This window comes from Paramormyrops kingsleyae, chromosome 4 (genome assembly GCF_048594095.1).
Source record: "Paramormyrops kingsleyae isolate MSU_618 chromosome 4, PKINGS_0.4, whole genome shotgun sequence".
Classification (NCBI taxonomy): Eukaryota; Metazoa; Chordata; class Actinopteri; order Osteoglossiformes; family Mormyridae; genus Paramormyrops; species Paramormyrops kingsleyae.
In genome coordinates this window covers 47,418,203-47,561,312 of record NC_132800.1, presented here as the reverse complement: position 1 = coordinate 47,561,312, position 143,110 = coordinate 47,418,203, and the positions used below count along the sequence as shown (strand labels likewise).

Genomic DNA, 143,110 nt, shown 5'->3' with positions numbered 1-143,110 from the left:
ACTAGTTTGGTGAAATATCACGGTTAAGTATGCTCTGCTCTACTTCATTTTAGACAAAATTAAGTTAAAAGAAGACCTAAGTTCTACTAAGTTCATTCAAATCTGACAGTTCTCAGATCTGATGTTACAGTTTTGACAACTAGTGTGTTTTGCATACATGCGCGCTTGTGTGTGTTTGTGTGTGTGCGAGAGAGATGTCTTTCGTGCAATTTTCCGCAAACCTTCAATAAATAACGACGTAAAAATCGATCTTTCGGTTTCTTTGTTGTTGCTTGGTACACAGTTAATCTTGCATAAAATTGTGTCATCATCTTCAATCAGGGTACCCGCGGTCATGGAAAACCTGGATAAGTTTTGGAATTCTTGGATAGAGAGGAAAAGTTATGGAAAAGTTTTGGAAACTATAGCCTTGTTCATTTTTGTTTCCCGCTTCATTCCGCAACGCGCTAACAGAAATGTACGAGTGGAAGTCAATACTTAACTACCTTGGTGAACATCCGTTTCCGCGCAGATTTCGCGTATTTGAGATCGCTGCTTTTTTGCTCGCTATTCCAGTTTTTATGGTTTTATTTATTTTTTTGCACGTATTTGAATTTTATTGATCACATTTTCCCGTTTTTGACTCCGTTTGCCTCTACCAATCATAAGGTATACGTATAACTTTAATATCGGGATTAATTTTCTTAATAATTGTACGCTATTTGCACATTGGGGAATCATCTGTGTTTATTAGGTAAGCAGATTGGCTATTATCGTACCGAAAATTGTAGTAGGCCTATTACTGTTGTGCCGTAAGCGGGACGCGGAGACAAAGGAGCGGCTGTCAGGATATCGGCGAACACAGGTTTTTTTAATAATAGTAATAATAAAAAAAGGGGGGGGGGGGCAGGCAAGAAAACACGCAGTGATATTACAATGACCGGACTGGGGAAACAAACTGAAACGCGGACAGAGAACTAATAACAACGACCAGAAAAAGCTCATCACACGGGGATTCCACACTAGGTTAACGAGGGGGCGTGGCACACGGAAGGAGCGGACGATAGGGGCAGGACAATTACTATCTGAAACTTCATGATCATCAAATCGAAGCAAACTTGTGGGTTTTTGAAAATTTTTTTGTGGTACTGGAAAAGTTTTGGAAAGGTCATGGAAATTTATTCTGCCAGAACTGGGGGAACCCATGCGAATCTAGCACAAATCTATGTCATCTATGGGTTACAGTGTCACAAATGACACTTCATTGGTAGGTTCCATAGCAATACAGGCTCAATGGTGTTTTTTTTTCCTCGGGTCGGGTCGGGTTTTGGGTCATTATCCACGCGTATTTTTGCGGGTTGGGTGGGGCGGTTTGGATTTCCTGACGGGTCGGTTTGGGGCGGGTGTTAAAAAAAGCCGACCCGAGCAACACTAATTCCTACATTATTAAGTCGTTCTAAATTTCTTACTGCTGTACTTCATTAAGTAATTTAATGTTGCTATACTTTAACGTGAGTTAAATATGAAGGTACTTTTGCACCCTTATAACTATCCTAGTGGTTTTATTGGCCCATTTTCTCACCTTCTTTTGGGTTCCTCAACAGCAATTGGACCATTTATTTTCCATAGGCAATCATATCAAGGCATGCCAAAAATCTGTAGCTGTGTAACTAAAAAGTTTACAGCCACTTAGAAGAGAATTAGAAGCTTTTTATTGTTATTATACCCGGTATAATGAAATTGCAGAGCAGCTGCCCCTTCAGATACAACAAAAGATCATTTTTGTTTCTTTCTACAAGCATGCATGTTATACACCCAGCAAAGGTCTGTCTGTGATGTTGTTTAACAATATCATTTTTAATTATCAGCACTTAACTAGATAATATTATTTTACTTTCAGTCGATTTTTGTTGCTTACAGAAGCCCAGATTGGACATGAAATATCAACTCAGTTTTCATACTACTGGCTTAGCTAGCTAAGGATTGGCAAAATTACCTGTTTTTGGGACACAGTTTGTTTGATTCAGATCAAATGTAGCTAAAAATCGAATTAAGATGTAGCTAATGAGTCCAAATGCACATGCACCATGGGTAGAATCATTTTAAATAGGGAAAATGTTGCATCTCTAAAATCAAATTTAAAAAATTGTTGCAGCTTACGGGTAGTCACTGGCCATGTAGGCTATATACTGCAGCAGTAGATGGTGAATTTCAGTCATGACCAAAGTATGGCTCTCTTATTCAGGCATGACCAAGAGGTAGCCTATCTGAGTCTCTCCTTCACCCATCCACTCACTCAATCATCAAGAGAGGGACTCACTCATTCACAGTTCTCATTCGTTCTTTGCGGGGTACATGTTCAGTCACAGGTGGGGTTTCTGGCCAGTCATACAGTATACTCGCTTAGAGCACGTCCTTATATGCCTCACTGGCCATAACTAAGGAGGGAAGCAGCTTTCAAGTCTCATTTCTGAAGACAAGGAGAATAGCGAAAAGAATGAACCTATGCAGGGAAGTGAGCGTGAGTTTAGATTTCCTGTAAGGGATTCGTTCCCTATGAACAAATCAGTTGCAACCGTCACACCATTACAACTATCTAGCCAGGTAATTTATTGCAGGCTGTCACTGCTATTACAAGGCTGCTGTAACAGTGCTGTTGTGTGAGTGAAATGCTGACAATGTTAACTTGCGGTCTAACGTTACTTTCAGTGTGATTTAATAAAATATTATCTTCACCTCAGTGGGTTTTAAATCATTGTGTACAAATAAGCACAGTGTTGGTTCGAACACAGCCCCACCTTCCTATGCTGCACATGAATGTCTTCTCAGTTACTCTGAGTGACAGATAACACCTCACTGAGTCTTACTCCATTGTACAGCTTTATAGAATTAGATCATTCTGACACTACCCAGCAAATAAAACATCAAGATGTAGGCTCATTGTTGCTAACCCATGCAGAAAACCTACATTAATGTAAATTTAAGAACCTGCTAGATTATTTTTGCACCTGAAGGTTAAATATATTTTCAGTTGATTTTTATGCTAATCCACATATTTTTAAAAATTTTGTATTTGTGCTATTGATAAGGCCACATGCACCTTTGGCTCAAGCTGTTAAGTTGGTGCAGTATTTTAATGCTTGATGTTTTTTTTTATTCTTTGAAGAATCCATATACTTGTTAAGCTAGATGAAAACACATTTTGAATAAGGTTATAATATGTTTAGTACTTGTTTGGGTTTGCAGTAAAATAGAAAATTCATAAAAAACAAAAATACAAAATGGGTATTAGGTAGTGAAGATTAAAATCTAAACAGCACATAAAAATGTAAGCTGAATGAATGAAGTTGCTGAAAGCCTATATTAATGTAAATGTGAGAAGATGCAGCATTCTGCACCTGAGGGTAAACCTCATTTTCAGTTCATTTACATGTTGGTGCACATTCTTTGTGGGACAGATGGCGTGTGTCTTTCCGTGTTAAGCCTCTGTGCTGGTAATCAGAAGGTTGTTTGTTCTAACCCCATGGCTGGTAGGGTGTTCTTACCGTTGGACCCCCAAAGCCCTTAACCTGTAACAAAATGGACCAATTAATTCCTCCAGTGTCTGTGTTTTTGGACAAATGCATCTGCTGAATAAATGCTAAAAAATGTAAGTAAGGGGATAAAAATACTAAGTACTCTGAATACTTTTTAAACAAGCTATTCTTCTATTTCAGTCATATGGAATAGAGGTACTAATCCTCAGAACTAATTTATTTTGGAAGTAACAATACTTTTACTTGAGCAGGATTTTTCAGTACTCCTTCCACCAATGGCTAAAATGCAATTTCCTGTCAGGGCCCTTTGTTTCGTCCACGTACCCCTGGCTGATCCCATAAAGAGAAACCAGAGAAACACAAGCAGCTCTGGACGGGATGCAAGAAACCTGCAGCCACTAGAAGCCTTTCCGAGCTCTGGCACAGACTTGCTTCCCATATCGATCGCCCGCTGGCTGCTTAATGGCCATTTGAGTGGGGGGTGTGTTTAAATGATTGAGCCCCAGTAAAAACCAGAAGCAAGGACCATAGCATCAAAGCAACCTAATTAATGTCTGTCCATTAGCAGGAAGCTAAAGCGCTACCAAAAAGCAGGTGATGCCAGGGGCCATTGGGATCGCCGGGCTGCCTTTGCAGATCGCCCGATGAAACTCAGCTTCAGCGTGGATTTTTAAAAATAGCTTTACAAACAGCTTTGAGCCATACGTGGAATCGCATTCCCCAGCATCTACTTGGGCTTGTTTTGTTCCTGCGGCGACCAGGAACGTACAGGAGTGCTCGAACCATAATCCGGTTTTTTTTTCAAAAACCTTACATTTCAAGTTTTCTTTTCTTTTTTTTGTACGGAATTTTAGAAAAATGCCAGTGTCACTGAATAGACCTAAGAAGTTTGGACTTTAAATCCCAGGAGGGTAAACATTTTCATACCCTTAGTCCTGAACTGAAAATGTGTTTTGTGTGAGTAAAAAAAAAATGTAAGTCTATAGTAAGAGGCAGATCCAGAGAGAGGAAATGATGTGTTGTGTCCTAAATAATGATGGATTTCAGGGCTGCAACTTCAACAATCCCCAGCTCACGGGTGATGTAGGCATCCTTGTGTGCTCCGGGAAAGACTCAAGTTTTAAAATCTGCTTCACATCCCCAACACACACACACACACACACGGATACTTTTACCTATTTTCAGAACATTTAAACATAAAGAGTAAAAGGCTATCAGTAGGTAGAAACCCCATTTACCTTCCTGAAGAATTCCACCACCCCCCATTAACAATGGGCTCCTGTAGTTCAACAAGTACATTATTGCGCTAACATGAAGGTTGCGGGTTCAAATCTCTGGGAGCATATGGAAATTGTAAAATGCAAACAAATAAAATCAGCTTAAAAGCATGATGTTTTTGTCAAACTTTCAAAGCTCTGCCAGGAAGCATGAGGGATGGGGGGGTGGGGGCAATATTCCATTTGATTTCATTCATCCCCCCCAAATAAGCAGACCTATGCATTTTAATCATGTTCCCCAAAATTAAACTCTCCCCTACACCATTGAGCTGTGCTATGAAAAATAATTCAGTTGGATTAAAATCGAAGTGTTCAATAGAAACAACGTTCTGCGTATTAAATCCGATGGAGTGTGCCCCCCCCACTCATGGCATGCTCAACATCTGTAAATGTTTGTGAAGGGGATGCCCACTGGGAGAGGACATTTGCAGAGATGACATGCTGCTATTAACAGTGACACTGAACATCCAGTGGGGCCTCGTCGTCCTTTAGCACTGTATCTGATCCACACACTGTCACCTCATGGGGATTCGAAAGCTCACACAGGACTCCCCATCCCACGAGGGCAAGGGAAAGTTCATCCCGGGACATGACTCAGTACCCATTATCAATAGAGTTCATCATGTGGAACCTCACGCTCTGCAGAGTGCCCCCTGGAGTTCACACTGCTGTATTTCACCAAACCATGGGTACCGAACACAGTGGTAACTCATGGTTTCCTAGAAGACATCTAACAATCTCCAAGCTGCATGGCCACCTTCTCTAGCCGAGACCAGCCCTCTAGACTTCAGCTTGGTGGGGGTGATGCCTTAAATCTACATGGAGAACTTTGTTACGGCAAGTGCTACTGACAAAGCAGTGGTGATTCCAGCCTGTGTTGTCCAGCTTCTGTCCTCCACCAAGCTGCCAACTGTTACAGCGGGTCATGGCACGGGCAGAAAAAGAGCGACGATCCAAGGAGCAGCTCACATAAAAAGTGGTTTATTAAACAAAACTGAACAGAAAGGACAAACTAGAAAGAGTCCACGACGGGTCAAAACTAAACAGATAAAACAGAAATGACAGCAGGGAGCAACTCTGGAAACTGCAGTACAGAAGGCAAGAGGAACACAGAAAAACTACAATGACTGACATGAAAAAACTACCATGACTAAAGCTAACAACAACAATGACAGAACATAATGAGTTCAGGCACTTATAACTACACAGATAACAAGGGCTAGCAAGGGGCAGGTGTGGAATCTGACCAAAAACAACCATCAGCAATGGCATGGGACAACAAGCAACAGGTAGAGTAAATTACAAATAACAAGCACAGAAACTAAGAAACCTTGAACACTGAGGGCTAACACTAGGAAAGACTAGGAACATAAATACAAGAACAGAATTTAACCAGGGAGTAAACACAAGAAAGTGTAACTGGAATATATACACTTAATAAACCAGGAGAATATAAAATAACATGTTATAAAACAACTAGTTGAGACTAGCCAGACCCACAACAAAAAAGGGGAGTTGAGAACAGTAGCCGACCGCTTAGCCCGTTAAGCCACACGCAGCCCATGGAGCCGGCAAACACACTAGGGACTAAGGGCTACAAGTCTGGGGAGGGAACAGGATGGCCAGCGACACCTGCTGGACAAACAGGGACAAGACATATGGGACAGGACCAGATGGGCACTGATCCTGATATCCTAGCAGCCTCCTGTGTCATCCTCATGGTGATGTTATGGACTTGTGCTTCTAAGGACCCAGCAAGCATATTTATGTGGGATCGCAGACATCTTGATGGCAGGTTTTATATAGATTACGTAGCACAAGGCCGCAATCGCTGGGCAGATATTCAGTTAGTAGTTTGCAGCAGATCCCTGCTGCTTTTGGATGAGCACCAGGTCACAGAGGGGTGTGTAGAGACACACAGGTCCAGCCGTGGAGTTAACAAGAAGAGTACTAGATGGACAAAGCCCGAGTCAAGGGGCCTGAGGTGGAAAAAGTCTAGAAACACTCACCAGAACCAAACACGCAACAAATGTACTAGGAATGAGTATGGCTGCATACCTACCAAAATAACCTGTAAGCGGCATGCAAAGAGCAGGCACTGTGGCCAGGACACTTATACAGGCTGCTCATCTCAGTAACTCTCCTTAAATTGGATCCATGTGTCCACTACAACAAACACACAACCCCTACTCCCCATGCACACACAGAGGAGACATAAGTCAAGTAAACCATGGTCTTTGGGTGGCTCGTTGGCAAGCACCCCTGTCTCCCCACGTCCCTGGTTCTGGGTTGAAATCCTATCTCTGCTCTGTGTGGAGTCTGCATGTTCTCCATGTGCTGTGTGGGTTTCCTCCTACAATCCAAAGACATGCAGTCAGGCTAACTAGTGTCTCTAAATTGTGAGATGGACTGGAGTCACTGTAGGAAGCCTTTTTGATGTGGATCAAACCACCCCCCCCCCCCCCCCCCCAATGTCCTGGAGACATAAAGCTAAAGCATTACAGCAAACATTCCTGTATGTTACAGTACCACGTGTGGAGGGGAAACCCACTCAGTGTAATGCACTCAGCCTGAAGATACTGCAGAACCAGCTTCCGTTCCCTTCAGTACAAGGCTGACAGGATTATTAGGGTGCCATCTATAGCTTCTGGGGGAGGCTTCCTGAAAGCCTGGGTGTATCCTCACAGGAGGAAGCATGTCTTACCACAATCGCGCTGCTGAACGTGTAAAACACAACTGGGAGACTTGCTCCAGGGTTCACAGCCCCGCCAGGAGACCTGGGGAAGCGTGCAGTGGGATAGTCTTTTTAATTCATTTTGTATGCGTGTTTTCACAACATTACATTGTCTCAAAGCTCTTTACATAATCCCTTCCCAAAGCCCCCAGTGAGCAAGCCAGAGGCAACAGTGGCAAGGAAAAACCCCCTAGAAGAAAGAAACCTTGGAAGGAACCAGACTCAGAGGGGGAGCCCAGGCAGAGGAAGTTCAGCATATGAGATATGACCCGCATTTTCATACCAGGGGGTATTCCACAAAACAGAATTTCCCAGTTAGCTGAATAACTTAAGCCAAACGTGAAAACCATCCAATAGGAGGAGAGGTGACATTCCTATTGGACAATCCTTACATTTGGCTTAAGTTAAAAAATTCCTGCTTTGTGAAATACCCCCGCAATAATGTATTGCCACAGGTTACAGATAAGACACTAATTGCTAAAGAGGCTTCCTGCATCTGAATTAGGCAGATAGCAATGGTTACTGAGACAGATCAAATAGCGCTACGTTTGTTTAGCACAATTTTTATCCAAAGTGACATACAATTGAGGGAAGAGGATCAGATGGTCCCTGGAGCAATTGGGGGTTAAGGGCCTTGCTCAGGGCCCCAATGGTGACATCACTCTGCTGACCCTGGGATCTGAACCAGAAACATTCCAAAAACAGGCAGAGCATCCTATCCCACTGAGCCACACACTGCATTAAGCAGCAGCCAAACTGGAGGAAAGCACACGTTTGTGTACGGTGCTTGTGATCAGCTTTCTGTTCCCCACACACCCTGCTCTTATACCTGGGAACTAATTTCACACTTTGCGTCGAGCCGGTTAGCAAAGGGGGCTGAGAGATTAATCAGGCAGATTACATCTGCGGCCGCTCAGTAGGATGGATCCTGCCTTTAAGGTGTGTGTGGTTCTCTTCAGATGGGGGGTCGAGGCCTGGCTCTTTTATTTACAGAAATCTGCCTTGACCTGTTAAACTCAGATGGCCAGTCAGGCTGAGCCGCTCCTCATTAACACAGGGCGTGGGGCGCAGACTGTCAAGATAGTTTTAGCATGAGGAATTTTAACCCCCCCATTCAAGGAGGTAAGTGGTGACATCTTACATTGCGAATTGTGTGCACACAACACAGCACCAGGTAGGCAGGCTTACGTGGCTGACAGGGTGGGGGCCCCTCATGTTGTGGGGGGGGTGGATCAAAATCGGGGGCGGGGCATATGGGGTGGGGGGGGACACAGCACGTCAGGAGACAAGCCTGATATGCTTTCTGCCTGCGGCCGCAACACCGCCAGCCAGGGCAATTAGCTCTACCCCTGCTGGTGTCCCCGCACAATGCCCCAGCATCCACCTTTGCCTTCCACCCTCTGTGCTTCTCTGAATACACAGTTACTGTTGAGGCAGAAGAACTGGATTCTGGGAAAACGTGAGATACATGATCAGACGATCACATTTCTAAGCCAAGCACTGACCATAGGCACATTTAGAACATCACCCTGCTATTTTCAACGTTTTATATATCTCATCCTTTTTTTTTCATGAGGCACCAAAAGCAGTGTTCACCGCACAAGCGTGACCCCATCTATCGCTGGTGGGAATCTATAAAATATGCAGCAGACATCAGCAGCCTGCAACTTCATTCAACAGGAACGTGCCAGAAGCGCCAAGTGGCAGGACCCTTTAGACTTCTTGAATGAATGGAGACCTTAACCTTGAGTGTGGATTAGTATAGCTAGCTTTAACATCTTTCTATACCTAAGCACCACATGGTTGCTCAAACCCCCCCGCTCCTCCTGGATCCAGGTTCAGATGTATCTTAAAGAAACAGAACCCAGACCATTTGGGTAACATTTAGAAACCTCCTAGCGCTTCATGTTAACATACAGGCCAATGTCGTGCGAAGTATGTGACATCATCAGAGAGGTGCAGCATCTCACAGAAGGGCCAGGGCTGACTATAAACCAAGCCTTCCAAGTGGAGCCCGTTGGTGACCTCACCGGATCTGAACGTCTCCGGATTCAGGTCTCGGCAGGGCCCCGATAAAATCCAGCCCTGACTCATCACAGCAGGAGTGGCCAACCCGCGGCTCCCGAGCCGCATGCGGCTCTGTGTCTGGTTTCATGCGGCTCTTACGTTCATATCGAAGTTTGTGTTTTTTTTTAATGTGCGTGTTCGCTTCGCTTGAGTTCAATACGGTATTTTCGTCAAATGCGCATGTACGTGAGATGAAAATACCACAAAGTTTCCCAGTAGGGGCAAGATCATTTAAGTAAACAAGTTTGCTCTCAAAATGGCAGGGAAAAAATTAACAGCAAAATGAAAATATGAAGATCAACACAGGACATTTTTAACAGAGTGGGAGAGTTTATATTTTTTTGTTGAACGTAATGGCAAGCCATTCTGCCTTATATGTCAGGCGTCATTAGCGTATTTCAAAGCTTCAAATCTTCAGTGCCACTTCAGCTCACTCCATGCTAACATCAACCAGGAATTTCCAAAAGGGACTGAACTTCGCAAGCACGAGTAGGTCACTTTGAAAAGTTAGGCAGAAAAGCAGATCAGAGACCGTAACGCTCGCATCGTATCAACTGGCCTGGAACATTGCACGGGCTAAAAAGCCATACAATGAATTGGAGTTCGTTAAAAAATGCCTCAGTGACGTTGTTGAAATCTTGTCTCCTGAAAACGACAAACTAAAGCACATGGTATCAGACGTCCAACTGTCCCACCACACTGTTGAACACAGAATATCGGACATTAACACGCCTATTGAATCACAGTTGCACTCTGACCATCAATCATGAGTATTTTAGTGTCGCATTGGATGAGAGTTGTGACATACAAGACAAGCCTCAGTTGGTAATATTTGCACGGTCTGTGTCAAACGATTGTGTGATCAAAGAAGAACTCCTTGATATTGTGCCATTAAAAGACAGTACCCATGGCATAGATGTGAAAGAAACAATGATGGCTGCATTTGTGAAAGCAAATCTGCCCATACCGAAACTAACTGCAATAGCCACAGATGGAGCGCCAGCCACGATCGGATCTGTGAACGGGCTTGTGGGGCTGTGCAAAGCTGACCAAACATTTCCCGAGTTTTGGAATTTCCACTGCATCATCCACAGGAAGCAACTCGTGTCTAAATCATTGAATTTAGACAACGTCATGAAACCTGTGATGGAAATCATCAACTACATCCGCACACGTGCGCTTAACCACAGGCAATTCAAGAATCTCATCACTGAGCTGGACCAAGGGCTTCCAGGTGACCTGCCACTGCACTGTGAGGTGGCTGTCAAAAGGTCAGGTTCTTTGAGCTTTTGGATGCCGTGAAACTGTTAATGGAAGAGAAGGACAAGGACTATCCCGATCTCTCGGACCTCAAGTGGATTATGGATCTGGCCTTTTTGGTCGACGTGCTATGTCACTTGGACAGACTGAACCTGACCCTGCAGGGTAAGATAAAAATGCTGCCTGACCTGGGGAGTATTCCAGAAAGCTTGGTTAACTTACCATTTGGTAAATCTTAACCTCTGGGTTGATATACCCCAAACCCGCATACCATGAGTATGTCGGTTCCAAAACACCTGAGAAGAGTAAGTTCAATCAACCTCCTATTGGTTACCCAGAGTTAATGCGCGTGCACCGTGCATACATAAAGACGTTTTCAATTGATCGCCGATTTCACGAGTCAGAATGGAAAATCAAAGTGAAAAAAAGAGAGCGGCATACTTCACAGAGGCGGAGTTGGAAGTTTTAATGCACGCATATGAGGAATTCAAGCCAATAATAATGAAAAAAAGCAATACGGCTGCATCGGCTAAAGAAAGAGTTGGCTTGGCAAAAAATAACGGACAGAGTAAATGCGTGTGTATTAAATTGCAAATTTGACATCGCCTCCCCTTTTATTATAATGCAAAATAATTAAACACATAACCCTTCCGCATCCTTTTGACTGTTAAATCACTATGAAAGCATTTACTTTTCCTGCCATTCATTTCTTTAGGTTAAAATAAAAATGTGTATCGACTAGGAATATACATGTATGGTTTCTTATTTAATAAGGTGTAATCCTTCTGGAGCCAGAAGAACTTTGAGCCAAGTCAAAATGAAACACAAAAACATTCTGCAAAAAGGTAATTGATTACACGATCACTTAACTATTTATTAAACACGATTTAGTATATTCTTTCTGTCATGTAGCTAATAGAAAAAAGGCTGAAGCCCGTCTAACTGGCGGGGGCCCACCACCATCTCCCCTCACCCCATCTGAGGGCAACCAGTGGTAACCAGCATTGTACTGTCCTGTAATGATTACCTATAGTTAGTGGAAAAAAGTAATGAGTTTGATGATTTTAACAAGGCAAAAAATTAAGGATACAAAATCAAGTTACCTGCACATTGATACTATGAATAGATTTCCTACGCTATCTCGCTGTACTTGTATAGTGACAATAAAGACATCTATCTATCTATCTATCTATCTATCTATCTATCTATCTATCTATCTATTAACATAGTCTCCCTCATTTATTGAAGGAGCTTTAATAGGAATGTAGGTGCCATCAATGCACCCAATTATGAATGAATGAATGAATGCCTTTTATTGTCACTATACATGTATTACATGTATTCCAAATTACATTTTGAAACCCTGAAATAGAAAGTCATATGTGGAAGTATCAAGTGTGTGTGTGTGCAGGATGAATACATGTAGGCTATAGATATAAATAGTATGACTACATATTAAATATGCATCATAGATTTTACTACAAAGGACAAACCTACCACTCTGTGGAATTCCTCTTTAATAACACGCAGAGCTTTATGGACAGGGAACTGTACAAACGTGTGTAAGAAGCGTTAAGTACCAGACATACTGTGCGAACGGCTCTACACACAGTTGCCTTTCCTACATGTTCTGTGTTGCCCATATTGTTAAATAATGCCCTGACGCAAAAAACCGAAGTGCTATGCACAGAATCGCAACCGAAGTGCTAAGCGCAGACCCGCGGTTTGGGTTTGTGACATTTGCAATATGCGGTTTCAAGAGATGTTAAGTAAATGAACGATTCTTTTGAAAACCGATACCGCTTTTTCAAATAATCATTAGGAAATGAAAAGACATCAATACGCTGTCTTATAACTCTCTCCCGGCGAAAAAAACCTTGTATAATTTGTGCCTCCACGTCCACAGGATCGTCATCAAAAGGGCACGCCATGCTCAGTAACCTTCTGCAACAAACTGACCCTGGAACATAACCTTCTCAGTAGCAGGTTATCTTCAGAGAGTAAGCTGCTATGGTTACGTACATACCCAGAAAGTTAACCTCCGTTTTTGGAACCGAAAGTTGAGGTTATCCACTAACTTACCCTTAAACTTACCCGGGTATGTCACATAACCTGCTTTCTGGAATACCCCCCTGGTGCAAAGTGTGTTTGCGTTTGTCAACAAACTGAAGCTGTTCAAGGCGCATATTCAAAAGGGAGATTTAACGCATTTTCCCACTCTGCTAAAAGCCAGCGGGCAAGTCACCAGCGCTGCCCTGAATAAGCAAAGAGCCAGATATGCAACACTGGTTGAAAACCTGCATGAAAGCTTTGTGACCTGGTTCCGTGATCTACAACTGAAAAGGCCACAGATTAAGTTCCTCGTCATTTAATGCGGAGACGGACTGTTTGAAAGCCGCACTAGTCACAGATGAGGCTGCGGCTGAGTTGGACATGATCAATCTTTGTGAGGAGGACCAACTGAAACCTGCTTTAAGGGAAGGGAACATTGAGTTCTGGAAAAGTGTGCCAATGGAAAAATACCTCAATGTCAAACGGGCTGCGCTTAAGATACTGTCAATGTTTGGGTCAACGTACGTCTGCGAGTCTGTGTTTTCTACCCTGAAACACGTGAAATCAAAACATCAATCTGTTCTGACTGACACCCATGTGAAAGAATTGCTTTGAGTGGCAACAACAGAATACAAGCCAAATTTGAAGAGGATTGTTCAAGGCAAGGAATGCCAGAAGTCCCACTAAGCAACATGCATAGTAAAAGAAAAACGCTATTGTAAATTATTATATTTTTGTTTGTGGACATGGATGAACTGAGAGTTTGTCTGTGAGACAGTGCACACAATGTTCATTGTTGAAAATTACTGGCCTGTGGTGTTAGTACTGTAGGAGTCAATTTCTGTCATTATCATGTTGGTGTGTGACATTTACAATAAATCTGGCTGAGCAGAGGTGTGTGTGTGTGTGAGAGAGGAAGGGATGGGTGATGTTCATGTGTGCCCAGGTGTATGATGTGGCTCTTTGCGGTAACACAGTAAAAAATGTGGCTCTTGGTCTCTGATTGGTTAGCCACCCCTGCATCACAGGGATCTGGTAGGTCAGCCAGGTCCTGGGGGATTCCCTGTTGGTGATGGCTGGGGTCCGAGGAGGGTGATGCTTTCACAGCCTGTCACGGCTGGTTATCAGCAAGAGGCTCCAGCGCCACTCCCCCCCCCCCCTCAAATCCTACAGGGTTCTTGGTGGTTTGAGCACTGCCTTGCAGTGTGCTGTTCCCCTAGGGGCTGCATGCAGACAGAGGACAGACAGCCGACTTGGGTGGCCCCTGGCCCTTAAGCATCCTGGCCTCACACTTCCTGTGGGAAGGGATGGGCATCTTCCCTAAAAATATGAAAATGGACGCTGGGATAATGGTCCTGCTTGGGTTGACATGGTAAAAAAACCTTGTGAGGATGCTTGGAGACCCTCCAGAAGGAGTGATAACGAACATCATAACTGACAACGGTCAGAGAGTACGGTGTGAGTGAGAGGGGCGTAGCTGTGGAGACACAACGGCACACGCCCACCTGTCCCATCCACAGGACCTTGCTGAGTAATCAAAGTTCCGTTTATTACCTGCTGATGTCAGTTCCCCTGGCCACTTGCAATACAGAATTGTGTCAGAGAGAATGATGATTGGGTGCGGGGGTTGGAGCCTGCTCCCTGAGCCAATACGGGGGCCGGATCCAGCAAACACCTCGAAGAGCTTCAGACTCATCTCCACATGCCCCTGCTGTCTGGATGAGACAGCAACATTTGTTCATTTTACATTTACCTGGCACTTTTAACCAAACTGACTTAGAACAGAGGGAAGGGTTACAATTTATGTTGCTGCCTGGGATTCAAAACCACAACCACTGTGATTTTAACACAGTGGTTGTGCTTTATCTGTTGAGCTATGGGGGGTACAATATACAATGGTGACCAAAAGTTTTGAGAATGAAACAAGAATTGATTTCCACAAAGTCTGCTGCTTCAGTGTTTGTAGATCTTTTTGTCAGATGTTTCTATAATTACAAGCATTTCATAAATGTCAAAGACTTTTATTGACAATAACATAAAGTTTATGCAAAGAGTAAATATTTGCAGTGTTGGCCCTTCTTTTTCAAGACCTCTGCAATTTACCATGGCATGCTATCAACTTCTGGGCTAAATCCTGACTGACGGCAGCCCATTATTGCATAATCAATGCTTGGAGTTCGTCAGAATTTGTGGGTTTTTTGTTTGTCTACCCACCTCTTGAGCATTGACCACAAGTTCTCAATGAGATTTACGGTCTGGGGAGTTTCCAGGCCATGGACCCAAAAAGTTGATGTTCAGTTCCCTGAGCCATTTAGTTATCACTGTTGCCTTATGGCATGGTGCTCCATCATGCTGGAAAAGGCATTGTTCATCACCAAACTGAACTTGGATGGTCGGGAGAAGTTGCTCTCAGAGGATGTTTTGGTACCATTCCTTGTTCATGCCTGTGTTCTTAGGGAAAAATGTGAGTGAGCCCACTCCCTTGGCTGAGAAGCAACCCCACACATGAATGGTCTCAGGATGCTTTACTGTTGGCATAACACAGGACTGATAGTAGCACTCACCTTTTCTTCTCCAGATAATCTTTTTTCCGGATGCTCCAAACAATCGGAAAAGTCCTCAGCAGTCCAATCCCTGTAGCTTTTGCAGAATATCAGTCTGTCCCTGATGTTTTTCTTGGAGTAAAGTGGCTTCTTTGCTGCTCTTCTTGAAACAAGACCATCCTCCAAAAGTTTTCGCCTCACTGTGCATGCAGATGCACTCACTGCTGCCTGCTGTCATTCCTGAGCGAGCTCTGCACTGGTGGTGCCCCGATCCCGCGTCCGGCTCAACTTTAGGAGACAATCCTGGCACTTGTTGGACTTTCTTGGGTGCCCTGATGCCTTCTTCACAACAATTGCACCTTGAAGTTCTTGATGATCTGATAAATGGTTGATTTAGCTGCAATCTTAGTAGTAGCAATATCCTTGACTGTGAAGCCCTTTTTATGCAAAGCAATGATGACTGCACGTGTTTCATTGCAGGTAACCATGGGTCACAGAGGAAGAACAATGATTTCAAGCACCACCCTCCTTTTAAAGCATCCAGTCTGCTATTCTAACTCAGTCAGCATGACAGAGTGATCTCCAGCCTTGTCCTCGTCAACATTCTCACCTGTGGTAACAAGATTATCACTGAAATGATGTCAGCAGGTCCTTTTGTGGCAGGGCTGAAATGCAGTGGAAATGGGTTTTTGGGATTAAGTTCTTTTTCATGGCAAAGAGGGAGTTTGCAATTTATTGCAGTTCATCTGATCACTCTGCATAACATTCTGGAGTATATGCAAATTGCCATCATAAAAACCAAGGCAGCAGACTTTGTGAAAATTAATATTTGTGTCATTCTCAAAACTTTTGGCCACGGCTGTAGAAAAGGGGGCTGAAGCAGGGGATGGGGAAGTGTGTAATATTGGAGGAGGAAATATAATTCTGAAGCAGGATGGATCCTTGATTAAGGTCTTCCCATTCTGCACCACTGTCCATCCTGCAGCAGCGGAGACTACACAGGAATCTGCAGGTGATGGGGGTCTGGGGTCCGGCCATGTCACAACTTGGTTCACATGGATTTGCTCCCTGAATTCACCCCTTTGGACGTCTTATTTTGTCACTACCCATTTGAACATTGATTATTGTCCAGAGTGACAGCTATGGTGACCCCTCAGTGACTGCAGTCTCCAAGGGATGTCCCGTCGATCCTCGGGACCGAATATGAGGCCGACTCTACAGGGAAGGGAGGTCGCGTGTCCATTTTTCCCCATGAGCTGACCAAGGCTATCAGTAGTGAGGTAAGACCACCCCCAATCAACCATGACTGCAGAATTATGGGAAATCAATTAGGATGTAAGCTGAAGGATTGGTGGGAACAGGATGGAGAATTGGTGGGGAGGGGAAGAGAGAGATAGAGAGAAAAGCTCAGTAACGTCGGGAAAGTCTTTTAGATCTGGGCACTATCCCCATCTCCGTGCCCCTGCAGGAGGATGTGTAGATCAGCGTCACGATGGAGCCTTTGTTCTGCCTGCTTCAGGCGGCTTCCTTTGAAGCACAATGAGGAATCTGTCCAGGCTCTAAACGCCTCATTCGCAGTGCACAGGGGGCCGGCGTAGCTGCTGCTAGACTGTCTTTGGTCAGACACAGTTCAGTTGCTAAAAGCACAACTGTGTGTGAACAGTTAGCTAAATGGGGGAAAAGGAGGATCAACAGTGACCCCTACAGGTGATGGATAGAACTGCAAGAGCACAGTTTTTTCTCTATTATAATACAGAGATAATGAGTATGGGGGTGTAATTATATTGTTTCTTTGTAATGTCTTATTTAAACCCCCCATACCCCAGCACCCCACTGGGGCTGAGGATCTCAATACAAAGTGTGTGCCACAGAGACAAATTACATTCATAATTCACTGTGAGGCCGCCGGTCGTGTTCACTAGTGTCGCCCCGGAAGCACTTTGATGAAAAGGTTACGCCAAAACGGGTGACACGGTTGCTGATGGTTACCAGCAGCTCATCCTCCCGCCGGCATCTCCTCTCCTGGCTGGGAATTTCCGAGGACCAATTCGGTGGGTGGCATTTTACACCACTGGGAACCGGTGACTCCATTCAGGCAGATGAGTTTCCAGATGTAATTAAGGCATGGAAATGTCCTGCTAATCACCTTCCTTTTAATTCACACGAGTGATTGAACATGACAGTCTTGGCCTATGCCTGATCACATGGTCACTGCTGGTGCTGACCATGGTAACAGGGAGGGAACCAGACCACCCCAATGGAGATGTGAATATGGGTTGGAACAGTGCTGTCTGCAGTAGAGAGATAGTACAGCAATATTACTGCTGTCTGCAGTCCCTCAGAGAAAGAGCTTCAGTGAGGGGGCTTACATTTACTCTGTCTCTGTCTGACATTTCATCCCCCTTCAGACACGCACTGCCACCCTGAACTCTTTCCTACTACTTTACCTCCCTAGATCCCTCGTACAAAGCCCAGATAATATCTAATTGACCCCCAAGTGTAAAGAGAGCAGGGAGAATTCACCACAAGCGAGTGGGCGTGTTGATGATGTTTTTATCATGCAAGTGGAGCGAAAACAGAAGAATGCAAACATCCAAGGGTAAAGAAGATGGTCATTTACACGAAGGAGACCCCAATAAAGGTGGCTAACTGGGGAGATGACAAGATTCGAGAACTTCCGTCAGTAGTACTGTAAACAAAACGCTGAGATTTCTGCAGCGTACTTTTTGCATCTTGCCCTGCCTCCTGCTCCACCCAAGTGCCACCCCTCATCAAAACCAATTGGAGTATTTCTAGTAGGTGTGAACTTGCTGACACAGTCAATCTCCAGCTGTGAGTAAACTGAGAGAGGGTAACTCTGCACCAGATCCTCCAGACGATGTCTGGAGTTTATGTGTGAAAATGGCCTTAGAATGATGCTTAATGTCCACACCAAGAAAAAAGCAATGAAAAATTTTTTTCTTTGCATTTTTTATTCATTTGGGGCAATAATAACAATAATGTTCAACTTTTTATTCAAACAACCCCATAGTTTTTAAACCACAGGCCTCTACCAAAAGGTTGAGATTTCCCTTAATGGTAAAACTCTGAATATATATAAAAATCAAATAAAATTCTTGGACTCTCTTAAAACTTCTCAGCAAAAGCCATAAAACTTCCTCAAATCTGTCTTACAGAACAGTAAGCAACGGAACCACCTGCAACAGCAGGTTTTTCGGAATTAGAGCTCCCTTATTTCTGGTGGTATGCCACAAAGCACTTGCGTGTGTGTGCAGTTTGCACGTCCTCCCTGGGTTTACTCCCATATGCCTGCATTGTGTGTGTGCAGTTTGCACGTCCTCCCTGGGAGTCCTCCCATATGCCTGCATTGCGTGTGTGTGCAGTTTGCACATCCTCCCTGGGATTCCTCCCATATGCCTGCATTGCGTGTGTGAGCAGTTTGCACATCCTCCCTGGGTTTACTCCCATATGCCTGCATTGCGTGTGTGTGCAGTTTGCACATCCTCCCTGGGATTCCTCCCATATGCCTGCATTGCGTGTGTGAGCAGTTTGCACATCCTCCCTGGGATTCCTCCCATATGCCTGCATTGCGTGTGTGAGCAGTTTGCACATCCTCCCTGGGATTCCTCCCATATGCCTGCATTGCGTGTGTGAGCAGTTTGCACATCCTCCCTGGGATTCCTCCCATATGCCTGCATTGCGTGTGTGAGCAGTTTGCACATCCTCCCTGGGAGTCCTCTCATATGCCTGCCTTGCGTGTGTGCAGTTTGCACATCCTCCCTGGGAGTCCTCTCATATGCCTGAATTGCGTGTGTGTGCAGTTTGCACATCCTCCCTGGGATTCCTCTCATATGCCTGTATTGCATGTGTGAGCAGTTTGCACATCCTCCCTGGGTTTCCTCCCATATGCCGCATTGCGTGTGTGTGCAGTTTGCACATCCTCCCTGAGAGTCCTCTCATATGTCTACATTGTGTGTACAGAACTCAGCAGAAATGAGCACAGCAGCCCCATGGAAATTAGAACTTTTACCATTTCTCAGTGATTATGAGGACAATTAGCTGTATTTTTACAAACCAGTTTCATTAAACATTTACTTCTTTGTGATATGAAAAATAATACATTTTATTCAAATAAGGTGATACAAAAATGATTACTCCTTGATTTAGAAGAACAGCAGCGACTCTTCTAGACACTGAATGAACTAGTTTATGACATACAGCCAGGTCTATATGTCCACATTCCTGAAGGATGAGCTCTTTCAGATCCTGTGTGCTGCATGAAGAATGATACGCAACTTCTCTTTGCAGAACTGAAATGAATCAGTGGCCTTAGATGTATATTTAGATGTAAATTTTAACGATAATATCGTTATATATATAATTACGATATATATTATGATATAAATTTTACCAAAAATAATACTTGTAATCATACTAATGAAGTTGTTTTAGCATTAATACCATGAAATATGCATAATATAAACAACAGTGAATAATATTTCTTGGTAAATAGTCATTTTCAATTACATTAGCTTGATGTTAGCTAAGACTTACTAACTTTACCATAAAGTGACAAATGAACCGTTTGGTAAAGTACGTTTTCAGAAAATTATTTGACCCTTATTAGACTTTATTTTTATTGATCTAATTACTTAATTCTGTTCAATAAAGCCTCTGACAGTATACAATGTAGAAAAAACACGCCTACCTTTAAAATTCTCTCCAAACAGAGTCCACATTTATAGTGTTCCTTTGTCATTCCTAACTTCCTGTGAGGAAGCCGACTGAAAAACTATACTATTAAAAAAAACAGCGACATCTAGTGGATTTTCTGAGCAAAACAGACCTAAACCAAGTGGTAGAGATGGCTCAATCAGTTAAGTTAAGTTCAGTGCATGCTTCAGTAAGATATAGGGACTCAATATGTGCTCTGCTAAATTGTTGACCAGAACGTTAAAGGGTAGTGTGTACTGTATGACTCTGTGAGTGTCTCTCAGTGTGTGTGAGACTGTGACTCTGAGTGTGTATGACTCTAAGCAACTCTGAGTGTGTGTGAGACTGTGAGTGACTCTGAGTGATACACAGCGTGCCCAGGTGCGACATGTCAGGGTCGTTCCCAGCTCGCTGTCTCCCCCTTAGTCTAGCATTGTGTCAATACAGAGGAGCAGGACAGAAACATAAGGAAGGCTCCAAAGAATTTGGGGGTTTGTCCAGAACAGGTTTGCACGTGACCTTCAACAGCACACCTGACTGGCGCTGAACTTATCAGGTCATCATGGGGCCAACTGTTATCATGCCTGGTCCTGGGAAGGTCACATGACCAGTACACTCCAGGGTGGGTCAGGTGAGGCCTATGACAACCAATCACAGCCAGTGTTGTAAGGCAGTCCAGTAACAGGCTAGATTTAGTACTGTCTGGTACACATGGGAATGAAACATGGTTTAAGAAATAAGGAGAAATGAGTATATGTAAAAGAATCCCTGCGACATACAGCACATGGGCTGTGAGTCACAGTGTTCCCTGTGCTATGTCCCCTCTACTGTGTTCCCTCGGCTGTGCTCCCTGTGCTTTGTTCTTTGTGCTATGATCCCCATACAATGTTCCCTGTGATGTGTTCTTTGCACTGTTTAACCCATACTGTGTTCCCTGTGCTGTGTTCCCCATGCTGTGTTCCCCATGCTGTGTTCCCCATGCTGTGTTCCCTGTGCTGTGTTTCTCATGCTGTGTTCCCTGTGCTGTGTTTTCCATGTTGGTTTGGGCATCTCTGTTTTTAAAAGGTGGCCATCAGCAGAGCATAAGCTGTCAATTAGGGCATGGTAGGAGAGATTTACAGAGAATGACAGGAAAAGGAGGTTGGGGCACATGTGATGAGGTGTATTTATAGAGTCACACAGTAGGAGGTCTCTGCTGTTCTGAGCCTGAGATCAGTCTCGTTTGTCACATGATTCATCGCCGGGTCGAAAAAGATGCGAAAGCAGCAGGGGGCGCTGTGTCATTCCCCACACACTCACTAAGGCAGGCAAAGGGTCAGGTAGACAAATACATGCCACCAGAAATATATAAAAACACGCAAACAAACACACACACACATACCTAGATATGCATGCAAATCCCACGCACACGTGCTATCACATGAATGTCATCTCTCACTGGGAAATCACTGCTCCAAATACAGCTCCATTCAAATGCATGCTTTTCACAAGCAAACACACACACAGACAGCCTCAATCACAGCCTCAGTCAGACACAGTCAGCATCCCACAGACATACACACACCAGTTTGTAATTATATATTTGTGGGGATTCTCCATTCATTTCTATGGAAACATAAGTAACCAAAGTAAATACAAGACTTTTGGCATTTTTACTTTTATGATTGCATTCACAGATCTTTGTGGGGTCCTGAAAAATGGTTGCCACAACATCAGAATAACAAGCTTTTATTACATTTAATATAACCCTAATCCACACACAGGCACACTCATACACACACACACAGTGCAGCCTTAATTAGAGAATGAGAGCCACCATCCGTCATTACCCATTTTAATGCCACTCTCTGTCTAGGTTTGATCTCTTCATCTGCATCGCAGACTGAAACACTCAAGTTATTCACCAAAGCCCCGTACACCCCCCTCCCCAGCCCCCACATGAGTAAATCTGGTCCACATCATTTCGCTTCACTCCCTCTCTCTCTCACTCCCTCTCTCTCTTCATTTCGAAAAACAGCAGTACTGCAGTGGGGTTTACATCCCACACATTTGATTGGGCTGTGGATTTCCCATTTGGGAAACACAGACATATGTGATGGGGGTGGGGCTGGAATAGAGGGGGCAGGGTTATGGTCGGTATGGGCGGGGCCAGTGTGGAATGGGTAGGATTGTCATTAATGTGTGATGTGGAGCTTGTGTATAAGAGGGTATAAGAAGGTGGAATGAAGCTTAATGTGGAATAAGGTGGAGCTTGCGGAAAGGGGGTGGGGTCATGTTTAACACAAAGTGGGGGTGGAGCCTGAGTAGACAGGGGTGGGGATATTATAGGTTAGCTGTGTGGGGCTGCAGCCTGGCCTACAGTCTGGCAGGTCACTCCAACCTGGAGGAAAGCAGCTGGTTAAAAGTAGGGTGATCCTGCTCCTTATGTTAGAAGGGTCTGAGATTAAACTTTAATGTCTCTGTCAAAGGGGCCGTAATGGATGTGGCAGTAACCCGGTGGAGGGCAGATGCCACCAGCATGCTCAATAATGCATCCAGGCCAGACCTGGGAAGTGGAAAAACCCCAATGAAACATTTATCAGGAACGTATTTAGGGTATCGATTAGCATTGGGTTCCACTGCATGAAGGGGGTTCTTGTCACTTGTGCCGAATCTCCTGCATGGTTCTTTAAAAATGGGGCAGGCTCACGTACGAGTGCAAGAGCATGGTACTCACAAGGTACTCACTCTAGAGGCGTGCGTGTGTTGCGTAAATATGGCTCATTAAAACACGCATGGTGACTGCTTATTATTAAAGGTGCAAGGCATTGACCCTCAGACCACAGAGCATAGCATGTCTAAAAAGGCAGGAACATACCACAGGAGCACGGAATGCATCGTAACTCAAGGGAACAGGTCCCAAAGTTATGATATTCATCTCGTTGTTAAGCTAAGTTCCATCGCCTCTTTTTAGCCTTGACATTCTGTAAACAGATGGCATACAAACATTTGCCGGTGACGTCATGGACCTTGCAGTTTGATTTACTCAGTGCACCTAAAACAGGCAAAAACATATTCAAAATATCTGAAAGACATCTGGGAAAAGTAAGTACAGACACACAGATATGTGTGTTTGAGCAGCTGCACTGACTGCCTGTCTGTCGGCGATGACTCAGGCAGTATGGCGGCTAACGACCTCGTTAGTCTTGGATGTTTGTTTGGTCACAAAGGTGGCCCATAAATAGAAAATATGGGACACTAAAGTTTTTCTTGAATTCCACTGAAATGTTACAATCAGTGCCTCTCGGTCACTAGCAGAAAATGGTCTTAAAAGTAAAAACTGGTGCTATGCAAAGTAAAAGACATGTAGCCCTTATTCGAATATCACCGGGAGTCTGCTCTGAACGGGAGGAAGTGCCGTATTGACCCTCAGAAATAAAATATGGGAGCAGATGTACAGTAGATCCCTGTGACAAACACTTGCAGACAGCCCAGAGCCCCCCCCCCCCACCCCCAGAGAAAATCTGCGTGAGGGGGCACAAAGTTGGAACACGCATGAAATATAAAATTTACTGTCCTTTCAGGAGCTCAGATAAAACAGAGTGAAGGTCGCAGTGGCTGAGGATGAAATGAGTTTTCCTGTACAGGCATAATTCTCCTGGAGGTTCCCGGTGACAGAGTATTAAATCAAACTGGAGCTGCCCAACCCCCCGTCCCACTCATTCTCCTGTTATTATGTTATTAACCTCCTGGTTTTGACATCACAAGCTGGCCATATGCCCCTTTCTCCCCACTGGCACCCAGAAGCGCAGGATCATGGTTTCATAACGCCGCAGCGAGGTCAGTGTGGATGGAAGCATCCAGATCTTTATGAAAGGTATTTACAGCTCGCCGCTGGCAGATTAGAACAACCCCCAGTACTCTCTACTTATTTAGCATTTTTAATTCATTCAGAGCACTCTGTACTCATTCAGCATTACATATTCATTCAGAGTACTCTCTACTCATTCGGCATTGCTTCTTTGTTCAGAGTATTCTGTACTTGTTAAAGAGCTTCAAGAGCTCAATAATTGTATTTTCCAAAGGCTTGGTGAATTTGACCAAGTCAATTGATGAAATTGAGCCTCTTATTTAAGGTGCAAATAAAACAATAAATACAACACAACTAAATTCATTTATAAGGAATTATATAGCAAGAGCAGCAGTCTTTAAGCCATATCTCTGCAATCCATCCTTGCCCTCATGCCCACACACTCATACACACACTATTCTTGACTGTGACACAGGAACTATGAACCTTTCAGCACCATGGACAGTGTGTGGCCAACAATGGAACCATGGAGAGCTCATGGTCCACTCTGACACCACAGACAGTGCACAGAGAGCAGGCTGGTACTGGTCAGGCGCAAACTCTGCTGTTTAAAAGCCCTTCCGCCATGTGACCTACTGTGGAACAGCTGATTGGACACTGGCTGATATATGACGCCACCCCTAATCATACATTCATCACCATATGCAACTTATGCTCATGGAACACATCCAGTTCTCAGGTTGTAATTGTTCGTACTACTATAGCAGTAGAGTGCAGAAGATATGAGCTGGAGGACAGTGTTACCATAGTATGTGGCGCCCCCTGTTGTCAGCTTAGCCTATTACCATTCTGCCATGGCAGACACAACAAATGCAAGCTTGTCCCAGAAGCAACTGCGGCTGTTTGTGAAATGTTATTCCCGGACAGAGGGATCGCGTGGGGGCAAGACTTTTCCGAACCAACTGAGCAGCTCAGCCCAGCAAGCTTGCTGCTTCATGGGCTGGATTAAAGTGAAGCTGGTCCTGCTTTAAATCCAGCACACAGCTCACAAAACTGCTCTTCTCATTGGGAATGACACGCAAACTGTGCATTTCTGCATCTCAAAGCAACACATTGATGCTCTCCAGAGTTACATTACATTTTATTTATTTGACAAGCATCTTTATCTGAAGCAATCAACAATTAAGAGAGCACGGTCCGCCAGTCCCTGGGGCAACTGGAGATTAAGGGCTTTGCTCTGGGGCCCAATGGTGAAATCATTCTTCTAACCCTGGGATTTGAACCAACAACCTTCATAACACAAGCACAAGGTCCTAATCCAATGAGCCACACACCAAGCAGAGGGATGATTTTCTAACACAGCAACGCTGTGAGAAGACCCCAAGAAGTCTTAGTTACTGCAGTGAGGAATTTGATTCTTCTTCAAGCCTAGTTTTCCTCCTCCAGAGCACGGTGACACCAAATCCCTTCATTTGATGAAGGCTGAACCCCCCCAGGCCAAACTACAGTGGCGCATTCCAAAGATCAGTGCAAGGATGGCAGAGCCAAACTGAGACTCCAGCGGGGAGGAAGGATCCTCCTCCTATGCAGAAGGACTCCACAGCATCACAGAGCAGCAACGAGAAAGCCCTTCCATTCCACTGACGGGGGGACACCATGTCACTAATCGAAAAATCGTCCCTTTGACCTTCAGCAGTGCTGTCTGTCCCGCGAGAGTGACATCGATTGTTGTCACCATATTGGGCAGTCATTACGTAATTAAAAATCACTTCAGTTCTGGCGGTAAAAGAGTCACACGCCCTTCGTCTCCCCACAGATCTCTTCCTGAGCGCTGCGGTCTATCACGAGGGCTGGAAACAGCCAGAGCGCGATAGCAAGGTGACCTAAAAGGGGCATGATTAAAAGACGGAGCGGGGAGCCATCAAACGGAATAAAGGCTGAGCGATGCGGAGCGGCCATGACGCCATTTCTGTGATTTATAATTGCAGCTCCTCGCGATGACTTTGCTGCAACCCCAAGTCCCTGGGAGACGAGCCGCAGACAGTGGAGGTGCTGCTGGGGCTGGGGGCCTCCTTCCAGCATGATGATGCTCCCGGGGACCGCACGTTGCAGCTTTGGGGATCCCCTGCATGTCTGAAGCACGCGACGTGAGCGATAAGGTGCTGTTTGCTGTGCAACGTTTTGGTTGGCCAACCTCAGCAAGCTCACCGGACAAACCCCCTGGTGGCCAAGATGACCAAAAAGTTCATGGCACCTCTTGCCAAAGATTTGGGTGCATCTGAAATCGCATTCAGGTACTTAATGTTGTTAAAAGCCTACAATTCAATCCTTAATGCAGTACGTACTGTATTACTGTATGCATGAGCACAATATGCATGCACCATCTTCCATAATTTCTGTCCCGGATGTTTAATGTAATGATGTGACTTGACCCCTGCAAAAATTAATGATTGTTAAAAAATTATCGATGAAAAAAATACATATTCGCAACAACTTCTGTAACAAGGCATTTTTTTTCTCTGCTTAAATTTTTACAGAGATGGCACTTCCTCCGCCATCTTGACACAAATTCCTGAGTGAGTGGTGTTCTTCGTCTCTTTTTGCAGGTCCGGTGGCCTTGTGTGATAGCATAGCATCCATTGGTTGCACTGTTCGGAATTTTGCAGAATGTAGTATGTTATCCAGGTATAGTTTTGCATACTGTGCCATTCATACTGAGGATTCGGACACACTGCTCACTTCGCATACTGTCCCATTCATACTGAGGATTCGGACACACTGCTCACTTCGCATACTGTCCCGTTCATACTGAGGATTCGGACACACTGCTCACTTCGCATACTGTCCCGTTCATACTGAGGATTCAGACACACTGCTCACTTCGCATACTGTCCCGTTCATACTGAGGATTCGGACACACTGCTCACTTCGCATACTGTCCCGTTCATACTGAGGATTCGGACACACTGCTCACTTCGCATACTGTCCCGTTCATACTGAGGATTCGGACACACTGCTCACTTCGCATACTGTCCCGTTCATACTGAGGATTCGGACACACTGCTCACTTCGCATACTGTCCCGTTCATACTGAGGATTCGGACACACTGCTCACTTCGCATACTGTCCCGTTCATACTGAGGATTCGGACACACTGCTCACTTCGCATACTGTCCCGTTCATACTGAGGATTCGGACACACTGCTCACTTCGCATACTGTCCCGTTCATACTGAGGATTCGGACACACTGCTCACTTCGCATACTGTCCCGTTCATACTGAGGATTCGGACACACTGCTCACTTCGCATACTGTCCCGTTCATACTGAGGATTCGGACACACTGCTCACTTCGCATACTGTCCCGTTCATACTGAGGATTCGGACACACTGCTCACTTCGCATACTGTCCCGTTCATACTGAGGATTCGGACACACTGCTCACTTCGCATACTGTCCCGTTCCTACTGAGGATTCGGACACACTGCTCACTTCGCATACTGTCCCGTTCAAACTGAGGACTCGGACACACTGCTCACTTTGCATACTGTCCCGTTCGTACTGAGGACTCGGACACACTGCTCACTTCGCATACTGTCCCGTTCGTACTGAGGACTCGGACACACTGCTCACTTCGCATACTGTCCCGTTCGTACTGAGGACTCGGACACACTGCTCACTTCGCATACTGTCCCGTTCCTACTGAGGACTCGGACACACTACTTTACATACGGCTACATTTCACCTACTACATAGCCAACAAGTATGTGATTTCAGACGTAACCTTTGACTTTCCATTCTGTGCAGCAGACAACATAAACTTGAAAATGAAACCACTGAATATTGAATATTATTGAACCTTTTCCAGATTAAATTAAGTCCAATTCATGCACTTAAATGATAATTTAATAAAACATGCACTAAGTTCTAAGATGTATATAATAAATCAAACATTTTGTAGGTATAGATTATATCCATAAATACAGAATATATGTATTTAGGTAGGCCACAGTAATGCAAAAGTTTAAGTGTTTAGGGCCTGACTTCTAACAAGTCAACTACAGCTCGATTTCATTAGATATGCAATAGTTGCAAAGTACTATCATTAAACATTCAGAAAAGTTTTCCTTTCAGCGAGACACAGTCCAAACACACAGTACACGGTCACAGGAAGGTCTGTTTCATCCCAGGTAGCTAATTAGATTCTGGTTGCGTTTCGCGCTGTTTTTAAGAAATGCCATAAAAAAGATTACCCTTATTGATCCACCCATCGCTAGGGATGCTATTCCGAATGCCACGTCCCGGATTCTGAGGTTTTATATTCCCTCAAGGGGAACTTGACTAATGTCTAACAAGCTATGCTCCGGACCGAGGTAATGTCATCTGACATCTGTAAAGTGAATGATATCTGAACTCTGGGAAAGGCGAACTCTGCTCGGTTCCACATATTAGAAAGACACCAGCTTACTGTAAGCTTGGAATAGGCGGCGAGGTGATGGTCAGAGAGCGCTACATGTACACAGTAGGTGGAGCAGCTCTATGCTGGCAGCACAGTGCTGCCTCCCCTGGTGGAGCTTGGAATAGGCGGCGAAGTGATGGTCAGAGAGCACTACATGTACACAGTATGTGGAGCAGCTCTATGCTGGCAGCACAGTGCTGCCACCCCTGGTGGAGTTTGGAATAGGCGGCGAGGTGATGGTCAGAGAGCGCTACATGTACACAGTATGTGGAGCAGCTCTATGCTGGCAGCACAGTGCTGCCACCCCTGGTGGAGCTTGGAATAGGCGGCGAGGTGATGGTCAGAGAGCGCTACATGTACACAGTATGTGGAGCAGCTCTATGCTGGCAGCACAGTGCTGCCACCCCTGGTGGAGCTTGGAATAGGCGGCGAAGTGATGGTCAGAGAGCGCTACATGTACACAGTAGGTGGAGCAGCTTTATGCTGGCAGCACAGTGCTGCCACTCCTGGTGGAGCTTGGAATAGGCGGGGAGGTGATGGTCAGAGAGCGTGACATGTACACAGTAGGTGGAGCAGCTCTATGCTGGCAGCACAGTGCTGCCACCCCTGGTGGAGCTTGGAATAGGCGGCGAAGTGATGGTCAGAGAGCGCTACATGTACACAGTAGGTGGAGCAGCTCTATGCTGGCAGCACAGTGCTGCCACCCCTGGTGGAGCTTGGAATAGGCGGCGAGGTGATGGTCAGAGAGCGCTACATGTACACAGTAGGTGGAGCAGCTCTACGTGCTGAAGCTGGTTCCATCCAGTGGTCTGAGCTGCTCTCTCCACTATGGTGACATACAGAGTATAGCTGGCACTAAGTGGCACTTAAAAAAACAGTATCCGGTTTATCCTCTTCAGGCATGTCAACGGCCAACTAACAAGCTCTGACAGGACCCTGGCTGCTATAGTCGTACCACTGCAAATTAAAACAGCACTTTTCCCCCCACAGAGTTATTGAAGAATAAGAAAAAAACTTTAACTCCTGGCAATGAATCAGACAGGCTTAGGAATTGATTTCACATTAGTATAAAAGATACGTATTCCTTCACTGGCTCCACATAAACTGCTATCATTTACTGAGAACACAGCCGTGCGTGTCCTATTGCTTCGACACGTTAATTCCTGTCTAAATAAATATTCACTTGTCGCCTTGCCATGAGACACCTGCTGGAGCCTGCCTTGGCCCAGAGGTTGTTTTCCGGCTGCATATCACATGATGGGAGATTGAAATGGTGTGATTATAACTAGCAACAGGCAGCACTGCCTTGGAATATTACCCTGGAGTGGGGTAGTTCATCAGTAGGACCGGTGGACACACAAAGAACCTCTGCTCTACCCTGACTGGAAAACAGGGGGATTTACCCCTGGGGTAATACCTGGAACTGGCTACCTACAGTTCATCTGCAATAGCGCCGCCCTACTGGTGGAAGTGTGCAAAGTTTGTTTTTCAGATAGGCGTTTTATGTCGTCCAGTGTCACAATCCTCTCCCAGCTGTCATCCTGCGGAGGAAATGAGAAAACAGACTGTGAGGAAAGGAAGACAAAATATCATGGAGATGTTTAGTTTGTACACTAATGACGCGTGACATGCTCAAATGAGTATCGATCAGACACACAAAAGGGAGGAAAGAAATGGCCAATCTGTTGGCTGAGGGTTAAGGGTTGGGACGCCCCATTAGTATAGAGACGGTCTGATCCATGCTCTGAGAACTTGATCTTCATCGGAGATGAAGACTAGGGATGATCGGGGAAGGTGCTCACGCCTGTCACCTGACAGTCTCCCTGAAGCTGAAACTCTGTGAGAACAAAGACGTGATCTGCGGTTTGGAGCAGGATGAGCATCAGCGTCAGTGACAGAGAACTGCCCTCGTTTTCTGTGTCTGACTTCACTGAACTTTCAAGGGCCAAATGAAGACATTTCAGGGCTGTGGTCCCTGTGCGGCTGGTGAACCGGTAGATGCGGCAAGTTAAATTACAGCTAGCAAATAGCTTAGCGGTACCAGCACCTGGCGAAAGTGTCAGAGGAGAGCTGCCTTCTCATGGCACACGTCAGGCTTCTGATGAAAATCCCAGATGACTCTGTATCATTCTGAAAAGGACTGGCACCGGATGTGGCGAGCGGAACCGGGAAGGCGACCCATTGTGCTTTTTAATTTTGTTTTTCAGAGGATCCAGCGATGCTGGCACGCGGCAAACGGCCCGAATCCCGAGTTAAAGTAGTTTCCGTTATTTGGACGCCACACGGATGAAAAGCGTCGCTGATGGACCTCGGCGTGGCAAAGACGAGGCAGACTCAGTGGGAAGCCGCATGCGTTTGTAAGAACGCGCTTCAGCCTGGCATGAACGATAAACTGAGTGTGTTGCTGCTTGCCGTGTGTCTGACTCTCCCAAATATGCACGTTTCACATTTGCATTTTCTTGGGGAAATACATTTTTACAAAAAGGCTCAATTTGCTTTCTTTAATCATAGCTTATCCTGCTACTAAACTAGATTTGATTTTTCATTATCTTATTGTTGCAAAATGAGATATATAATATTTCATATGTCACAGCAATGACTGAAGGTATGTGGGTGAAACTCACTTTTGACGGCTCATAATATTGTCCTTTTTCTCGCAATGAGGACTTTCGACCAGAGACCCAGAGATAACTCACCCTTGTTTGTCTTTTTTGTGAATAACTGGCATTTTTTTTTGGGGGGGGGGGGGGTGTTAAATCAAAAATCATCCATCCTATACCCATTTCCCAGGGAAGAGGCATCTTTCACAGCCATGCAAGGAAATAGTAGGATTTTTATCTTAAAACTTAAACTTAACATTCAGTGAGGATGATGTTCAATGAATGTTCTTTTTCTGGTCCTTGAATAGTCTTATTAGGTTCCAATCCACAGCACCCGACCCTCAAATGTTAAGATTGTGACAATCTGGGACTCTCCCTGCCAGCCCCAGGAGGATGGGCTCCCCCTTTGAGTCTGGTTCCTCCCAAGCTTTCTTCCTTCTAGGGAGTTTTTCCTTGCCACTGGCTTGCTCACTGGGGGATTTGGGTGGGGATTCTGTAAAGCATTTTGAGACAATGTAATGTTGCAAAAATGTGCTATACAAATAAAATTGAATTGAATGAGAGCCAATCCACATCCACCTAACCCTTTATGAGAGCCAATCTGCACCACCTAACCCTTTATGAGAGCCAATCCGCATCTACCTAACCCTTTATGAGAGCCAATCCGCACCCACCCAACTCTTTATGACAGTCAATCCACACCACCCAGCTGTAAAAATATGCACTAATCAACCATTCTAACTAAACCAGACCAGCAAACCGTCAACTTTAGCCTGCTTAGTATCCCTATCTTAAAGAGCTCACATTTTCTTATTTGATGTACATTTCAAAAAGGAAAGACACTGGTGAAACACGCATACTGTGTGTGCCTGCGTGTTCACTCGAAGGCGTAGGGCAACTCACAACCACCGGGTAATTACTTTGAAATTATATTCATTATTTTTTATGATAAATTACTGCCATTTTTGGTTTGTTTCGTTCTATACATGCTATGTACAGCACAGTATACACATTTTCAGGAGTCAAATATGCACCTTCATTTAAATAAAACCGCAGTGTTATCCTACCTGATTCAATGGCTGTGAATATCCTGCCAGCCTGGGATTGAATTTGCAGAGGGTGAATAAGAGGCAGATGAGATATGATACATAGATTTCTGTTCTTAGTGACCCATTCACTCTGCTAACACATCGACAATATGTCCTAAGTTAAGTCTTAATTCTTTTAGGCAGTTTTACAGAATTGAATTTACTCAAAATGAGGTAACAATCTGCACTCACTTTTTTGGGTAAATTTAAACTGATGGTTTTTTTCTTTTAACTGAAGTCTATGGGCCCTTGAGCAAAGCCATTAACTACCAACTGGGCAGGAAACTGCATTGGGCTCAGGCTGACAAAGACACTTGAATCATGCCTGGTACCACTTTGCACCAGGTGCTGAACAAGGGCCTTTATCTTAATTGCCATTGGGCATGTTATTTGCTAAACTTGGGTTTGCTTTACTCATAAAAAGTGAGTGCAAATATATTGCCTTAATTAATTTGAGTATATCCTATAGGGTGGTACTGAAATTAGGTAGACTTTAGCTTAATTTATTTTTAATATAATAGTGCAAATTGAGTAAATTCTATAGATAATTTTTATTAAGCCGTCTTCAGCTTTTAGTGGCAAAAAACGTCCGTCATTTGATATGCTTTCCAATAAATCAATAACAGAGTATACACTTGAAAGTGCATTTTTCCTTCATTATTTAAGTCTATTTATCTCAAAAGATGCAGCTGAATTTAAGTTGAGAGCGCCGGCTACAATTACACCTTAGTCTACTCCTTGATGGCAAGTGTTATTTACCTCACGTGTAAGTCACTATGGACAAATGCAACTGTTAAATGTGTTAGGAAAATATTGGGACCAAACCACAGGCACCTCGGGGCTTGATGGCTGTTTTGGAAGCTTGTAGTCTTTCAGAGGAGTGACATAGCCTGACCACCGCAGTCTGCACGAGCTCTTGCCAGTCATCATTCGCATCCCCGCTTTTAGCGGCATGAAGGGGGTTATAACTATATCCCCAGGCTGTGCAGTATAACGACATCGACGTAATGGACTGACTGACCTACTTTTGGCATCAAACTACGTCTCAGTGGATCAGAACGTCAACTCGCTGCGCTGTCATCCATCCTCCAAGAAGCCGAGCAATCATGGGCTCAAAATCACCACGGAAATGGTCAGAAAGTGAATAAGCCTTTCTACTGAAATCACATTTGCAGATAATTCATAACATACGATCCTCTTTTCTTGGGAAAGAAAAGTTGAAGTATTTGATATGTCATTGTATCATCACAGAAATAATGTTTGTAATATCACTTTCCATCAGTGTAGTAGTTCAGCTACTGTATAACCTAAGGTTTGGTCCCTATATATATATATATTGTGAGTACAGGGTGATACGTGTGCTTAATACTTAAAATCAAGATTCCCGTTGCTTCGGAAAATGCGATATCAGATTTGTATCTCATAATTGATGATAATTAGCCATTTGCCCAAGTCTGCCCCTTTCGGCGAATAAGCCTATGGCCTAAATTACCGCCCTCCGGTGGTGCGAGACGGGACTAGTACTGAGCGGAATCGCACACATGCTGATAAGGAAAATGTCATATAACCCATTGGTATAATAAAAGCCGCCATCATCTACCGTGTCGCAACCATACGATTTCACCGGGAGACTTTCGCTTACGCGGCAGCGGCCTTTTAATGTTCATTTGATGTAGTTAATTAGTAATGTACGCGTAAATTATTCAGTTTTATTGAAAATATATTACAGCGAAACCTCGGGGTTGTGTGATTATAATGCATTATTAATTCCGCACAGGAGCTGCGTTAAAATACGCTAAGCGTGTGCATTATTGATGATTAATCCCCGCAGCATACATAGCAATAAAATTACACTCCTGAGTGACCTTTGCAGCAATCCCCATAACTGGGACGCAGGGAAAATGAAGACATTGCTCTGGAAGGCTGCCCTTTATCGCCGGCGACGTAATTGCACAAAGCGGATAAAACCGGCACAGATGAAGAAAAACACAATAAAGGACGCATATAAGCTCTTGGTAAATCCTTATTACTGAGCAACCGGTCTGCGGCACTTCAGAAGGGATTGCACGCAAATTATGCGCCATTAAATTCAAAAAGCGGTAAATAGCACCACCTGGTGCCTATAGGGAATAACAGCGTCGCTCGGTCTCCAGCTGTTTATCTCTAACAGCATGGGCAAAATGTGCCGGAAATTGAGCAAATGTCCACCGCGACGGACGACTCGATTAAAGGGGGTGGAAATGTGAAGGCACTGGGAGAAATAAGCGACAGGAGGCACGGAGGGGCCGGAAGCTGCTGGAGCCAAAGCCATTTGCAGCGGCTGGGGAATCAAACCCCTGAGGAAATTACCCTGCTGGATAAAATTACCGGCGTGACATGTACTCGCATTAGACACTGGAGCCCATCTCTACACTTATTAAATCGATTCAATAACCTATCTATGGTGAATAAAGTCTGTATCCTCTGCTCTCAGAGCTGTTATGCCCGTTTATTATTACTAAGTGCCGGTAAACATTATAGTGAGCGTATTCCAGAACATTCTGACTGAAGTCAGAGTCATCAGCCTTCCGATAGGAGGTTCATTGTACTGTTGATTGACTCTGAGCAGGGGCGGATCGGGGGGGGATCTGGAAGTTGCCATGGCCTCCCTATTGCCACCACAGATAAAGATAAAAATGAAATATGGATTATTTTCTAAGAGAACCATAGAAGTGATGTGTCAGACACCCCCAAAAATAACTGCATCCTGATCACCATCCCAATCTAAATTTTCTGCAGCCACCACCGTGGCATTGTTCCTGACCCCGTACTCATTGTATGGCTATAATATGCAGTGAATGATCTTTAACATTATTACAGGTGTCTGACATATGGGACAAGTTGCACCCACTGTCAACTCTCCTTACCTTAGCAATAGAAACCAACCATTGAGTGGTTTTACCAGTCTGCTTAGGAACATAGACTTCTCAGTTGATTACAGCGTCGGCTATATTAGTCATTGTTTACACAACCCATCAGCAGAAAGGAAAACAGACAAGTAGGACATTATTTTCAAATTAATTTAATGTTAAAGTACAATATTAATCACCTTTAATAATTTTTCCCTAAGGCATTAGACTGTCAAATTAATTCCTACTGCACTGAACGGTAGAGCAAAGCATGGCAATCTTCACTTGAAATGCCGGATCAAGAATACATTTAAAAAAATAAATAAATAAAAAATAAAACTGGACGTTTCTGGTCATTGAGGGGTTCTGAGTATGGCCTGGGGGTGGGCAGGCTAATGCCCCTTTTTCAAGGGATATTATTTGGAGTGTTATTGGAGTGCAATGGTAGTCATAGTCACTAGTTGGTTTCCTGTGAACGGTCATTAAATCAAACTGGGCCTTTTAAGAGCAGTCCTGAGGGGCTTCTAGGTGATTTTGGTTATCGAGACGACAGCTAAAACATTCAAGGTGTGTTTTCATAGGCTAAATGGGCACAGCACCACTTGCACGGCTGTCTTTGGAAATCCTAGAGGCAAGGAGGTTTGTCTTTAGGGAGGCCTTTTCCAAACCGAGCTGGGCATGCGGCAGTTTCAGTTAGCGCCAGAAGCGCGTTAAAAATGAACCGGGGGGAGGGGGGGGGGGCGTTGTGAGCCTGAGGCAGTGAACATGTGACTCCTGCCATGAACACACAACCTTTCCTCCATACCACGGAAACCGGGCAACAGAACTCTGCACCTTGGGGACTGAGTCTGCACACAAACAAATAACAAGTTCCCTTCACTGAAAAACAGGACCAAAAACCTGAAAAACAGGCAAATAAGTTACAAAAGTAAATTCAGACTACATTCAACAAACAGAACATACAGGCTTATCATAATGCAGAATATAAGAATTCAGACCCAGAAAAGTAGCCAGATGTCATATTAGTGTGTCCTCTATAGACAAATCACACATACAACAGGTATTCCTTTAGAATAAAAAATAAACGCATAGACATTAGCATTTTTGCTCCTCTGACCTGCCCTGAATGTAACACCCTTTAATTAAAAGTGAACAAAAGGAGCACGTATGTCGCCACTCAAAAGAAGTTGGGAGTGAACGCGATGCCGATCATCAGGAGGGCAAACAAACAAGGTGCGAAATCCGAAAAGGCGTGAAACATGGTGCCTATCCCCCTAAAACGCACAAGATACTACGCTCGGCTGGTGGTTACTTACACTACTACACTGAATCCAGCAACAAGAGCGGAGACATGGAGTAAAGCGTCGCCTGGCCAGGGTCACCCGACCCAGGGGATGTCCGTTAATCTAGAAGACGGGACGGTCAGGCACGAGGCGCACGAGGACACGGGAGCAGCTCACGGACACATCACAGGCACGTCTTCGAGGGAATCGGCGCTACGGGACTGGCGGGCTGCGTCGTTACTGCATCACGCTGCAGCTACAGGACCATGAAATCAAAGGCAAGAGTTTGGGGACGGAGCCTTCTCAGGGGGCGTGGCAGTGGATGTGGTGTGTGTGTGTGGGGGGGGGGGGTTAACTCAGTAAGCCTAGAACACAAACAGTGAGCCCAGTGCCATGCCAGTGGCAGCACCAGCGAGAATGCCCAGTGCCATGTCCCCCGCACTGTCCCGACGCTCCTCCTGAACAATGATGTGGCGTTGAGGGTAGGCCCCTGAACGACAAGAAATGAACAATCGTTGTTAATGTGGGCTCCTTATCGTACTTATTTATCGTACTTCACAGGCAGTGTTTCACGGCTAAAAATGCACGGGTGCGTTTCATGGCTACAGAAGGTTTCACAGGAAGTGTCTGGGGCTTCGACTGGCAAGCACACTGTCCAATGGCAAAGGAGAACTCGCTGTCTCGTCCGTTACCTTGGTACTGATAGGGGTACGCCAATCCATAAGGCTGCCCGTCAGCAGTGTATAGCACCTGTGCTCCAGGAGGTGGAGGGGCAGGGCCATAGGCTTGGTACACCTGTGGGGAGTTCATAATTAGCAGTACGCTAGCCTGCGTTGCGCCAAACAAGGTCAGTCTGGTGTATTAAAATGTGATGGACTCACTAATGCAGAGATCTGAAATTATCACAGCCACTACCTGAGGGGGCGGGGCATACTCCGAGTATGGGGGAGGTGCAGAGGCCATGACCTCCTCAGCAAAGCCAGCCTGAGGAGAGGGGATCACCTGTAATGGACACGGAGAAAGACGTGAGACTAAGTAACAGCAGGGCCATAAGCCAAGCCAGTTGCACACTTGGTGCTGCCCACATCCGGCACCCTTCTTATAATGGCCACCAGGGGGCGACCCAGATCAGGAAGTGAACACAGAGGTTATGGGCTCAACAGGGCAGATGGGCATTCACTCACCACGTTCACCCTGGCATCTTGGAGGGCCATTAACCACGCCCTGAAAAACAGAAGGCCTATGCCACCATGAACCCGCCAACATTTCATATTTCATACTTTATAATAGACCCATTTTAGACTCTCAAATGAATTATTAGTATAACTGTGGTAGCACGTCAAGAGCAGCACAATTTTAGTAAGCAATTAACTCACAGGGCATCGTCTGCACTATCTGCGCAGATGCTGATGGTCCTGCCGTCTCTGCACACAATCTGCAGTAGGGAGTCCTGGCCCTTTCCCTCAGGGGGACTGAGGTCTGTAGATGAACACAGAAGGCCATGAACCCAGGTGCGAGAATGACATCATGCACACGTTTCAGAAAGTCCTCCTCCATCATTTGAGGTCATGCCCACGTGCGTGAAATGCAGGTGACAGGTTACAGGCTTACGGACCCCGACACATAGCGCCGGAGCGGATGTTGATGCAGTCCACCCTCATGTGGACCTCATCCTCCATGTCCCGTCGGTGCTGGTCGTTGTAAAAAACCAGACGGCCATCGGACCACAGATCAAACCAGTTCCGTTTCCAGCGGCGCAGGATGGTACCTAAAACAGAAGAATCCCAAAGCAAAGATAATATTTAAGGAAACAATAGGCCAATTTCTCTCTCCCTCTATACACACAGACTGTGCGTGTGTGCGTGTGTGTGTTAAAAGCGCCCTTCACCCGATTGGCAGTCGCCAGTTTTAGCAATCGATTTTCCATCTTACGGGATGCTATTAATCACAGCATGGACACACACTGCATCACTCGTGCCCCACCGTTAGCACTCACTCTGTCTTTGAAGCCATCCACTTTTTACATAAGCCATCGTCGGAAAAAAATAAGGAAGTTCCCTGCAAAGGCAGAAAATAAACAAACAAACAATTAAATAAATCGGATGTCAGCACTCCAGACAACAGGGAACGTAAGAGAGCAAGTTAGTAACCCACTTGAGACAACCACAAACCTAAAAAAAAGCATATCCGAAGCAAAACGTAGTAACTAAACATATATAGTATCCACCAATAAAGTTAGACTGCTAAGTAAATTAAGGTACAAACACGATTTCTTAAATTAAGGGGAAAAAACCCATTTACGCACTGCTGTACAAAAGAGCCGGTCAGGTTCACATTACAGCTATTGATAATGGTTAATCGATTAATGAAGAGTGCCGCCAGCTTATTTGGGGAAAGGCTGTAAATTTATACGGCAGGCTCGGTGCGCCCTATGTCCGCGCCGCTCCCATGACGGTACAGCGACCACGGCCTCGGCTGCAGCGCCACCAACTAACAAAATATGCGACATAGTCTACAGATACTATGGAAGCGAAAAACGGCGACTTTACATTAACTGGGGAGCAGAGACGCCAGTACCTGTGGATAAGCGACGGCTCCGCTTCAGCTTTTTTGCTAGGGGCAGACGGGACTCGTTGAAAATGACATCAACATCAGCTGGCTTTGCCTCCCACTGCATGATGGGAATCGTAGTTTTGTAGCATGAACTAATCCGGTTAAATTCTCCGAGACTTCGCGACGAATCGTTTGCTGTCGCAGTGGCTGAAGTTATGCCCCGATGCGGATACTTAATCAGCTAATGTTCTGTTTTTTTTTTTTTGTTGCATAAAGTGGTTACGTCAAGCAGGCGAAGAACGCTTGGAGGCATCGCATATCCCATAATTCATTATTAAACACGAGTCCGGGTTAGTGATCGTGGGTGATCAAATATTTCTGCTGGTAGCTGAGGGTTAACAGCTTTGCAAATTCGTTTTATTTTGATTATTCGGGCGGAAGTAACTTAAAACTACATGAAGGGCCGTATTTCATAGAAAATTGCTTGCTCGTGGGACCAAAAATACAAAACAAACAACAGTACGACATCAACTTTACCATAAACCTTCATCAGGTTTCCCAAATATTTACACTGCATTTCCGTATACGCCCTGAAAGATTTCAACAGAAAGGCTGTCTAGAAATTTCCACACTGCCCTCATTTTCCTACTAACCACGGGTTTGGGTTACCTAAATAAAACATCACTTTATTAAAGATTAAATTTATTTGTTCACACCAAACACTGCTCGGTAGTTGTTTTAATTCCTTTCTGTTGATACGGTGTTTGCAAGGAGCTAGTTGTTTAAGGTTTACTATGATGGCTACACTGCTACCGCTTTGCACGTAAACAACCTCCTGGCCTCGGTGCAAGCTAACGATTTCTAACTTAGCACCTTTCTAACTTCATTCCAGAGCTATATAGTGCCTTACCTTCGTTTCCCCTCCTTCCCAGTTCTAGCACAATCCTCGTCAATTCCGTCTATACTTCTGTATGGGGTTGGTCGCGGATGATATCCCTCAGCTTTAATCCCGAGTATTCGGGCGTGAACCGACTTACTTTCCCCGTATCAGACGTGCAATTACATAATTATATACAAGCACTGTTACTTAAAGCCAATCGTTGCCTTGTAAATGGGTATCAGGGTGGATGAGGTTTTTCAGTAGTAGTTCTAGTTGTTTTTATAGGCAATTAATACAGTACTCACAATTTATATGCAACAAAAAAATTGATCGACTGATTTTGTCAGTCAAACCGTCAATGCTCATCCATTAATGATCTGCTTCTTGAACCGTAGGTAAAGTCTTTGCCAGCGTTTTTGGAACAACGTTATTGATGTTCATTTCGATTTTTATAATAGTAGGACCCAAATGTATTAGAATGGGTGAAGAATTAACTGGCTCACTGCACCATTTTTTTTGTTCTCCATAAACCATCACCGTATGTACAGCAACATTCATACCATGCTGCTACTGGCTTTCATATGCATATTATACATACGTGGGTTTCTAGCTGTACCCCTACCACAGTATAGCGACAGTCGTATAGTAACAGCGAGGACCAAGCCCACTTTTCTGTCCAATCAGCGCCGCGGCTACTGTTTTCTGACATTTCCAGCCAATGGGAGCGAAGGAAGTTATGAATAATTAATTCAGACATAAGCCGCTGGAGGACTTGACGCGGGCTATATTGAAAAAAAAAAACACATGTTTATACTTCTGGAAAGTAAAGATGGCGACGGCAATATACTTGGAACATTACCTTGACAGTAAGTAACACGATCCGGACACATTTTCTAGGAAGCTGATGTTAAATTTAGCGTACCTGCCTAGGTGCCGTGGATAAGTTTTTACCTTTTTTTTTGCCTGACTTGCAAAGTAAGGAAACGGGAAACTGAGCACCTCGCTTAAGCTCCCAGCTTTGGGGAAACGCTGATCAGCTCCGTGCTTTTAACGTATGAACTCGTAACCTTTTAATTTGCGCAGACGGACAGGGGACAGTGCGCAAAGGCACCGGAGGCGCGCCTTGATCAGCTGCTGGGTGTATCGGATTTACCCGTATGAACAGGAAGCCCCGCAGTCCTCCGACTATATGGCGGACATGGAGTTTTCTACCCTCTAACATGAGACTAAAATGTAAATTGGGAAAGTGGCAGAGGGACATAGTGCACGATACATTAAATGCCCGGACATGTGTATAATAGCGGCTGGTAATAAGTCGGGAGGGTAAAAGAAGTTTATTGCCAGGCAGGCGCTTAGTAAGCGGGCGGGATGTTTGATTTTTAAGTGCGTCACACGCACACATGGCACCCCCGCTGCCTGTCACAACGGGGAAACGCAATGTCCGCAGTCCGCCTGCGCACTGGCCTTATTCATTTAGACCATTTACCGATATTATCACTCTCCCGATGACATATTTTAATTACGGTAGGCGGGCTGACCTGTTGCACATGAAAAGAAAAAAACTCTGTCCTCCGTTTGACAGAGGGCGCGTAAAATAGCTGTCACCGAAACGGGACGGTGCCCGGGGTTCAAACATCTTGCCATCTGGGGATTTCCATCCGAGCGGATCTGGTTGTGTTTCAGGTATCGAGAATCTTCCATGTGAGCTGCAGAGGAACTTCACCCTTATGCGGGAGCTGGACAGCAGAACTGAAGGTAAACAAGCTGTAGAAACGTCACCAAACATTAATGTCACCTTCTGAGCTGCAGTGATTCCCACGCAGGGGCCAATTAACGCACAGGCTATCCTAGGGTATAGCCTCGGGCCCCTGCAAACATCGGGGCCTCTCGCTTGGGGGAAAATGAAGCGATTGCTTCAATTGGCAGCACCTGAGTGTACATGCTGTGTTAGTCTAGGCCCCCAGATAAATTGTTTGCCGTGTGCCGCAGAGAAGAAGAATGAGATCGACAAGCTGGCTGCGGAGTATATCGCGAACGTGAGGAAGCTGGCCTCGGAGCAGCGCGTGGAGCACCTGCAGAAGATAGAGACAGCATACAGGAAGTGCAAAGAGTACAGCGATGATAAGGTGCAGCTGGCCATGCAGACCTACGAGATGGTAAGTGCTGTGTGTCTCAGAGAGGGGGGCGTGGGGGTGCTCTCTGCGCTGGTTAACCTTTAACCCCCCATAACCCATCCCCAGGTGGACAAGCACATCCGGAGGCTGGATGCTGACCTCGCCCGCTTTGAGAATGAGCTGAAGGAGAAGCTGGAAATCAGCAGCTATGACGGACTGGAGAGGAGGAGCCTGAAGAGCAGCAACAAGAGTAAGGGGGGAGGGACTGTGCGCTGTTGTGGGGGGAGCAGCCCCCCTCCCCTCCCCCTCTGACTAGGGGGAGCCTGCACTCTGAGTCACCCCTTAATAGCATTAGTGTGGGATGGGGGACCCGAACCACGGAGGGCTGGTTCAGGTGCGACTTTTTGGGATGACCTCTTAATCAGCCAATAATAAAGCAGTGATTCTCAACTCCAGTCCTGGGGACCCACTGTTATTGGCTGATTTGAGAGGTCATCCCAAAAACCCACACCCACACCGGCTGTCAGGCTGTTATCGAAATTGTTGACCAGTCAGTCGCTAATAGTAAGGCTAGCCGAAATACAGCCGGCAATATGACCCTGTGTGGCAGAAGCAGTCCCTCGTACACAGAAGTGATTAAGGTTAGCAGTCACCTTCGCGATCATTCACAATCATCCACTGGCAGCCACATGACAGTACCATACGCTAAAAATGAACGGCCGCTTTTTGCCGTACCACAGTCGAGGCAGCCTCACTCCAATAGGGGGACTCAACGTGTCCCCCTGTCCCTGTGACACACCTCACACACCTCATTTCTGTCCCCAGAAGGAAGCAGGAACCTCAAAGACAAGAAGGGCCCCAGGGGCCGCAGCAGGAAAGGCTCAGATGACGATTCGCCGAGGAAGAAGAAACTGAAGCAGAGGTAGGCGAGGCTAGAAGCCGCCTGGAACCTGGAGTCTGGCCAGTCTGCTCCTACTATCCATGGCCACATTCTGACACCGGTTCCAAAACTCCAGAGCGCTGTGCCTTGTATCCACATGGGTAGGGAGTGTTAACATTTGTGTGTATGTTCTGTGTCGTACCCCCCCCCCCCCAGCGCGGAGTTCAATGATTCGCTGCTGGCCGTGCACCCCTCTGATGTGCTGGACATGCCCGTGGACCCCAATGAGCCGACGTACTGCCTGTGTCACCAGGTGTCCTACGGCGAGATGATTGGCTGTGACAATCCTGACGTACGTGTTGTCCATCGGGGTCTTTGGCTGGCCCAGTGGGTGGCACTGTGGGCTCGATTCCTGTCCCCTGGCTCTGTGTGTGTGGGGTCCACATCAACATGCAGGGCTCGTTCATTATGAATGAATCGTTTAATTGCTCCCCTCTCTGTCTCTTTCCCTGAACAGTGTCCGATCGAATGGTTTCACTTTGCCTGTGTCGATCTTACTACTAAACCGAAAGGGAAATGGTAAGTATTTTTTAACTATGCTGGAACAGGATTATGAAGTGTTTTGAATGTCTGATAAGTGTTTCTGGTGTTTGGTGTCTGTTGCGCACATTTAAGAGGTTAATGGTTTGTGCTCCATTTCAGGTTTTGTCCCCGCTGTACCCAGGACAGGAAGAAAAATAAGATGTAAATTTGTTTCATTAAATATATATTTTGTGTATCGGTAACATAGTGTAATATATTCAGTCCCTTTTTAAATTGCCCATGATTTCCTACTTTTGGTCAAAGGCAAAAGCTTTTATTTTTAAATTTGCTGTTTTTGAAATACTTGAAATAAGTGGCAATCCTCGTATACCATTGTATACAGACAGATTTTGATGAACGTTGTGGCACCCCTGGGCACCAACGCTGTCATTCCTGCGGACTCGAGCCGGGAGCGTCCCCTCCAGTTTTAACGTTTATAGCTACCTCGTGGGCCAAGCTTGTGCACGGTTTCTGTGACTCTGAGCCCTGCCTGAGATCCCAGAATGCCATGCGTTGCATTCAGCATGAACCAAAAAAAAAAAAGCTGTCAATTTGGCTACTCCGTCCGAGGGGGGGGACACTACCTGCCCAAATGAGTCCTTTGGATTTGCGGGGGACAGTTGTTGCTGCGTCCATCTGGCTGCCTGTACCGTCCCTTCGTGGTATCTCCCAGCCATAGTCTTTCACTTTCACTTTGTCCTCGTGTTATTTTTAATCGTTTTTTTTAATACTCTGGCCTCCCCCAATGAAACATTAACCAAGCTGCCATGTGAAGATAATTTGCTACATGCTAATTGGCTAACAGCTAAGCTACGCCGGTAACCAAAAATCACTGCAAGGGGAAAAAGAGATGGATTAATAGTGTGAACTTTCAGAACACACTGTTTTTATTTTTTTATTTTTACCCAGCAATGTGTCAGCTATGTAGTCATCTGTCTCCTTTGTTTTATTGTTATTTCGTAATTGTTTGTGGAAAAAAATGCTATCACCCAGCTCATTGTACAGTATGTGACACACCGATCGGTCTGCAGGCCACAGCTTGGACACCTAACCGTCCGGCTTCAGTATGCAGTACCTGTCAGGTGTCAGAGGGGGCAACCTGTACTAATGTACTATGAAAAGATACTTCGTACTGGAGCCCCACAATGCACTGGGTGTCTCACCCACAAAATGTGTATGAGAGGTGCAATCACCTACAAACTGTTCTTTTGACAAATTCCTCTACAGTATTTATGTTCCCTCAGTTGGGTCGGTGTTAATGTGTACTGTGGGTCCCAAACAATACACCCACATAAACAGCACTGTGACTCAACCCGGTCAATAACCCAGTCAGTTTCAAATCCCAGTAACCACCCACGTTCTGCCCGTTTTGGAAGTTTGTTCAGGAAACTCCAAATGCATCTCCATTGTGATTGTAAGGTTATTTTTTATATAACTGTGAAAATAAAACAATCTAGATATTGTCTTGTAACTTTAAGGGAACCTGTTATATTCTGTGTTGGCCACTAAGTGTTCATACTTTGTAACTTGAATGTTTCATATCAGCAACCAAATAAACATTTACCAGTATTTACCGTACATTATCGTTAATTATCTCATGTTGTGAACATTCATGCTGGTGGGAGTCCTGGTCGGCGGCATTGGGACTTTAATGGGGTTTATTTTGTAATTACTGCCACCTGTCTAACATGCATGTACTAGAAAATTATTTTAAGTATTGTGATTTTAACGTATCCTTAAATTTGCACTGATTTAGTAGTCTGGAATGTTTAGAACAGTCCTTGGAAACCTTGTAATTGTAGAATTATCAAAAATGTTAAGTATATTGTAATGCTGTTCACAATATATAACTGATATGTGTAGAGTATGTTATGTTCAAAAACATGACTGTAAACAACTAGGATGATTAGAAATCAGCTATATTGTCTGTTTCCTTTGTAAAACAAAAATCTCAATTCTTTTCTATTTCAAAGGGTTTTATATATCTATATATTTTTTGACCATGAATGTTACCAATAAAAGTGCTGTCCTCTCTGTAGCCCCAGTTATTTTATCAAACAGCTTAGGTGTCACCCAACACAGGGTCTCTCTGTTCTCTCTGACCCTGTCAATCATTCACTTGGGGATCCCTCCATCGTTTACATATGTATTACTAGAATTGCAGCCAATAAGTTTTAAACATAAATTGACAATCCTAGAACTTTCCAGAACAAATTTGGGGTTTGCATATTGTGTGAATAACTCATTTATCTGATACACGTCACAAAATCAGTCCCATCAGCTAATCATCATAACAATCGTAACACAATATAGCACATGGTGTGTGGAACCCAAGTGCATTTATATCTGGACGCCTGTCATTTTCTGATAATTCTCAATACTGTCAGAAAAAAAAGCTTTATTTCATAAACAGCCATTTATCATAAGAGGGTCAGATCTGGACTTGAGATCACTCTTCTCAGAATAAATGTTCTGGTCAACGTGTGCAGTTCACTGAGTGTAGTGTCTGTAATACACAGTTCAATATCCGTAGCTTCACAACAGTATGGCCTGTGTGCATTCCTGCTTTTAGAGCACCACTGTTTTGGGTCCCTGGAGAATTATTATTAGCTGATGAAAAACAGGTGCCTATTGTTCATTTCAGTAGGGAGGAGTTTTTAAATGGTCCCTGGAGGTCTCGTGACATCAGGAGACTGAAAGAAGCAGAGTAGGCTGACGTCTATCATTTGTCTTCCTGTACCCAAATGCTCCCTCTTCCTGTCCTTGTAGCTCCATCCACTGTCCCAGTTGGAGTATCACAAGGAGGCATGTAGAACTACATGCTGGGTATTTGCACACATTTAACCAAAATAACTGAACAAATGCGTCTATACATGGGAGCATGTTCAATGTGTAGGAGAGTTTGATATTGAGGGTACATAACTAAAAATGGAAATAGAAAGGACTATTTATTGGGGGGATGAAAGAATCCAAATTTAATATTGTTGGGTACACGCCCCCCCCATTTCAAAGCCTCCGAGTGTTATTGTCGGGCGTGTAGTGGGGGGGGGGGGGGGGCTAGAAGGCGTCATCGGACTCATCCTCGTCCCAGCTGCAGGGCTCGCGGGCATCCGACTCGGGAAACTCCACTTCCAAGTCGTAGACAAAATCCGGGTCTTCCTCTCTCCTACGGTTCCGCTCGAAGAGCTCGTCCATCTGGGCCTTCCTGCAAGCCAGCTCCTCATCCTCCAGCTTGTTTAGGTCCTCGTCACCAGGGTCCGGCCGGGGTGTGAGCAGGGGGCGGCCCAGGAGGTGGTCCCGCAGCACGGTGTGGAGCCTCTCCAGCTGCTCCTGGGACACACCCTCCAGGTAGGGGCTGTGCCGCAAGCTGTTCTTCAGCCGTTCTGCTGCTCTGCTGCAGTCTGTTCAAGGGCAGGGAAGGAAGAGAGTTATTGGAGTGGTAGTGTGAAATAAAATAGGCTTGAAGCACCACAAGAGAATAAAGTGCGAGAGCTGACAAGTTAAAAACAGATTTAAAAACAGAATCCGGTTGGCACTCCATAGAATCAGGCGGTCAAATCCTCTCACGTTTCCTGACCTGAGAATTTCGAAAAATTCCTCACTGGCATGATCCTCTGACGCATTTTTCCGGTGTCAGCGTCTTCGTAGATTAGAACGATAGCCGGGGGGCTGAACTTCACTCCGCACCGTTTAGCTACGTATGACATCTTCGGACAGAATCCTCTACCGATCAAAGACCCGAGGGCTGATGTACGGACCGCTCATGTGGACACAGCCTTCAGTTTGATCAGCCCCACCCCGGGCAGCACATTTAAGTTTCACTTTGTTTTAGCATTTAAACGCCTCATTCCGGGTCAATAGCTCCCAGTGCATCCAGGAACGTATTTAGAAACTGAAGCTAGCTTACTGCTAAAGGTAACCACCTAGCACATAAACAGTCAACGCTGCACACACAGGCGTACGAAATTAATATCATACGCAATAAAAAAACGCAACAAGATGCTAATTAGATCTTACATCGTTCAATTTCTGTATTCAGTACAATATCCCACATTTTCCGATCTCGATGCACGGCGTCCGCCTGCCCGCGTTGCCATCACTACTATTAGGGCGACTACAACATGCCTGTTCAGTTCGCAAATTTACTAACACAACAATCACCGACTTTATATGTATGTAGACTGTTTTTTTCCAGATACATTTAATTATGCACAAAAGATAGTCTTTGCTTATTTTTTTCTATTAAATGTAGTAATGTAGTATTTCAAAAAAGCAATCTCATTAGCCACCTATGCACTGGTTCACTTGACAGCTTAGTTCAGCTTGTTTTTGGGCATTGTAAAAGTATTAGGAAGAGGAGGAAGTAAAATGAAGGTGGCTTTTTACTGCATTTTATACTTGACTTATGAGATTGTTGAAGCTAACATTTCGGGTAAATGAATGCGGGGATGCGGCGGGTTGGAAATGTCGTGTGTTAATTTTACTGGCGTACCGGTAGTGAATTACGTTACATTTGGTTTATCACTTGATAACCAACTGGTTATGTCCATTCCCGTTAATTATTTTATGCACGTAGGTGAAGATGACTGTGGTTTCTCTGAAGCATGGTTGGAGCAGCTGACTATATGGAGGGAAATACAGAAATCGGGATTTCACAGGTATACACAGACGCCCAACTAACTACTTCTTTCTTACCCAGTTTTACATAACTAGTTGTTATAATACAAAATGACACCACTGACAGTCACCGAAATACCACTTATTACTGTGGATTCTAGTATTTATTAGATTGAAGATGCATGAACATTTATCTGGCTATTTATACACCCCGGTTTTGTTTAGGGAGTTAGTAACCGAAGTGCTTTGTAGCACTGAGATACCCGGTGACCTCCGGGTTTTGCTGGTACAACGCCTCCCCAGTGGGGTCTACATAGACCGATACCAGTTAGCATCACATCGATCGGAGGCAGCGTTACAGGTATGGAAATCTTCAGAGAATGCAAATCTGTTTTATCGCTGTATGTGTCTGACATAAAGAGATATTTGCCTGTAGGTTCAGATCTCCTAAAGTCAAATAATCGCCTTGAGTTATAATGATCGGAAATTAGAGTTTATCATTTTTTGTATTTCCTTTGTGTGTTTGCTTTGATGATTGTTGCTGCCCCCCCCCCCCCCCCCCCCCCCCCCCCCCCCAGGTGCTGCTGGACACTGAGCTTGACCTGGAGGCCCCCACCTACTCATCCGCAGATTTCACCACCTTCCTCTTCCCCTCTTGGGACCTTGATGGAGGAGGGGTCCGTCGTCTCCTAGCAATGGTGCCGATCCACATGCGGTACCAGCGGCCGTCTCGCTCAGGGGAGCGGTGGGAGCGGGTCGACATTGAGGCTCCGCACCTGTTACTCCGTACTGATTCATGTGAGGATGTTTTCTTATACATCACCCAGACATCATACAAAATGCGTGATGTGGAACAGACACATCAGAGAAAGCAGGACTTGAAATTGCCAGAATTTAACTTACTATGACTTGCGGCAGGTTACAAAATTTAAAACGGTTTATAGAGAGATTGAATATGTGGACATACATAATATGTTGATGAAAGGGCCCTATTGTGCTTTTCTGATATTCCTCTTTCTTTTAATGTGCTATATGCTGTAGTTTTATGTGCATGTAGACAGTCTGCAGTGTGTTAAGGCCCAAAGTACATGCCAAAAGGAGTAACTGTCACCACAGAAACCACTCTTCTCTAATCTGCCTAAAACACCTCGTAGGAATTCCAGCCCTTACTTCCATGACATGATGAGGTCACCTCGTAACACAATCCTTATTGGCTGTCTACCTTCAAGGATCTGTCTGCAGGCTTTGAAATAGGGAACATGTTGGGCAAGCTGACCAATCATAGCACACTGGGCTTATTAGGGGTGGGCTTATTAAGTTCTAACAGAGTGTTTCAGATGGAGTTGTAGACGGAGTGAATAGAGATGTACAGTATGACAAGAATAATGTGCTTTTGGAATTTTGAAGCATGAAAATGTATTTTATTGACCCCTAAAAATTAAATTATGAACAGTAAAAATGTGCGCAAGCATGTTTGACCCCCAAAGTCTAGTTCATGTGACTAGTGTGTTCACTCTGTACCATACTTGGGCTCATGCATGAGCACAGAACACAGACATGACGTCACTGATGCGACTGGCACATGCATGCGCACATGTACACTACATGAACCAAACCCGGAAGGAATGCATCATTAGTGACAAACATCGCGGTAGAGTGATCACTTTGGTCTGTGGCAGAGGTGCAGTGCTTGCTGGAAATCTGAGTTGATGAGAGTATCTTGGAACAGCTGGATGCAATACGCAAAAACTCCAAGATGTCTGACAAAATATGGTACTTTACAATTAAGTGATCAGTGGTCATTGTCAACACACCACAGCAGACATTGCGCAACAACAAAATGTGTCCTCTGCATTTGACCCATATGTGACTTTCATGACATAGCAGGGGGCAGCTAATTCAGCGCCCGGGGAGCAGTGCTTGGGGACGGTACCTTGCTCAGGGTACCTCAGTGGTGACTTGCTGGTGGGGGATTCGAACCTGCAATCTTTCAATTACAAGTGCGCTACCCTAACCATCAAGCCACCACTGCCCACTATGTTTATACGTGCAGCATGACAGAATGAAAATTGTTTCATACTTGATAAATCAGAGGGGCGTTTCTTATTGTGCCAAAATGTCTCCAAATAAGGACATTAATGATGAACTCCGTTATTCTGTGAGATAGCACTTCCCTTTGTATGTTTTCTTCTATACAAAAAAGTCGCACGCTGGTGATGAAAGCATGCTGAGGTTTGGGACGTTAAGTGCAATGTGAGCGCAGACCAGTAGGGGAGTGGGGACGATCGTGTGTGTATGCCCTTATTTCCCCCCCCCCCCCCCCCACACACAAGAGCATGTTTGTCCCCCCTCCCCACTGGTCTGCACTCACATTGCACTTTTAAATTACTTCAGTCCTCTGGCTGACACAGAGAGCATTGCTGCCTGAGCCACTTGCTCAGGCCTTGAGCTGGCCTCATGCCCGCTACTCTGCCTGATGGGTCCTGTCTCTTGTCTCTGTAGGTAAGCAGCCACCCCTGCTTCCCCCATACCGGCTGGTGGAGTCCCCCTGCACAGCCCACAACCTCAGCACGTGCACTTGGCTGGAGGTGCCCCCCCGGCAGGTACGGCACCCGGCCACATGATGTCTGTGTGCTTCAGCAGATGACGCATTTGTGTACGTGGGCCTGCTGGCTCCAGTCCCATTACTGTAGCTTTTAGAGGAAGATATTCTAGATTGTCATTCTAGATTATTGGAGTTTTCTGAAACTCTATAGATATAAAATATCTGCGCTGTATGCGTTCATTACATAAGATGGTAATATTTTATATTCTTATTGTTCTTGGTCTATATAGACTTACTCTGAAGAAGAAAATGCAGTAATATCTGACTTAATCAATTCAATATGGTTTGAATAAAGCATAGTGGCACGGTGGTGCAGTGGTTTGCACTGCCGCCTCACACCTCTGGGTTCAAGTCTCTGCCGGAGTTCCGTGTGTGTGGAGTTTGCATGTTCTCCGCGTGTCATCATGGGGTTCCCTCCGGGTACTCCAGTTTCCCCCCCCAGTCTAAAGACATGCTGAGGCTGATTGGAGTTATCGTGTCTGCCATTGTATGTGGGTGAGTTAATGGTGTGTGAGTGTGCCCTGTGATGGGTTGGCGCTCCATCCTGGGTTGTTCCCTGCCTTGCACCCGTGGCCTCTGGCATAGGCGCCAGACCCCCGCAACCCTGAATAGGACAAGCTGTTTCAGAAAAAGGATGAAAGGATGGTTGTAATATGCGTGTGGTTGTGCTGGACCATGATATAGGCCTACTTTCTAAGCAGGCAGATTATGTCTATATAGAATACAGATTAAATCTATATTCAAAACACAGGGTTTCCGGTAATTACTGATTAACATCGCGGTGGCGTTTCTTTTTAAGCTTATATATTTTGCTGATGCAGGTTTCTGTAAAGGCTCTGTCTCTCTGCAGGTCCAGACGGCGCTGACTCTGCACGTCCCCGTGGGCGATCAGTCCCTGGTGGTGTCTGTGTGCGCGGGAACACTGCTGGCGACGCTGTTCTGCTTTGGCGCGGTGGCCAGTGCCGTGTGCAAACATGGCCTCAGACGCTAGTATATAATAAATACTCCAACACCATATTGCATCACCTCTGGGTGGGGGGGATGTCTCAGTGGAAATGTGAAAGGGGAGCGGCTGTGTGACTGTTAACTGACTGTGAATGTTTAAAGACTGCAAGCTGATTTACTGCACTGAAACATTTTGTATTTATATTATTTAGCTGCAATAAACCAAGCGTTTTATACAAACGCAGTGGCCCTTGTAGTGTAATGATGCAGACCGTTGTTGCTAAATCTACCGAATCCAATCTATGAATCCCCTAATAGTACAGAGTTATTAATTTTATTCTTGCACGTAATAAAACAAAACTGACTATCACAGCGATTAATTTAAAACGTAAATGGGAACTGGCAAAAAAACTTTCAGCAGCTCGCCTGATACATTGACAGATCAAGATGAGACGCGCTGTCATATTGTCATATTTTTTCCGGCATCCATGTCGGACAAAAGGACTACGATTCCCGGTTCGCAATCCCTTTTGTAAAGGCCCCTTTCCCATAATTTTCACTTATCCGGGAAAAACAGCACGGGGCCCATTGCCTGATGTTGGCTCGGAGGTTTAAAAAGTCTTTAAAAACTACATCTCCCATAATGCAACTCGAACAACCAAAGTGTTTCTAACCCTCTTTAATCCTAGTATTATCTTAATGCGGAGTTCCAGTGATTTATATACGTCGATGATAAACCGTAAAAGTGATCAGTGTAGAGATATTTGCCAGAAAAATGTTGAAATGCAGTCGGGGCGTTTTCGGTGTGCTCCGGGACTGGGCTGGGTCGGTAGTTCCGCTTCCCCTCCGCCATTGCGCTGCTTCCCAGGGCTGGAGTTTAAAGAATAAAAAAGAAACACGGGGAAAAGCGACCGCATGTTAAGTTTATGAGCGGATACTTTAGTTAATCTGCGCTTCTGGGGCTGCTGAGAGAGCCAGGTAGGCTGCAGTTTTGCTGGCGAGTTTGCGACGGACTTTGCTGGTGAGTTTTCAGCGCACATCCAGTCCGTTATTTAATCCTTCATTGTTACTGAAAATGAATTAATGTGCGTCCACGGCCGGAAACCCTTTAAATTGTGCTGTGTTTATAAAAACTGCTCCCACAGTCCCGGTTTGCCTCTTTCTTAGACGTCTCTTCTATTATGCTGTATTTTTTAGAAGTTACCCGGCCAATCTGATCTAAATTTGCTGCGAATAAAAAGTAAAAACCTTGTTTAATATCAAATATGTGATATCTATTCAAGACAGCAAACCGTAACCCGGACGGATTAAATCATTAAACACTGACTGTTGTCAGTGTTTTTTAGCCTAAAGCTTCTAAAGTGATGATGTATAATTTTCGCCTTTTCTAAGTAATTTACGGATTTAGGAAGTCGGGGTCAGTGTTATTTCTTTACTATATAACTGATGGGCCTCTACGTGGTAAGGGGCCATATAAAATAAACTGTTATTATTTTGACATCAGCGGGTGTTCAGAAATTAACATCTAACGCTAGTTTTGTGTTCAAACTAACAAACTGTTGTGTTGAAGTGCTACAATGAAACCGAATCACCCAGTTGTTTCCTCTCTCGACTCCTGCCATTACCGATGTTGCTTTTGTTTTGCCTTCGTAAAAAACATCTGTAACTTGTGCGAGTAGTTTACCAGATGTATATAAATGTTGATTTAATGCACAGCTCCAGGTGGGATGAATCTGTACACTTTCAATTCCAGGACTGCCGTAATGCGGCGTTTTATTGCGCTTGTAGTACCGTGTTATTTGGACGTGGTGGTCTTCACACACGGATATGAGTTAACAGGCCGTATTGGGCAATTTGGGGGGGGGGCGTCCGTGACATGGGAAGTGAGATTGCTCCCTCGCATGAAGCAGCACTGCTCACAGATCCCTTTTATTGACGCCTCTTTCCTGTGAATGAAGCGGAAGGATCTGAGCGCGCGCCGGGACAGGTTGCAGGTTCGAGTCCTACGCGCTCGTGGCCCAGTACTTAACCCCATTTAATCGTCGGAACGGGTCGGGTTCCATCGATCCGAAGTTCCTGAACAACGAAATACGGATGATATCGTGTATTGAAACGGCCCGGTTCCGCGTCCGGTACACGGTCACGCGCTGCGCCGTTTTGGAACTGCTCTCCAAATGCAAGCCCTCCGCTCCAGAAAACGATCCAGTGGTCAGGAGTGGCCTTGTCAAGGTAGATAGACGAGTGAAGACCAATTATAGACGTTTTCTCTTAAAAAAGGAGAAAAGTAAAAAAAAAAAAAAAAAAAAAAAAACATACTTCCCTTTTTACTTCAGACCTCGGGGGGGTGTTGGTAATCCCGGCAATGGGATGGGGATCCCTTGTCACGCTTGTTTAACCCTGGGCCCCTCCGATTATGTCCCCCTCTAATTGCAAGAAGCCCCTGGGGGTGGTGGCCATGGGTGGGGTCACCTGCTGTGGGGTGTTTTTGTCCACACTGAGTTGGGACTGAGTGTGTTTTTTTTTTTACTTCTCAGTACATTGGCTGCTGTTAAAGTAAGCTGGTGTATTTGGCCCTCAGGTTCATGCAGCTCACTGTTTGCTGGACATTTGGCTTTGCATGCAGCACCAGTGTCTCTCTGGGGGCTTTAACCTGGAGCGGTGTCACTGTTATGCGTCCATTCTGCTACCTGCTAATAAAATGACAAAAAAGGGCTTTTTACCCTGCAGCAGGAGGCCGATTGGAGTGTTGCAGGTTTGACATGCATATGGACATATGAGCCTAAATTTGGAGCGTGTTTTCATTTTGAGGGGTCATGGTCAGTATCACCATCACTGCAGACCCTTAAGCCTGACCTGTGAGGCTGCTGTGGCACGTGTAGGCATAACACTTGTGTTGTGGCGCTACAGGCCAGAGAGTGCAGCCGTGTTTTTTCCTTCTACTGAGAGACAGTTTTAGTGACAGGAAGTGCATTGTGGGCCAGCAGTCGGGTTGTGTTAGCGGTGCGTGACATGCATGTGAGCGAGCAAGTTACCGTGGTATGGGAGTGTCCAGCGTTCGCTGTCATTTTACCATGCAAGGCCCTGACCGTAACAAGTGCAATTGCTTGCTTCCTGTTTCTGTGTTCCTCGCCATTTTCAATCTCTCTCTCTCTCTCTCTCTCTCTCTCTCTCTCTCTCTCTCTCTCTCTCTCTCTCTCTCTCTCTCTCTCTCTCTCTCTTTCGCTCTCTTTCTCTCTGTCATCTGGCCATCAGCGTTGAGGACATAGGGCCAGAATGGGCTGTCCCTTGCGCCCCTAGCTAGCCAGATTTCTCCGACATAGTTTCGTGTGATGGGATTTTTATAGAGCGTGCAGGGGGTGGACTCTGGGACAGTGAGATGTATCCTGAAGCCAGCCCCTATTGGCTGTGCTTTGGGCTTGCAGTTGTGTGCCTGGAAAGCACTAGAAGGAAACACATGCCTTAAACAGGTGCATGCAAATACACAGACAACATGCTTAAGCTGAGCTTGACGCGTGGGTGCATGTGCATGTTGGTGTATGTGTTTCATTCCTAGCTCTGAATGGGTGGGGGGGGGGGGTGTGGTCTTCCCCCCATGGTTCCCGTGGCGATGCTGGAATGCCGGCGATGCAGCCATGGAGTAGCAATTTCCTGCGATGAAAACACTGGCTGCTTCCTCACCCCCCCTCCCCCACCCCCCTTCACCCCGGGGAGGCTGTCTGGATGTCCAGTCACCTCGCATGCAGCTGGTGAGCTGGTGTGTCGGCCTTCTGGGCACCCCTCTGGCTGATTGGGGTGATGCAGTGTGGTCATGATCATCTTCATTCTCCAGTTGATCACATGGCATCCAAAGCTACCTGGTTCGAAAAATCATAGCAGCCCTGCAGCTGGTTACGCTCTCTGTCTCTGATCCTGCAGGGCGGCGCCAGTGTGCTTCTGCTGCTCCCCCTCCCCCCTCCCCCCACCGACCCCAGAGGGCCTCTGACATGTCAGACAACGGGGAGATGGAGGACAAGCCCCCCGCTCCCCCTGTCAGGATGAGCAGCACCATCTTTAGCAGCGGCGGCAAGGACCCCCTGTCGGCCAATCACAGCTCCAAGCCCCTGCCATCCGTGCCTGAGGAGAGGAAGCGGAACAAGATCATCTCCATATTTGGGGTGGAGAAAGGTCTGCTTACTACAAGCCGTATTAATGACTGTGTCTTAGATTTGGCTTATAATGTCCATCCGTGTTGGTATGCCCATCACGTGTGATGGATTCTGGGTAGGCGTCTGTGTTGCTGGTAGGGGGTGCCAGTTTTATGGCGAAGTCATGTTGAACCATGGGATGTCCCTTATGCAGGCAGCAAGAAGAAGGAGCGACCCGAGATCTCACCGCCCTCGGACTTCGAGCACACCATCCATGTTGGCTTCGACGCTGTAACGGGGGAGTTTACCGTGAGAGGCTTCCTTTGCTCTCCTTTAGCCCCTGACTCCGCCCCCTCTTCCATGGCACTGCCCACTGCCTTCCTCTAGCTCCTGACTCCGCCCTCTTGTTGTCTTCTCCAGGGCATGCCTGAGCAGTGGGCGCGGCTCCTCCAGACGTCCAACATCACCAAGTCCGAGCAGAAGAAGAACCCACAGGCTGTACTGGACGTGCTCAAGTTCTACGACTCCACCGGCAACAACAAGCAGAAATACCTCAGCTTCTCCTCAGGTGGGTGCTGTCCCTCCTCCCATCTGCATGTGTCCTGACCTCTGCCAACCCCCCAGCTAACTTGTTCCCTTTTACTTTGTTGCTTTTCTAGAAAAAGACGGGTTTCCATCAGGTGCTCAGCCGGTGAGTATCCAGCTCCCCGCCCCACTCCCCCCAGGATCAAATCCAGTTAATCAGTCACTGGTCACATGACCCGTCATATCTGCAAAGTCGACCAATCGCAACTTTTTAACCAGTAGTGGCTGCAGGGTAGATCATCAGTGTGCATCACATGTTCTGGCCTCACCTCCGGCTGTTGGGTGGTTACGGTCACAAAGCTCACGGAGCACAGAACTGCAGCCCTGCAGGATGGTAATGTGCTTAAAATGCCCCCCCCCCAGCCTGCCAAGAAGGGCACAGAGCCGTCTGTGGCCCAATCGCAGGACCTCGACGACGACGATGAAGAGGCCCCTCCCCCCGTGGTTGCACCGCGGCCGGAGCATACCAAATCAGTGAGTCACTGCCACCGCCCCTCCACTGTCCCTCCTATAGCACAGTCTTCCGCATGAGCTCACCTGGGTCATGGTGCCCCCTACAGGTGTACACACGCTCCGTCATCGATCCCATCCCCCTCCCAACGACGAGCCCAGAGGGTGACGCTGCCAGCAGGGCCGCAGACAAGCAGAAGAAGAAGGGAAAGATGACGGATGAGGAGATCATGGACAAACTGCGTACGTCATCCCGGTCCTCCTCCTGCACAACAGTTACCGTTATCCATGCTCATACTCTCATGGGCTCCCCCTGGTGTCAGGGTCCCTGAATGCCTTCCTTTTCCTCATCCCGTAGTGGTGCTCCCTGAACATTACCAAGGTGTCTTCCCCCCTTCAGTGTGCTTAGAGGCAGATCACACACATTACGCATTACATGCTTCATGATGTTAAAACCGTACGCATTACACATCACGCAGCTTAATTGCGGGAGGACGCACATGCCTGCCCCCGTCCTTTTCACAGATCATCACACCCCACTTCTCCCCTAGGAACCATTGTCAGTATCGGAGACCCCAAGAAGAAGTACACGCGATACGAGAAGATCGGCCAGGGGTGAGTCACCAATCACGTGTCTGCATGAGACACTGCGGTTTGCCTGGTGTGCCGACAGCCGCCGCTGTGACTCACTATGGTCATGTGACCGAGCTCTTGGTTAGTGAGCATATGTGTGATGGCTTGTTGGGTGATGTCGTTAGTTGGTTGAAAGCATGCGCCATAAAACCATCTCATCCTGCAGGGCTTCCGGCACAGTGTTCACAGCTATCGACGTTGCCACGGGACAGGAGGTGAGGTATTAAGCCGTGTGGCAGTGTATGAGGCGTGGGGTGAGGTGAACATCTAGGAAGTTCCTAACGGGCTGGGTGACAGTCCTGTGCAAGCAGGGGAAATTGTAGGAGTTTTGTGGGGGGTGCTTATGAGGAGCAATAATTCATAGAGGGCATCTTATCCTTAGCCATTCAAGGGAGGGGACACTCCAGGAGCCAATCAGCTTTCAGCTGGGGTCAGCATCCTGCCCCCTGCAAACAATGGGTGCATTCGACTTTTTGCAGCCACTTACAGCGCTGGCTTAAAGCAATGCATTCTGGTCCTGACGCAATGTATCATGGTTAGATTTTTTTTATTCCGACTTCAGCCGGCGCTGCAAAACGTCACCACACGTCACCATGTCACATGACACGAAAACCTTGCAAGAGCAAGATGACTTAAGACAGCTTGTGCAGCACCTCTGAGCCAGCTGCACAAACTGGAACCGCCTCCCTGACGACACAACTTTGCCCTTATTGGCTGAAGAGTTTAGTCACATGCATGACGTTTTTATCCCAGGCAGTTCCGATGCGTTATCTGCTATTTCTGTCGAAAAGTACATAAAGCAGTGAGAACTGGTTTTCAGTTAATTTACCTGGTAAAATAAAATCATGCAGGATAGGTTGATTGGTGAGTCTAAATTGGCCCTGTAGTTGTGTGAGTGTGTGCGCCCTGCGGTGTGTAGGCGACTGCCCCGGTTCCCGCCTGCACCCATTGTTCCTGGGATTGGCTCTGGTCCCCCTCGCAACCACAGTTGGGATTAAGCGATTTCAGAAAATGGATGGATAGAATAAAGTTTAAATAAATGCTCTAATAGTACACGTAAGTTAGTTGTTTGTCTATTGCAGGGGTGTCGAACTCCAGTCCTGGGGGGCCGGAGCCCTGTGTAGCTTAGTTCTCTCCCTGTTCCGCAACAAATGATTCAGCTCAAAAGCTGTGTGGTAATTGGCACATGGAGTTGAATCAGGTGTGTTAAATGAGGGGAAACCCAAAAATGTGCAGGGCCCTGGCTCTCCAGGACTGGAGTTTGACACCTGTGATTTATTGTTAGTTAGTGTAATGTTGCGCTGCTTTATTTGTTTAATTGTCTAGTCTGTGAAGAAGGCATTCAAGTAAGAACTGCATTGTACTCTGTACATGACAGTAAAAACTTTGATTCCTTGAAATACATGTATTTGATCTTTTTCCTGGCAGCTATCTTTTTACACATGGCCTCTATACACAATAGTTTATTTTTTTCACTGCTAACAGTTTGGATCCGGAGTTGCTTATTGTAAAAAAAAAAAAAAAAAAAGTAATGGTAATGCAGGTGATATTTGTATAGATTATCTGGACCCTTCTGGCAGTGCTGCCATTGCAGTCAGGTCTCGCAGACTACGAGGAGTAGAAGTTGTCCGCTTGGCTGCAGTTAGTTTATACTCCACCCCTGCAGTCGCCGGCAGATCGCGCTCCACGTCACGTCAGCTGCAGACAGACCTAAGCCCAAGTCGAACGCACCCAATATCACGTGAATGGGCAGTGCTCTATGTTAAGCTGATGATTGGCTGATCCTAAAAAGGCATGGGGTGGGTAACCAGGAAGTGTCCCCTTTGTTCCCACCCAGGTGGCTATCAAGCAGATCAACCTGCAGAAGCAGCCCAAGAAGGAGCTGATCATCAATGAGATCCTGGTGATGAAGGAGCTGAAGAACCCTAACATCGTCAACTTCCTGGACAGGTACCATGCTTGGGCCAAACCGGGCCAACCGCTCCAGGAATTGTATCATTTATGTGCCTGCGGTACAATAGGCTGATTTGATATATCGCTATGGTGTCAAACTGACCAATAGGAGCCCTTTTGAACGAGGCTGTTTTGTAACAGCAAGCTGTAACACTGGGTCCATTGAGGGCAGGAATGGAAAATTCCATGTAGAAATGTCTTGCCGCAGTTTCCTGGTGGGAGACGAGCTCTTCGTAGTGATGGAGTACCTCGCCGGTGGCTCCCTGACCGATGTGGTGACAGAGACCTGCATGGACGAGGCACAGATTGCTGCTGTGTGTCGAGAGGTGTGTCAGGCACAAACACTTCAACTAAGGACCTTCTGTGCTGCCATAACCATTTATGAGCATCCAGATAGATTCATTATTCTGGAATGTGAGCTGTGTTAGCCAATGAGATTTCAATTCTTTTGACGGCGAGTTTCTCAGTCATGAACTTCAGGGATTAACTCATTCATTGGGTAGATGAATGTGTTGGCTGTTTGGTGAGATGACTCCCCACCATCAGGCACAGTGACCCTCATCTCCTTCATGTCCTGTAGTGTCTTCAGGCCCTGGAGTTCCTACATGCCAACCAGGTGATCCATAGGGACATCAAGAGTGACAATGTCCTTTTGGGCATGGACGGCTCCGTCAAGCTCAGTAGGTTCACCTGCCTGGTGCTACAGGTTGAACACAGAATTCTGATCAGCCTCCTGTAATCATCACCATCACCATCATCCCCAGCCATGAAACCCAAATTAAGCCGCCCGCTGCTTCTGCCCCACAGCCGACTTTGGCTTCTGTGCCCAGATCACCCCCGAGCAGAGCAAGCGCAGCACCATGGTGGGCACGCCCTACTGGATGGCCCCCGAGGTCGTGACCCGGAAGGCCTATGGCCCTAAGGTGGACATCTGGTCGCTGGGCATCATGGCCATCGAGATGGTGGAAGGAGAGCCTCCGTATCTCAATGAGAACCCGCTGAGGGTAAGGGCTCTCCCTTAGGGGGTCGTCGAAGTGGGTCACCTGGCAGGGACTTGAAATTGTCCCTGTGTCTCCAGCACATTAGTAAATTGTGTTCTCTCTGGGGCACTGTTGTTGTACCTTTGAAAGCTACTGTCCGAAATCAACGTGGTAGAGAAAGGAAAGGCAAAAAACTTACGAGTAGCGATTTCCCAAGGCAACTTGCATATCGTCTTTTGCTCTACATAGTTTGTCAGTTCAGCATTGAAAGGTACAGCAGCAGTGCCTCAGCCAGGACTTGTGATGTCCTACCCTTGCTGTCACAGCACTTTCATGCCATCCTCTCATTACTCCATCTTCCCTTTAGGCGCTGTACCTGATTGCCACTAACGGCACCCCAGAGCTGCAGAACCCTGAGAAGCTGTCCCCCATCTTCCGGGATTTCCTGAACCGCTGTTTGGAGATGGATGTCGAGAAGAGGGGCGGCGGCAAGGAACTTCTGCAGGTGAGTGCTGCCTGCACCTGCTGCCTGGCCAATCAGAGAACTCGACTTTGACTGCTATGTAAATGTGCCCAGAGTGAGGGTCATGGTGAGGTCAGTGTCATTTCATGTCAGCTGGGAGGTGGAAAGACAGTGTTCCTGTTATCACAGGATTGGTTACTGGTTTTGAGTGACACCTCCTTAAACCTGTCGTCTTGTTTCTTCGGCAGCATCCTTTCCTGAAGCTGGCTAAGCCCTTGTCCAGCCTGACGCCTCTCATCCTGGCCGCCAAGGAGGCAATGAAGAGCAACCGCTAGTCCCCCCCCCCAGTTGTCATGACAGTGCTCAATCCCCTTCCCCTCACACATACTCACCCATGCCATCAGCAGTTTTAAACTCCTACCAAAAAATCAGGCCAACACAAAGACTGTATGGCTGCCCTACCCACCACAAGGGGGAGTGTTCTTCTTTCTTAGCCTTTTCAACCTCTCCCCTGTGACTTCACCCATTGTGTCGGAGTTCCTGCTTGTAGTCTCGCCCAAGGCAGAAGTTTGCCAGGGGAAAGTGCGCCCTCTTGAGGAATCCAGATGTATTGTTTTTCATTGGTTCATCTCCAGCTTACCAGAATCACTGCCTAGATTCACGGCTGATTGCGTGAAACGTGCCTGTTTTTCCTGATGTCACTGTTTTTTTTTTTTTTGTATAAATAAATAAAATTTGTTATTGGTGGTGGTCCTGCCTGGTAGATCACTACCCCTCACCCTGGGCTTTGTGCCTTCTCGGCCCAGGTCACTGTGGTAAACAATGCTTGCTGTAAGATGGATTTTTATCTGACTGAGAGCTGGAATGAGCGCTGATGATACACTTCAGTATTTTGGAAACGTATTTATGAGCTACGTAGGAACATATTTCTGGCACGTTGCAGAAGGTTTTATATTTTGTCCAGCCGCCCCCTTGCCCCCCATACTAGGACAGCAGGGTTACTTTGTTTCTTTAGTCGGAAAATTCACAGTTCACGCTTCAAATGTCACATTTGGCTGACTCAGAGGTGAAAAATTAAACTTGTACTGTATCAGATGAGTGTTTTCTAATACGAAGGGATTCGTCAACGTTGAAAATAAAACTGTATGTATATTGTGTATTTTGAAATGATGAAAAACATTAGACCTTAGAAATCAGGGCTTTTTTTTGTCTAGCGTATGTATGTATGAATGTGTGTTTTTAACTAACAATGAAACGGACTACCGCCACGGTAAAGTATTTGCGTTTTTCTCTTCATTGTCATGATGTGAACAGTGGCCATGTCTGTATTTCTCTGTGCATAGTCCTCTTTTTCTAAACTAAAAGCCTTGTTTCTGCAACATTGAAAAAAAAATGCGACCCTGTTAAATAAAAGTGCATTTTTTAAATTTTGAGTTTTTAGTCGATTTTTGAAAATGCAGTTTTTCATGGAAGCCGTTTCAGGGTTATTCCTTTCAGTAAGGTTTTTGCACACTTTAAAGTCATTGCATTTAAATCTTTCAAGAAGAAAATGCATTTAGAAAATGTCAAGTAGTGCAGTGTATCTGACATTTACTGACTGTGGTCACTTTGTGTGTGAGACTCTTTAAGGATCTTATGGGCAAAAAGCATTAGCAAATGTTAAAAATATGTTTCAAACACCAACACATACAGAGGCACACACACACACACACACACACACCATGGACTTAAGCGTTTTCAGTCAGTGGGATGGGATCTAAAACTCAATTCCTGGTACAGGTACCACTGACCTTGAGTCAGATCTGGGTGTAAGGTATAATTTCTAACAATGAATGAATGGAGTGCTCAAACTAAATTCTGTTTTACTGCAGGTTTTATGATGAATTACTGCCCAAGTATCCATAAACAAAAGATCCTCTTTCTCCTTTGTGTACATAACCTTCAGCTCAAGGCAATGCTCTATATTTCCCGGGATTTCCCCTGTGATCAATAAAGTTAATTTTAATATAACTGGACAGAAAATGACTATGGCATTGGCTGGGAGCCACACCTGGGCCTTCCTGCCAGGTGTACTGTGTTCAAAATAGCAGCATTGACATTGTCCAATAAATTTGCTAGAAACTACAAAACCTAAATTTACATTTACAATTGCAATTAATTATTAAACCGTGAGTATTTTCAATGCTTTCCACTCACATATCTCATTTGATCATAATGAGTATTTGAACTCTCAGAAATTTAAAATGAAAAATGAAATGCACTGGAAGGCATTTGAACACCATGGATGAAGCCATTTCTCTGTTACACCTATTCATGACTGGCCCCCATGTGTTGAAAAGTCAATAAATGCTATTTCAGAAAGAGACCAGACATTTACTAGACACATAATTCAGGCAATAAGTATGATTAACAGACACCTATAATTTATTGCCTGTTTCATATTTGTTCATATAGCGCAAGACATGTCCTGTGCTTGTTTACACTGCTGCCATACATCCAGAAAGCGCAAATGGAATTACTTGCTTGGTTCCACCCACTTTGCCAAGCTCTATTCCTTTCAATATGCGCATTAACTTTTCAATATGTGCACCACTCCTGTCTGCAGAGACTTATACTTCTGCATAGGTTGGCGCCTTGCATGTTAGCCTCCGCCACCGGTGTATGAATGTGTGTATGGATGGGTGAATGTGAGGCATGTGTTGTAAAGCGCTTTGAGTACTCGTAGGAGTAGAAAAGTGCTATATAAATGCTGTCCATTTACCATTTACCATAGGAGGTGCATCAAAATGGTGGTCACCGCTGTGATTAGTGTCGTACAACATCGTATTGCCGAAATGACGTTGAGTCTGTCAATTTTGTCTTAAGTATATGGCCAGCTTAATGAAACATGCATTACACAGTTACGACAGTTACAAGTTTCATAAACACACAAATGCATAAATTAATTTACACTATTCAAGGATCTGCATAGTGAGGTACAAATCATGCCAGTTACTGGATAATTAGTCCTGCTGACCAACCATGTGCCATCACATTATGTCAGCCAAACATAGTCGGTGGGTGGGATCACTGGTCAAAAAACATATTGCTAAAATATTAATATCTTATTAAATCTATTCCGTCAGCTATATTTGAAGAATGTGGCCACCTTTAGAAAGGAAGCGGGTTTTTTACACCATCTACAAGTGATGGCCAAATTAAGCTTCATGTACCATTTGTGGTATTTTTGACCCCACTAGATGGCACTATTGGTTTAAAGAATAAAGCAGAAATTATTACTTTGAGGCACGCTTTGAGCTTTTTTTCAGAGTGAGCACCATCTACTGGGATAAGAAATATCACAAATGGGTCTTGAAGCTTAATTTAGCCACAATACCATCTACTTTTTATGTGTTTAATGACATTTAAATTTTAGTGTTTGAATACAGGACAAGCCCAGTTTTTTAGATGTAACGTTTTGGGGGAAAAAAGCACCATCTTTTATTCAGTGTGGTACTGCAATTACTAAACCTCTGACAGTGACCTGAGAAGGTTCAGAAAAGTTTCAGATGTAGTATAGAGTGACCAGACATCCCAGTTTGACTGGGACAGTCCCAATTTCAGGCTATGCATCCCAGCATCCTGAGAACTAACTGAAATATAATATGTCTCGATTTTAATAATGCAGCCCATCTAAAAAATGTTTTAATGTCAGTCAAACATAGCTCAGCTGACACATAAATCAAGCCACCAATCACACAAAAGAAAAGCAACACCATCGTACTTCGTACAGCTGTCAACCACAGCTGGTCGTTCATACTCCTAGGAGGAGTACACATACTCTTAAGTCGTTTCCATCTCCCAAAAAAGAAAGAAAACTGAGACAAGGATGCGAATCCATACGGTGAATCTCACAAAGAAACTTGTGAATACAAACCGAACCCCTGAGGTTGGAGGGTGGTAACCAGGATAATGATGTTTTACCTGCAACGGCCAGAAGGGAGCGTTAAAACCTCCTGCACTGCTTCAGTCCTTGCTTTTTCCTGACAGCTTCTGGCTGAAAACATGCCCGGTGTTCTGTTTTCCCGCAGCAGCAGCAGATGAGTTGTTTTATCCCGGAGCCTGCAGTCCCAAGCGGGTCTTGCAGGGATAATCGCCACCGCTGCTGTTGATCTGCCGCTTCACAGCCATCTTCAAGTCTGCCAGAGTGATGTGGAGGATTCACTTCAGCAGCACCAGTAGAGCTGTCTCTGGCGTCCTAGTTCTGAAACCAGCATAATCACAGGTAGACTCAGGCTTTACATTGGCAGGAATAAGACGAGGCAGATTCATTCAAAAGGGCTGAATGAACACAACCAAACACCCACACTTCCAACACACTTTGCATGTGTATTGTCAGAGCAGAAGGCCAGCAGGGTGGGCGCACACACACCCCAGCAAACATGCCCATTTGGGGCCCGTCTGGGGCCATTGCAGGCAGCACACTGAAGGCGTCGTTACCAGTGTGAAATGGTGTGCACTAAGTACAGTATGCCCACACTTTGGGCTGTGTGTGGGCTATCCCAGTGGGGTCCTGGTGAGCTGCCCACATTCAGCACAGTATGCCCACACTTTGGGCTGTGTGTGGGCTATCCCAATCGGGCCCTGGTGGGCTGCCCACACTCAGCACAGTATGCCCACACTTTGGGCTGGGTGTGGGCTATCCCAGTGGGGTCCTGGTGGGCTGCCCACACTCAGCACAGTATGCCCACACTTTGGGCTGTGTGTGGGCTATCCCAATGGGGCCCTGGTGGGCTGCCCACACTCAGCACAGTATGCCCACACTTTGGGCTGGGTGTGGGCTATCCCAATGGGGCCCTGGTGGGCTGCCCACACTCAGCACAGTATGCCCACACTTTGGGCTGGGTGTGGGCTATCCCAATGGGGCCCTGGTGGGCTGTCCACACTCAGCACAGTATGCCCACACTTTGGGCTGTGTGTGGACTATCCCAATGGGGTCCTGCTGGGCTGCCCACACTAAACACAGTATGCCCACACTTTTGGCTGGGTGTGGGCTATCCCAATGGGGCCCTGGTGGGCTGCCCACACTCAGCACAGTATGCCCACACTTTGGGCTGGGTGTGGGCTATCCCAGTGGGGTCCTGGTGGGCTGCCCATACTCAGCACAGTATGCCCACACTTTGGGCTGGGTGTGGGCTATCCCAATGGGGCCCCACATGGGTCTCATATTGTGGGGTCCACACATGCCCCACATTTTTGGCCTGCTGCAGTATGTCATTTACAATACATAACATTAAACACTATGCATTATGCTATGATACAACGCAATAACAACACAATAGATACTAACTACAGACAGCTATTTACATAACTTACATGGCTACCAATGGTCTTCCTGCCCCATGGATACCCCCAGCGCACAATATATTAATTTGAATATATTAAAATAATCATTATATTATATTATATATTATATTATATTATATTATATTATATTATATTATATTATATTATATTATAGGGTGACCAGATAATCCATGTCAGGGAGGACACTTTGAGCTACTTCTGGTTTTACAAACTACTTTCTAATCGCTCCTGTGCTTGGCTAAATAGTTTAGCTCTTCTTGTGCTTTGACTGGTTTGTTTCCTTGACTGAAAGACTCATCCAGCTGTTTCACATTAGCATTAGTGACACATGCATGATTATAGGAGACTGACCAATCAGCACACAGCAAAAGCTGAATGCTCAAGTGAAATCCAGGTCCGTTTAATTGAAATGGTAATTTACAATTCCTGTCCTAGCTCAGAGTGTCCTCCCTGACATGGATTATCTGGTCACCCTATTATATTATATTATAGCTATTGCTGCAGGTATATGAGGCAACACAGCGATAGCAGCCAAAAGAAGACAACACTGGCACATTTGCTGTGTACCCGGCTTCTGATGAGCCACACCTGTTCTTGGTATGTTCCTGAGAGCAGGTGTGACTCATCAGAAGCCAGGTAGGATCGAAAACTTACTGGATAGTAGCTCTCCAGGACCAGAGTTGGAGACCCCTGCTGTAGCGTCTACCAGATGTCAGAGGTGTGAAGAGTTTGTGTCCAGGGTGGGTTGGGTCCTTGATTATTTTTCCAGCTCTGCAGCTGCCCCGAGTGTGATGCATTTCTTCCAGTGATGGAAGCTGGGTGCCAGTGATCCACTGGGCTGTCTTAATGATGTGCTGCAGGGTCTTCCTGTTCTCTGAGGTGCATCCAGAATACCATGCAGTGATGCAGCATGTGATCACTGACTCTATGGTGCACCTGTAGAAGTTCACCGGGAGCTGCTGTGGAAGTTGTGCTTTCTTCAGGACGCAGAGCCTCTGAAGTCCTTTTTTGGCTATGACTGATGTGTTTCTGGTCTATGACAGGTCACAGCTGATCTGAACCCTGAGGAATAGAAAGTTCTGAACCACCTCCACCTCCTCACCTCTGATGCTGATGGGGTGATGGCCCACGTGCTTCCGTATCCTGAAGTCCAGGATCATTTCTTTTGTCTTTTTTGAGTTCAAGGCGAGGTTGTTGTCCTGGCTCCAGCACTGCATGTTCTAAACCTCTTCCCTGTAGGCTGACTCGTTGTTGGTCCATGGAGGGAGGAATGTTATTCTTGATGTGTGCTAAGACCAGCCGCTCAAAGCAAGATGTTAAACAGGCTGGTGAAGACTGCAGTCAGCTGACCTGCGCAGTGTTTCAATTCAAAGTCAAATCAAAGTGAACTTTATTGTCATCTTTCCATATACAAGTATACAGAAAAACGAGATGTCGAAGCTCAGAATCCACAGAATTGAATTTTTACAGTGTAAGTAGACACAGTAAGAACAGTGCAAAGACAAAGACGACAAAGATGAAGAAGAGTGCAAATGAGCTGAGAAGTATTTTAAGTACAGTGGCAGTAAGCGCTAACAGCTTTCTGGTGCAGAAGCAAAATAAGATTGTTTTATGCAATATGATTTTTGTGCAAATACAGTATAAATGCAATATGATCTGTGTGCAAATACAGTATAAATACAGTATGATGTTTGTGTGAAAATACAGTATGGATACAGTTTGATATCAGTATGATATCAGAGGGTGTAGCAACAGAGTCAGTTTAAAATGTAAAAAAAAAAATAGCAAAATATTGTAGGTGGGTTAAGAGAGGGTTGAGGTAGATTGGAGGACCCTGGGGGGCAGCATGGTGTTGAGAAGCCTGACAGCCTGCGGATAAAAACTGTCATGCAGCCTGGCCTGTCAGCCTGAGGATAAAAACTGTCATGCAGCCTGGCCTGTCAGCCTGAGGATAAAAACTGTCATGCAGCCTGGCCTGTCAGCCTGAGGATAAAAACTGTCATGCAGCCTGGCCTGTCAGCCTGAGGATAAAAACTGTCATGCAGCCTGGTCGATCTGGCTGTGATCCTCTTGGATGGCAGCAGGGTAAACAGTTCATGTGAGGGTGTGAGGGGTCCTGCACAATGCTGCAGGCTTTTCGAACTGTCCTTGTGGTGAATGTGCCTTGTAGTGATGGGAGAGGCACCCCGATGATATTCTAGGCTGTTCTAACTATCCTCTGCAGGCTCTTTCAATCGGAAACATTGCTGTTTCCATATCAGACGGTGATGGAGCAGGTTAGAACGCTCTCAATGGTGCCTCTATAGAACGTGGTGAGGATGGGAGGGGGAAGGCTTGCTCGTTTCAGCCGCCGCAGGAAGTGTAGTCTCTCCTGGGCTTGAGTGTTGATGTGCACCCCAAGGAGGAACTCACATGGACGACCAACACCACTTTTCAGCACTCGTCCAGGGACACCATCAGGTTCGGCTGCTATGTTGGGGTTGATATGCCTGAGGGCCCTTCTAACCTCATGTGGGCTGAACACCAGGGTATTCAGGGGGGCCTCCTGCAGGGTCAACCTGGAATGATGGTGGTTGGTATCCATGTCAAACTGTGCGAAGAACTGGTTCAGATTGTCTGGGAGGGATGAGGCCACTGCGCTGGTTGGACAGGTGTTGGTGCTTTTGTAGTCAGTAATGGACTTGATTCCCTGCCACATGCACCGGGGGTCAGAGTTGTTGTTGAAGTGCTCTTTGATTTTGTCTTTGTAGGAGCACTTCACCTCTCTGATGCCTCTTCTCAGGTTGGACCTGGCTGTTGAGTTAACTTCTCGGTGCGGAAAGCCTCATCACGTGACTTCAGCAGCTTTTGGACTTCTCTGTTCATCCATGGTTTGCATTTGGGGAAAGTGCCTATGACCTTGAAAGTGGTAACAGTGTCCATGCAGTGTGGGTGTCCTGTGTGGATTCCAGTTTGAACAAATCCCAGTCTGTTTCATCAAAACAGTCCTCTAGTCTGGTATGTCAATGGCTCCTTCCGGCTAGACTCTGATGGTCTGTACAGTGGGCTTTGTTCTGGTAATGAGGGGTTTGTATGCGGGGGTCAGTAACAAAGAGATGAGATCAGACTGACCGATGTGGGGGGAGGGGGTCTCTTTGTAAGCATTTGCTATTTTACAGTATACATGATCCAGTGTGTTATTTCCTCTGGTTGGAAAAACAACAAACTCGTAGAATCCGGGTAGCACGGTTTTCAGGTTGGTGTGATTAAAGTCTCCCGCAATGATAAATACGACGTCTGGGTGGGTGTATTGCAGTCCGTTTGTAGCATCATGCAGCTTATCAAGTGCTAGCTTAACATTAGCCTGAGGGGGGATACAAACGGCGGTAAGAAACACCGCAGTGAATTCCCTCGGTAAGTAAAACGGTCTGTGAAAACTGAAGCGCAACTGTTCAACTTTTGCAAAGAAATCCTCAGCCTCAGCTCGTCTATCCTGTTAACTATAGACTGGGTGTTTGTGGCAAACAGAGGAACTTTGTTGGAGGAGTTCTTTAGCCTAGCATGATTGTCGGTGTTCTGACGAGTTGAGCTACCTATCGAGACGTGCTATCGAGCCTTTCTGTGCATGTGCAGTTCCACTGTCTTGGGATTAGGGTTAGGTTCTAGGGGTTAGGGTTAGGGTTAAGGTAAGGGTTTTAGGGGTTTTTTGGGGGTTAGGTTTTAGAGTTGGGGGTTAGGGTTAGGGCTTTCAATTAGCACTGCTGCACCATATCTCCTATTATTGCTTATGCAAGCACTGACTCTGCATATTGAACAGGGTTTTATCAAAGACATTCCAATAAATGATAAAGCGCTTAAATAGTCAGCTGGCAGAGAATACAGTCTTTTTGCTAGAAGACAAAGAATAAGTTAAGAGAGCATTGGATTGTTTCTGGTGCATTTTCCTCTATACCAGGTTTAACCCTGAATGCAGTGTGGTTGTCCTGTGTGGATTCCAGTTATTAAAATGTAAAAAAAAAGTAAAAAATAAAGTGAATTGTTTGCCTTGAAGGATGGATCAAGGGACTTTTTGCAATGAAAGAAGGATTCAAGTTACTTGTTTGTGTTACTTAAATAAATTATATTGATACAATATACATGTATTAGTTTTTATACATCATTCTTTGAACTTAATTGACTCAGGAACAGTAGGTACACAACTAGAATGATACTTTGTATTTTGATATCAGAGCATCGTTGAATCTCACTCATTTTCTCATGTCTAATTAAACCAACTGAATCACTTTCCATCCATCTATTTTCCAACCCGCTTATCCTTCTCGGTCGCGGGGGGTCTGGAGTCTATCCCAGAAGCTACAGGCACGAGGCCGGGAACACCCCAGGACGGGGGGCCAACCCATCACAGTTTGTTAATACCCCTACCAGGGGAGAAGTCCTTCTTGATCTTGTTTTCTCTAATAACCAGGATAGGATTGGAAAATTAGAGGTTTTAGAACCTTTGGACGGTAGTGATCATAACATGGTTAAATTCAAGGTTAATTTTAGTGTCCGAAGAGCAAAGTTGAAATTAAAAGTATACAATGTTAGGAAGGCTAACGTTAATGGTATGAGACTGAAACTAGAAACTGTAAACTGGATAGAGTTAAATAGCAAAACAGTTGAAGAGGCATGGGAATTTTTTAAAAGCACATTGTTGCAAGTGCAAGAGGACTAAATCTAAATCTAGGAAATGACAACCAAGGTGGTTTGCTAAGGAAATTAAGAATAAAGTCAGGAGGAAAAGAACCCCATGAAAAAGTATAAAAACAAAGTCCCGTTTCCCTCGCCCGGACTAGGGTCACCGGGGCCCCACCCTGGAGCCAGGCCTGGGGGAGGGGCCCGTTGGCGAGCGCCTGGTGGCCGGGCCTTGGCCCGTGGGGCCCGGCCGGGCACAGCCCGAAAGAGGCACGCGGGACTGTCCCCAGGTGGGCCCACCACCCACAAGGGGAATGTCAGGGGTTCGGTGCATTGTGGATCGGGTGGCGGCCAAGGGAGGCCCTGGCGGTCCGATCCCCGGCTGACAAAACTGGCTTTCGGGACATGGAATGTCACCTCTCTGGTGGGGAAGGAGCCTGAGCTTGTGCGTGAGGTTGAGAGGTATCGACTAGATATAGTCGGGCTCACCTCAACGCATAGCTTGGGTTCTGGAACCAATCTCCTGGAGAGGGGCTGGATGCTCTTTTACTCTGGAGTTGCGGCGGGTGAGCGACGCCGGGCTGGGGTGGGGCTATTGGTGGCCCCACAGCTCGGTGCATTAACACCGGAGTTTACCCCGGTGAACGAGAGGGCTGTTTCCCTGCGCCTTCGGGTCAGGGATAGGTCTCTGACTGTCATCTGCGCTTATGCGCCGAATGTCAGTTCGGAGTACCCGGCCTTCTTGGATTCCCTTAGCGGTATGCTATTTGGCGTGCCGCGGGGGGATTCCATCGTTTTGCTGGGGGACTTCAACGCTCACGTGGGCAATGACAGTGTGACCTGGAAGGGGGTGATTGGGAGGAACGGCCTCCCTGATCTGAATCCGAGTGGTGTTCTGTTATTGGACTTCTGTGCAATGCATGGTTTGTCCATAACGAACACCATGTTCGAGCATGAGGGTGTCCATAAGTGGACATGGTACGAACATGCCCGGGGCTACAGGTCGATGATCGATTTTATAATTGTATCAACTGATCTGCGGCCCTCCGTCTTGGACACTCGGGTAAAGAGAGGGGCAGAGCTGTCAACTGATCACCACCTGGTGATGAGTTGGCTCAGGTGGCGGGGGAGGAAGCCGGTCAGACCTGGTAGGCCTAAGCGCATAGTGAGGGTCTGCTGGGAACGTCTGGCAGAGGCTCCTGTTCGCTGGAGCTTTAACTCGTGCCTCCGGCAGAATTCCGACTGCATGCCGGGGGAGGTAGGGGACATCGAGTCTGAATGTACACTGTTCCGGACCGCCATTGTGGAAGCGGCCGTACGGAGCTGTGGCTGCAGGGTGGTCGGTGCCTGTCGTGGCGGTAACCCCCGTACCCGATGGTGAACACCAGAGGTGAGGGGGGCCGTGAAGCTGAAGAAGGAGGCTTACCGGGAATTATTAGCCCGGGGGTCTCCGGAGGCAGCTGACGGGTACGTGGCTCGGGTGGTCGCAGAAGCAAAAACCCGGGCGTGGGAGGAGTTCGGTGAGGCCATGGAAAGTGACTTTCGGTCTGCCTCAAAAAGTTTCTGGCAAACCATACGGAGTATCAGGAGGGGGAAGCAGCTCCTGGTTCCTACTATTTATAGTGGGGGGGGGGCTGTTGACCTCACCTGGGGACATCATCCGGAGGTGGAAGGAATACTTTGAGGACCTCCTCAACCCTGCCTCAGATACATCTACGCATACTGCCTTTGAGACATCTGAGGGCACAGAGCCCGAGGGTGCTGGGGGGGGCTTGCCCATCACTGAGGCTGAGGTGGCCGGGGTGGTTAAACAACTCCGTGGTGGCCGGGCCCCGAGGGTGGACGAGATCCGCCCGGAGTACCTGAAGGCTCTAGATGTTGTGGGGCTGTCGTGGCTGACACGCCTTCTCAACAGTGCGTGGAGGTCAGGGACAGTGCCGCTGGATTGGCAGACCGGGGTGGTGGTCCCCTTATTTAAGAAAGGGGACCGGAGGGTGTGTTCCAACTACAGGGGGATCACACTTCTCAGCCTCCCTGGGAAAGTCTATTCCGGGGTACTGGAGAGGAGGGTAAGATCGATAGTCGAATCTCGGATTCAGGAGGAACAATGCGGTTTTCGTCCTGGTCGTGGAACGCTGGACCAGCTTTATACCCTTGCAAGGGTACTGGAGGGGGCCTGGGAGTTTGCCTATCCAGTAGGGTGCATCAAACCCCCATTGATTTTCAAAATGTTTTTGGCTGTATAATAAATATGTTCTACCGGATGAAAAAATAATTGGGGCAAAATTTCGTTAATTTTGATTAACATCTACCGGGTCCACATCTAGATTTAAAATATGAAAAATAATGATAAACGCAAGAAAAACGAAGGTACTTCAGAAGTTCACAAATATATTTTAAATGCACAAATTAAATTATTAAATTATTGTGATACATGTCTGATATAGTTGGTACAGGTGTATAGGGCATAGGCCTACTGTTACAGAGCAATACTTCCAGCAGCAATATAATAGCAATATACTTCTGGGCAAGTATAATAGTATGTCTATCTTAAGAACTGATAGTGAACATCAAGAAGACTGATATATCGATGGCACCTGGGAAAAACCGCGTAAGTGCACTATAGTATGGCGCAATCCGCGTAAGTGAAAAATGGGCGGGAACGAAACTAAAGCAACTAAACAAAACCACATCCATTTCATATCATGCAATTTTCGCGTAAGGGACATCAGTCTGTGCTGTGATTTGGAAGTGAGTAGCTTGTGAACATGGACGAGGCTCAGATTTTAGCACCAGTATTTTCAGTATGTTCACAAGGGCTCTCAAATCTAGGTCACGTTTTACTTCCACCATTTAGAAAAAACGTTCCCCTGTAAAATTGACAAATTGTTGGATACGCGGTTTTTCCCCGGTGCCATCGATATCCACTATTAACCACTTTAAATACTAAAACATGAAATCATTAATGCTTGCAGTATAACTATTCCAAAGTATGAATTATTGCCGTTATTTCAGAATTTCATGGCTGTTGTGGACCCGGTAGAACTTATCCAAATTTCAAATTATTTTGCACAGTGTATTTTTAGTACAGATAGAATTTTTTTTTTATATAGCCATGAAAATATTTTTCACTTGGGGGGTTTGATGCACCCTACTATCCAGTCTACATGTGTTTTGTGGATTTGGAAAAGGCTTACGACCGGGTTCCCCGAGGTGCTCTGTGGGGGGTGCTTCGAGAGTATGGGGTCCGGGGTCCACTGTTGTGGGCGATCCGGTCCCTGTACGAACGGAGCAGAAGCTTGGTCCGCATTGCCGGCAATAAGTCGGACGTGTTCCAGGTGCGTGTTGGGCTCCGCCAGGGCTGCCCTTTGTCATCGGTACTGTTTATCATATTTATGGACAGGATTTCTAGGCGCAGCCAAGGCGTCGAGGGTGTCCAGTTTGGTGACCTCAGGATTGCCTCGCTGCTTTTTGCAGACGATGTCGTCCTGCTGGCTTCATCTGCTGGGGATCTCCAGCAGGCACTGGGGCGGTTCGCAGCCGAGTGTGAAGCGGCAGGGATGAGGATTAGCACCTCCAAGTCCGAGACCATGGTTCTCAGCCGGAAACGGGTGGTTTGCCCTCTTTGGGTTGGGGAAGACGTACTGCCTCAAGTGGAGGAGTTTAAGTATCTCGGGGTCTTGTTCACGAGTGAGGGTAGGCGAGATCGGGAGCTGGATAGACGGATCGGAGCGGCGTCTGCAGTTCTGCAGGCGCTTAACCGGTCCGTCGTGGCTAAGAAAGAACTGAGCCAAAAAGCCAAGCTCTCGATCTATTGGTCCATCTTCGTTCCTACCCTCACCTATGGTCATGAGCTATGGGTAATGACCGAAAGAACGAGATCGCGAATACAAGCGGCCGAAATGAGGTTTCTCCGCAGGGTGTCTGGGCTCTCCCTTAGGGATAGGGTGAGAAGTTCAGATATCCGGGAGGGCCTCAGAGTAGAACCGCTGCTTCTTCACGTCGAAAGGAGCCAGTTGAGGTGGTTTGGACATCTGGTGCGGATGCCTCCTGGGCGGCTACCCGGAGAGGTTTTCCGTGCATGTCCTACAGGGAGGAGGCCCCGGGGCAGGCCCAGGACTCGCTGGAGGGATTATATCTCTCGGCTGGCCTGGGAACGCCTTGGTGTCCCCCCCGAGGAGCTGGTGGGGTTAGCTGGGGAGAGGGAGGTCTGGGTGCCTCTACTGAAGCTGCTACCCCCGCGACCCGAACCCCGGACAAGCGGCAGATGATGGATGGATGGATGGAAAAGGGCTCTGTTCCACAACTGGAAAATAACTAATGATTTCAAAATTAAGCAGGAGTATCTAAGTCTACAGGTAGAATTAAAAAATAACATTAGATTGTCCAAGAGGGATGTAGAAAGAAAAATTGCACTGGAGGCTAAGGATGACAATAAAAGTTTCTTCCAATATTTTAACTCCAAAAGAGCTCTAAAAGCTGAAATCACTAATTTGCAGGATAGTAAGGGCCTTATAATTGAAAATGAAATTGATATAGTAAATGAGTTTAATGATTATTTTTCACGGGTGTTTACAGTAGATAACACAAGTAACTTACCACCAATTAGTACGAATTCAGCGTCATCTATGACCAATATATGTATAACTGAGGCTGATGTGGTACTAAGCCTAGCTAAACTCAAAATAAATAAATCGCAGGGCCCTGATGGCATCTTACCTATAGTTTTAAAAGAGATGAGGGATATTATTAGCCAATCTTTAACTTTAATATTCCAGAAATCGTTATCTGCTGGTGTGGTACCTTCAGATTGGAAGCATGCTAATATAACACCCATATTCAAAAAAGGGGATAGAAGTAATCCAGCAAACTATAGGCCAATCAGTTTAACTAGCATTACTGGGAAAATAATGGAAGCTATAATCCAAGTGAAAATGGTAGATTACCTGGATGCAAATAACATTCTGAGGGATAGCCAATATGGATTTAGGAGAGGTAGATCCTGTTTAACGAATCTACTTGGATCGAAAACTGGTTAACTGACAGGAAGCAGCGAGTAGTTATTAGAGGCACAATGTCACAGTGGGCCTGCGTTCATAGTGGGGTACCGCAGGGTTCAATTTTAGGACCACTATTGTTCCTAATTTACATTAATGATATTGATACCAATACATACAGTAAACTGGTGAAATTTGCAGGCAACACCAAGGTGGGTGGTGTAGCAGATACTGATCTAGCAGCAGAGAGGCTACAACGGGATCTGGATTTAATTAGCGACTGGGCTGATACTTGGCAAATGAAATTTAACACAGATAAATGTATGGTAATCTATGCAGGGAGCAGAAATATGAAGTACAGATAATTTATGGGTTCCACTGAAATAAAGGTAGCTGATTACGAGAAAGACCTCGGTGTGTATGTTGATGCTTCCATGTCCCACTCTCACCAGTGTGGGGAAGCAATAAAAAAGGCCAATAGAATGTTGCGTTATATCTCTAGGTGTGTGGAGTTTAAGTCAAGGGAGGTGATGTTACATTTATATAATTCCTTGGTAAGACCCCACCTAGAATATTGTGTGCAGGTTTGGTCATCATACCTTAAGAAGGACATTGCTGCCTTAGAAAAGGTGCAATTGAGGGCTACGAGAATGATTCCTGGTCTTAGAGGAATGTCTTATGATGAGAGGTTAGCTGAGCTGAATCTGTTTAGCTTCAAGCAAAGGAGACTAAGGGGGGACATGATCCAGGTATATAAGATTCTAACAGGTCTGAATGCTGTTCAGCCAAATGACGATTTCAATATTAGTTTAAATACTAGAACTTGTGGCCATAAGTGGAAATTAGCGGGAGAACATTTTAAAACAAATTTGAGGAAGAACTTCTTCACACAGCGTGTAGTTAGAGTATGGAATAGTCTTCCTGCTAGTGTAGCGGAAACTAAAACCCTGAGTTCCTTTAAATCAGAGCTAGATAAGATTTTAACAACTCTGAGCTATTAGTTAATTTCTCCCCAAACGAGCTTGATGGGCCGAATGGCCCCCTCTCGTTTGTAAATTTCTTATGTTCTTATGTAACCCAGGCGGAGACTCGAATGAATCACTTTCCTTCAACTTTAATTAGGTATATAATCTAACAGCAGCTGTTGTTTCACCCATCGTCATGAAGAGGATTCTGCCAAATAGTGATCTTACAGGATGTCCTCTATTTATGATTAAAAAAAAAAATTGAATAACTGTGGCTGTTTGTGAAATGCTCCCCCTGTTGATGGTGTGTTTGCTGATATAAGGCTATTTTGATTGTCAGACTTGGCGTCATATATGCCAACAGGTGTTACGAGATCTGTGGCTCTCTTGCTGTGCAGCTTTTGGAACTGCCCACTTCCCTGTAAACCAATACTGCTGAATGTATATTTGCATATCATTCTATCCTTTGTTGAAACAGACTTTTTTTTTAATCCACCATCTTGGTGATGAATAGGACAAGAGTATAAAAACCCCAAATATAGAATAGTTTAGTGCCAGCTATAACCACAGAAATGGGTCTTGGTGGGATTTTGTATGCTGGGCAAGAGTTTGTGTTGTGTTCTATGCATATGCCAGTAGGTGGCAGTAATAGTTCTGGAATGCGATGTTGCTAGGAAATGGGGTAGAGGATAGGGGAGAAATGTGACCACGACAGACGTTGTCACTGTTACGCAGTCTTCAATATAGCTAGTTAACTGTGTTCAAGTCGTGTTATTACTGTTCTGCTCGATACAACAAAATTGGCAACGAGGTCGTTACCCACTAGTGAGAGATGATGGGTGCTGTGACTCCATTTCCAAGTCCATTTTTGCTATTTCCTGGCGAGCCAACCCTGCCTTTCAACAGATGACTGAAAATGTTCCAGAACTACTTGGTGGTTATTGTGACGTCTCCGGAGGAATGGCCCGATGTTTGGAAACGTGTACTCCTTCCACATTGCCTAGGGACCGAAGGTCCGAGACTCTTTTATACCTTGCCAGATGAATTGTTGGCAATTGTTCCAGTCTTCAGGTAAAACTAATGCTTCCTCTGCTGCACCACTCCAACCCATGCAGATTCCTGTAGAGCCATGGGACATGCTAGGTATCGATGTGGTTGGCCCATTCGGAACTGCGGCTTGAGATTGATGGTTTGCCCTGACACTTACAGCAAGTGGCCTGAGGTAGCATTCATGGCCTCTGTTACCGCTGGGAATGTAATTATTCTTAACATCAGTCTTTAGTAGATTCGGTAACCCCCGTGCAATAGTGTCTGATAATGGTCTTCAGGTTTTGTCTGCGGAATGCGCCACGTTCCTGAAGGACCATGACATACAGCACATACGTACCTCAGTGTATCGCCTGGCAAACGGAGCTGTAGAACGTTTTCACCGTGTCCTAAAGTCTTGCATCCAGTCCGCCATTTTGCATGGGAAGCTTCTTAACGTCCTTTCCCCACCGTTGTCCAGCAAAGACTCTGGTGCACTTTGTTGCAGAGTGTTTCAGAAGCCTACCCAGGTTCCCAAGGTGAATTCATGATTCATGGGGTGTCAAATGAAAGACATGGAAAAGAAACAGAACTAGTTATGCTGTCCTATAAACAGGTGCTTTTTTCTCCTCCCAGTTTAAATCTGTCCCACTAGAAGACTATATCAAAACCGAATCATGTTAACCCTGATTACATTAAAGACCATCCTTCCTTTGGAGATACACACCTACGAACAGTACTATAGTGCTAAGGGTAAATAGTATACAGCAAATGACTCAGCACAAGCCATAAAACCCTGAAGGACAACTAACTACAAAATGTGGTCGAGACTAATATCCGTGACATTCCATCCTCGATAACGGTGGGCTTCTAAAAACTAAGCATAGTAAAAGTCTGAATATTAAAAGAGCAAAATGATTTGATTTCTTCTATCCCAAGTTGTGATTTAAATGGAATAAGGCCACCAGGGGCCACTAGGGGCGCTCTCACCTTCTCTCAACCAATTCAGTTGGTTTAATTAAACATGAGAAAAAGTAGCTAGATTAACTCAACTAAGTTCTGTTTTTAGAACACAAGGTGAATGTATCAACTTAAATAGTTTCATTTTCAGAATATTCATTCTAGCTGTGTGGAATCACTGCCCATGATTCAGCTGAAGTCATTCAAAGTAACTTTTTTCAGTAAAAAAAAACCACATGGTATCCCAGTGAAAGATGCCATTTGATATTTAGGTATTAAAATTTGCCAAAAAGAAAAGTTACATTTCAACACCATAATAGATTGAAAAAAAAGAAATATGATTATTATGAGAGGTCACGTATTGCTATCAGAAACTGAAGGTCTATCAAGATTAATCTACTCTGTGTCACGCTCGGAGAGGCAGAAAAGGCAGGATCCAGAAATGCGGGGAAAAACGTGCTTTACTACACGCAGCGGAGGACAAGCACGGGGAGCTGTCAGCTCTACAAGGGAAGGGGGGATGAGGTCCGCTCCCCGGGGAGCCCAGGGGGAGGCGACCGGGCAGACGAGTCCAATAACGGCGAGCCGGGAGAGTAGTCGAGGTCCAGAAGCTAGAGTCGAAATCCGATGGGTCAGTCCGATACACGTACACGGGACGGGGGAACAGGAGGGCTGGTCAACAAGGGAAGCCGGGCTCAGCAAGACGGAAGGTTCAAGGACGGGAGCTGGGCTGAGGAGGTAAGGAACAGGAGTTAAGGGTTTAACACGAGGAGAACAGGCAGGTAGCGGGAACAAAGGGAGACGGAAGACAGATAAGTGCTTGGTATGGCCGATCATGAGCTCAATACTTCGCAAGTGACCAGCGATCGGTTTTGCCCTTAAGTATTGTGGTTAATTGGTCTTTGGGTGACTGCCCCCTGCTGGGTCCGCCCCTGTGGGCGTGACACTCTGCATGGGTATTGGATGTCCCAAGATCAACAATGTTTATGAGCTATTTAATTTTGTTTTTGGAGGAGCAGGCATCATTATTTCAATACAAAAGTACTACGTAACTCTGCTGAAAGGGGATTGCATCTGACTGACTTTGGGCTGTCCAATATTATTTTAAAAATTAATATACAAATATAAAATAAAGTATACAAAAGACAAAATGTATTTTTTGTTCCAAACCTTATTTTTCATGAACTTGGGGAAATAAAATATATTCTTAAATGTAATTATGCCAGTCAAGCTAATTTCCATAAACAAGCATTATTGTCCGGGCTTATGATTTATGAACTTTTCTCTGCACAAATGTTTGATATGGAATAATAAGTATGTTAGACATAGAAGTAAACTTATGTTATGATAATTAGGTTAAAAATAATATTTTGTTTGTAATACAGTTAATTAACGATAAAGGAGATTTATATACATACCCAGAGTTTTTAAATAAATGTGGAGCTTTTGTGTCTCTAATGAATAAACAGGACATTATGTTTTATCATGCAGTGATATTGAAGGCGAAAGAAAATTAATGTTGAATCTCCTTTTCTGTACAGGAAATATTTTATTCATGAATGATCTAAGAAAATCCCAGAAATATAACATTTCAAAATACTGATGCTAATTGTAGGAGTGATTTGGTTATGACTACTGCTGGGTTGCGGCTGGAAGAGGTGTTGTTGTGGCCAACAGGTTAGCCGAGCCTGTGGTCTGTGTGAATCCCAGGGCAGTGATGCTGTAAAAATGGTGCCGTCCTTTGGATGAGACATAAAACCGAGGCTCTGACTGTGAGGTCATAAAAGATCCCTGGGAATCCTTTGAAAGAGTAGGGGTGGTACCCTGATGTCCTGCCTAAAACTGCCCATTGTGGCCCTATCAGATCTGGGCTCCTAATAATCCCCTATATCTAATGTATTGTCTCCTGCCCCTTCACCACTTTAGCTACTGTGTGGTGAGAGTACTGGTGCAGAATTGCTGCCAGTGGTGGGTGATAGACAGTGGTGGTGGTTGAAGTGGCTCCCCATTGCTTCTGTAAAGCGCTTTGGGTGTTTTGAAAAATGCTGCATAAATGTAACTTTCATTCATTGATTCATAGTGCTAGAGAGCTCAACCCTCCTATGTAATTTAAATCAGTAGTTTGGAAACATTTTGAATTCCTAATAAATTACTCCAGCACTGAACAGAGAGAGAGCTTGTAAAATCAAGACTGGCTGCAGGCTTTGCTATACCGAATTTGAATATATTGCTTGAAACCGATACAACATGCTAATTCATTTGAGACTGCATCATCCGAGTGTGTGTACGACCAGAGCAAGGCAGACACAGCCTCTGCAAGTTAGTCTCTTCATGGCATCTAAAGTGCTTTTTCCAAGAAAACCAGATGGGGCTAAAAAATTAACTATGGCTATAGGGGTGTTTATTGCTACAGATATGCGACCATACTCAATAGAAGAGAACACAGGGTTTAAGCAGGATTTAGTTTATTATAATATCAAATTTTTGATTGATTGATTGATCTATCTAATACATTGTTTCCATGTTCAAATAAATATCTCTTATGTTCTGTTTTACAGACACGTTGCCTTATGGTGTTTGCAGATTTAATAATGAATAATCTCAAAATAAATTCTATTTTCCTTTCTCTGCCAAAATGGCACTGAACCATGGTTTTTGTGTATCATTGCACCCTTAGGATACAGTAATTGCAGATACTGTAGGTGTTGACCACAACCTCACCATATCAGATCCAGTCCAGAGAGAGGCTGAGGGTTTTGGGAAATGACCCAGTATGTTACGGCCTCAGCTGCAGGTCCGGTCTCACACCAGCCGGGCCTGAGTCTTTGCTGGGTTGGCTGTTAATTCTGTGTTTGTGCTGCTTTTCATTCTGTCCTGTCACTCAGCAAAGCATAACTGCAGCACACAGCAATGTAACATGATCTGTTCATTTTTAATATCTATAGCTTATAGTGGTTTATTAGCTTCTAAGAACAGATTTTTCTACTAGTCAATGATCAAAGACTTAATCAGGTTATAATGTATATTTGTCAGTGTTAGTTAGCCAAGGTAATCTACTAAACTGGAGGGGTTTTCTTTAACCTGTATGACTGACACTGCAGATGGTCACAGTGTTATTTTATCATTGTTTAAATGTTAGAGCGCCTGACCCTGAGGATGCAGACTGCAGACGGCCGGGCTGAGTTTGTATTTTTATTAACGTCCTTCATACGTGTGAATCCTGACCTCTTTCATCTCGATCTTCTCTAACTGCAGGATGATGTTCAAGCTTCTGCTGCTTCTGTGCCTTGGTCACTGTCTCTGTGATGTTTCAAAGGGAACCTTAGGTGAGTAAGAGCCTCACACTGAACCTGTGTGAAATTAGCTGTATATGTCAGTGCTTCTCTACTTTGATAATTATATGTCAGCTGCTTGTTTACTCTTACAGCTGTATGATGTTATTTAAGATAAAGTCAAGCTGTGATATGTGATTAGTAGAGAGTCACATGTACAGTAAATGGACCAATCAGTGCGGAAACTGAAGCTTAAAGTTATTAATATAATAACCTTATAATGACTTTACCCTGTCTGTTAATCAGATATTGATGCTAATATCGGAGACACTGTCACACTGCCCTGTGATGGACCAGCAGATACAGACACAAAGGAGGTTGATGTTCTGTGGCAGTTCGGAGGCAAACCTGTCTGCTGGTTTAAAAATGGCAGCTGGTGTGAAACTGGTCATTATGTGAACCGAACTCGACTTGGATCCATCCAACAGAACAACTTCTCTCTGGTCATTTATCCTGTGAAAGAAGAGGATAGAGGGGAGTATAAGTGTCTAGTCAGTGATGAGGTTCAGCAGCGGATTCGCCTTAATGTTACAGGTAAGTGACCCTTCTGCCGATTCCCCTTCCCCCTTAAACCCCCCGAGACCCGTCTCTGTGGGGCAGAGCCTCCTACGAGCCTCAGTCTGCCCCCCGACCCGCATGAACAGAACCGTGACCCAGAAGCTGAGAGCAGTAGGGACTCTCTGCAGGCCGCCTTTATCCCCCGGCCCCCAGCTCTCTGCTGCTACCCTGCATCTCACACTCACTGCCTGAGCTCTGAGTTACAGGCTCAAGCTGACTCTGCTACTTCTATCATGTTCTATGAGAACGTGCTTTATTTGTAGTGCTTTTCCTCCCCCTACTGGTGTTTCAGAGTAATTTGGTATTTTTTGGCTAATTTCAGCTATTGTTCGGATAGGCTTATTTAGTCGCATGACATTGCTGGGTCATAGTTCAGAGAGTTTGATCAGGAATTTTTCTTTGTTTTAACGGGCCATGCGTTTAGCCAGTAGCTCCTGCTTCATATCTTTCTTCTTGCTGGTTGTGCCTTGGAAAGTGATCGCTTGTGAGTCGAATTCATATACAGACGCTCCTCTACTTCCGAAATTTCAACTTACGAACTTTCAGGCATACGAACGAAGAGGACAGTAAGTCCAAATTATGTTCATTGGGCTCCCGTTTCCTGTCCACAACATCAATTTTTTTTTTCTGCGCACCAATTCCACCTAGTACGACTTCTGGCCGCTACTCCTGCCGTGATACTCGCAGCATCTTAGTTGTTTGTACTTGCGTATACCCTAAAAATGATGTTGAATAACGACTTACGAAAACTTCAAATTATGAACGGCCGTTCGGAACGTATATCATTCGTAAGTAGAGGAGTGTCTGTATATAACACAGGTCTACAAAAAAAAAATTCAGTTGCCAAGGTTTTTTGAATGGATTTAGGGTATTTTGAGGGTGCTAAATTAATAAATCACATTACTTTTGCTGAATTCTAGTTTTTGAGATACTGGGCATCCATGGAAATAATGCATTCCCGCAATGTGACGTGTGTGATAACAAATGCAATAGCTTCACATTCACATGTGTATGTTTGCATGTTCATTAATTGCTGTTGTTACTGTGGTGGTGAATATTTACCCAGATCAAATCTGCCAAGTCCTTCCAAAGGAAGGGCATCATGGGAACACCTGTCTGGTATTTAGCCAGAAATGGTTGAAATGCTCGTGATAGGGCCATGAAAAAATGTAGTTTGGCCAGAAGAAGGGGATCATTTCGGGTTTCACAAATGCAGTCAAAAGAAGATGTCCCTGGGTTTTTCACTTATTTTGACTTTACCAAGTCCACATATTTCACAATAGAGGGCCAGACTTCCAAGGCTCGTTCAACAGCTGGCAAATTTTCGAGTCACTGATGGCCACAGAAAGGTAGAGGGAATCTTGAGGATGATGTTCCAGCTGTGAAGTCCTCTCTTCTGGCTGGTGCAGAGTGGAAAAGAAAATGTAGTGCTTTCTCCACCATCCACACTTCAAAACCAGTCTTGAATGAGTTGTGAAGGGTATGTAGGCCACAATTTCCTACAAGCACTAACTGTGTCCCAGCAAATTGCTCACCACAGTGTGAATGTCACTTGTGTTTCTCTCCCCTGATATGTGAGTTGATGGCTTTAGAGCCCATTGTTGCCAGTTTGATGACTTTTTTACAAATGTCGCATCGCGCTTCATAGACATTAGTCGTCTTTTTCAACCAGCCACAGTACTTTTTTTTTTGAAGCACTGACATTAATAACAATTAATAACTAATTAATATTGCATTGTTTAATCAAATCATACATAACTTTTTCCTGTCACTGTTAGATATTTAACATTTCTTTTTTGTATGATGTTAGACTGTTTACTTAGTAGTTGTAACTAAAATGAAAATATTCTTGCAATTCTGAATGCTTTTCAAATGTATTGTGTTAATTAATTAACTATTAAATATGTCAGAAACTAGAGCCAAGCTGGCAAAACCGAAGTCATATTCTTAATCAGCACCATAAACTTAATATAAAACCGTTCAGACATCGTTGGCACCAAAATCACTGTATACCAGTGTATTCGATTCTACTATTACGCAGCGGTTCATAAAACGTGCTTGGTGTGTTATATTAAAATACTTTGTTTATTTACACAGAAATGTTGCTGATGTTAATCGACATCTGTTTACATTAGCTACAAGTTATTTACAGTTATTTATACTACCTTTGAGTATAATATTAGTACGTTTATAATTTCATAGCTATTATTTACATTATCGTATATATGTTTTCTAAATAGCAATCAGTAATTAGTCCTATGTTTTTTCTGAATTTCAGTTTTGCAAATTGTTCATGAAAATGAAGACAACAGTAAAGATCATTCAACTTTACTCTAGCTTCTGACTTTCTCTGAAGCTTGTTCGCTACAGTATCTGTCGATTTGTGTACAGACACACACATTGAGGACAGAATAACTTCTGTCTGCAGGTGGTCAGAAGCGAAGTGATTAAGAGACAGCCCCCAGAGATTTATTTAATACAAACAAGGCTGGTACATGTTCTGCACGTCTGTGCAGGTTTAAAATGGTTTAATGTCCATGACAACAATGTAGCTGCACTGTAAAAAAAAAATCTCGTAAAAAAACGGTAAAATGACCTGCAGCAGCGGCTGCCAAACAAAAACTGTAAAATTACAGTAAAATGTTTTATTTCAAATTAAGTGCAAAAACATTAAATTTACAAAAAATGTCCTTCATTCTTTTGCATAAAAACACTGTTATTTTACAGTTTTTCTTAATATTATTATGATCAAATACCTTAATTAAAAGAGCAATTCCAAAAGTTCAAGAAATAAATACTTTTTCAGCTTTTCTTAAGATTATTATGATCAAATACATTGATTAAAAGGGCAGTTCTACACTGTAAAAAAAATCCATCAAAAAACAGAAAATGTACTGGCAGAAAATTACCAGCACATTTTCCGTTAAGTTAACGGACTCTTCCTTCAAGTCTCAAGGAAAATACTGTAAATTCAGTTTTCTACAATTCCAAGGAATATTTCTTAATAGTTTATTTTAATTTTTAATTTTTTTTACAAGATTTTTTTTTACAGTGTAGGGGAAACACTGAATGCCATATGGATTACACTTAACTACATAGATCAGCCATTGAAATACTCCCTATTTTTCTGTCAAATGCTGTGCCAGCCAGATTCATAATGTTTACTACAATAGCTCCTTGCCTCTCAAAGTGCGGGGCGGGCACCCCTAGTGGGGAAGAGACCAGACAGGTGGGGTGCAACAAACATGAGGAAAGTTGGCTTTTTATGCCAATATTATGTAATACCTTTCTTTAGTGAATTTAAAGAATAGCAACCTATACGTTTTACATAGACACACCCACAATATGCAAAAGATAAGTCATTTAAAAAAAAACATTGGACTTAGAAGTTAAATGTCAAAGTAATGTAAAACTAATAGGATTTACCTCAAAATTACAAAGAAAGATGCTTAATTTTTAGTATGGTCATAAATCTTTCAATTATGAATTACTTTTTTCTTTTAAAAATGTGAAATACGTGTAATTTTTCATTACTGGCGTTATGCGTAAAATAAAGGTTGGTTTATTAATTCAGGGATAATTTCTGTAATTTTACAGAGCTTTGCAGACAACTTTCAAAAAAGAGAAACTACTGTAAAAAATGACGGTTATTTTCTGTAAAATTACAATTTATTTTACAGTGTGTGACGTATGTATGTGACATATCAGTTCCAATGGCACAGTATGCCTGTTTATTAAGTGATATGAATATTCTATACAATTCAATTCAATTCATTTGTATATAGCGCCTTTCACAACAGTTGTCCCAAAGTGCTTTACATGGATGTGTTGTGATACATTAAACAACATTAGAGAGAGTAATACAGAATGGGAAAAAGAGGAAAGAAATTATATAAAGAAAGCCAGATAACAATGGAGGAGAGGAACCAAAAACTGCCAAGTATGGAGGAAAAAAAACTCTGGGGGTCCAAGGTCAACTGGCTGCCCAACCCCCCCTGGGCACTAATATTACTGAGAACAGAAAAGAGTGGACTTGCTTGCTAAAAGGGAGGTATAAGCTGCGATTAAGTATCAAGACAAAGTCCATCAATGAGTCCATTATCCACATTGGCCTGTGAAGGGTGGCATTGAATGCTGCACCCATGATGGTACAGTTCGTATGGCCCATTTGCGATGTCACCCCTCGTTGGGACTGAACCAGGATTCCAGCTCAGATGGTGCCCACCCCGGGCAGCACCCGGACATGTGGGAAGACAGAGAGCATGGATGGTCAGAGCATGTGCTGACACATAAATGGACAAGCATAGTAGATAAAAATGACATGAACAGCAGCACCAAGGATCAAGGTTGCTTTTATTGTCATTTCAGCAATATACGTGGTACAGTACAAAGTGAAATGAAATAACGTTCCCGGGACCATGGTGCTACATAAAAGGACTGGGACAATGCAAAAAAACGTAAATTGCACATATCTAAAGTAAAGTGCTACATAAAAGGACTAGGACAATACAAAAAAAAAGTAAATTGCACGTATGTAAGGTAAAGTGCACGGACAGACATGTGCAAAAACAGCAGGTAAACAAACACGACACAAGTGCAACAGTGTGTGTGTGTGTCTCAGTCCAGTCTCTGTGGCTTTAGAAGCCTGATGGCTTGCGGGAAGAAGCTGTTGCAGAGTCTGGTAGTGAGGACCCGATTGGTTCGGTACCTCTTACCAGATGGCAGGAGGGTGAAGAGTTTGTGTGAGGGATGTGTGGGGTCATCCACAATGCTGGTGGCTTTGCGGATGCAGTGTGTTTGATGAATGTCGGTTATGGAGGGGAGAGAGACGCCAATGATCTTCTCAGCCGTTCTCACTATCCGTTGTAGGGTCTTGCGGTCTGTTACAGTGCAATTCCCATACCAGACAGTGATACAGCTGCTCAGGATGCTCTCGATCGTCCCCTTGTAGAAAGTGGTGAGGATGGGTGGTGGCAAATGGGTTTTCCTCAGCCTCCGCAGAAAGTAGAGACGCTGTTGGGCTTTCTTGGCTATGGAGCTGGTGTTGAGGGACGAGGAGAGGTTCTCCGCCAGGAATTTGATGCTCTTGATGATCTCCACAGAAGATCCGTCGATGTTCAGTCATCTCTTTTGTTTTGTCCACATTCAGAGACAGGTTGTTGACTTTACACCAGTCCGTTAGCTGTTTCACCTCCTCCCTGTATGCTGACTCGTCGTTCTTGCTGATGAGACCCACCACGGTTGTGTCATTGGCGAACTTGATGATGTGGTTTGAACTGTACATTGCTGCACACAGCCCTGATGGGTCCCAGTGCTCAGTGTAGTGGTGCTGGAGATGCTGTTCCTGATCCAGACTGTCTGAGGTCTATTTGTCAAGAAGTCCAGGATCCAGTTACAGAGGGAGATGTTCAGGTCCAACAGGCTTAGCTTTTCTGTCAGGTGCTGAGGAATGATTGTGTTGAATGCTGAACTGAAGTCTATGAACAGCATTCGAACATATGTGTCCTTTTTGTCGAGGTGGATGAGTGCCAGGTGAAGGGTGATTGCGATGGCATCATCCGTGGAGCGGTTGGGACGATAGGCGAACTGTAGAGGATCCAGAGTAGGTGGCAGCAGGGTTTTAACATGCTTCATGACGAGCCTCTCAAAGCATTTCATGATTATAGGTGTGAGTGCTACGGGACGGTAGTCGTTGAAGCAGGACACTGGAGACTTCTTCGGCACAGGAACAATGGTGGTGGTCTTGAAGCACGTGGGGACCAGGGCGGCGCTCAGAGACATGTTGAAGATGTCAGTGAATACATCTGCTAACTGGTCTGCACATTCTCTGAGCACTCTCCCCGGGATGTTATCTGGCCCCGCAGCCTTCCGTGGGTTAACTCTGCAAAGAGTTTTCCTCACGTCAGCCGTGGTCAGACATATCACCTGGTCGTTGGGAGAGGGGGAGAATTTATTTGCCGCTACGTCGTTCTGTGCGTCGAACCGTGCGTAGAAGTCATTCAGCATATCTGGTAGGGCGGCATCACCATCACAGACAGGTGTTGTTTTCTTGTAGTTGGTGATGGCCTGGATACCTTGCCACATGCGCCGTGTGTCACCGCTGTCCCTGAAGTGACTGTGGATTTCCTGCCCGTGGGCGCGTTTCGCTTCTCTGATGGTCCGAGACAGTTTGGCCCTCACTGTTCTTAGGGCCGCCTTGTCTCCTGCTTTAAAGGCACACAGCAAATGTGCCAGTGTTAAATTAACACTGCATGGTGTCTATATGTGACCGCACCATTCAGTGTTACCTTCAACACTTTTCAGTGTGCAGTGAGCGTTGTTTTTAAAGTGTTAATATTTATTAACTCTTATAGTGTTCAATTTACAAGCTAGAGTGTTGTCAAAGAGTCTCCACCTCCACATATCTGCCCCATTTTAATATGCGAACAAGACATCATGAGGATCTGAAGAGCCATCCCAGATTTACCCACCATCATGAGAAAGACTCTGACCAAAAAGGACCTTACAGCTTTTTTTTTGTTTTGTATTAAAGTTTTGTTGACTTGGTTCTGACAAATCTTGAAGATTAGAGAGCTGGGAGCGTGTTGTTGTTGCGTCACAGGAAAAATTCTTGGAGATGTACAGAACGTATCACCAGATTGGTGAATGTATAGTGTGTTTGACTGCCAGTCCTGCCTTTGGATGATTAACATATGTGGAAAAGTGTCAGGACAGTTGTGATACCCTTTTCCGTGCAGCTCCTGGTACCACCCACTCTCCTGTAGACCAATGGTGCTGGATGTATTTTTGCATAGCATAACACAGTACTGTTTTTGACTTAATAGATCTTTTTTTTTAATCCACCGCGATTGTGATGAATAAGGCAAGAGAACAAAAACCACCGAAATGGCTCTTCCGTTCCAGCCAAGGAGCAGGTGGGGAGGAAAATGCTATGGAAAGCCAATCATTTTGTTTCTTTTATAAGTCTGCTTTTTCCAGGAAGATCATTTGTATCTTTACAATTGAGATTACGTCAGGGATGCAGAGAAGAACTACACTGCCCACATCAATTAACATACAACAGGCAACTCAAAAATACAGATAATGAAATGTGGTAAAGACTAATATCAGTGCCATACCAGCCTCGATTGTGGTGGGTTTCTAAAAATTAAGCTTAATGAAAATCTTAATATTAAATGAGCAAAGTGATTTGATTTGTTCTATCGCAAGTTGTGGTCCAAAACCAATGAGACCACCACCTATTATATCTGCTTCAGCGAAAATACGCTCCTTCAGCCCTTCTAAATAATTATGTGATGCAGTCTAACAGAGTCTAGCTTCATAATCTGTGTTTGGTGCTATACATTTCACGCACTTTCATACCACAGAGAATTCTCAGCACAGTTTTTTGATTATTATGAGCTGAACTGAAATAAAACTTGCATAAAAAGAAAAATGGCTATATTGGTCTAAGTCTTTCTTATTATGGTGGGTTAGTAAAACACAATAGCTGAATGCCCAAATGAGTTCAAATGAGTGCACATTAAAATAGGGCAGATATGGGCCACCCATTTTGTACTTGTGTGCCACCCATATGGGCTTGCAATTTGGGAAGAGGTGGAGACACGTTGTCCTAACACTCTAGGTTGTAATTGAACACTATAAGAGTTAATAAATATTAACACTGTAAAAACAACACTCACTGCACACTGAAAAGTGTTAAAGGTAACACTGAATGGTGTGGTCACATATAGACACCATACAGTGTTAATTTAACACTGGCACGTTTGCTGTGCAGAATCACAGGTCTTCAGCAGTTCACGCACCTCCGCAGTCATCCACGGCTTCTGGTTTGTCCTCGCGGTGATGATCTTGGAGATAGTGATGTCATCGATGCACTTGCTGATGTAGCTAGTCATTGATGATGTGTACTCCTCCAAGTTGATGCTGTTGCCATTGGATGCAGCCTCCCTAAACATGTGCCAGTCAGTGTGCTCAAAACAGTCATGAAGAGCAGAGATGGCTCCTGCAGGCCAGGTTCTCACCTGCTTCAGAACCGGTTTAGAGCGTCTGATGAGCATTCTGCATGTTTGAATTAGCATAACAGAGATGTGGTCTGAGTATCCGAGGTGGGGGCGTGGCTCCGCGTGGTACGCGCCGGGAATGTTTGTGTAAACAAGATCCAGCGCGTTCTCCCCTCTCGTTGCAAAGTCCACATACTGATGGAATTTTGGGAGAACTGTCTTGAGATTTGCGTGGTTGAAATCTCCGGTGATAATAAACAGTCCATCCGGGTCTGTCTTCTGTAATCCACTGATAGCCGTGTACATCTCACAAAGCGCCTGTTTAGCATTAGCACTCGGGGGAATATACACTCCAACAATGAACACAGTGGTGAATTCCCGTGGTAAATAAAAAGGTCTACATCTAACAGTCACTAACTCCACCAGTGGTTAGCAGAAGCTGGACAGTAAAACAGAGTTCTTGCAGCATTCCGTGTTGATATAAACACACAAACCACCACCGCAAGACGTACCGCACAGTGCTGTGCTTCTGTAAGCAAGAAATGCGGTTAGCCCGGCGAGCTGAATGGCGGCGTCCGGAACTCTGTCGCTGAGCCATGTCTCCGTGAAAACAAAGACACAGCAATCTCTGAATTCACGCTGGGTAGTCCGTTGAAGTCTGATGCAGTCCAATTTATTATCCAGGGAACAAACATTTGAAGCAGTGCCGGCCGGCTGGGATTAGCTTTTAACTTGGCACGGACCCCCGCTCGCTTGCCGCGCTTCTGTTTCTTCATGCACCTCTTCCGATGGGCTCTCTCCCGGCCGCAGGCATCAGGCGAGGCCGAGGGCTGGAGGCCTGGTTTCTGTAGCAACCCGAGGACGCGGAGCGTTTGCCGAAGTTCATCCTGCAGGTCAGTTTTTGGGTTATTCCTGTACTTCAGCAGTTGTTGAACATGAACACCGTTTGTTCCGGTGCCCATGTGAGTTCGGAGCCGCGCACATTAACAAAATAGCACAAAAAAGCACCATTTTGGACCCTGAGTGGTCGCTGCGAGCTACACTCGCGCCGCCATCTTGAATACATTGTGAATACCAGCAACCATAGTTATGATGTGGTAGGTTTCAGGTACAGTAAGCTAAACTGAAGTAATGGGTCTTCAGTTGATATTTAGTGACTTAGACTGAATCGGCATCCCGATCATAGACTGGTAAACCATTCCACAATATGGGGACCCAATAGCAGAATGCTTTACCGTCCACTCTCACTTTATTTATATGTAGAATGACAAGGAAACTTGCATTCTGTGACCTGAGTGGACGATGCGGCTTGTAAACTTGAAGTAATTCTGTCAGGTAGGCAGGAGCTAGACCTTTAAGTGCCATATATGTAAGTAGGAGAACTTTGAAGTCAGCTCTAAACCTAACAGGAAGCCAAAGCAGTGAACTAAGAACAGGGATTATGTGTTCAAACTTCCTGCTTCTGGTGACAATTCGAGCAGCTGCATTTTGAATATGCTGCAAGGCATTTAGTGTGCAGTGTATGCTCCCAGATAACAGATCATTACAGTAGTCTAACCTGTGTCTTGAATAGTAAGAAATTGTCGCAGTTTGGCGAAGTAGCATAGCTGTAGGAAGCATGCCTTCGATACTGCATTTACATGTGATTTGAATGAGAGGCTTGTATCTAAGACGACACCTAGGTCATGGGCTGAGCTGCTGAGGGAAAAGTTCAGCCCTTTTTAGTGCAGTGCGGAGATTATAAAATTCCTATTTGCTGACCTGCTACCAAACAATAGAACCTAGGTTTTCTGAGCATTCAGTGATAAAACGTTTTCAGCCATCCAGGTATTGACTTCGTTAAAGCAATTAGCTAAAGTGACAATAGATGTGGTGTCGTTAGGCATAACCGAAATGTATATTTGGGTGTCTTCTGCATAGGAATGATAGCTAACATTATATTTTCTCATTATGTTTCCTAATGGCAGCATGTAGAGGGAAAACAATAGAGGACCAAGCACTGACCCCTGTGATACTCCATATTTGACCGGTGACATTGACGATGGAGTACAAGTATCTGACACTATCTGACATATTGATAATGTAATTGTATGTATGTAACAGGGTAAAATGATCAACTGTGTCAAAAGCTGCACTAAGGTCCAGAAGCATTAGCACAGTCGCGCTGTCAGCATCAGTTGCCATTGTTATGTCATTTACAACTTTAGTCAAGGCAGTTTCAGTGCTGCATCCTGGACAAAAGCCAGACTGGTCCCAGGATTTCTATCCAGTATGTTGTGTCTCTGCAAGTATGAATGAAGTTGAGCATCAACTGTCTTCTCCAGAACTTTTAACAATAATGGTACGTTCGAGATAGGTCTGTAATTGCTGAGCTCCTGTGGATCCAAACTTGGCTTCTTCAGTAGTGGCCTGATTACTGCTACTTTCAGTTGGTCAGGAACATCACTTGATAACAGGGATGCATTCAGTATGGCAGTTATAGGTCTTGCCAGAACTCCCAAAGATTCTTTAGAAGCTTAGTGGGGATTGGGTCCAGTGGTTGGTTTGATCTTAATTATAATAATTTTAGCTCTTGTTCATGAATTAATTTAAAATCATTCAGGGCGTTTTCACGTTCTGTTTTCATTGAAGTGAATTGTGAGCCATTTGAATGTGTTTGAAGTGTAATGTTTGTAATTTTATCATTAAAGTAGTTCATAATATGTTGCCTAATGAAATTACTCGGTATCAGAGGTTCAGCCTTATCTGTTAGATGAGCTATTGTTCTAAAAAGGTAGTGAGGGTTTTTTCTATTGTAATTATTGAGGTTATAATAATAGGCTGAACATGCCCTATGAAGGGCTTGCTTGTATTGTTGCAGGCTGTTGGATCATGCCAACTTGAACACTTCTAAGCCTGTGGATTTCCATTTCTGCTCCAATCTGCGGCACTCATGTTTGCAAGAGCGTGTGTGATCATTAAACCATGGGGAGTGTCTGGTGGCTTTTACTACTAGTGTATTTTTCAAAGGAGCCATTTCATTTAAAATCTGACTAACCACTGTATTGAAGTAATGGGTGACTTCATTGACATCTGTACTAGACATGAAGTTCATATTACTTACTGCATTAATAAATCGTAGGGAATTTCTATCATTTAGGTGATGTGTCCTCATCATTTGAATATAATGGGATGTTACAGGCTCCATAAAGTACATGTGAGCAGCATACAAACACATAGCTAGTGTTCAGAGATCATGGCTGTATGACAGGGTTTGGTTCAAACAGGAATAAACAGTCAGAATTCACACAGGATCTGCTGATTAGTTTCTCTTTTCCCTCCCGGATCAGATCCTGTTTGCAGGCCATACAGAGAGAGAGAAGATCATCCAGGTGAGTTTATACTCTGCATGATAAACATGCTTCTGCCCCAGTGTGATTCCTACGTCAGTCTTCAGAATGGGAGCAGGGCTGTGTAGAGTGAGCAATTCCTCACAGCAGCAGGGGGTGAAGCTGTCAGAGGGTCATGCTGCCGATGCAGCGACCCCCAGTGCCCACAGGTCACAGCAGATACACACTCCTCACAGCCTGGCCTTCCTGTGCTATTAGCATTTAGCATTTCATGAGTGATACTATGTTAGACTGGCTGTTTGGGACCCAGCGGCCAGGGTGCTAAAGGGTGTGGAACTGAGCCCCAGGGGGCCTGCTGTTGTACCCCTGAGGGGGGTCCGTAACAGAGAAAGTGGTCAGACGGAAAGCTGCTCTTGGTCGGGCTGTTGGCTCGGTGATGCGGCTCTACTGGCTGCTTCAGTGAGATTTTACACTGACTGAGGATCGATTGTCTGTGTGAAAATGTGTCTGGACACTTACTGATCTCTCTGCTTTCTGCAGGGGCGTCTTCAGGAGGAAACATGCTGGTGATTGGGCTGATCGTGGGCATCGTGGTGACTGTGGGGGCTGCGGTGGGGGCTGCAGTTTTGATCAAACGACTGCGGAATTAGCAATTGAAAATCGACCTGATCAGGGACCATCTGAACATCCCCTGATTAGTAATGCTACCTCTGGCCATTCTGAGGACAGCAGCATTACTGAGAAGATGGAGGAACCAGCTGTGTGATAAAAACCAGGCTGAGTAATAATTATGTTTGTTTTTTTTTAACTGCTTGTCGCTTTAAATATACATGAAATGTATATTTGTATATTGTATATTTGTATATTGAAACATACATTCAATCTACTTTGCCACTTTTGTATAATACATGAATATAATGCTAAATTTAATAGGGCTGGGATTATTGATAACACACGTAAATAAGAAGGTAAGTTAGTAAGTAAGCCATAACCTGCGCGGTAACCCATTACCCAAAACCTCCTGGTTAAAACTCCCAGTTTAACCTAATAGACACACCTGCATTGTAACAGACCGGCAGTGTAAACACATACCATAGCGCCTTTGGAAGTGTGGCAGTCTGACTGAGGCCCCGAAGGAAGCTGTTTGCAAGCAAATTTTTATAAATTGGTTATTGCCCCAGCGCTAACGTTTAACTTAAGGCCATGTTTTTACTAATTGACACATTCATAATAAATAATGCATTCATAATAAACATGGCTATAATGTATCATGCCTTTTATCAATGTTCATAGCCATATTTATAATTCCTTATGGATGCATTATAATGCTTTATGTATGTGTTTATAAATAACTAAAAACATGGCAATGTTACCAAAATTTGGAATATGCAATAATATAATGTCTATTTTTCATGTAGCATGAATATTCTCTGGGCAGCGCAGTGGGCTTGAATCCCACACCCACTCAATGTGTGTTTCGGGTTTGAATCCCATCCCCATTCAATGTATGTTTGGGGTGTGAATCCCACTGCCACTCTGCATTCACCTCTCTTCCTGTGAATTTCCTCAGTGCATCTCACCGTGTTTGTGATGTGATACACTGTTTTGTAATTAGTTTTAAAGTGAAAGAACAGAATAACACTGATTTACAGTATGAATGGGGGATCTTCACTGTTACTGATCTCCACCCTCACAGGGAATCTCAGACCCTTGAAAGTTAAATGTGAGGGTTACACTACAATGAGCATAAATAAAGATGCCAGTTTGTGAGCTTGAAATTACAGATGTGCAAGTCTCCTTTTACTGTCACAAGTCTGACACACAGCTGCAAAAATCATTTGGCTGGTTTGGGAAAATCACATATAACTGCAAAGCTACCAGAAACGTCTCCGAACATCCAGTTGTGATCAAGCTCAGTTTCACACCTGATGGAGTCATGTTCGCTTTTGAGGGTCAACCAGCTTGATAAATGAGGCTTGTTAAAGCAGAATCAAAGCAGTCAAGTCAGAAGAGGAGAAAATAAAAATTTGCAGAGACTGACCTACACTGGAGATGTTTCTACACGTCCGTGGTGGGGACAGCACAAAGTCCCTCCTCAGCATTAATGGCACTGGCCAAGATGCCTTTGAGTCTTGGCTGAAGTCCTTACTTGGACTCAAAGTAAATTTCTCATCTCCTTTGTCCTGAAAGGTCATGTCTCCATAACCACAGATCTCTGTCTGGCCCAGCTACGTTTAAAGCCCTCATTTCCAAACCAGCTTCTTTGCTCTGACACATAAATTATAATCCTGCCATTTGTGGTCAGTTCACTGAATAGAAAAAATACATAATTAATAGAAAAATTATAAATCATGTTGCTTGAATTAATCACAGTTTCTATTTATAAAATCAAAAACAGAATAAAGAAGCTGATGTGAATCATTTGTACTGTGACTTTTTTATAAACTAGGGGGATATTCCTCAAAGCCAGATAATTTAAGCCAACTGTAAGGGTTGTCCAATAGGAATGTCACTTACCTCTCCTCCTATTGGACAGTTCTCACTTTTGGCTTAGGTTTAAGTTTAGGAAATTAAGATTCGTGGAATACCCCCTGGTCTCAGTACATCTTGGCAAAGAAAAGAATAATTTTAATTCATGATTGCAGTTAAAGGTGATATGTAATCACATCTAAGATGGTCATTTTTAGACTTTTGGAGAACACGTACATTGTTCTGGTCGAGCTGCCTGTCAATGAGCCCAATGTTAATACCATCACCAGCATTAGCACTGCCAGCTCAGATGCTAACACTGAGATCCGTGAGGAGCATCTATTCACAGCATCCAGGGGTAAACAGACCGAAAGCCACTAAAGCTAATGTGACATTATCGTAGAGGGTGTGATCAGAACAGAATGTGCAACCAAACAATCAGCTAATCAAGTCAGAGAAAACCAAAGACTCTGCTGGTAGGTGACCACAAAATAAAAGATGTTAAAAGCAAATTTTTGAAAACTGTCTGTCTACCCAATGCTACGGTTAGCGATAGGGTCCAAACGCTGTCGCAAGTGTTATTAAAGCCACCCGGGCACAGACAGAACAGGACAATAACATCGGCATGGATCTTTCCCAGTTCACCTCCTGCCTCTCAGGGATATCTCACACAAGCTATGGATACAGATAAAAGGCCTTGATGATTTATTACTGTAGTGAGGGCGATCTTCCTGCTGTCGGCATTACAGGCCTGGCTGACATCTAGGACAGACTGGGTCCTTCCTCGCTTCTGGACCAATCAAAATTCAGTCAGGTCAGGTCTGATCTCAGCGCTGCTGTCACTGCGTGCCCCTCCCCGCCCGCCCGACTTCACAGTCCGCCCCTTGTTTCAGCATTCTAGAATGTTCATCGTTCCCTCCCTTTGTCTCATTCACTCCAAACTTTTCACAGACACACACGCGTTACGAGAGCTGTCAATAAATCATGGCGTGTTCAAAGCAAGCGAGTCTGGATTATTTCTTTTGGAAGCCTCCATCAAATGATGCCAACTTACAGGATGAGCCAGAGGCAAAAAAGCATCGCCCATTTACTCGAAATTACGACATTTCATACATTAAATTCGGTTTTATTTCTAGCGATAGTTCCCCCCCGAAACCAATCTGTGTCATCTGCCAAGCTATGCTAAGCAACGAGGCTATGAAACCATCGAAACTACGCCGGCATTTGGAAACATAACATGCACATCTAAAAGATAAATCAGATGACTTCTTCAAAAGAAAACACGATGAATTGGCCACCCAAACCAAAGTGCTGAAAAGTAATTTAACAGACAATGAAAAACTTACAAAGGCGTCATACATTCTGTCCCATCACATAGCCAAATGTCAGGAGCCATTCATGATTGAGGAGAAACTAGTTTTGCCCTCCATTGTCAGTGCTTGGTCTGAGGTGTTGGGTCCGGCTGCTGCAGCAAAGGTAAAGGAGATCCCGCTGTCAAACGACACCGTCTGTCGCTGAATTGACGTCATGGCAGCAGACATCGAAATGCAAATCACAGAGAGGGCAAAAGCATCTGACTGGTTTGCCATTCAATTAGATGAGAGCACTGACATTTCAAACCTAACCACACTTCTGGTGTACATCAGATATGTTAATGAGGGCCGGTTTCATGAGGATTTCTTGTTATGTAAGGAGCTGCCAGGGACCACAACCGCTGGAGAAATATTTTGTGAGCTGGATGGATATATCACTGGGCATCGGTTGCTGTGGGGTTGTTGTGTCGGTGTCTGTAAATATGGGGCAGCGGCTTTGACCGGTAGGCACAACAAAGTTATAGCTCGGGTGAAAGTCTTTCTCCGTCAGTCCAGGCAACGCACTGCATTATCCATCGAGAGGTGCTTGCCTTTAAACGCTTGTCCACAGAACTGCAGGAAGTTCTAAAGTCTTCCGGATCGTGAACTTTATTAAAGCCAACCCGACAAATTCACGTCTATTTACTGCTCTATATTAGGAGATGGGTGCAGATAATGTTCATCTGCTTTTGCACTCCGAGGTTCGTTGGCTGTCACGGGGTAAAGTGGTGAGCAGAGTATACGAGTTAAGACATGAGATTGAGGTCTTTTTGACAAATAAACAATCCATGGGGCGGTCGTTTATGCAGGGCCCTGCAGTCCCAAAGCCTGACATGACTGGTCCCCAGCACAAATAAGTTTGAAAAACGCTGGTCTAGACGACCCTGAGAGGTGTAATCCTCTTGACACTGCTCATGCCTGAAGCATTGCCAGGCAGAGGAGGGTGCAGTGGTGAGGGGGACCACAGGGGGTGCTAACAAGCACCCAGGCAGGTACAGTCGCCCCCATCTTTACCATAGGAGATCAGTCCACAGGACTGCCTGTGGCAGTACTTGTACTGGTCTGGATGTCATAGGGACGTGGAACCGCAAACCCAAACCAGAAAAAAGTTGGAACGGTATGGAAAATACAAATTAACAAAATGCAGTATTTCATGTTTTGTCTGGTCAACTTCATTTCATTTGTTAATATTAGTGCTGTCAAACAATTAAAATTTTTAATCAGATTAATCACAGGGTTGCTGTGGATTAATTTCGATTAATCACAATTAAATATCATTCATTTTTAATCCATATTAATCACATTTCATTTTGCATGAGCAAACAGACTCAAGAAAAAAGGGAATCTATATGCACTTAACATGTTTATTGAACATCTTGAACACGAGTCGGATGCATTCCATCTGCCACAGAAGTGCAATACCATGGACCCATATCAAAAAGCAAGATTTTTTGCTTAGCCGGACAACTTGTCCGATTTAAGGTACCTCAGTTTAAATGGTCTTTATATTTGTTCACTTACAATTAGCCTGAACTACCGTAAATCCAACAAATAATCCGACTAATCATGAAATCCAATTCCAGCCCGGTTAATTGCCATTGTTAGCAATATCAGTTGATAACACATTACGCGCGGTGCTTTACGTATAAAACATAGCAACACGTCCACAGATAAGTTGGACGGTATAGTGTGTGTGACCGATTTAATGAGCCACAAATGAGAAGTAGTGCTTAAACAGTATAAAACTACAACTTTCCCTTCGTTTGATAAAAGGCGCAGCCATCTTGGATTCTGAACTTGGGATCCTCTGTGCTGCTCCGAGATATGGGAGTGCGCATGTTGTCACTTCCGGCTTCAAAACTCCGCAATTCGACTCGGAATATGAGTTCCCAGGGCAAATGGAATGCACCAAAATTGCCCGAAATGGGTTGACAGAGACATTGGATTTTGTGTCATTCTGTGCTGCAGATGGCTTAATTGCATTAAAAATTTTAATCAGATCAATCATGATGATGGATTAATCCACGTAACCCCATTAATTTTGACAGCCCTAGTTAATATACATCCATTCCTGCATTTCAGGCCTGTAACACATTTAAAAATAGTTGGGATGGGGGCAATTAAGGGCAAGTATGATGGGATTTCAAACATATGATTTCGACAGGTGATCGTCATCATGATTTGGTACAAAAGCAGTTTCCACGAAAGGCTAGATCTTTGAGGAACGAAGATGAACAGAGGATTTCCAGTTTGTCAACACAGATAGAATGTCAGAAAATTAGTGTAACTGAAAGAGAGAATGTAAGAAAATGATTGAAATGTTTAAAAACAATGTTCCTCAAAGAAAATTTGGAGGGGGGTTTGCATTTTTCTCCCACTACAGTGCATAATATCATTAAAGGGTTCAAGGAATTTCAATATATAAAGGACAAGGGTGCAAGGCTAAGCCAAACACAGCTGAAACAGCTAGCATGCTATTTTTATATCTCTTATCTTTATGTGTACAATCTCATTATGGTGGAGTCATAACACAAAAAATACTTGGTACAATACTTAAAATAATTTTGTACTATTTCATTTAAACTATGTTGTCAAGGCATGCATTTATGGAATTTGCTAACTCCTGCAATGCATGATGGGTATGAAATTTGGAGGCTAAATTTAATCATACGCAACTGGCATAGGCTCTAGGTGTGAATTTGTAAGGGGGGACATGGTGTACAGTTGATACGTCATTGCTAAATCTGGGTGTTCAAAATCAAGAAAATTTGTTAATTAAATCTTTGTCACCCTGTCAAAAATGCATTTATATAGATTTATACAATAAAGCTATACATCAAGACTGTTTAACAGTAGTGGTGTGTGATACCACAAGATTTGGTATTGATCCAATACCAAGTAAATACAGGGCAAGTATCGCCGATTTGATGTTGGTACTTCTTAATAATTAAGGTGGATGTATCATCAAATTGCTAAAGCTGAATTAATTTTCATTACCTTTAAGTGTTTTTGTGATTTAAAACCCAGGACAGAATTTAGGCAAAGTTAATGAGTAAATAAATACTGTAGTGCGGAAGTACCGGCGGGCAGTGCCACATGTTGGACTGATGCCAGCTTGTAAATAGTTCTCAGTCGCTTGTGTGATCATAAATGTGCTGTGTGTTATGTAATGTATAGTGGTTAATGTTTATTGTTGTACGTAGTGTGTGTGTGTGCGTGCGTGCGGCCACTGTGTGTATGAGGAGTAAACGGGGCGACGAGCACAGTGGGCTGTAGGAATGCGCGAGAAGGGTCTGGCTGCAGACCTCCACCAGGCGGATCTCAACTAGAGGGCCGGAAACACGTGACTCCAAAAGCGAGTCTGGACATGACGTTATGCAAACTTGTGCCATGGAGGCGGTACCAGGTATCACATGATCTTCATACACTTTAACTCGACCGAACAGAAATCGAGTCTTTTAAAGTATATACTTATTATTTTAGTGATCGATTTAAATTATATTATTAACATTGGAAACGAACGTTAATAATGTATTTTAATTCTACAAGAAGGGACGTTAATAGCATATGTTAATTTTATTATTTCGGTGTGAAATTCTTACTTTAATATGGAGCCCCCGAAGTCCCATTGGGTGATTTTTTTTAAATCATGTGCGCACAAGTTATTTTCTTGTGTTCACAAGTTATTCTGTGCGCACAAGATAATTTACTCTGTGTTTGAGGCCGACAGTAATATGAAAACTATGTCTACCAAAACTATGTCTTGGCGTCTAAACAAATCGAACTGGAGAGGCATTCATTTACAGTCAACAAGCAACACCACACTGTAAAACCTGACTAGTTAGTTCAAGTCAAACTGTTTGAGAAAACCGATTGCCTTAAATTTATCATTTAAGCTTATGAACTCAAACAACTAAAGTAAAAATATTTTTTGTATTGAGTAAAAGTAACTTAACTCTATGGGGTGCACCAGGGGCCCCTTTGCAGGGGGTCCATTGCACGGGGCATTCCTTCCCTCTTTGGAATAATTACCTTATAACTTCAGGTGTAAAAGTCACATGCCTGATACCTAAAATCAAAGCTGACCCCTTTACAATCAATTGTTGGAAGCTCAATAACCAAAATGAATAACTGTGTATAATTTATGGACATGTGAATATAACAAAAACAGCTGGAAAAATACAAAAACCTGTCTTTGTGTCTTGGATTTTTGCAAATATTTTAAAGAAGTACATGATGGATTAGGTCAAATTTTAAAAATGTGGTTCCCTAACTGTCAGGGTCAGCCCCCCACTGTGGTCCTTCCGTGCCCCTTCCCCGTTTGACCAGCAGGTGGTGCTGGTCATTCCATCCTTCACGTCAGTCCTTGTTCTCCCCTGTCTCCTGTTTGGTCTCGTGGCTCAATGTATTTAGCATGTGCTGTCTGTTTGCCCCTCGGTCCTGAGTTCCCTCTTGTCTTATGTTTGAATCCTGCCTCCTGTTTTTGTATTTTGCTCCCTAGTGTTTCAGTTGAGTTTGTCTAGTTATTGTATTTGGTGATTTTGTATATGGGTTTTTGGTTTTGTTCCTTGTGCCCTCTGCTTGTGTCTTTACCTGTTTAGATTCCCCAGTTAGTTTCTGTTTCCTTGGTTAGTTATTAGTTTCCCTGTTTTCAGTTCCTTTTGAGTTCATTGGTTTCACCTGTGCCCTGTTTCCTTGGTTTTGTTAATTAGCCTCACCTGTCCTGTGTTAGTCTCGTTACCCATTAGTATTTTAGTTCCTGCCTGTGTTCAGTTCCCCAGTGGTTCATTGTCTATGTCCATGATTGTCGTTGGTTTTGATATTTTCAGTGTTCTGCGTGTATTCGGTTTTTGTTATTTAGTCTTGTTTAATCCACTTTCTGTTTTTGACCCCTTGTGGTCTTTTTGGTTTAGTTGTGTTTATAGTGTTTTCTGTTATATTTAATAAACCCTGTTTTGTTTTCCTGGAGCCGCAAGTGGGTCGTCCGCCCTTTTTGTGCACCATGCCTCGTTCCCGTGCCCGAACTGCCCAGAAACATGACAGAATGAACCACTGGGGAACTGAACACAGGCAGGAACTAAAATACTAATGGGTAACGAGACTAACACAGGACAGGTGAGGCTAATTAACAAAACCAAGGAAACAGGGCACAGGTGAAACTAATGAACACAAAAGGAACTGAAAACAGGGAAACTAAGAACTAACCAAGGAAACAGAAACTAACACTGGAACTTAAACATGTAAAGACAATCAGGGGCACAAGGAACAAAACCAAAACCAACTACAAAATCAGATACAAGAACTAAAGCAACTCAAATGAAACACTAGGGAGCCAAAATACAAAAACAGAAGGTGGGATTCAAACATAAGACAAGAGGGAACTCAGGACCGAGGGGCAAACAGACAGCACATGCTAAATACATTGAGCCACGAGACCAGACAGGAGACAGGGGAGAACAAGGACTGACGTGAAGGACGGAATGACCAGCACCACCTGCTGGTCAAACGGGGAAGGGGCACGGAAGGACCACAGTGGGGGGCTGACCCTGACACTAACTTGTTTTCTACATGTCTGCCCAATTTCATGTCACTTGATGTAGCCGAAAAGGTTTTACAGAGGAAAGAACAAATGGTGCACCTGGGAGCCTTTCATATCCAAAACCTATCTGAAACCAATCCAAAATGGCCACAGTGTAACTAGCAGTGTTTTTTGGGATAGCGTCTCTTTCTAAATGCATTACCACTTATGGGTCATAAGAAACATTTTGTCATACAACATCACCACACATTTGGAGGAAAATCTATATTTTATTCACAGGACTTGTGCCAAATATATCCAAAACCTATCCAAGACCTATCTGAAACCTATCCAAACTGGCCACAGTGTAACTAGCAGTGTTTTTTGGGATAGCGTCTTTCTTTCTAAATTCACTACCACTTACTGGTCATAAGAAACATTTTGTTTCTAACCCTAACCCTAACTCCGCATAACTTTGCCCAAACAAAGCGCGACAAGTGCCCTGCATAACTTTGCCCAAACAAAGCGCGACAAGTGCCCGGCATAACTTAGCCCAAACAAAGCCCGACAAATGCCCCGCATAACTTTGCCCAAAAAAACCCAACAAGTACCGTACATAACTTTGCCCAAACAAATCCGACAAGTGCCCTGCATAACTTTGCCCAAACAAAGCCCCGCATAACTTTGTCCAAGTAAAAGCCAAAAGCGCTGAGCATTACTTTGCATACACAAAGCTTGACAAAGGCGATGCGGAATTTTTCCCTATGTACCATAATACAATTGTTACCAAAGCAGATGTTAATTATAATTTGCTGAAACACGGAATTATAAAAATCTATAGAATAAAACAGTAAAATGTAAACTGTAAATAAATGTACGTACATGTCGAGGGTTGCATACTCTGCGTACTTGATACACTCCCACAAAAACTGCACCAGCAGAGAATAATTTGCGCATTTATGTCCCCAGCGCGAAAAACAATGCCCAATCAGCACATCCCATACCATTTTGCAAACCTTAGACGCACCTCTATTGGATGAAGCAGATGACACTGTAAGTTGATGTTCATACAAAAAGTTTATTATGGTGAAACATAACCATGGCCAAAGGTTCAGTGTGTAAAAAATGGTATGCTAGCAGGGAATCAGAGCATGTATCTAAAAAAATACTTGACAATGAAACATGACAGTGATTGAATTATGTACATAAGAGATCAGCTGTTTCTGGTTGTTGTTATTAGTCCTCTATATTTCGTCCGCGTTTCAGTTTGTTTCCCCAGTCTGGTCATTGTATTGTCCGTCTGCGTTTTGCCTGCCTTACCTGTAATTAAACCCCGTATTCCCCGATACCCTGACATCTGCCCCTTTGTCTCCGTTCCATCCCCGCTCGGCACAACAATATTATTATAATTAAACATATTAATGGTTTATTATTAATATTAAAATAATGAATAAGAAATCTTTATTTTTAAATGTATTTTATTATATATAATAATTACTTTTACTGTCTATCATTGTGTAAATATATTTTTACTCTCTAAATATATGTATTCAGTTAGTGTAAACATGCACGGTGCTATCACAGCTAATGCGAGGCTGAGACTGAAGCGTTACCCTTTGTTTCCGCTGAGAGACGTGCCACGTGACTCAGTTATCTTAGGTCGGTGTTCACGGTTTGACTTCTGAGATTAAGGTAATTTTTTTTCGAACTGGTTGGTTCAACTTTTAAGAAATTCGAGTTCTAATGAGTTTGAGAACTGAGGTACCACTGTGTTCATAATTTAAGCAACTTAGTTAAATCAAGTTAAGAGTATCAGCTGCATTCATTAGTTTGATTTAAATGACTTGAGTAACAATAACTTAAATGCATCCTCCTTTAAAATGCTACTATTTAAGTTTTATTTACTCAGTTTTCTTCCTTTAAGATTTATTATTACATTCTAGTTGTGACACCTTTTAACCTAGTTGTGGCTACTCAGTTCATTTAAGGAAACTCATTGCCTTGAATCTTACACAGCAAATGTGCCAGTGTTAAATTAACACTGCATGGTGTTTAAATGGGTCCACATTGAGTATTACCTTTAACACTTTACAGTGTGCAGTGAGTCTTGTTTTTTCAGTGTTAATATTTATTAACTCTAATAGTGTTCAATTTACACCATAGGGTGTTGTCAAAGAGTCTCCACCTCCACATATCTGCCCCATTTTAAAATGCGCACAAGAAGTCATGAGGATCAGAAGAGCCATCCCAGATTTACGCAGCGTCATGAGAAAGACTCTGACCAAAAAGGACCTTACAGCATTTTCCTGTTTTATATTAAAGTTTTGCTGGTTTAGTTCTGACTGATCTTGAAGATTAGCGAGTTGTGTTTCTGGTGTTTTTTTCCCCCCTGCTATGTGGGTTTTATAGGATGATAATATCAAGTCAAAAGAAAATTTCTTGGAGATATACAAGACTCATCCCCTGAGTGGTTTATATTTTAATGGTGTGGGGGTGTGTTTGATTGCCAGTCCTGCCCTGGGATGATTAACATATGTCCGTAACAGTGTTAGGACAGTAGTCATACCCTTTTCTGTGCAGCTCCTGGTACCACTCACTCTCCTGTAGACCAGTGGTGCCTGGTGTATATTTGCATAGCATGACACCAGGGGCGCCGCCAGGGGGGGAAAGGTTAGAACGATTCTAGGGGCCCAGCACTGACATGGCGCCCTGTTAGGGGCTAATAATATTATCTTAATAATGTTGCCCTGTTTAGGCTTTTGAAATAAAATATTAAATTTGATCTGTTACAATAAGCAAATTGAACATGGTTGTCGTTTTCTATAACATTTTTCTTGAATTCTTTATCATATTGTCATTTACCCCTCTCTCTTATTGAGGAATGGTACACAGGAAATGTGCCAGTGTTAAATTAACACTGCATGGTGTCTATATGTGACCACACCATTCAGTGTTACCTTTAACACTTTTCAGTGTGCAGTGAGTGTTGTTTTTACAGTGTTAATATTTATTAACTCTTATAGTGTTCAATTTACAACCTAGAGTGTTAGGACAACGTGTCTCCACCTCTTCCCAAATTGCAAGCCCATATGGGTGGCACACAAGTACAAAATGGGTGGCCCATATCTGCCCTATTTTAATGTGCACTCATTTGAACTCATTTGGGCATTCAGCTGCTGTGTTTTACTAACCCACCATAATAAGAAAGACTTAGACCAATATAGCCTTTTTTCTTTTTATGCAAGTTTTATTTCAGTTCAGCTCATAATAATCAAAAAACTGTGCTGAGAATCTTCTGTGGTGTGAAAGTGATTGAAATGTAAGGCACCAAGCATAGATTATGAAGCTAGATTCTGTTAGACTGCATCACATAATTATTTAGAAGGGCTGAAGGAGTGTATTCCCGCTAAAGCAGATATAATGGATGGTGGCCTCATTGGTTTTAGACCGCAACTTGTGATCGAACAAATCAAATCACTTTGCTCATTTAATATTAAGATTTTCATTAAGCTTAATTTTTAGAAACCCACCACGATCGAGGCTGGTATGGCACTGATATTAGTCTTTACCACATTTCATTATCTGTGTTTTTGAGTTGCCTTTTGTATGTTAATTGATGTGGGCAGTGTAGTTCTTATATATGTGCATCCCTGTAGTAATCTTAATTGTAAAGATACAGAAGATCCAAATGATCTTCCTGGGAAGAGCAGACTTATAAAAGAAACAAAATGAGTGGTTTTCCATAGTATTTTCCTCCCAGCCAATGCCTTCTCTCATCAAACCATAGAGGCTAAACCACCCCACCGGGTCCTTAGCTGGAACGCAACAGCCATTTCGGTGGTTTTTGTTCTCTTGCCTTATTCATCACAATCACGGTGGATAAAAAAAAAAATCTATTAAGTCAAAAACAGTACTGTGTTATGCTATGCAAATATACATCCAGCACCATTGGTCTACAGGGGAGTGGGTGGTACCAGGAGCTGCACGGAAAAGGGTAGCACAACTGTCCTGACACTTTTCCACATACGTTAATCATCCAAAGGCAGGACTTGCAGACAAACATACTCCCACACCATTAATATAAATACACCAATCTGGAGACACGGCCTGTACATCTCCAAGAGTTTTTGCTGTGATGCAGCAACAACAACATTCTCCCAGCTCTCTAATATTCAAGATTTGTCAGAACCCAGCCAGCAAAACTTTAATGCAAAACAAGAAAAAGCTGTAAGGTCCTGTTTGGTCAGAGTCTTTCTCATGATGGTGGGTAAATCTGGGATGGCTCTTCAGATCCTCATGATGTCTTGTTCGCATATTAAAATGGGGCAGATATGGGGAGGTGGAGACTCTTTGACAACACTCTATGTTGTAAATTGAACACTATAAGAGTTAATAAATATGAACACTTTAAAAACAACACTCACTGCACACTGAAAAGTGTTAAAGGTAACACTGAATGGTGTGGTCACATATAGACACCATGCAGTGTTAATTTAACACTGGCACATTTGCTGTGTACGGTCTGATTCTCGCAGAGCGGGACATGTGAAATGCGTATGCTCAGAGAATGATCAGCTGTTCTATTATTTACATTATGTATGTATCTATATAACGTGAGCGTAACTGCTGCACGCAGGTATAGGCTACACATGAACAGTCGCTACTGATGGTGATAGTGACAGTAAAGATGAAGTCCGGCTACCAAAAACGTAAAGAGAAGCTGCAGAAAGCTGAGAGGGAGAAAAAGGGCAGACAACTGGTGACTCAGTTTTTCCTAAAGAAAGGTAGGCTATTAGCAGGCATTAGTCACTGACCTTGGTGTTTATAATATGCTAGCGAGTGATAGATAGCAGTGATGCGCGGGTCAATGTATAAACAACCCGAACCCGACCGACGTTTTCAACTAACCCGCCCAAAAGTGTCCAGCTGCAGACGCCTGTAGAGTGGAGCTCCACCGGAAATACGTCACCTCCACGGGAAATACGTGATTTTAAGGGGCGTAAAGTGGAGCTCCACAGGAAACACGTGACATGGAATTATTTTTACATGCCTGTGTTGACCAGCGGAGCCTCCGGGTTAATGCTGTCTGTTATGAGAAAGATTAAATTACTGGCACATGAGTGTGTTAATAGATTTTTTTTTTTATTTCATTCTGTTTGTTGTTGCTGTCTAAATAAATTTAGCAGTTGATTGAATATAATTGTTACATGTTGATCATCATTTATACAACACATACAGGGCTGCATATAACTGGTACGCAAGTACGCATTCACCTTTAAAAGCGATACGTGCGGCAATCGATTGCTGTGACAGTGTAAATGCGTACGTATTTTATGTGCATTTGCGCTGATATGACAAGAAAATACCGTGCATTTCAACCTATATACCGCAAATGAAGTACGAATTAGCATATACAGGTTAAAATGCACAATAATTTCTTGTCATATCAGCGCAAATGCACATAAAATACGTACGCATTTGCGCTGTTCCAGCAATCGTATATAGTATATGTTTATAACAGTTAAGGCAAGACCAATATATATATATTAGTAATGTGTATGGAAAGTAACATAATAGCAATTGCGTATGTATGGCATGTTTATAACTGCTCATCTTATGACCAATATATATATTCCACAAACTAGATCAGACCAGATATATATATATATATATATGTGTGTGTATATATATATATATATATATATATATATATAATTTCTTAATTAAATTAGAACGTTTTGAAAAACTGTGGCTTTAAATGTATTTTTTTAAGCATAAATAAGATAGCTTTTTTTCAATTAGAGTAGGAAAGAATCAGTGACGCTCTCCTGAGAACAGCCTGTGGTGTAAAAGTGAGTGAAACGTATAGCACCAAACACAGATTATGAAGCTAGACTGTGTTAGACTGCATAACATAATTATTTAGCATGGCTGAAAAAAGGTGAGAGCTATCTTAATGGTTGAAGGAGTGTATTTCCACTAAAGCAGATATAATGGGTGGTGGCCTTTTTGCTTTTAGACCACAACTTGCAATAGGAGAACAAATCAAATCACTTTGCTTATTTAATATTCAGATTTTCAATAAGCTTAATTTTTTAAACCCGCCACGAGCGAGGCTGGTATGGCACTGATATTAGTCTTTACCATGTTTTACTAAGTTTAGAACAATAGCAGGAAATCTCAGTTGTGAAAGTGCAGGCTTTTCACAGAGAGTGTACACTAAAGGAAAAAAACAAAATGATTGGGTTTTCACAGTATTTTCTTCCCAGCCAATGTTTCCTCTAATCAAACCATAGAGGATAAACCATCTCACCTAATCACTGCAATGCAAGAGCTATTTCTGTGGTTTTTGTTCTCTTGTCCTATTCATCACAATCGCGGTGGATTAAAAAACAAACTTAAGTCAAAAACTGTTATGCGTCATGCTATGCAAATATACATCCAGCACCATTGGTCTACAGGGGAGTGGGCGGTACCAGGAGCTGCACAGAAAAGGGTATGAGAACTGTCCTAGCACTTCTATAGACATATGTTAATCATCCAAGGGCAGGACTGACAATCAAACACACCATTAAAATACAAACCACTCAGAGAATTAGCCCTAAACATCTTTAAGAAGTTTTTTCTTACTTAACGGCATCACTCTATAAAACCAGCAGGACCACAGCTCTTTAATCTTCAAAATCAGTCAGAACTGAGCCAACAAATCTTCAACATAAAACAAGAAAAAGCTGTAAGGTCCTTTTTGGTCAGAGTCTTTCTCATGACGGTGGGTAAATCTGGGATGGCTCTTCTGATCCTAATGACTTCTGGTGCGCATATTAAAATGGGGCAGATATGTGGAGGTGGAGACTCATTGAACATTATTAGAGTTAATAAATATTAACACTGTAAAAGCAAGACTCACTGCACACTGTAAAGTGTTAAAGGTAACACTCAATGTGACCCATTTAAACACCATGCAGTGTTCATTTAACACTGGCACATTTGCTGTGTAAGTTCAAGGCAATGAGTTTCCTTAAATAAACCGAGTAGCCACAACTAGGTTAAAAGTTGTCGCAACTATAATGTAATAATAAATGTTAATGGAAGAAAACTGAGTAAATAAAACTTAAGTAGTAGCATTTACATAAGGAGGATGCATTTAAGTTATTGTTACTCAAGTCATTTAAATCAAACTAATGAATGCAGCTGATGCTCTTAACTTGATTTAACTAAGTTGCTAAAATTATGAATACTTACGTTACTTTTACTCAATACAAAAAATACTTTTACTTTAATTGTTTGAGTTCATAAACTTAAATGATTTAAGGCAATCAGTTTTCTCAATCAGTTTGAGTTGAACTAACTAGTCAGGTTTTACAGTGTAGTGTTTAATTTACACCATAAGGTAAGTCAATGAGTCTCCACCTCCAAACATCTGCCCCATTTTAATATGCGCACAAGTCATGAGGATCAGAAGAACCAGCCCAGATTTACCCACCATCATGAGAAAGATTTAGACCAACATAGCCTTTTCTCTTTTTATGTAAGTCCCCTCCCAGTTCAGCTCTTTATACCCAAAGAACTGTGCTCATGTAAGTTGGAATGTATTGAAAAGCTGTTGTTATAAATGTATTTATTCAAGCATCAATAAGGTGTCTTCAGTTAGGGTATGGAAGAACCAGCTTTCTTGAGAACCATCTCTGGTATAAAAGGGTTGAGGAAAGGTAAGAGCTATCTTAATGGTCGAAGGAGTGTATTTCTGCTAAAGCATATATAATGTGTGGTGGCCTTATTGCTTTTAGACCACAGCTTGGGATAGAAGAACAAATCTAATCACTTTGCTCATTTAATATTCAGATCTTCATTAAGCTTCATTTTTAGAAACCCACCACGATTGAGGATGGTATGGTACTGATATTTAGTCTTTACCACATTTTATTATTAGTTGTTCTGGGTTATCTGTGTATGCTAATTTGTCTGAGTATTATAGCACTTATCTATGTGCATCCCCACTGAAACCTCATTTGCAGAGGTACAAATATCCTTTCTAGAGAGCCTACAAACAAAATAACTGATTTTTCATAGTAACATGCATTCTCTAGTTAAGCCATAGAGGCAAAAACCATTTAGTCTAGTCACCAGGTAGCACACACGAGCCATTTCTGTGGTTTTGATTCTCTTGCCCTATTCATCGCAATCGTGGTGGTTTAAAAAAAAAAAAACTCTATTCACTCAAAGACAGTACTGTATCATGCTATGCAAATATACACCCAGCACTATTGGTCTACAGGGGAGTAGGCAGTTCCAGGAACTCTACAGAAAGGGTAATACAAATGTCCTGACACCTTTCTGCATATGTTAATCATCTAAGGGCAGGACCAGCAGCCAAATACACACCTGTCCCTTTAAACTATATACCACTCAGGAGACATGCCCAGTACACTTCCTTTTGTTTTTCCTCTGACTTAACATCAATATGTGATAAAATCACCAGAACCACAGCTTTCTAATCTCCAAGAACAATCAGAACTGAACCAACAAAACTTCAAAATAAAACAAGAAAAAGCTGTAAGGTCCTTTTTGGTCAGAGTCTTTCTCATGATGGTAGGTAAATCTGGGCTGGCTCTTCTGATCCTCATGACTTGTGCGCATATTAAAACGGGCCAGATGTTTGGAGGTGGAGACTCATTGACTTGACTTACCCTATGTTGTAAATTAAACATTATTAGAGTTAATAAAGATTAATACTTTAACTCAATTGTTCAAGTTGCTGCCAAAGCAAAACATCTGTGCAACCACTGTCCACTATTGAATTAAGTAAATCCAACATGTTCTTTTTTTCAGTGTATATGGAGCCCATCAAGGGCTCATCATTAGCCCATGTGGGCTAACCCATGTGGGGCCACCATGGAAACTGCGGATAAAATTGACTGGGCCCCACTTGGGTTTCCCATGTCAGCCCAAGTGCATCCCTTGCGGGCCCCACATGGATGTGTTGGCTGGGTTAGTAAACTGAAACTTATCAAGAGCTACCTCAGGTCAAAAATGGTACAGGAGAGGTTGAATAGTCTGGCAATCCTCTCAATTGAAAGTGAACTGGCTTTCTCTCTAGATTTCAAAGACTTAATTAATGACTTTGCTACCAAGAAGCCTCGGCGTCTAGACTTAGGCATCTAAATCAAGAGACAAAAGTGTTGAGTTGAGAAAAAAAAACAAGTACTGTAAATGTTTTACCATTGTTCATGTTTGGAATTGTTGATACTGTTTTTAAGTATCTATGTTGAATATTTGAACATTTGTTGTGCCTTTTAATAAGTGAGTGTACTTCAGGTGAAAGAAAACACCTTTTTCATATGTACCTTTACTATGTCAGTACTAGTGTAAATGTTATACCATCTGAAGTATAAACAATGGGTATCTGTTATAAGTCCATACTGATACAGTAATGCATGCAAGATGTTTCAACACATTAAGAACTTAGAATGGACTCTATTCACCTAAACAGATGATCACATGCAGCATACCTTTTCGCAAAAAGGGGCCCAAGATTTCTGGCGGCGCCCCTGCATGACACAGTACAGTTTTTATTGTTTAATCCACCGCGATTGTGATAAATAGGGTAAGAGAACAAAAACCACAGAAATATTACATGCTAGCGAGTAACTAGGTGAGATGGTTTGTTCTCGGGTTTAATTAGAAAAGACATTGGCTGGGAAGAAAATGCTATGGAAAACCAACTGTTTAGTTTCTCTTTTCAGTGTATACCAAAGCATCCAGATGATATGTGCTTCTACTATTGAGATTTATTGGGGAACACACATACATAAAAACTACACTACTCAGACTAACAAGCATACTGTACATAAACCCCGAACAACTCGTAACAAAATGTGGTAAAGACTAATATCAGTGACATAACAGCCTCGCTCATGGTGGGTTTAAAAAAATTAAACTTAATCAAAATCTGAATATTAAATAAGCAAAGTCATTTGATTTGTTCTTCTATCCGAAGTTGTGGTCTAAAAGCAATAAAGACACCACCCATTAGATCTGCTTTAGCCGAAATATACTCCTTCAACCATTAAGATAGCTCTCAGCTTTTTTCAGCCCTGCTAAATAATTATGTTATGCAGTCTAACACAGTCTAGCTTTATAATCTGTGTTTGGTGACTGGTACCATATTCTTCACTCACTTTAATACCACGGGCAGTTCTCAGGAGAGCATGACAGGTTGTTTTTTACTCTGAATGAAGAAACCTATTGCATTCATGCTTAAATAAATATATTTATAACAACAGTTTGTCATTGTTTTCTAGCTTACAGAAGCACAGTTCTTTGGTTATCAAGAACTAAGCTAAAAACAAACCTTGCATAAAAAGAGAAAAGGCTATGTTGGTCTTTCTTATTATGGTGGGTTAGTAAAAGACAGCAGCTGAATGCCCAAATGAGTTCAAATGAGAGTACATTAAAATGGGGTGGATATGGGTCACCCATTTCGTACTTGTGTGCCACCCATATGGGCTTGCAACTTGGGAAGAGGTGGAGACATTGTCTTAACACTCTATGTTGTAAATTGAACACTATAATAGTTAATAAATATTAATACTGTAAAAACAACACTCACTGCACACTGTAAAGTGTTAAAGGTAACACTGAATGGTGTGGACCCATATAAACACCATGCAGTGGTGAACTTGCGCCTTATATTTAGAACGTGCCCCAGTAAAATGGGTCTGGCCGCGCCCATGATCCAGCATGACTTCACATCAGACCGAAATATATAAGTGTCTGATATTTTGCACAATTTTTCACAACATTGCAGTTTGTTTTCCCACACGCAAACTCCGACCCTTTAATACAGTTCCTCATGTTGTGGTGTCCCCTAACCATAAAATTATTTTCATTGCTACTTCATAACTGTAATTTTATGGGAGGTATTTTCTGCAAAAAATAAAATTAAAATGAAAATGATAAAAAGAAAATACAATCTCCACTTTGCCATTTACTTCCCAAAGTCTGAGCGTAAAAATCCTGCACAAATTAAAATTAAAATGAAATAGCACTACAGTCGAACCTCGTTACAACGTACCCCGTTTATAACGTTTACACCAATACAACGTTCAAATTTCGATGACCCGAATTCGCGTAATGCATTATTCCATTTGCCAGTATCGCTTAGAACGTACACCTTTACAGCGTAAACTTCGATATAACGTATGATTTTCAGAGGAAAATAGGCAAACTGACCTTCGTTACAACGTACAACCTCATCTTCCGAGCGCGTGCATAATTCAGATTCGGCTGTTGCCGGCCATCTACATCGCTTAGCAACGCCTAACTGTATGAACCTATCCTCACGAAGCATTCCACACCGGCCGGACTCCTTGCATGCAGTCCCCGTTTTTTCATGGTTTTGCATGGTGTCATGCTGCCGCATATCAAGCAAGATGCCTGCTAAAAGTAAACGGATTTCGCTGACCGACAAGGTGGAAATAATTCAGAATTATACATGGCAGCCTTATACTGCCGACGCGAACTAAGTTCTGAAACTGTGTGGTTATTGGGGTAATTGTGTGACATATAGTGAAAGAAATTAACAAAAGACAGATGTCTAACACATGTATCGAAATTTATTTCAGCTAATTGAATCATATACAGGTGCATAATTTCGGTTTGACATTAGGTTACAGTAAGGCGATTTGAACGATAAGCCGGCAGTGGATTTTGCGTTATGTCGGCTGTCTATGAGTAACTGATATTAACCTAGTTTGAAGAATATAGTTCCTATTATATTCTTCAAACTACACAAGCTGTATGTCATAGTGTCAACTTGAGGGGTGTTTTCTAAAAGTTTTTTATATACATTTTGTGTTCTATCATTCATTTTGAGGGACTTGGTTACAATGTACTATGGTTATAACGTACAAATTCTTAATGTCCCCGAGGTACGTTGTAATGAAGTTCGACTGTATTTGCATTTTAATTTTCCACTCATGTATGAGTCAGATGTAAAAAATTGAAAAATAAAATTAAAAACCCTTTTTGTCTTTTCATTTTCCAATTTAACTTTTCATTTCCTACTTTGGCTTTTCATTTTCAAGTTTGCTACATGCAAATATATGTTAATCGGAGCAGGGCGGTGGGCGGAGCTACTGATCACTGCTGCGCTTCTCAGTGCGTTTGCCGATTCCTTTCTTCTTGTGTTTCTTGCGCATGTCGCCCAAATTAATGGCAAAGTCACACGCGGCTTAAGTTAGCTACTTATCTACAGCTTCCGATTCATTTAGCTTCTTATTTGTAGCGTCTTATTTCACGACTTAAGTTACTTGCAGCTTCCTTGTAGGGGAGTGTTCGAAGCAGCACATGCTGTGCAGTTTTTAGTTAAAACATTTTGAAAATACGAAATTAAATATTATGTCGTGCGATATAATGGCAGGTATGCCATTGTAAGGAAACACTGAAATTAGCCTGGGTCAGACTGCCATGTTTTCAGTTAGGTAGCTATCTGGCCTAGGCTAATTTCAGTGTCATTAGAGTGGCATGCCTGCTGTTTACTATGCATTTCATATTTCCCTTACCCAAGATGAATAAGACCTCCGAATTCCATTTGGAAATATGGCTTCTTATTCAAATAAGTGTGAACAATTGATCAAAGTGTCATGCGACCAGTTTACTGTTACAAATGAAAGATCACATTATGCCCAGGTAATTCCACCATTTTCAATACAGGAAGACTTTCTTCTACGAAATAAATATACGTTCTCAAACCTTTTATTCATACGTTATTTTGTATTTCCAACTTAAGCCCCGAAATTAGACGCTACGAATAAGAAGCTAAATGAATCGGAAGCTGTAGCTAGTAGCTAACTTAAGCCGCGTGTGACTTTGCCATTAGTTTGGGCGACACGGGCAAGAAACACAAGAAGAAAGGAATCGGCAAACGCACTGAGAAGCACAGCAGTGATCAGTAGCTCCGCCCACCGCCCCGCTCCGATTAACATATATTTGCATGTAGCAAACTTGAAAATGAAAAGCCAAAGTAGGAAATGAAAAGTTAAATTGGAAAATGAAAAGACAAAAAGGGTTTTTAATTTTATTTTTCAATTTTTCACATCTGACTCATACATGAGTGGAAAATTAAAATGCAAATAGTGCTATTTCATTTTAATTTTAATTTGTGCAGGATTTTTACGCACAGACTTTGGGAAGTAAATGGCAAAGTGGAGATTGTATTTTCTTTTTATCATTTTCATTTTAATTTTATTTTTTGCAGAAAATACCTCCCATATAATTTTGCTACTGTTATGAATCATAATGTAAATGGGTGAAAGACGTGCCGCTCATTTTTCTCTGTCCCTGAGGTTTGAATAACTTTAAAAATGTGCACATTTCACCATGAAGTTATAATGTACTAAAAAATATTTTTGTCTTTGGCCCCCTATCTTAAATTGCCTGATTTTATTAAGTTTTGAGATAATATTAAGAGAATAAGGGCAAAATTGTCTAAATGGTGTAACCACAAAAATGCAGCACCAATTATATAAGTTGTTGTAAAAATGTGTAATGATGTTCTAAACGCCCTCTGAAATACACTGGCATATTTTTAAACAAGTACTTTTTAATACCAAATAATAATAGAGAAACATGGCAGTTCTGAATATTTACATTAACATGGGGAATCATATGTGCCAAGTCAAACTTCTGGTATGTCAACTGGTGTAACCACCATTTTTGGAGCCATTTTAAAAATTTTGAGCCAGAAGATCATGTGACAGGATGTGATGTCAAAACAGAAGGACCCTGAAGACCCCAACTGCCACAAGTCAAGGTTAGTAACTCTCTAAAATTTGACAAAGTAAAGCATTTTCAGATCATGGTCAGGTATGATTTGAATACATGTCAAATGGTATGACCTCAGTAAAATGTTAATAAACATAAGTGATCATAAAATATTTACATTGATATGAAAAATAGTTTTAAATATTCAAACCAAGGTTAACTGTTTACGTAGTCGTCCACAACAATGCCTGCAAATTTTGGTTTCAAATTGAAATGTCCAGTGGTGTAACCGGGTTACACCATTGTACCTCTTCCTTTATGAGGCTAATTTGTTCAATTTATGGACAAAAGTTCTACTTTCGTGATGTTTTTTTTTGTATCATTAATATTATCATTTTTATTATTATTATTACTACTACTATTATTAAAATTATATTAATTAAATGATTAAAATGATTGTTGTTATTTTTAAAATAATAATACTATAATGTGCAGCTTGAAATGTAGTCTAAAAAGAACTTTAAAATTTATAAATGAAATATGTCTTTAATTTTACATTTCTATAGGATATTCATAAGCAAGCAGTATGTGGATGGAAATGTAACCAACACACTCTCCCCTCTTCTCCAAATAGATGCCTCTTACAAGCAAAGAAAAAGTGGCTCGCCACAGAGCACGGGTTAATGCAGATCCTGCTGCAAGGGCAAATTATCTGGCTAAAAGAAGGCAAAGGTAAACTACACACACACACACACACAAACGCTAGCGCTTCATGAGAAAGTAAAATCACTGATGTAGATCTAAAAGGGTAGTTTTAGTGAGAGATGTGAGGTTAAAATGGATGAAGAATTAAGGCCATCTAACAGTTTTATTCATCTTTACTCTTAGCTATGAAAGGACAAAGAGACAGGGAAAGATCACAAACATCCCAATTGCAGATTTGCCCAGGGAAAAACAGGTGCAGATGAGAGAAAAGTGGAGACAGTATCAGAGAAAGTACAGAGAGAAGAAAAGGGTGCTTGCTGAAGTTTTGAACCTTACTCCTCCCTCACTGAATTCAACAGCAGATGACCAGCTTAATGTCCCTCCAGAGCCCATAGTGGATGTTGCTGACCATGACTATGTGCAGTCAAGTTTAGAGAGACCACGGGCATCTTCAACTCCTGTGAGGGCAGTGCAGAAAAATACCAGCAAACATAGAGCAGTGCTGAAGGAAAGGGAAAAGCTAAGGTTAGAGCTCATCAAAATAAGGAAGGAACTTAGGAGTGAAAGAATGAAGACAAAAAAGTTGCAACGTAAAGTTTATAAGCTCAAAGTGAAGAAAGGAAAGGATGTAAGTGTGAGCAACAAAAAGACAGACAAAAAGAAAATTGCAGAGGAGAAAAAGGAGAGGGTTGTCAGCTTTCTCTGTAGAGATGAGAATAGCTGCATGCTGTCTGGTAAGAAAGACACAGTTACAAAAAATAAAATAAAACACCAAAGGAGAGTACTTCTTCATTCTCTGAAAGACCTCCACTCCAGCTATAATACAACCGCCCTGAAACACCATGCAGTTTCCTATCGACAGTTCCTCAGATACTGCCCGTTTTATGTTACACAAGCCAAAGAGTCTGACCGAAACACCTGTAGCTGCTTTGACCATGACAACTTTAAAATGATTGTTGACAGGCTCTGTCAGAAAGGCATTCTGTTGACAAGGCGCACCTGATGGAGTTGGAGCAACTGTGAAGCGTATAGCTGATAAAGCAGTGCAGAGAGGAAAAGATTTGCAGACCCCTGAGGATGTTTATGACTTCCTGATTACACAGAAGTCTACCGTTAACTTCTACTGGATATCTGAAGAGGATGTTGAACAGTTTGATGAAAAAGTGCCAGACCTGGTGCCAGCTGTAAAGGGCACCATGAAGCTGCATCAAGTCATCTCAACAGAGCCAGCCACAATTCTGTACAGAGACATTTCATGCTTCTGTTTGAGACCAGCAGCCATTTGCAAATGTTACAATCCATTGACAGTAGACTTTAGAAATGTATCAGAAGCCCCAGAACCACCCAGCCTAAATCAGAAAGGCAAATTCATTGTTGTGAATTATGAGGGTAAGCCTTTTGTGGGGCAGATCACTCAGGTTGTGGGTGATGAGATAGAGGTGCAAAGAATGTCTTCACCTGGCCTCAACCACCCGACCTCCTCTTCTACTATGAAGCTGATGTGCTCTTCATGATCTCTGAGCCAGAGCCTGTCAACTCCCGTCACTCCAGACTCACAACGGAGGACTGGAAAAAATTCCAGACTCAAAGCTAGGATGTGTAATAATTTTCCCATTGAGATATAAATGTTTGAAATGTTCTTTAATTTGATTGTTGACATGATTGTTTTTAATGTAATATGATGAATAACATGTATGAATTGTTTTTAAATATTTGTCCTTTAAAAGTGCCATTTTTTGTAATTGAAATCAGAGGTTGTCACGCCCCGCTCCGTCCGCTCCTAGTGTGTGCCACGCCCCCTCATTATCCACGTGTGCTTCCCCGATTGTGCCCAGCTGTTTCCTGTTTCTTTTGCCTTGTTCTGTGTATATGAGTCCGCGTCTCCCCATGTATGCCAGATCCGTCATTGTATTGTCCGTGGATGTCTCTACCTGTCTGTCTCTTGACAATTAAACCCCGTTTACCTGAAGTCCTGGCTTGCTCTCCTGCTTCCCTGCTCGCCTCCTTCACCAAACGTGACAGAATGACGGATCTCTGCGAAAGCACAAAGCAGCAGTCCGAGCACCACCGGCTCGGGCTGCTGCAAGAATTTGTGTACTGGCGTTCCCAGCCAGAAGTCGAGGAGGACCCCGTAGCCCTGGAGTTGGCTAACCGGGGCACGGACCTCCTTGGCAAGGACTGCCCAGCCGGGCAGGAATACCCGCTCCAGAGAGCCCGGAAATGCCTTCGTCGCCTGCAGAGGTCAATCTGTTTCTTCATTGTTAAGAATATTGTTTTTATGTGTTATGAAAAAAACAAAATCTATTACAGTGTTCACACTTATTAAAATACCTAAATCAATTTACTCCATGGCTTTTCATTGAATTTCATGTGTCAATTGCTTGTCGTTCTCTGTTCAGATAGTATGGTCAGTTGGTGTAACCAATAAATGTCAACTGGCGTAACCAATGTTTCTCATAAAAATCTGATATTGTGCAAAAAAGTTATTATGCATATGATTTTAGCACTCTACTACACTGTAAAAATGAAATTTAAAGTTATTTTAAACCAACTGACCCAAGAATAGAGAGAAAACATTAATGTCTATGGCATACTGACTTGCTCAGTACAACAAAAACCCATATTATCCAAGTTTAGAATTAAAATATTTTAAATATACTTTGAGATGATGTTTCATAATAGATAACTTATTTTCATTAATACACTTGCATAACTTCTAGGAGGGTGAATTATTTAATACTTGTCATGTTTTTGTGGTTACACCATTTGACAATTTAATGGGACTCTTTAATTGGTTAAAAATGGTAGAAATGTTATATGAAATACTATGACACCAACAGAAATGCAAATTATACATTTAAACAAACATCTACCATATTGTTTTAACAAGTTTCAAGCATATTTTTGTTTTGGACATCATACCAACCCTTATTTGTCACTGACCCAAATATCTGATATGCAGGATGTATTTTCATTGTTACAAATTGAACATAATTAAAGCATAGTGATTAATCACAAAAACAATATGTAATTGTATATTGTGAAATATTTATTTCTAATTCCAAATAAATTTTGTCTTGAAGCATGGTGTAGCATGGGTAACAGTCTTAATATAACAACAGTAAACTACATTGCTACATTTTGTGACAGTATGCGTAAAAAGCCAACGTCAGTGCGAAGGTTGAGATTGCTTCTTTCTCACCAGATCAGAAATTCTCGGAGCACAACGAAGATCATCTTCCACAACAAGTCTACTTCTGTATTTAGACTTGATAACCAACAAGCTGGAAAACCCTGTTTCACAAAGATATGTTGTTGGAAATGGAAGAAGAAGGCACAATACAGTCGCAGACAGAACAGAATATGACTGCAAACACTTGATCCAGAATTTTGTAACTGGCATTGTAGAGAAATCAGTTCTCGCTGCATCGCTGTTAATAAGTTCAATGAACTGCTCTTGTGCTGTCTCAGGAACATCTTCAACTTTGACTGTGAATGGGCTTCTGGCAAGTGCAAATGGGGTGTCAGGTAGATTTGGAAAGTACGATGAAATTTCGTCTGCAAGCACGTGCAAGTGTTCTTTCACAGAAATTATCATAGTAATCCTTTTGTCTGGTTCAATGTCATGTTCCTCAAAGAAAGCAGACTGGTAGGCAACATGTACATTTTATTTTCATCCAATTTTTTTTTTTTGCCAAACCTGAAGTTTCATTAGGAATGATCGGATCTTTTCAGACAAATTGAGGCATGTTGCATTTGGTCCTTGCAGTTGTGGCAGAGTGTAGTATAGTCATCTTTAAATGGAAGAAAGGGTAGGTAGGTTGGTTCTTATTGTACTCCGGCCCTGTAGAGGGAGCTGGTTCACCTGGAGGTGAGCTGAATTATTTCTGTTGGGGTATAGGTGGGATGGATGGCAGGGGCGGGGACTGAAACGGAAATAAAAGCGGGAAGGAGAAATTGTTTGGCGAGTCCAGTTGGTAAGGGAGAAAGCTAGTCTGAACGCTGAGTCAATTGTGTGACGAGTTGGATAAAAAATCTAATACGACTGGCGAAACTTTTACTCTCTACAGCTAGCCCAGGACGTGACAGGCGGGGTGAGTGCCGTTTAATTATGCTAACTGGTGGAGGGTATTTGGGTGTATATTGGTGGACGGATGGTAGGTAGTTGTGGTTTGCTGGTTGAACGACAGGCTATCTGCGGGGGGAAGGGGGTTATTAGCGTAATCGGTTGAGCTGTAGCGTAACTAGGTGATATCGCTTTGTCTTAGCCATGTTCTGGAGCGGCAGTAATTGGAGCTATTACAGCATTCTATGGGAGTTCGTAGTGTAAGGTAGCCATGTTTAAAGTTATATCTACTTGGTTACATCATGAAATGATGTCGGTTAAAAGAAAGGGGTGGAATGAATTTAAGATGGAATGTCTGTGCTGATATATGGTTGTGATTTATTGCAGAAGACTTCAGAGTGGTTGTGCTGCTTTTTCCCTGTTCTTTTTACTTTGTTAATCTATCCCCTACTGTATGTTATTGGGAATTGTTGGTTTGTATTTAGTTTATTGTTTCGTTTCTTTTTGTTGGGGGAGGGGGATAGTCTTTGCAAGGGCATAGATAATTAGATGTTGTCCATTAACATTGTCTAATCTAACCGAATGCTGTGGATTTGTGTGTGGTATTTTTTTTGTGATTATATTGTGCTGTGTTGTGGATGTTTGTATATGTGTATTGACTAATAGAAGTTGTTTTGATGTAAACTAACTGTGTGTGATACTGAGGCCTGGCCGTGGAATAATGGTGGGTCATTAGGCAGTGTATCTTTTGTCAATGCTCTTTTAGTGGGGGTTTATGTTTGAATAAATTCTTATTTTTATTTGTTTGTACCAGCCTTCTTTGGGTGTCCGTTAAGAATCCTGTTGCTGGGCATTAGTGGAGTGGGAGTACTCCATAATGTTACACAGTGATAAATTTAAGTCATTCAAGATGGCAAAGATGTCAACCAAGTAAGCTATTTTCTGCAGTTCACTTTTATCGCTGAAAAGTGCTTCGAACTGCGGTCTTGCTTTCTGATTAAAAAACGTTTTGAGTTCATCACGAAGCTCAAAAACACGTTTTAAAACTTTTCCTCTCGACAACCATCTCACTTCAGTGTGAAATAGCAGAGCATTGTTCGGCGCATCCAACTCGTTGCACAGTTGCAAAAACAGTCGACTGTTTAAAGTGCTCGCCTTTACAAAATTGACAGAACTTATGACGCTTTTCATTACTTCTTGTAACTCTTGTGGCAGCGTCTTCTTTGCTAATATTTGCCGATGAATCATACAGTGAGTTCCGATGACTTTTGGTGACTCATTCAGTACCAAATGTTGAAATCCAGAAACTCATATTTAAAGTCCCCATCATTAATGTACCTCACGTAAACCAGTAACTGTGAACAGTTCGCAACATCTGTAGATTCATCAAGCTGGATACTAATTATTGGAAGTGGAGCAGATTTTTGCCCCTGGCTATGCTGTAGGAGTGGCACGAGACTTCACGAGACTCTCAGCAGTATCCAACATGGTGGCGCGCTTCTGAACAAACTAACAACAAGTAGTTAGATATTTCCGCCAACTTAGAGTAACCTAAAACTAAATAAGTAAATAAATAAAAGGTATATAATTAATTGCGGTATATTTAACATCTTCATCTTCACTCTGGAGAAGTCTGCGGATGGATTGGAAAACCTATTTACCTTCATCGACGAGTGTTTTGACGGATTATCATGGGGAAACCTAAGCCTCTCACCGAGACTCCGGCCACCAGCAAAACCGCTTCGTCCACCAAGAGGAGCAGACCCGAGGATTCGCCCGAGGCGGCCTCCCCACCTGGGGAAGACCTGGCAAACATCCTGGACTCCATTGAGAATCCTGGAACCATGGTGAAGAACTTCATCCATAAACAGCTCAAACTTCCAGCGGAGACTGTAAGTAACATCACCTTCCATCGTGTGCACCGCCTTGGAGGTAAAAGACCCGACGGCCATAGACCACGACCTATTGTGGCAAAATTTGAGCACTTTAAACAAATGGAGCTGGTAAAAAGCCGAGGCAGGGAACTGAAGGGGACGGACTTCAGCGTCAATGACCAGTTCCCTAAGGCAGTGGTTCTCAAACTGGGGGCCGCGGCCCCCTGGGGGGCCACCAGATGGCGCTAGGGGGGGCGCATCGAAATTGTAGAATCTAAAAAAAAAAATTACCTGTATGTAAATCAGGCTTGTCAACCTATGTAAAATATAATGTATTAAAAAAAAAATGTAAGTATAAAAAAAATGTAAATATAAATTTTATGTAGCACACTACGCTGCTATGGATATCATAAATTACTGTTCAGTATTCAGTACTTTTGTTGCACTTTTCAGACAATGTTAGTTTTACTGTCAAAACTGTTTTAATACAATGTTATATTTTGTGAAATGTAAATTTAACAAACCAGAGAAATAAAGACTACAAACAGAATCTAAAATCTAAAATTAAGTAAAATTGTAAGTTTGAGGATGTTTTGCGTCATGATTTTTTTTTTGAGGAGGGGGGCCACAAAAGGATTCACCCTACACAAGGGGGCCTCCTGCTGAAAAAGTTTGAGAACCACTGCCCTAAGGAGATCCTGGAGCGACGCCGAGTCCTGTTTCCTCAGGAAGCATCTTATAGACGGAGGTCTCGAGAAACCACTCCCTGGTTCTACTAGATTAAATTAATCTGGGGGAAAAAAAGGAAACATATAAGGTATGTCTCTGTCAATGTAATAACTGCTTGTCTCAGGTAAGATGTGTCTTATACTTGTACTGCACACAAGCAGCACATAAACAGACCATACACATAGGCACACCACACACACACACACAGATGTACACAGGCACTCATGCACACATATAGGCACAGGTGGGCATAGGCACGCACGCGCACACACACCTAGCAAGCTCTTCACACACGGTGAGTTAGTTTAAACATGAGCACAATAAGGTTTGTCACATGGAATGTATGTGGTGTCAGCTCCAGAGTACAGAGGCTAAAAGTTCTTAATCACCTGAAAGAATTACAAGCAGACATTGGGCCTCATTCACCAACCGTTCTTACAAACAAATTTGTTCTTAAACCTAACATACGCACTTTTTTTTACGAAGATTCTGACATTCACCAATGTTTTCTTATCTGAATTTGTTATTAGCTAAGAACAGAATCTACGCACACTCAAGACCATTCGTACGCACATTTGAGTAATGATAGTTTGTTCAAAATAATCTGTTATAGCAGTTTTGTTCATTCTACAGTTCATAAAATGAAAGTATTTGGATAATTTATAAAAGTAAAATATAAAAATAATAATGGATGGATGGATGGAATTTTAAAGTGTAAATTATTTTCAAGGTAGTAACGGCGATCATGCGGATTATAAATAGGTCTGTTTCAGCTTTCTTTGGGGCTTTATATCCACTGGTTACGCTACTAAATAACATTTGCATTTCCCTCCTGTACAGTAAAATCCAGTTATAACGGACTTCAAGGGACCTGGCAAAATAGTCCGTTATATCTGAAGTCCGTTATATGCAGAGTTGCTGTATGCCCAGAACACAACTACAGGACACCATTTACTCATACGACACCCCATTAAATTATTATAAATTATTATATTGTACCTGTAGTAATCCAACTTTATCTCATCAGATGCGTGACTATTAATAATCCAGACTACGTATCTGCGCTGGATATCACCGGCACGCTATGCGCCTTGTTATGGCGTTATATTAGTGCCACATTCCTGAGCGCGCAGAAGGACATTCGTGAGCAATGTTTTTGCTCTATGCGTGCTCAACTCGGCCACCGCGCTCTCGCTCACAGCGTCTCTCTCGCTCAGCTTGGCGCACACGCTCGCTCAACCTGTCCTACGCGCCCTCAACTCGGCCACCGCGCTCTCGCTCACAGTGTATCTCTCGCTCTCACACATCTCGGCTACGTGCTCGCTCAACTCTTTTTGTACATTCGCTCAAGTTGGGCACATCGTTACAAAAGTGCCACAAAACCAGCCAATCACAGACTTGATGTAATTCTGATTGGCTGTTTCCTGTCCAATCAGCATCCCGGAAACTGTCCATAAAATATATGAAAGTAAGTCAAGTTTTTCCAAAGGTTTTCTGTTAATATTTTTATTATTGAATTCTATTACAGAACTGCCTATTTCGTTTAATGAATTGTAGAACAATTATCGTTTTTACGATATTTCCACAGTCCTCCAACCATCGGTCGATATTTAACGAATTTGACTCATCTTTCTTCTATTATCTTTGGGTAGCTCAGTGTTTGATAATGTTCTCGGAATTTGAACAGCAACACGACAATAGCGCACCACGGCCACATGTAAGCAGTTTATTGTGCTTTAGTTTGATTGTTTTCAGCTTTTATTAAATTCCGCGTGTCTAATTTTACCAGTATAATCGTTATTATTATTATTAGCTTGCCAAGTTAGCTAATACATTAGATTATTGACAATGACTAGGATGCTATGAGGTGTACAGTCATTGACAAAAGTCTTGTCACATAAGGACATAGTAACTTAAAATGGCATATAACTTTATTTCTAATCAATCAATTGTTTGATAAATGGATCAATTTAATGCTAAGGACTTTCACATTAATAACTGGGTGCAAAATGAAACAGTCAAAAAGTGTCCTGATGTTCGTAGCTTGTTAAAGTCCATAACACCTGTTTTTGCAAGGACAAAAGTCTTGTCATGTCTTTTAATGATTCAACCAATCACAGATTTGAGGTTCACTTGTGACAAATACTGTATTTAACATAATCCCAGGTGTGTATAAAAAGATCCCCAGCAAACCAGACCTTCACTGCAACCTGACTTCTGACAACATGCCAAAGATTCAACCACAGACCAAGTCTGCTGAGGTGTCAGACATCATTAATGTATCCAAAGATCAAGTGGAGAGGATTATAAAAAGATATGAAGAAACTGGTGATGTTCATGACAAGCCCAGGTCAGGCAGACCACGTAAGACAACTCTTCGAGAGGACCGTTTGTTGCTTCGAAAGTCCAGGGCCAACCCTTTTTCAACTGCAGTAGAGCGACATCAGAACTGGTCACCAGAAACCGCTGTGTCTGCAAGAACAGTTTCTCGAATTCTCGCACGGACGAATTAGTGCACAGAAACCAGCATTAATGAGAACACAACAAAAAAAGCGTGTTGAATTTGCCAAGGCCCACAGCTTGCAGCAAGGATGGACAGTGGCAAAGTGGTAGAAGGTTGATTTTTCTGACGAATCATCCATTGAACTGCATACCAAATGCTGAAAATACTGTAGGAGACCTGTTGGAACCCGCATGGACCCAAGATTCACCCAGAAAACAGTCAAGTTTTGTGGAGGAAAAATCATGGTTTGGGGTTACATCCAGTATGGGGTGTTCGAGAGATCTGCAGAATGGATGGCAGCATCAACAGCCTGAAGTATCAAGACATTCTTGCTGCCCATTACATTCCAAACCATAAGAGGGGGAAAATTCTGCAGCAGGATGGTGCTCCTTGTCATACTTCAGCCTCCACATTGAAGTTCCTGAAACTGACGAGGATCAAGGTGCTCCAGGATTGGCCAGCCCAGTCACCAGACATGAACATTATTGAGCATGTCTGGGGTAGGATGAAGGAGGAGGCTTGGAAGACGAAACCAAAGAATCTAGACCAACTCTGGGAGTCCTGCAAGACTGCTTTCTTTGCCATTCCAGATGACTTCATCAACAAGTTATTTCAGTCATTGCCAAGACGTATGGATGCGGTCCTCCAAGTTCATGGAAGTCATACATGTTATTAATTCTTTCTTCCAAGGCACCATGACTTTATGTTCTGATGTTATTGTAACATGTTTGTTTATTCTAAATAAAGTATATGTATTATTTCTGCATTATTTTTGTATATGACAAGACTTTTGTCCAGGCAAAAGTTGACCTTTCTGTCCTAATTACATGACAAAACTCAATGAATGATGAAAATCTTTATTTTGGTATAATAAGCATAATCTAGAGGGCTTTGCCTTTCTTATAAGCCATTTCTGATTCCAACTGATTAACTACAGGTCAAGTTATTATTTGTTGTTCCTACAACTAGGTTAAGTGACAAGACTTTTGTCAGGCACTATATATTAATTTATTACAAGCTTCCACTTCAGCCTGCAGTCACAGAATAAACTACATAACTGAGATAATATAGGAGGTATATCAGAGATTACAGAAGCACTCCAAAATCTCCATCATCTGGTCCAGTGTAAAATTAATGACAGCTCTATGCCCACAGTGGAACTGGAAACAGAAGTTGGTCCAGGTTCTGGCTACCCCAAAATTGTAATAGAAAGAGAGAAAGACTGAAAAATCTGTTGGACACACATTTGCCAGTTGCATACATTGCTAAATGCCTTGGTGTTTCAAGAAGGACAATATTCCTTGATAATTTATTAAAGCGTCTCCAATTTAACTAAGGCCCTCAGACAAAAATTATTTTATATAACTTCATATTTCTGTTGGAGTTACTGATTGGAGGAATATAATGAATAAATAGATTACAGGATGTGAAAAACAATGCCAGAAATATTGCCAATGGTAATAATCCAGGAGCATTTATTTACACTGCATGTACAGTAAATATATTAATGGACAATGTGTAATACTGATAACACTTTATGACAATATGTAAATAATATATTTTTCATAGTAAGTCAAATTAGAATAATCTGCAGAGAGCTGAAGAAAAACTTTATAGCCATGTTGAAAGAACTGAAATATTGAGTGGGATTAACCATATTTAGTTTAATATATATAGGAATAATATTCAGCATCCCCTTAAAAAAGAGATTTTTATATTATGTAAATTACAAGTGTGTTAGCTGAAAAAATGAGTTCTCATTCTTATCACAGAACAACATTAGCGAAATTGTTTCCCCCCATCTTGAACAGGTACAAGGTTGTGATCTTCGGTGGAGTGAAACCCAACTTGAGCGAGCGTATAAAAAGAGTTGAGCGAGCACGGAGCCGAGATGTGTGAGAGCGAGAGACACACTGTGAGCGAGAGCGCGGTGGCCGAGTTGAGCACGCATAGAGCAAAAATATTGCTCACGAATGTCCTTCTGCGCGCTCAGGAATGTGGCACTAATATAACGCCATACCTTGTCGGCGGAGCTGCATGTCCGTTATAGCCGAACAAAACTACAGCTAAAAGCGACGCTGGGGACTAAATTGTTTGTCCGTTATAAGCGAAATTCCGTTAAATGCGAGTCCGCTATATCCGATACTTTTTCTGCATGTTCTTAAAAGCGCACGGACCAGCGGACCTCGTCCATTATAGATGAGATTCCGTTATAAGTGAGTCCACTATAACGGGATTTTACTGTATTTATACTTCTACTTCAGCATTACTTAAGTATTTTTTTTGCTCTTAATGCCAAGCAGCGTAGCGTCACCTGCAGAAGAAAAAAAAACAATCCGTGGCAACGGATTTGCAATTCGTTCCCTCAGTTTATAAACCGTACCCACGAATTCTTAAACTGTTCCTTCGGTTTAACAAATCGTGCCCACGGATTAATAAACTGTACCCACAAATTTCCAATCCGTGCGCTCAAACATGAAACGTTCGGTTTTTGAATCCGTACCCACAGATTCATAATCCGTGCACGCGCTTTCGCAATCTGTTCCCATGGGACTGTAAACTGTACTCATGGATTTGTGGCCCCGCCACCAGCCACCTGGATTCATTGTATTGTTTATTTTTTAAAATGGAGGATTTTCTTAATTTTCTAAAAAACGATAGAGAGTTGGATGACGCGACTCTGTCAGTGTTTCGAGAGGAAAAGGTAAAAAACAATATAAAGCAAATAATGTCCAAGTTATGTTGTCATTCCATGTTGTCAGCTCTCTGGCTGAATGCAATGTTATAACTGATGTTATATTTCACACCTGCTGACCACATGATGGCACCTGCCGAGGCGCCCCCTGCTGACCACGTGATGGCGGCGCCCTCCGAGGCGCCCCCTGCTGGCCACGTGACGGCGGCACCCGCCGAGGCGTCGCCTCCTGTTCTGCCCGCAGCCCTGCCTGAGGCCGCCTCTCCTGTCCAGCCCGTCCTTCCCGTCCAGCCCGGCTCTCCCGTCCAGCTCGCGGCTCCGGCTGCACCGCCTGCGGCCACGCCCGCAGCTCCAGCTGCACCGCCTGCGGCCACGCCTGCTGCCTCACCAGAGGCCCTGCCTCTAGTTCCCCCAGCCCTAATGACTCCCTTGCCCTTGCCCCGACAAGGCCGACGCCCCCCGGGACCCCGCCTTTCAGTGTCCTGCAAGGGATGGGGACACAGGCGTCGGGCCCGGGTCCCGCCCGCCCTGCCCCTGGCTGTCGCTGCCTGCGGGTCCTCCGGCTCTGGGTCAGCTGTCCCCTCCGGGTCCCCCCCCGGTGCCTTGGTGCCGGTCCTCGGCGTCGCCTCCGGCTCCATGTCGGTCGCCTCCGGGCCCCCCTGCTTCGGCGGGGCGTCGAACGGCGCCTTCGCCGGCTGCGCCGTCGCCTGCCGCGGCTTCCCCCTCCTGCCCGCCTTCGCTGGTGTTTCCTCCTGCTCCCTCCGTGTCCCCTCCATCTCTCCCTCGTCCTGTTCCCTCGGCCCCTGTGTGGCTCCCTCCTGCTCCCTTCTCCCTCTCGCCTGCGGCCCCTCCGGCCGCTGCCCGTCTGGGGTCCTTCGGGCGCCCCTTATTCCTCCTCCCTTTCCCTTTCTGCCTCCTGTCTCTGCCCCTTGTCCCTCTGTTCCGCCTCTGTTCACCCCTGGCCCCTTTGTGTCGCCTGTGGGTGTTCCTTCTGTGCCTCCTGTGTCTCCTTTCTCTGTCTGCCTGTCCGCGTTTCCTGTTCTTTGTCGTGTCTTGTCCTTCTCGTCCCTGTTTCTGTTTTGTGTTTCTGTTCTGTTTCCGGTGTCTCGTTGATGTTTTTGCTTTTGTTTTCCAGGTCTTGGGCCCCTCGCCTCGTCCGTCACCTCCTCTCGGGCACGCCCGGTGTGCGCGCCTTTGGGGGGGGGGTTCTGTTACCACACCCATCTCGTTACCTCATGTTCATCCCTGATTGTTCTCACCTGTTGCCTGTTCCGTTTGCCTAGTCTTTTGTATTTAGTCCGAGTCTCAGTCCGTCTTCCCCAGATCCGTCATTGTAGTGTCCGTAGATGTCCGTGCCTGTCCGTCCCTCCCTTAATAAACCCCATTACCTGACTTCCTGGCTGCTCTTGCCTACTTCCACGGCTCGCCCATGCTACTCATTTCTTGTGATTAAAGATCATCTACTTACACAAGACAGTTCAGCTTCACATATAGTAAATACATTCATAAAAATGTTTTAGTGGCAGAAAATATAGTTTAATAATTTATGATAATATCCATAAGAAAACTTAAAACAAAATGAATCAAAGTGAAATTGCACCATCTGTTGGTAAAAAAATAGGCTAATGAAAGGGACAATAAAATGAGTAGTACATTTAATTTTATTTAATTAAAAGGTTAGTCAAAACAGATTGTCTTTTACATTTTTTCCACTTTTCTTTTAGATTGACTGCTATGCAATCAACAGTACGTCAGATGAACAGCTACTGGCATACGTCCCAAGATTTGGAGACCGGATAGCGATTAGACAGTACTCCAAAAGAGAAGTAGTTGCATTACAAGATAACACTGCAGTATCTAAAGCCACAGAAAACCTCATGTCAAAATTGCAAGGAAAACGGGACAGAAAGAGGAAGCATTGTGATAATCGTTCAGAAAAACTCAGTGGAAACACAAATGCCCAGAAAACTGAACGAAGTTTCCAAATGGGACTGTTTGAAGAGGTCCATGGCACCTTTGTCCAAATCAAAGAAAAACGAGGTGGTGGAACCAGACACTTAAAGGCTTCAAAGAGTGCTACCATGGCAGAACTTTTGGAGGTTGGCAAGGAGCTGTTCTTTCCAAATGGAAAAAATAAACTAGGGGATATAAATGAATTTGAGCTGAAATTAAGAGACTTTACAGAAGAAGAACTAGACCCTGAAACAATGCTGGGTGAGCAATACAATATAAGGAAGGTAAAGATGCTGAGACTTTATCTTTCTTGCTAGACGACAGAAACTCAAAGAGTAGATGAGTATGTTACTCAAGGTCCTTCTACCTCCGTCGCATCTGAACGTAATGAAGAATCTGTTGCCATAGCCGAGGACAACAGTTCCATCACTGATTCATCATTCTTGTCGGAAGACGGTGTAGTGTTTATCGAACCAGGTATAATGGATGTAATACACAGTTCAATTTCAGTTTGGATATACTGTTTTGCAAGACAGTACAATACTGGATGACACTCTACCAATGGAGCCTGCGGAAATAGTGCAACATAAGCCACAGGCCACTAAGTTAAGGCTTCGCAGGGGAAACATTTTCCAAGATCTCAATGCAGCTTTCACAGATGGCTTAATATCTGTCAATGATGGTTTTGTAGAAATTGAGATGGTCCTACCTAATGGTAGCACTGAGAAAGGAGAAGACAATGGTGGAATTCTCAGAGATGCATTGAGTGAGTACTGGGGTACGTTTTTCATGAAATGTACAGCTGGAAGCACTTTAAAGGTACCCATGACAAGACACGACATGAAAGATGAATGGGAAAATGTAGCTAAAGTGATGGTTTTTGGTTACAATACTGTTCAATACTTTCTCATTGTGTTAGCCAAGCCTTTTCTGTGTTACTGCCTTGGACTTGAAATTGATGAGGATGAGCTCTTTCCAGCATTTTTGGAGATGGTTCCTCAAGAGGAAAAGCAGCTTGTTGAAGAAGCAATGAGAGATTTCACATCTGTCTCTAAAAGAGAAGAATAGGTCGAATTTTTGGAAGCGCATGATGTGAAGCTTGTTATCACTGAAAAAAATGCCAAGCAAATCTTACTTGATGTGGTACACAAAGAAGTTGTGCAAGATTCAGCTTACATAGCGGAGTGTTTGAGTCCAGTGTTGAAAGAACTGAAACTGCCACCAGGAGGACTGAATGAACTGATGATCAGCCTTACTCCAACAGCTAGGAAAGTTGTAGTCATACTAAAACATGAAACACTCAACAACAGAGAAAGCCAGATCATGGATTATCTGAAGAAGTTTATCAAGAACTCCAGTGATGTTCAGCTCAGGAAGTTTCTGCGTTTTTGCACAGGTAATTGATTACTTAAGATATTTTCTTATCATTATATTCATTGGAATATAACATGTTATTGATATGAAACTATTTGTATATTTATTTATTATACTTAGTCTATGAAAAAAAGGTTATGTGGTACCTTGGGCAGAGCTTAAAGCTCTCTCCCATCTGTGACGTCATAAGCGGGAGGTGGGCGTGTCCTTTGTTCTGATTGGTCGGGGGGAGGGGGTTTTGGCCAAATGGTATACATGCTTATGCCACGTGCTGCCGATAGGGGGGTCGTAGTGTTTGGGGGTTGTTAAACTTTAATAGAATAAAAATACATTACATGTATTTTATTAATGTGTTATTTTTAATTACGTTTTTAAGGAATAATAAAACATATAGCAGGATGAACGCAAGCTAGGGCAAAACTTTAGCGATACATTTTAAAGAAAGAAAAGCAGGCGGAATTTAAACAAGTAGAGACATGTCCGAAACACTGACAAGATAAAACACTATATTTTTAAACAAACGACACGTCCCAAACTTTAACTTTTAAAAGAAAGAAAAGCAGGCGGAATTTAAACAAGTAGAGACATGTCCGAAACACTGACAAGATAAAACACCGTGTTTTAAGCACAAACGACACAAGGCCCAAACTTTTAACTTTTAAACAAGCACAAAAGAGCAAATGCGAAACAAGCACAAACATTTTAAACCCATTACATTTAACCAACGTGTTTAAAGAAGAACAAGAAAAACTTTTAGCAATATTTACCAGTGTTAGGTTGAAGAAAACATTTAACCAGCAGACATTTTAGCCCCTCAACGGAGCGAAGCCGGCATGTGGCCAGCCAGTTTGAAACTTGCGGGGCGAATGAAGAATGGTGGGGGCAGCACGCGTGACGCAGGCGCCCTGACGCAGACACACATTCAAAATGGCGACGGCTGAACCAATGGCCGTATGTCCGCGTCGGTTCGAACCCCACCCCAGGTAAACCCTTTTCTGGGCTCTCTCTCTCTCTCTCTCTCTCACGCTCTCCACGTAGAGACACTTAAATAGCAGCGTCGCTGTCAAATCGGTGGCAAAAATGGTGACCGAAGGACAAATTGTTTCCGATATCATACAGACAGAGCTTGCAACGAGTTTGACGACGACACCTACCCGTAACTTGGTACTGCTAAACCCGACTTGGGCTCCACGCAAGCTGTCGAGACAGCGCAAGCACGGAGCACTGTGCAGCATATTCTCGCATAAAGAATGTATCTGTATAAAACTCGAGAAATAATTTTGAACAAAGTGTGGGCGGCCCACTTCTGGTGATGACGACCAATGAGATGAGAGAAGACTATGTTGAAAACGTATTAAAACCCCGCCATCCTGTGAGCAAGCACTCATGACGAGACAAATCTCCCAGCTAGTAATGGTGAGCGAACTGACATCTCCTGAAGCCGCCCTACTGGAGCCTGCACCGCCTTCTGGCCTGCGCCTGGGTGGCACCGCCACGAACCTTCAGCGTAGCCCATTATTTTTACGCCCGATAACTTTTGCTATGAGACTGGACACCCCGCCAGAGTTTTCTCAACAAGTCCGCGCTCAGCTTTCTCCTGATGCCACACTACCGGCGATGGCATCAGGTTTTGGGCTGCGACTGGAGGCCCCGCCACCGCTTCCTCAGATCTTGCAGCAGTGGCCCCTGCCGCCACCGTGTCCTTCTAGTCCGACCTGGGCTGTGTGGCCGGGATCACAATAGCACCCTCCGCAGGAGACCTCCAACCTAATGGACACATCGAGGCCCCCTTTGCCGACGATGGATGAGCTCAGCGATCGTTTTGCGGTGGATGGGAGCATCACCGATGCTGCTATGAAGATAATCAAAAGGTCACTGGCCTTGTATGCTGGATCTGATGATCAAAGATGACTTGAAGGCGAACTGTATCGCTGTTCTGTGAATCACCCGAGCCAGCGGAGGCACACGTGCCTCTATGAACCTGAAGCGTTTTATTTCTGTAACAATTTTGAAAAGCTGATGAAAAAACTGTATAGACCATGGTTTAAATATATTATCACAAAAGCAGTCGCGATGTTTCACCCTCACCCCCCACCTGTCAAAGTCCAAGGTGCAGTCGAGGCAGTAATTTCTGAACTTAAAACCGAAATTAATGTATGGGAAAAATTACGCGAGCTGAAACGTGATGTTGAAGGGAAAGATTATGAGTGTGCTGTAGATGGGGCAATTAGTGATTTCTGTGATATGCACAAGTTCGAGCAGACTCTGGCTGGTGTGTAAATGTCTGTCAAAATGTGATTGGATGGCAATTTTTACATGCTTTTCTAAATAAAATGAGTTGAGTCATGAAAACATTGTGTCATTATTGATAGAGGTTCAAGATGGATAACAAGCACTTGAAACGTGTCTATTATACACCATCAAACCCTGGTTCATTTGGTGGTGTCGATAGATTATACAGGTCACAGATAAATGACCAAAGTGGACATACTGTGGATAAGAAGCAAGTTGCGACATGGCTGTCTGGTGAAGATGCATACACATTACATAAACCGGTCAGATTTAACTTTAAAAGGAATAGAGTCTTTGTGACTAATATCGATTCTCAATGGCAAGCTGACTTGGTGGATATTTTTCGGCTTACGCGGACCAGAATGATGATTTTAAATACCTGTTGACGTGTATTGATATTCTATCAAAATACGCATGGGTGCGCTGCCTTAAAAGCAAGACAGGTGCAGAGGTAAAGAAAGTGTTTGAAAACATTCTCTCTGAAGGCCGGATACCCAAAAAGCTACAAACCGATCGAGGGACAGAGTTTTTTAACACATCGTTTCATAAGCTTACGGAGAAACACGGGATAATACATTTTGCAACCGGTAATGATGTTAAGGCATCCATAGTAGAAAGATTTAACCGCACTTTAAAGACATGAATGTGGCGCTATTTTACAGCTTATAATACAAGAAGGTATGTGGATATTGTACAAGATCTGGCGAGTGCTTACAATAACACCAGCCATAGCACCATTAAAATGAAGCCGGTTGAGGTGAATACAGAGAACGCCGGACAGGTTTTCAACAACATATATGGCGTGACGCCTGGTGCAGCTGAAAAGCATCGTTATAAGTTTAATATCGGTGATGTGGTCAGGGTATCGAAAGCTCGGGGGAAATTTACCAAAGGATATGGGCAAACTTTTACGGACGAGTATTTCACAGTCACCGAACGTCTGCCTAGATCACCACCGGTGTACAGGATAAAAGATTATGATGGGGAGATCATAGACGGCACATTTTATGCAGAAGAGCTACAAAAGATCAGAATAGACAAAGACAAAAACTTCAAAGTTGAGAAAATCGTCGCGGAAAAAACGCAAAGGGGCAAAAAAATGTTTTTAGTGAAATGGCTGGGGTGGCCCGACAAATTTAACAGCTGGGTCCCCGCTAGCCAAATAGTCGACATATAACTGCGATGGTACGTGCCTGTGGCATGCATTCACATCAAAAGCAGCCATGGAGGAGGAAAGCGGTTTTTATGTTACGCTCCCTAGCAACGCATCTATGGATGTTTTCCCACACAATATCATATCAAGCTACACGACAAAACTAGCCAAACCGATCGATCTGAACGGTAAATGGGAAGTAGGATTAGCGGAAATCCACTACCCGCGAATGTGGGATACGCTGGTGGAAGAAGACACATTATTTTACGTGGCCGGAGGGGTGTCAATACCGCCAATCCTGCAATACAAGCTAAAAGCGGGGCATTACAGAGATACTGAAAACCTAATCAGTGAAATTAACGATGCTCTAGGAATGTCAAAACTAAAACTTAACTATGGAGCGATAAAAAACAAAGTGTATATGGTTGGACCACCACACATGGCTTTAAAAATGAAAGGTAACCTTGCAAGGATGCTGGGTTTTGTTCCTGGGGTATTTCAAAAGATTGGTGATAGACCATCGGCTCCGAATCCAGCAGACATATGCGCCGGATTTTACACGATTTACGTGTATTCAGACATTGTCGAGCACCAAAGAGTGGGTGACAGTTTCGTGCCTCTATTATGGGGGGGTACATATTACGGGGACTCACAACTCGATGGTAACAATATCGTACGACAGGATCCATTACGTGTCGCTCTGCAAGAATCACATTGATAATATTGTAATCGAGTTAAAGTCTGACCAGAACAAGGCGATACCCTTCCGGTACGGAAAAACAATCGTGAAGCTGCATTTCAGGCCGGTTAAGCACTACCCCCAATAATAATAATAATGTACAGCGCTGACGGTTTTTCAGATCCACATAGATATGTGGAATACTACAGAAACCAAGCTGGTAACGAACTCCCCGGATACAACGGAGCACCCGTCATGTACGGAGGGGGTCTGGGGGGCCTTTTTCGAGGGCTCCTGAGAATGGCCGTACCATTTCTGAAAAGGACTTTCAATATGGCGAAGCCGCATTTAAAATCGGCAGCGCAAAATATTGCAAAGGATGTAATTTCCGGTCCGATTACGGGACAATTAACAACACGACAACAAGAGGGCTCTGGGCTCATGGTGTTGGCGCGTGGTAAGCGTCAAAGACCCCCCGGGGCTCGAATTACCGCGTCTAAAAAACGCAAGGTGTCGACCAAGAGAAGCTCAGTAGGCAAAAAGAAGCGAGAGAAGCAGTCGCCCAAAAAAGTACAGAGAAGAAGATACATTTTCTAAAACTATGGCCCTCATACACAGCCTGTCAGAGGAGTGCATGAAATCAGAATTGGATATTTTTGCAGTGCCATACACACAAGCAAGCATCGATAAGAACATATACGTGGAAGTGCCGCCACTCTCAGCCTTGATAGATAATGGCCCCCTGGAGTTTTTCATCGCCGGTAATGGGGAAGATTACCTAGACCTCAACAACACGCTACTGCACCTGCGGTGCCGAATCACAAAACCTAATGGGACAAACATTGACCCAGCCGCGAAGGTGGGGGTCATAAATTACCCTATCGCCTCAATTTTCTCACAGGTGGACATATCCTTGGGTGACAGGCTAGTAAGCCAGTCTAGCAATACGTACCCTTACAGCGCCATGATAGAGTGCCTGCTTAATTACAGTGCCGGAACGCTATCCAGGCAGTTTACCTGCGGGCTGTTTTATAAAGACAGTTCTGGTGCTATGGAAGATACAGACCCTGATGGCGATAACAAGGGCTTAGAGAAAAGAGCAGCATTTTCAGCAAGAAGCGCATTTTCGATTTGATTGGCCCCATACACTCTGACATATATTTTCAAGAGAGGTTAACCCCCTGGGGCCTGAGGCCTTTTTTCCACTTTCGAGGTAGTCTGACATGCCTTGACATTTTAAAATATTTCACCTATCTAAAAAACACTTATCCCAAAGTGATACATTTGCTTTTATTCAGCACAAACTCAGCACCAATAATCTGAGACCTCTTAGAATGTTATTATTCTATTTTTTGTTAAAATCAACTTTAAACATATACTTTTCAAAAACCTATTTTCAGACATGCTGAGAAATTGTAAAAAATCACATTATAGACATTTCTAGGTAAGACTTTTGAGCTCTGAAGCTTATAGACACAGGGGTTGGCTACACATAGGTGAAAGTGACATTCAGAAATTTTATATGGTTTGATTACTAAAGTGTTAGAACTTTGGAGTGACACTCTTTTTCTCAAAGTCACTGGTCTTCACAATGAATATTGATGAGATAGGTGTCCTCACACCTGTAGTAGTTTGCATACTGTCAATGGCCCATCAGTCTGGAATGTCACTGCACCCCACACCCATCACTTTGGAAAGGCAGTTTGAAACGCAAGAAAAGTAGCAACAATAAAATCCCTTTCACAGTTTATTGATAGATGGAATGAAAAATGAAAAACTATATAAATATAGAAAGCGATAAATATGATGCAGTGACTATTATTGACGCTCTGGGGACGAGGGCATCATCGACCGTGTATCTTTCTCGTGTATTTCAGTTTATATCTCGCTGAAATCATTATGTAGAATCATGAAAAAAAACACTGACTAAATCCGTTATCTGTCTTCTTTTCAAAACTTCCATTGTCAGAAGTATTAAAGTTTTTAAAATTAGGTTAAATAGGCAAAAAAGCAAATCGTGTCACCTTTCTTTGTTTTACTTGCGTCGGGAGCGTGTAGGACCGCTCTCAGCGGAAGATCGCTATTCACGTTCTAAATACGCTGCGTTTGAATCGGTGACCATGTGATTGCAGGCACACAGGCTTAGCCCACTGAGCTATGAACACAGGTATGAGCTTCGCTGCTGAAAGTGGCAACACTGGCGCAAAGCTTCAGCGGCAGAGACTTATCCGTGTGCTATATTGTAGCCGATCAGTGTAAACACTACCCAGACATGTGCTCTTGTTTATTTCGGTCACAATGGGCGTATTCACATATTTCTTCACCCAATACTAACTGTCGGATTATCATGTTATTATCATGCGAATAGCGTGATTTGCAAGTGGGTGGGTGATCAGAGCCGCTTCGAGACGCAGACGCTTAAGTCAGTCACTCTTGTTCTTTCTATTCGTATCACGAAGCTGTAAAAATATATTTAGTTTCTACCTATATATATTTGAAAAGTAGACCGTCCAAAGTTTCTGAGGGTATTTTTAAAATGTGTATATGACAAAAACTCACGGAGTTATTTAAACGGTCTCGCGAGAATTCTGTCAGATCCCGCCGGCGGGATCGCCGGCCCCAGGGGGTTAATGCTAAATGGGGTCGATGCCAAAATTAAAATGGTTCGAAACAAAGATGAGTTTTGCCTCATGAGCGGAGATGCTGAACAGTACTCGCTCAAAATTGTATCGGCTTCCCTGTTCGTTAAGAAAGTTTCTGTTTCGACGGCTGTCAAACTGGGGCACGCCAGCGCCTTGCTGACAGCCAATGCGAAATACCCGATCGAGAGAGTCTGCATGAAAACATTCAGCGTTGCTGCAGGCAGCCGGGTCTGCGTGCAAGAAAATCTGTTTCTAGGCCAGTTGCCTAAAACCGTTGTCATCGGGCTAGTGGACAACATGGGCTTTATGGGAGCGTATGATCGAAACCCTTTCAATTTTCAACATTACGATGCTGAATTTGTAGCGCTTTATGTCGACGGTCAGCAATTCCCTGCAAAACCATTTCAGCCTGATTTTAACAGGGGTAATATTGCCCGTGAGTATTACAGCTTGGTTCTGGCCACAGGGAGACATTTGAAAAATGACCCTGTAGCTGTTGACAGAAACGAGTACATAAGCGGCTACACTTTGTACGCCTTTAACTTGTCACCGGACGAAGGATGCAATCAACACCTGTCTATGGTTAAAAGCGGAAACATGCGCCTAGAGATGAGATTCCGTCAACCTCTGACCAGGACTGTCACACTGATAGTTTACGCGACCTTCGACAATATAATCGAGATTAACCAAAGGAGAAACATTTTGTATGATTACTACTAGTCATGAATACCCTGGAGCTATCTAATATCCTTAGTAGAAACCGATGAACCGCAAGACATTTTTATGGTGTTTTAGCTTGTGATGAGCTGGAGGAAGTAAAGCTTGATAAATTACCCGCAATCTTCATTGTCAATACACATCCTAGTTCTGCCCCCGGAGAACACTGGCTGGCGCTCTTTATTAACAATGACAGCTCTGCAGAGTTTTTCGACTCGTACGGGAATCCACCTGATCACTCCAACTTTCCGAGAATCATAAAGACATTCATGACAAGGAACTGTGACCGGCTTGTTTACAATGCAAAGCAGCTTCAAGACGATCTCAGCGTGACGTGCGACCAACATTGCCTTTTTTATTTAATTAACCGCTGCAGAGGCTTTTCTTTTTCTAAAATTCTATCGTTTTATAGCAATGATTTTAAAAAGAACGATGCCATGATTTCTCATTTTGTTTCTAAATTTAAATACACCAATCGTGTGAAAAATGTGTTTACCAGAATGCAAACGGTGAGATGTTGTTGTAAGGCTTTGAAAAAGACGGCATGTTAAATAAAAACTACAAAGACAAAATATCACGTTTCAGTGTTTTTATTAAGTAAGCACAAAAAACATTTTTAAAACATACGCCAGTCTGGTTTTAAGAATTTCCGTGGGGTGCTACGGGTCCGTGGAGAATAACAAAAACTTTTGGGGGTACTGTCACGCGACACATCGGTGGGATTCTTGATCGCTTCTATGAGACGGCAGACATCTTGGTTAGGTATGAGGGAGCAAGGCATGTTGAGCCTTGCCAGTCCTTGTAGAAACTTGCCCCATCCCACAGGTCTTCTCGCATCGCCCACATTACGAGGGTTGGTAATGTTTTTAAGCAAATCGAGCATGTGCGACCCCGCGATAGTCTTTCCATTAAAAACAAACTCCCCGTGCGGGTTCCACGCGGTGACGGCAGAGTTTTCAAGCATTTTACCCATCATATATTCAACCTTTTTCTTGTTACGCAGTGCTGCATTTTTAAAAACATCATCTATGACTGTGTCCCCAGCATCAACAGTGGCATGTGCTGTTTCTTCAGTGGCACGTGCTGTCTCTTCAGTTGGAAGTGTCAAAGATAACGGCTCATTATCACCTTGCCTGGCCAGATTCAAATATCTCTGTAACACCTCTGTATACAAGCGGCCCTTTTCGTGATCAGCAACATCAGTTCTTGATAAAATGTTGCGTATTGCAATGTCCAGCTCGCTTTCGGCAGTCTGCCTTATTGTATCTTTAGGAGCTGTGGCATCATGCAGTTTTTCAAGTTGTGACTTCGGGACCAGAAACATTTTCCTAGCGTAATCCATTTTACTTAACCCCGATGAAAAAGGCTGGTGAGAAACGGTATGGCGATGCTTAAAAGTGGGAGAATGAACCCCCCACCGGTCTGGTTAATAGCCTTCTTCTTTCTTTTTAACGATGCCCGTTTGCTCGCAAGTAGTTTAATACCGCTTTTTTGCTTTTTAAGTCTTGCAGTCTGTGATTTGGTTAGCGGGATGTTACCGCACAGTACATTCAAAGCTATTTCACAAAGAGTGTTCAGCAAACCCGGCGAGGCTGTCTTTAAAATTTTCTTTCTCTGTCTGACGTTACTGTCAAATAAAGCTTTCAGGGCACTCCAGTTTCTTTTTATACGAGCCGACATCGTTAATATTTTTTCTTGAGAACGTAAGCAACAGGCGTCTCTGGTCGAAGTAAACCAGATCTGAGTCTGTAGTCCTCGGGTGTCACGGCTTTTAAATCCACAAGCAGGTACCCGTAAGGGACTTTTGTGGCGTCTTCGAAAGCTTCTAGAAAAAACTTTGAATGCCGCGGGTACATCTGACGTGCCAGTACGCTCGTCTGTAATTTATCTCTGGGGTTTTTAAATAATACGATGTAATTGGCATTCAGATTGATGGTCCGACTTTTCTTACCTTGGAAGAAGAGATTCTGCACCAGATAAATAACACTCAGATTTCTGTGGTGCGTATACTTGGTGAAAGCTTTTTCGACTTCGTTATTGTCGCAGGCTTTTTCCATTAGATCGTCAATGATGATTAGGTTGATTTTATTTGGAGGCAAAAGTTCATCGTCACACAGAGACTCCGGAATTCCTTCCACAAATTGAATGTTCTTTATTTTGCACAGCAATTCATCATACAGCGGTTGCCAGCAAGAATAGCACCATACAACATTTTCAGGAAGTCTGGATAATGTACAATCCACATTTTCCAACAGTCTTTTAATGAAATATGACTTGCCAGAGTTACTCGGTCCCGATATAATACAAGAGAACGGATGCTGAAGTCTATTGTCGAACCTTTCACTAGTAGCCATAAGGTAAGGTCGTATAGTCAGACTGAAGCTGCCGCTTAGTGTACACGACCTTGAAACACTTGCTGACTGTCTTGTTTTTTAAATGGAAACCCCTTTTATCCCGCACAATCTGCTGCGTGGATGTCCTGATCTCTCTAGGGTGGTCACGTGGGTTACTCACATAGTCCTGAACCAATCCTGTCAGAGATGCAATATTGACAACTTTTGAATTGGTGTTATGCAACGTGATCCCCTTCACTTTCATGCTCGTTTTGCCCTTTGCAGTTCTGTACCCATAAGTTTTGGGTCCCCCTGAGACAAATTCCACAATGTGATCATCTGGGTCCAGCTCGCTTGTTAGTTCACCGAGAAAATCGCCCAGAGGGGGCGCCCAGTCACCCGGCTTGCTAACAAAAAAAGTCTGTATCATGATACAGCGTGCGCCGTCCCAAGCGGTCCATGAGATTGTACAGCTCAAGCCTGGCATAAGC

At 43.6% G+C, this 143,110-nt stretch overlaps 7 protein-coding genes across 16 annotated transcripts in view; 4 read left to right on the top strand and 3 right to left on the bottom strand.

The window, feature by feature from the left end:
• Positions 1-35,142: 35,142 nt before the first annotated feature.
• On the bottom strand, positions 35,143-40,352 carry plekhb2 (pleckstrin homology domain containing, family B (evectins) member 2). Of its 3 annotated transcripts, XM_023790538.2 has the most exons (9): positions 39,732-40,344; positions 38,846-38,939; positions 38,265-38,326; positions 37,884-38,036; positions 37,645-37,747; positions 37,453-37,492; positions 37,184-37,270; positions 36,961-37,063; positions 35,143-36,758 (listed from the first exon to the last, which is right to left on the bottom strand). In XM_023790538.2, the coding sequence occupies exons 3-9, from the start codon at positions 38,299-38,301 to the stop codon at positions 36,634-36,636; spliced, it is 648 nt and encodes a 215-aa protein (XP_023646306.1). In that variant the 5' UTR covers positions 38,302-38,326; positions 38,846-38,939; positions 39,732-40,344; the 3' UTR covers positions 35,143-36,633. The 3 variants fall into 3 exon arrangements, with proteins under 3 accessions (XP_023646306.1, XP_023646308.1, XP_072567614.1); XM_023790540.2 differs by lacking the exon at positions 38,846-38,939 and having other exon boundaries at positions 39,732-40,350; XM_072711513.1 differs by lacking the exons at positions 38,265-38,326; positions 38,846-38,939 and having other exon boundaries at positions 39,732-40,352.
• A 90-nt stretch (positions 40,353-40,442) lies between these two features.
• Positions 40,443-45,315, top strand: ing5a (inhibitor of growth family, member 5a). 2 transcript variants are annotated; one of them, XM_023790537.2, is made up of 8 exons: positions 40,443-40,567; positions 41,385-41,456; positions 41,691-41,857; positions 41,942-42,065; positions 42,641-42,737; positions 42,912-43,047; positions 43,213-43,274; positions 43,398-45,315. In XM_023790537.2, exons 1-8 carry the CDS (start codon positions 40,531-40,533, stop codon positions 43,441-43,443), a joined length of 741 nt encoding a protein of 246 aa, XP_023646305.1. In that variant the 5' UTR covers positions 40,443-40,530; the 3' UTR covers positions 43,444-45,315. The 2 variants fall into 2 exon arrangements, with proteins under 2 accessions (XP_023646305.1, XP_072567613.1); XM_072711512.1 differs by lacking the exon at positions 40,443-40,567 and adding an exon at positions 40,794-40,934.
• Positions 45,316-45,655: 340 nt separating this feature from the next.
• cep19 (centrosomal protein 19) lies at positions 45,656-47,374 on the bottom strand. 2 transcript variants are annotated; one of them, XM_023790541.2, is made up of 2 exons: positions 46,855-47,374; positions 45,656-46,678 (listed from the first exon to the last, which is right to left on the bottom strand). In XM_023790541.2, the coding sequence occupies exons 1-2, from the start codon at positions 46,982-46,984 to the stop codon at positions 46,335-46,337; spliced, it is 474 nt and encodes a 157-aa protein (XP_023646309.1). In that variant the 5' UTR covers positions 46,985-47,374; the 3' UTR covers positions 45,656-46,334. The 2 variants fall into 2 exon arrangements, with proteins under 2 accessions (XP_023646309.1, XP_072567615.1); XM_072711514.1 differs by having other exon boundaries at positions 47,295-47,371.
• Positions 47,375-47,567: 193 nt separating this feature from the next.
• pigx (phosphatidylinositol glycan anchor biosynthesis, class X) lies at positions 47,568-51,514 on the top strand. Its single transcript, XM_023790544.1, has 6 exons — positions 47,568-47,709; positions 47,854-47,935; positions 48,120-48,255; positions 48,473-48,692; positions 50,397-50,497; positions 51,350-51,514. The coding sequence occupies exons 1-6, from the start codon at positions 47,646-47,648 to the stop codon at positions 51,488-51,490; spliced, it is 744 nt and encodes a 247-aa protein (XP_023646312.1). The 5' UTR covers positions 47,568-47,645; the 3' UTR covers positions 51,491-51,514.
• A 741-nt stretch (positions 51,515-52,255) lies between these two features.
• pak2b (p21 protein (Cdc42/Rac)-activated kinase 2b) lies at positions 52,256-62,059 on the top strand. The gene is made up of 15 exons (XM_023790543.2): positions 52,256-52,465; positions 55,360-55,608; positions 55,783-55,877; positions 55,989-56,136; positions 56,228-56,259; positions 56,517-56,627; positions 56,714-56,846; positions 57,155-57,218; positions 57,403-57,451; positions 59,074-59,186; positions 59,398-59,515; positions 59,770-59,869; positions 59,997-60,193; positions 60,537-60,674; positions 60,881-62,059. Exons 2-15 carry the CDS (start codon positions 55,428-55,430, stop codon positions 60,965-60,967), a joined length of 1,566 nt encoding a protein of 521 aa, XP_023646311.1. The 5' UTR covers positions 52,256-52,465; positions 55,360-55,427; the 3' UTR covers positions 60,968-62,059.
• A 6,896-nt stretch (positions 62,060-68,955) lies between these two features.
• LOC111832826 (uncharacterized) lies at positions 68,956-95,582 on the top strand. 4 transcript variants are annotated; one of them, XM_023790536.2, is made up of 5 exons: positions 68,956-69,034; positions 81,835-81,905; positions 82,158-82,445; positions 93,802-93,843; positions 94,342-95,582. In XM_023790536.2, exons 2-5 carry the CDS (start codon positions 81,836-81,838, stop codon positions 94,449-94,451), a joined length of 510 nt encoding a protein of 169 aa, XP_023646304.2. In that variant the 5' UTR covers positions 68,956-69,034; position 81,835; the 3' UTR covers positions 94,452-95,582. The 4 variants fall into 4 exon arrangements, with proteins under 4 accessions (XP_023646304.2, XP_023646302.2, XP_023646303.2 ...); XM_023790534.2 differs by lacking the exon at positions 68,956-69,034 and adding an exon at positions 69,135-69,213; XM_023790535.2 differs by lacking the exon at positions 68,956-69,034 and adding an exon at positions 69,239-69,371.
• Positions 95,583-142,335: 46,753 nt separating this feature from the next.
• The window catches only part of LOC140589080 (uncharacterized), a 4,073-nt gene continuing 3,298 nt past the window's right edge, over positions 142,336-143,110 (bottom strand). For all 3 annotated transcript variants that reach the window (XM_072711691.1, XM_072711690.1, XM_072711692.1), the window contains exon 4: positions 142,336-143,110. This exon is cut by the window's right edge and continues 2,605 nt beyond it. The gene's annotated coding sequence lies outside the window, so the exon portion shown is untranslated.

What these genes read in the sequence shown, in the direction of transcription:
- plekhb2 (XM_023790540.2), bottom strand. Translation starts at nt 38,301, where the DNA reads ATGGCTTATGTAAAAAGTGGATGGCTTCAAAGACAGA. An exon ending in AAGATGCCAGGGTGAACGTG is followed by an intron (nt 37,271 to 37,452) that starts GTGAGTGAATGC and finishes TGTCCATTACAG; the next exon opens with GTGATCCCCTCTCCTCAGGC. An exon ending in AGTATGCCCCGCCCCCTCAG is followed by an intron (nt 37,064 to 37,183) that starts GTAGTGGCTGTG and finishes AACTCCCCACAG; the next exon opens with GTGTACCAAGCCTATGGCCC.
- pak2b (XM_023790543.2), top strand. Translation starts at nt 55,428, where the DNA reads ATGTCAGACAACGGGGAGATGGAGGACAAGCCCCCCGCTCCCCCTGTC. An exon ending in TTCCATCAGGTGCTCAGCCG is followed by an intron (nt 56,260 to 56,516) that starts GTGAGTATCCAG and finishes CCCCCCCCCCAG; the next exon opens with CCTGCCAAGAAGGGCACAGA. An exon ending in ATCGTCAACTTCCTGGACAG is followed by an intron (nt 59,187 to 59,397) that starts GTACCATGCTTG and finishes GTCTTGCCGCAG; the next exon opens with TTTCCTGGTGGGAGACGAGC.
- pigx (XM_023790544.1), top strand. Translation starts at nt 47,646, where the DNA reads ATGAAGGTGGCTTTTTACTGCATTTTATACTTGACTTATGAGATTGTT. An exon ending in CAGAAATCGGGATTTCACAG is followed by an intron (nt 47,936 to 48,119) that starts GTATACACAGAC and finishes GGTTTTGTTTAG; the next exon opens with GGAGTTAGTAACCGAAGTGC. An exon ending in GATCGGAGGCAGCGTTACAG is followed by an intron (nt 48,256 to 48,472) that starts GTATGGAAATCT and finishes CCCCCCCCCCAG; the next exon opens with GTGCTGCTGGACACTGAGCT.
- ing5a (XM_072711512.1), top strand. Translation starts at nt 40,859, where the DNA reads ATGAACAGGAAGCCCCGCAGTCCTCCGACTATATGGCGGACATGGAGT. An exon ending in CCATGCAGACCTACGAGATG is followed by an intron (nt 41,858 to 41,941) that starts GTAAGTGCTGTG and finishes ACCCATCCCCAG; the next exon opens with GTGGACAAGCACATCCGGAG. An exon ending in ACTAAACCGAAAGGGAAATG is followed by an intron (nt 43,275 to 43,397) that starts GTAAGTATTTTT and finishes GCTCCATTTCAG; the next exon opens with GTTTTGTCCCCGCTGTACCC.
- cep19 (XM_023790541.2), bottom strand. Translation starts at nt 46,984, where the DNA reads ATGTCATACGTAGCTAAACGGTGCGGAGTGAAGTTCAGCCCCCCGGCT. An exon ending in GAATTTTTCGAAATTCTCAG is followed by an intron (nt 46,679 to 46,854) that starts GTCAGGAAACGT and finishes GCCCTTGAACAG; the next exon opens with ACTGCAGCAGAGCAGCAGAA.
- LOC111832826 (XM_072711693.1), top strand. Translation starts at nt 77,500, where the DNA reads ATGACTGAAAATGTTCCAGAACTACTTGGTGGTTATTGTGACGTCTCC. An exon ending in GATTCGCCTTAATGTTACAG is followed by an intron (nt 82,446 to 93,801) that starts GTAAGTGACCCT and finishes CTCCCGGATCAG; the next exon opens with ATCCTGTTTGCAGGCCATAC. An exon ending in AGAGAGAGAAGATCATCCAG is followed by an intron (nt 93,844 to 94,341) that starts GTGAGTTTATAC and finishes TGCTTTCTGCAG; the next exon opens with GGGCGTCTTCAGGAGGAAAC.